The sequence below is a fragment of the Bubalus bubalis genome, chromosome 3, assembly GCF_019923935.1.
Source record: "Bubalus bubalis isolate 160015118507 breed Murrah chromosome 3, NDDB_SH_1, whole genome shotgun sequence".
Taxonomy (NCBI): domain Eukaryota; kingdom Metazoa; phylum Chordata; class Mammalia; order Artiodactyla; family Bovidae; genus Bubalus; species Bubalus bubalis.
In genome coordinates this window covers 77,493,425-77,637,603 of record NC_059159.1, presented here as the reverse complement: position 1 = coordinate 77,637,603, position 144,179 = coordinate 77,493,425, and the positions used below count along the sequence as shown (strand labels likewise).

The window sequence follows — 144,179 nt, the reverse complement described above, 5'->3', positions numbered from 1 at the left end:
CTGTGAAAATCCCAGGATTTCTTTAAGTCCCTGACTGAAATTTTAAAACTGTATGAAGATGACTGCAGCTCTCAACATAATTTGAAACAGTAAAAAAAGAACAACTTATGACATAAATGTTATTATAATTTTAAGAATAGATTTACACATATACATGAAAAAATATATATATATATAGTCTTAAGGTTCTTAATTAGAAAAGATAGGTGACCTACATGTTATAAACCTTAAACAATTCTATAAAAGAAAAATTCATGAGAGATAGGAAATACAATTTTATTATACAAGGTCATGTAAAAATTAAAACAAGGAGCATTTAAATGAAAACATTGAAGGGCTAATGAACATTTTGTTAAAGAAAGATGGAAGGGACGCATACTCAGGGAGATACAAAGTGACACAAATATTCAGTGATAGCCCCAAGAAACATAAGCCCCTAATGAACTGAGCTTTCTGAAAATTGCTACAGAGAGCAAACAGGAGGCTTTAAAAGCTATTTCCAGCCTGAGAATATTGGTTAGGGCAAGATGGCATAATATTAACATAGGACAGGGAAAAATATGAATTTTAAAAATTCTGTTTTCCTTTTGTATTTCTCCATGAAAGTGAAAGGCATAAAATAGCAAAGTCTTTAAGTATTCTCCCAGATAATATTAATGGAAAAACTATAACAAATTATGTAACTAACCATTGCAAATAACCTGAAGTCTCCAATAGTCTGGTCACATCTTACAAATAAGAAAGAAAGCAAGGAAGGAAAGGATGGACGAAAGGAGGAAGGAAGTGGAGGGAGGAAAGAAGGGAAGGAAGGAAGATTAATAATATTCAACAATATATACTCAGGAGTGGAACTGCTGGATCATATTCTAGTTCTAATTTTAGTACTTTGAGAAACCTCCATATACTTTCTCATGTATGCATTCCCACTAAGAGTATACAAGGATTCCTTTTTCTCCACATCACCACAATTTTTTTTAATTTTATTTTATTTAACTTTACAATATTGTATTAGTTTTGCCATATATCAAAATGAATCTGCCACAGGTATACATGTGTTCCCCATCCTGAACCCTCCTCCCTCCCCCCTCCCCATACCATCCCTCTGGGTCGTCCCAGTGCACTAGCCCCAAGCATCCAGTATCATGCATCGAACCTGGACTGGTGACTTGTTCCATATATGATATTATATGTATTTCAATGCCATTCTCCCAAAATCCCACCCTCTCCCTCTCCCACAGAGTCCATAAGGCTGTTCTATACATCAGTGTCTCTTTTGCTGTCTAGTATACAGGGTTATTGTTACCATCTTTCTAAATTCCATATATATATGCGTTAGTATACTGTATTGGTGTTTTTCTTTCCGGCTTACTTCACTCTGTATAATAGGCTCCAGTTTCATCCGATTTATTTATAGACTTTATGCTGATAGGTTTTTGGAAAGGTATGAGGTGTTGTTACCTCATTGCTGTTCTGATTAGCATTTCTCTAATAATTAAAGGATATTGAGCATCTTGTCATATGCCTATTAGACATCTGTATGTCTTATTTGGAAAAATGTCTGCTCAGGTCTTCTGTCCATTTTATGGATTGGGTAGCTTGTTTTTGTTTTTGTTTTTTTTTTTTGATACTGAGTTGGATGACCTATTGATGTATTTTAGATATCAAGCCCTTGTCAGTCATAGCATTTGCAAATATTTTGTCCCATTCTGTAGGTTGTTTTTCAGTTGTGCAAAAGTCTATACTTTTAATCAGGTCTTACTGATGTTTCATTTATTTTTGCTTTTATTTCATTTGCCTTAGTAGATAGATCCAAAAAGCTGCTATGATTTATGTCAAGAGTGTTCTGCCTATGTTCTCTTCTAGAAGTTTAATGGTTTCAGGTTATACATCTAGGTCTTTAATCCATTCTGAGTTTATTTTTGTAAATGATGTGAGAGAATTTTCTCATCTTGTTCTTTTACATGTAGATGTCCAGTTTTCCCAGCACCACATGTTGAAGAGACTGTCTTTTCTACTCTTGCCTCTTTCGTTGTAAATTAATTGACTATAAGTGTGGGTTTACTTGTGGGCTCCCTATTCTGTTCCACTGATAATGTGTCTGTTTCTGAACCAGTACTGTTTTGTTTTTGGTTTTTTTTATTATTACTGTAGCTTTGTAGTACAGTGTGAAATCTGGAAGATTGATACCTCCAGCTTTGTTCCTTTCTCTTAAGTTTGCTTTGGGAATTTGACATCATTTCTGGTTACATATAAACTTCAAGATTATTTATTCTACTTCTATGAAAAAAGGCAATGGATATTGCACTAAGTGGATAGGAACTGTATTAAATCTGTAGATTACTTGAGTAGTGTGACTATTTTAACAATTTTGATATTTCTATCCAAAAGCATCTTTCCATTCTTTGTATTATCTTCAATTTTCTTCATCAACTTTATAGTTTTCAGACTATAGGCCTCTCACTTCCTTAGTTAAATTATCCTTAAGTATTTTATTCTTTTTGATATAATTTTAACAAAATTGTTTTAATGTTAACTTTTTGATATTTCATTATTAGTGTATAGAAAAGCAACAGATATTTGTATGTTACTCTTATAGCATGCAACTTTGCTGAATTCATTACAAAAATTTTGGGGTGGGGACTTTTAGGGTTTTCTACATAAAGTATCATGCTATCAACAATAGTGACTTCTACCTGTTCCCTTCTAATTTGGATGTTTATTTCTTGTCTGATTGCTGTGGCTAGGATTTCCAATACTAGGCTTAAAAAAAAAGTGGCGAGAATGGGTGTTCTTGCCTTGTTCCTGAATTTAGAGAAAAAGTTTTCAGATTTACTCACTGAGTATGATGTTAGCGGAGGGTTTTTCACAAATGGCCTTTCTTATTTTGAGATATGGTCCCTCTGTACCCACTTTGATGAGAGTTTTATCATAACTGAATGCTGAATTTGGTCAAATGATTTTCTGTATCTAGTGAGATGATCATGTAAATTTCATCCTTCCTTTTGTTAATTTAATATATCACATGAATTTATTTCCAAATACTGAACAATCTTTGAGTCCCTAGAATACATTCAACTTGATCATGGTGTGTGATCCTTTTAACATATTGTCAGATTTGGTTTGCTAATATTTTGTTGAAGATTGCTACATCTATATTCATTAGAGATTCTGATTTGCCACTTTCTATTTTTCTTTTTTTTCCTTTTTTGCAGTGTCTTTGTGGTTTTGTTTTGGGTTTTTTTTTTGTTTGTTTGTTTTTTGGTATCAGAATAATAGAGGCCTCATAAACTGAATTTGAGAGTATCCTGTTCTATTTAATTTTTTGGAACAATTTGAAAACGATACTTTTTCTTTATATATTTGGTAGAATTCACTTGTGAAGCCTTCCAGCCCTTGAATTTTGTTTGCTGGCAGGTTTCCTTTAATACAAATTCAATTCTACCACTATTGATCAGTCTCTTCAAATTGTTCCTTTTTGATTCAGTATTAGTAGACTGCATGTTTCTAGACATCTGTCCATTTCTTCTAGGTTGTCAGGTTTGTTGGCATATTTCTGTTCATATTATTATCTCATGACTTATTTGTATCTCTGTGGTAGCAGGTTTTATTTCTCCTATTTCTTATTTTGTTCATTTGGTTCTTTTTTTTTTTTTTTTTCTCACTGACCATGGCTAAAGGCTTAAAAATAGTTTATTTTTTCAAAAATCAACTTTTGTTTCATTGATATTTTCTGTAGATCTTTATTTTGTTCACTTATTCTCAGATTTTTATTATTTCTCCCTTATGATGACTTTGCACTTTGATTATTCTTCTTTTTCCAATAACTTTAGGTGGTTGGTTACAATGTTTATTTAAGTTTTCTTTTTTTTTTAATTTTCTTAAGAAGGACTATAAGCCTATAAATTTCCTTCCTAGAACTGCTTTTGCTGTATCCCATAGATTTTAGAGTGCTGTGTTTCCATTTCATTGGTTTCATGGTATTTTATGATTTCCTCTTTGATTGTTTACACTGACCACTGGTTTTCTAGTAGCACATGTCTGTCTTCACATGTTTGTTATTTTCTGATTTTTTTATTTCTGTAATTAATTTCTAGTTTCACATCATGGTTGTTGGAAAAAATGCTCGATATAGTTTCTATCCTCTAAATTTGCATAGACTTGCTTTGTTGCTTAGTATGGAGTATATCTTGAACAACATTCTATGTGTGCTTGAAAATAATGTATATTCTGCTGTTTTTTGAATATCAGACCAGATCAGTCGCTCAGTCGTGTCCAACTCTTTGCGACCCCATGAATCGCAGCACGCCAGGCCTCCCTCTCCATCACCAACTCCCGGAGTTCACTCAGACTCATCTCATCCTCTGTTGTCCCCCTTCTCCTCCTGCCTTTAATCTTTTCTGGCATCAGGTTCTTTTCCAGTGAGTCACTTCTTCACATCATGTGGCCAAAGTATTGGAGCTTCAGCTTCAGCAACAGTCCTTCCAATGAATACTCAGGATTGATTTCCTTTAGGGTTGACTTGCTTGATATCCTTGCAGTCGAAGGGACTCTTAATGTTATATTTTATGTTCAAATTAACTGCTTAGTTAGTGTACTTACAGTTGCTTTTACATTATTTTTTTCTTAATCTTTATACTTGCTTATTTAAGTGCCTGGTTCTCAGTCTTTACTATAATTTGCTTTCCTAGTGGGATTTTCCTCTTTCTATAGATTCTTACTTTTTCTCCACTTAGAAAATACTCTTCAACATTTCTTTGAGGGAAGATTGATTAACTATTTTAGTCTTTGCTTATGTGAGAAGCTCTTTACCTCTCCTCCTATTGTTTTTCCTTTCAGGACTTTGGATATATCATGACACTCCCTTCTGGCCTGCATCATTTCCATGGAGAAATATACTGATAGCTTTGTAACTGATCTTTTGTTTCTCTCTTGCTGCCTTTACAATCCTGTCTTTAACTTTTGCCATTAAATTATGACAGATCTTTGTGTGGGTCTGCTTGGGTTCATCTTGTTTGGGACCCTCTGTGCTTCCTGTACCTGCATATATCTTTTTCCTTTCCCAAGTTTTCAACCATGGCTTCCTCAAATACATTTTCAATCCCTTCTTCTCTCTCTTCTCTTTCTGGGACTCCCATTATAGGAATGTTGGTAGGCCGAATGGTATCTTAGAGATCTTTTAAACTGCCTTCATTTGTTTTTCTTCCTGCTATTCTGATTGGGATGTTTCAATTATCTATCTTCCAGGGCATTTATGTGTTCTGCATCACTTAGTCTGATAATCATTTCTTCCAATATGTTTTTTATTTCAGCCATTGAGTTCATTTCTGATTGAGTCTTTTCTATATTTTCTAATTCCTTAATAAACTTTTCACTGTGTACCACTCTTCTTTTCCCTAATTCAGATTAATTCAGATAACAGGCTTAGTATCAATGCTTTGAATAATTTATCTCTTAAATTGTTTATTTATGTTTATTTTTTCAGAGGCTTCCTCTTGCTCTTTCCATTGAGAGTAGTTCTGATGTTACCATTTTACTTAACTTTCTCTGCCTCTATGAATTTAAGTGAAACAGTTACCAACTGTGCTCCTGAAGGGGCAGTATTACATGGAAGTGTCCTATACAGGCTGCATGTATCCAGTCCCATTTGTGGCAGCGCTGGAACTGACAAGGATACAAGTCATTTCTTTCCTCAGGATGAGCTGGCATCTATCACCTTGGTGGGGGTAAGGCTGGTGATGGAAGAGCTAAGGCTAGAGCTGAGTGTGAGGTGCTGCTTCCCCTCTGCTCACTGGTCATCAGGACCCTATTAGGGGCAAGGTCTGATCTCAAGTTGCAGGAGCAGAAGCCCTGATCATCTGGCTTGAGCTGGCACTGTTCCCTTTAAGTGTATTTCTCCACCTTTCTCTGCACCAGGCCCTTTGCCCCAGAGTGGGGGAGTGCTGAAGCAAGTGAGGTTCATGAGGGCTCTTGGCTCATGTCAGCTGCACATAGAAGTCCTGGTTGTCTCTGATGCGTTACCTATGCAAGCACCTGCAATTGTTTTCCTTCTTCCACTCACATTTTGGGTTCAGTTCACCTTTGTCCCCCACAGCCAATTACTTCCACCAGTGTCTGCACCCATTACCTTGTTGTGGAGCCACAACAAAGGCAGGTGGGATCCAAACGGACTCTCAGCATGTATGGGGTGGTGGGAGTGCGGAGGAGGAGGCGATGAGCTGTGATGGAGCAGCCACCATGAGAAATCTGATGCTCGGCGTGAGTAAGCACCAGTGATGTCTACTGCCAACTCACCCAGGTTCCACCCCAGGACCATGTTGCCCCTACATCCCCTAGTCCAGTTTTCTCACTGGTCATGACCACCTCAGATCCAGGTTCTGCTGTGATATGGAATGAATGGGGCCAGAGTGTTTGTTCAGCTCAGGCCAAGGCACACAGAGAGGCAGTCATATAAAACGAGCAGCTGCAAGAATAGACTTTCTTTCACCTTGCCTTGGAGGCAAATCAATGTGTACCCATTTCTCATGACCAGGGTCCAGAGTTCACACAACCATCCTGTTAGTCCCAGGAGTTCTCCAGTGAGCTGGGTCCTCCCCTGCTTAGAATCCCAGGACAGGGGCACTCAATCTGTGGCTCTCACTGCTCACTCCCTAGGGAAGGGAGAGTCTCTGCCTTTGACTCCCCCACCCTCCACCGCCTTTTTACTGCCACACACACAGGTCTCAACTTGATCACGTTTCTTCCTTTACTATCATATCATGAGTGCATGTTTCTTACACCCTTGGTTGAACAGCAGTCCTTCTACTAATTTCCTGTTAGTTAGAATTATTCCATGTGCCGATTATTTTTGATGTGTTTCTTAGGGGAGACTTGCTCCGTACCCTCGTATTCTGCCACCTTTGATTTCTCCCAGTTTAGTTTTTAACAATTCTTTTAAATAATATATTTTGGAGAAATGGATAACAATCAATGCTTCTCCTAACACTAGAAATATTAAAACACATATATCCTAAGTACAGTTGGACCTTTGTATCTGCATATCTATGGATTCAACCACAGGATCAAAACTATTTGAAAAAAAATTCAATGAAATTCCAAAAAACAAAATTCTATTTTATCATTCATCTCTAACTATTTACATAGCACTTACATTATACCTGAGCTTCCCTGGTGGTTTAGACAGTAAAGAATCTGCCTGCAATGGGCAGAGACCAAGGTTCAATCCCTGGGTAGTAAAGATCCCCTGGGGAAGGAAATGGCCACCCACTCCAGTATTCTTGCCTGGAGAATTCCATGGAGAGGAGCCTGGAGATTTACAGTCCTTGGCGGCACAGAGTCAGACATGACTGAGCAACTAATATTACACTATTCTAAGTACCAAAATAATTGCCTCTTAGTTACTACTTGAAACTGTACACCCAAAATGTCTGTTGATTTATGCTCTCTAATGATTTTTATTTATGTATGATTAAAGAAATAGAAATGCAAAAAATCAAAATGGCTGTCTCAGGAGGCCTTACAAATAGCTGTGAAACGAAGAGAAGAGAAAAGCAAAGGAGAAAAGGAAAGATATACCCATTTGAATGCAGAGTTCCAAAAAATAACAAGGAAAGATAAGAAAGCCTTCCTCAGTAATCAGTGCAAAGAAACAGAGGAAAACAATAGAATGGGAAAGACTAGAAATCTCTTCAAGAAAATGAGATATACCAAGGGAACAATTCATGCAAAGATGGGCTCAATAAAGGACAGAAAGGGTATGGACCTAACAGAAGCAGAAGATATTAAGAAGAGATGGCAAGAATATACAGAAGAACTATACAAAAGATCTTTATGACCCACATAATCACAATGGTATGGTCATTCACCTAGAGCCAGCCATCCTGGAATGCAGTCGAGTGGGCCTTAGGAAGAATCACTACAAACAAAGCTAGTGAAGGTGATGGAATTCCAGTTGAGCTATTTCAAATCCTAAAAGATGATGCTGTGAAAGTGCTGCATTCAATACGCCAGCAAATCTGGAAAAAAAAATATTGAGTACTGCACTCAATATGCCAGCAAATCTGGCCACAGGACAGAAAAAGGTCAGTTTTCATTCCCATCCCAAAGAAAGGCAATGCCAAAGAATGCTCAAACTACCACACAATTGCACTTATCTCACACACTAGTAAAGTAATACTCAAAATACTTCAAGTCAGATTTCAACAGTATGTGAACCATGAACTTCCAGATGTTCAAGCTGTATTTAGAAAAGGGAGAGGGACCACAGTTAAAATTGTCAACATCCGTTGGATTATTGAAAAACCAAGAATTCCAGAAAAACATTTACTTCTGCTTTATTGACTATGCCAAAGCCCTTGACTATGTGGATCAACACAAACTGTGGAAAATTCTTAAAGATATGGGAATACCAGACCACCTGACCTGCCTCCTGAGAAATCTGTATGCAGGTCAGGAAGCAACAGTCAGAACTGGACCTGGAACAACAGACTGGTTCCAAATCGGGAAAGGAGTGTGTCAAGGCTGTATATTGTCACCCTGCTTATTTAACTTATATGCAGAGTACATCATGAGAAACACTGGGCTAGATGAAGCACAAATTGGAATCAAGATTGACAGGAGATATATCAATAACCTCAGGTATGCAGATGACACCACCGTTAAGGTGGAAAGCAAAGAACTAAAGAGCATCTTTTTTTTTTATTTTATTTTATTTTTAAACTTTACAATATTGTATTGGTTTTGCCAAATATCGAAATGAATCCACCACGGGTATACATGTGTTCCCCATCCTGAACCCTCCTCCCTCCTCCCTCCCCATACCATCCCTCTGGGTCATCCCAGTGCACCAGCCCCAAGCATCCAGTATCGTGCATCGAACCTGGACTGGCGACTCATTTCATACATGATAGTATACATGTTTCAATGCCATTCTTCCAAATCTTCCCACCCTCTCCCTCTCCCACAGAGTCCATAAGACTGTTCTATACATCAGTGTCTCTTTTGCTGTCTCGTATACAGGGTTATTGTTACCATCTTTCTAAATTCCATATATATGCGTTAGTATACTGTATTGGTGTTTTTCTTTCCGGCTTACTTCACTCTGTATAATAGGCTCCAGTTTCATCCATCTCATTAGAACTGATTCAAATGAATTCTTTTTAATGGCTGAGTAATACTCCATTATGTATATGTACCACAGCTTTCTTATCCATTCATCTGCTGATGGACATCTAGGTTGCTTCCATGTCCTGGCTATTATAAACAGTGCTGCGATGAACATTGGGGTACACGTGTCTCTTTCCCTTCTGGTTTCCTCAGTGTGTATGCCCAGCAGTGGGATTGCTGGATCATAAGGCAGTTCTATTTCCAGTTTTTTGAGGAATCTCCACACTGTTCTCCATAGTGGCTGTACTAGTTTGCATTCCCACCAACAGTGTAAGAGGGTTCTCTTTTCTCCACACCCTCTCCAGCATTTATTGCTTGTAGACTTTTGGATCGCAGCCATTCTGACTGGCGTGAAATGGTACCTCATAGTGGTTTTGATTTGCATTTCTCTGTTAATGAGTGATGTTGAGCATCTTTTCATGTGTCTTGACGCAAGTGAGAGAGGAGAGTTAAAATGTTGGCTTAAATCTCAACATTCAGAAAACTAAGAGCATGGCATCTACTCCCATGACTTCATGGAAAATAGATGGGGAAACAGTGGAAAGAGCGACAGACTTTATTTTTTGTCCTCCAAAATCACTACAATGGTGGCTGTATCCATGAAGTTAAAAGATGCTTGCTACTTGGAAGAAAAGTTACGACCAACCTAAACAGCATATTCAAAAACAGAGACATTACTTTGCCAACAAAGGTCCATCTAGTCAAGAGTATGGTTTTTCCAGTAGCCATGTATGGATGTGAGAGTTGGACTATAAAGAAAGCTGAGCGCAGAAGAATTGATGCTTTTGAACTGTGGTGTTGGAGAAGACTCTTCAGAGTCTCTTGGACTGCAAGGACATCCAACCAGTCCATCTTAAAGGAAATCAGTCCTAAATATTCATTGGAAGGACTGATGTTGTAGCTGAAACTCCAATACTTTGGCCACCTGATGCAAAGAACTGACTCATTTGAATAGACCCTGATGCTGGGAAAGATTGAAGGTGGGAGGAGAAGGGGATGACAGAGGATGAGATGGTTGGAAGGCATCACCGACTCAATGGACATGAGTTTGAGTAAACTCCAGAAGTTGATGATGGACAGGGAGGCCTGGCGTGCTGCAGTCCATGGGGTGGCAAAGAGTCAGACACGACTGAGCAACTGAACTGAATGGAACTGAATTGGCTTTACAAGGCGAGAAGTATAATCCAGCTGCTAATTTATTATTATTGTTAAAAAAAAATAAGTGGCCCTGAAAAAGGAATGAGAGGCCAAAGAATTGATGCTTTTGAACTGTGGTATTGGAGAAGACTCTTGAGAGTCCCTTGGACTGAAAGGAGATACAACCAGTCAATCCTAAAGGAAATCAGTCCTGAATATTCATTGGAAGGACTGATGTTGAAGCTGAACTTCCAATACTTTGGCCACTTAATGTGAAGAACTGCCTCTTTGGTAAAGACCCTGATGCTTGGAAAGATTGAAGGCAGGTGTAGAACGGGACGTCAGAGGATGAGATGGTTGGATGGCATGATCAACTCAATGGACATGAGTTAGAGTAAACTCCGGGAGTTGGCGACGGACAGGGAGGCCTGGTGTGCTGCAGTCCATGGGATCGCCAAGAGTTGGACACGACTGAGCAACTGAACTGAACTGACTGATGATTAAAGAGGGCTGCAAGTTATTGGTTTGATGAAAATTGTTGCTTTCCTAAAATGGTAAATCAAAAGTTAATTCCTAATTGCCTCTCAGGAAAGACCTTTCATTATTCATTGTGAGTATTATCAATGGTTTCTAAAATCTTATACTTCCTAAATTGATTAAGATCATGGAACCTGGAGCCATATTGGTTCAGTTTAAAGTTCTGTGCCTCCACTCAAAAGCTGAGCTGATGTCATTCTACAGTCAAGCAAACTTGGGAAAGTTACATCAGCTCCTCATCAATAAAATGTATATAATAATATAAACAACCACATTAGGTTGGATGAGGACTAGATGAGTTAATAATTATTAATTAAAAATGTCAAGAGCATAAGCTTTGACATATCTTCATAAAGACTTAATTTTTCTTCTGAGTTTTTGATACATAGAATATAATATTACATTAATCCATTGATTTTTATAATATATACAAATAGAAATTGACAGCAAATGAGTACTTGAGATCTTTTGGAGATGATGCAAATAATAGAAATGTTGAAAACTTGATTATCGTGATAGCTGCTCAACTCGGGAAATTTTCTGAAGGAACTGGATTATACATTTAAATAGGTCAGTTATTTCTATTGTATAAAAAGTATATTTCAGTGAAACTATTTAAGTATATATATGAAATTAAGTAAATAATATATATACACAGAAAAAAGTAAAAAGTAAACACAGAAAAAAGTTTAATTTGCTAATTAAAATCAACATTAGAAAACAATATTAAATTGGTTAATTAAATCAATATTAAATTTATACTAAAAGCATCATTTAGGGAAGTTATTTGCCATACATTTTCTGAGTACCTATTATGTGCTCAGTATTGGGGGATATCAAGATAAACAATATACCTTTCACTGCCTGAGCTGTTGGTCTAAGGCAGTGGAAGGTAAACTAAAATCATAGAACTAATTCAACCTGTTTTTCTACTAAAGAGCTAAAAATAATTTTATAACTAACTAGTAGAAAACAACTAAAGAATACTATTTTTAACACATGAAAGTTAGATGAAATATAAATGTTGATAATTCAAGTTCTATTAGACAGACTCATCACTTGTACTTTGTCCATTGCTGTTTTTAAGCTACAATGGTAGAGCTCAATAGTTACAATGATCATACGCCCAACATATCTTAAAACATTAATATCTTGTCTTGTAAGGAAAATATCTCTCAACTTCTGCACTAAAATGAAAATACAGTTAAAAATAACTTGCTGCCAATCTTAATGGTTCCAATCTTTGCTATAAAGAAACTTTCTAAAATATATTAGCCTGAGGTTTTGTTGTTCTTTTTTTTTCCCCAATGCACTAAATACAACTGTTTTACAAGCTGAATATCACAGGGCCTTAACCACTGTGAGGTTTCAGTATTGTAGATTTGAATCTATTTTTGTTACTGAAAAAGGCCTGTAGCTATGAAAACTATACAGAAAATTACCCAAATACTACAATGATTATAATTTCTATCTTAGACTGTCACAACAATTTATCTTTAAAATTCTTGATTTTTTAAAAAAACCGATCAGACAGACATTCAAGTTACTATTAAATAACTCTTCCAAGAAAGATAAAGGACAGCTTTTGATGCAAGTAGCCTTACTTTGTAGAACCAGGGATGCATGCAATAAATATGGGGAGGTGTGGGGAGAGAACTGACAATCTTAAAGAAGAAACCTATCTGATAAACCTACACAAAGTAATGAATATGTAAACTGAATTCAGTTAGTTAACAAAGGGGCAACAGATTAAATACTACTACTACTACTACTACTTCTACTACTAAGTTGCTTCAGTCGTGTCCGACTCTGTGCAACCCCACAGACGGCAGCCCACCAGGCTCTGCTGTCCCTGGGATTCTCCAGGCAAGAACACTGGAGTGGGTTGCCATTTCCTTCTCCAATGCATGAAAGTGAAAAGTCAACGTGAAGTCACTCAGTTGTGTCCGACCCTTCGAGACCCCATGGACTGCAGCCTACCAGGCTCCTCTGTCCATGGGATTTTCCAGGCAAGAGTACTGGAGTGGGTTGCCATTGCTTTCTCCGATTAAATACTAGCATAACCATTTACTGATATATTTACCCACAGATATAAAGTGGAAGCCCATACTTAAAATATATGCACTTTAAAATAAAATTTTATTTAAAATGCACGAAATTCATAGACTATAGCTCAGAAAGTAGCTCAGTGACATTAATTTACATGCATCCTTCTTCAGGTTCCTTTTTTTTTCAATTCATTTATTCATTTAGAGTCAAAAATTTATTTTGTTGCACTATAAAATGCATCTCATCATCAGTATGCCAGAAAACCTCATAGAAAACTGGCAAAGCCATAGCCAGAAAGGCATTTTTGTAGATTTACAATTAAAAGTGTAAGTGAGGGTCACATGTATCAGATTTCATCATTTTGTGTATTTGTTTTCCATTAAACACAAATGCAATTAAAGATTATTCTGATCTTTTTTATTCATTTCAGACTACCTTGTGATACTCATATAAATTTATGATTTGAAATGCTTTTTTGAATTAGCCCAAGGTACCTGGAACTGTATCTTCATTTTCAGAAAATGTGTTCTTAATTTAAAACAGTATTCATAATTGTGAGTTAAGACTGCTTAACTCTGACAAGGCAATCACAGAATTCTGACCGATCATTATATGCAACTTTAACAGTATTAGCAAAAATAAAATGAAATAAAAAACTGTAGAAAAATTTTGAATTATATTGCTAAAAATGATTTGTCAAATAACTATAACTGTCCTAATAATAAATGATACCTCAGATTTAACTGTGAGAATATTCCATTTTATAAACACTCTTTTCCATTCTTTCACAAAGAAAATTTTAATTTGCCATAATACATCCAAGACCAGTATGTAATGGATATACTGGTGTGAGAGGAGTGTTCCTGTGGAATAATGTAACTTTGTAAGAAATTTTTAAGATGCCTGCTCACATTTCCTGAATACCGCTCTTTTTATTTGGAATTCCTCCTCTTTAAAGGATTAAATCCACCAAAAGATTCACCTTACTCACACCTTTGTTTCTATTCATTTATTTTCACTGCAATTTAATATCAGCTACCTTGGCAAAATGACCTATTAATTAAGAAGAACTAGCAAATAAGTCAGTTTAAAGTCTTGATATTTAAAGTTGGAGAAGGAGCACTTGAGCTGTGATCGTGGAAGAGATAAGGGCCATAAAGAACCATGAGGAGGGTTCCCAGAAACAAGACCAGAACAAGAAAGGCACTGCAGTCAGTCAAGAAAACAGACCACCTCTCTTACGAAAGTTTGATTGAGGCAATGGTTTTAATAGTAGTAACTGTTCTCCATTGCATGTCAACTGTAAACAATATTCCTTAAAAGAGACTGTGCACCTTGGAGGCAATGGATTAGGTATGCTGTGGATACGAATGGTGATAGAAGCAAAGTCTGATGCTGTAGAGAGCAATATTGCATAGGAACCTGGAAGGTTAGGTCCATGAATCACAGCAATTGGAAGTGGTCAAACAGGAGATGGCAAGAGTGAACATCCACATTTTAGGAATCAGTGAACATAAAATGGACTGGAATGGGTGAATTTAATCCTGATGACCATTTTATCTACTACTGTGGGCAAGAATGGAGAAAGCCATCAGTGAAGAAATGGAGTAGCCATCATAGTCAACAAAAGAGTCTGAAACGGAGTACTTGGAAACACTCTCAAAAATGACAGGATGATCTCCAAGGCAAACTATTCAATATCACAGTAATCCAAGCCTATGCCCCAACCACTAATGCTGAAGAAGCTGAAGCTGAATGGTTCTATGAAGACCTACAAGACCTCCTAGAACTAACACCAAAAAAAGATATCCTTTTCATAATAGAGGACTGGAATGCAAAAGCAGGGAGTCAACAAATACCTGGAGTTATTTTTGGGGGCTCCAAAAATCACTGCAGATGGTGACTGCAGCCATGAAATTAACAGACGCTTACTCCTTGGAAGGAAAGTTATGACCAACCTAGACAGCATATTCAAAACCAGAGACATTACTTTGCCAACAAAGGTTCACCTAGTCAAGGCTATGGTTTTTCTGGTGGTCATGTATGGATGTGAGAGTTGGACGGTGAAGAAAGCTGAGTGCCAAAGAATTGATGCTTTTGAACTGTGGTATTGGAGAAGACTCTTGAGGGTCCCTTGGACCGCAAGGAGATCCAACCAGTCCATTCTAAAGGAGATCAGCCCTGGGTGTTCTTTAGAAGGAATGATGCTAAAGCTGAAACTCCAGTACTTTGGCCACCTCATGCGAAGGGATGACTCATTGGAAAAGACTCTGATGCTGGGAGGGATTGGGGCAGGAGGAGAAGGGGACCACAGAGGATGGGATGGCTGGATGGCATCACCAACTCAATGGATGTGAGTTTGAGTGAACTCCGGGAGTTGGTGATGGACAGGGAGGCTGGCGTGCTGCAATTCATGGGGTCACAAAGAGTCGGACACGACTGAGAGACTGAACTGAACTGAACTGAACAGGCATATTTGGCCTTGGAGTACAGAATGAAGTGGGGCAAAGGCTAACCGAGTTTTGCCAAGAGAACACACGGTCATAGCAAACACACTTCCAACCACACAAGAGAAGACTCTACACATGGACATCACCAGATGACCAATACCAAAATCAGATTGATTATATTCTTTGCAGCCAAGGATGAAGAAGCTCTATACAGTCAGAAAAAATAAGATGGGGGCTGACTGTGGCTCAGATCATGAACTACTTATTGCCAAATTCAGACTGAAATTGGAGAAAGTAAGGAAAGCCACTAGGCCATTCAGGTATGACCTAAATCAAATCCTTTATGATTATACATTGGAAATGACAAATAGATTCAAAGGATAAGATCTGATAGAGTACTTGAGGAACTACGGACGGAGGTTCATGACATTTTACAGGAGACAGGGATCAAGACCATCCCCAAGAAAAAGAAATGCAAAAAAGCAAAATGGCTGTCTGAGGAGGCCTTACAAATAGCTGTGAAAAGAAGAAAAGTGAAAAGCAAAGGAGAAAAGGAAAGATATACCCATTTGAATGCAGAGTTCCAAAGAACAGCAAGGAGAGATAAGAAAGACTTCCTCAGTGATCAATGCAAAGAAAGAGAGGAAAACAATAGAATGGGAAAGACTAGAGATTTCTTCAAGAAAATGAGAGATATCAAGGGAACATTTCATGCAAAAATGGACACTATAAAGGACAGAAAGGGTATGGACCCAACAGAAGCAGAAGATATTAAGAGGAGGTGGCAAGAAAACAGAGAAGAACTATATAAAAAAGATCTTCATGACCCACATAATCACGATGGTATGATCACTCACCTAGAGCCAGTGATCCTGGAATGCAAAGTCGAGTGGGCCTTAGGAACCATCACTACGAACAAAACTAGTGGACGTGATGGAAATTCAGTTGAACCATTTCAAATCCTAAAAGATGACGCTGTGGAAGTGCTGCAGTCAATATGCCAGCAAACCTGGAAAACTCAGCAGTGGCCACAGGACTGGAAAAGTTCATTTTTCATTCTAATCCCAAAGAAAGGCAACGCCAAAGAATGCTCAATTACCACACAATTGCAATCATCTCACACTAGTAAAGTAATACTCAAAATTCTCTAAGCCAGGCTTCAGCAGTATATGAACCATGAACTTCCAGATGTTCAAGTTGGATTTAGAAAAGGCAGAAGAACCACAGATTAAATTGTCAACATCCACTGGATTATTGAAAAAGCAAGAGAGTTCCAGAAAATCATCTACATCTGCTTTATTGACTATGCCAAAGCCTTTTACTGTGTGAATCACAAAAGACTGTGGAAAATTCTTAAAGATATGGGAATACCAGACCACCTGACCTGCCTCCTGAGAAATCTGTATGCAGGTCAGGAAGCAACAGTTAGAACCGGATATGGAACAATAGACTGGTTCCAAATAGGGAAAGGAGGACATCAAGGCTGTATATTGTCACCCTGCTTATTTAACTTATATGCAGAGTATATCATGAGAAACGCTGGGCTGGATGAAGCACAAGCTGGAATCAAGATTGCCGGGAGAAATATCAATAGCCTCAGATATGCAGATGACACCACCATTATGGCAGAAAGTGAAGAGGAACTAAAAACCCTCTTGAGGCAAGTGAAAGAGGAGAGTGAAAATGTTGGGTTAAATCTCAACATTCAGAAAACTAAGATCATGGTACTTGGTCCCATCACTTTATGGCAAATAGATGGGGAAATAGTGGAAACAGTGACAGACTTTATTTTTGGGGAGTCCAAAATCATTGCAGATGGTGACTGCAGCCATTAAATTAAAAGATGCTTGCTCCTTGGAAGAAAAGTTATGACCAACCTAGACAGCATATTAGAAAGCAGAGACATTACTTTGCCAGGAAAGATCCGTCTAGTCAAAGCTGTGGTTTTCCAGTAGCCATGTATGGATGTGAGATTTGGACTATAAAGAAAGCTGAGTACAGAAGAATTGATGCTTTTGAACTGTGATGCTGTAGAAGACTCAAGAGAGTCCCTTACACTGAAAGGAGATCCAACCATTCCATCCTAAAAGAAATCAGTCTGAATATTCATTGGAAGGAATGATGCTGAAGCTGAAACTCCAATATTTTGGCCACCTGATGTGATGAACTGACTCACTGGAAAAGATCCTGATGCTGGGAAAGATTGAAGGTGGGAGGAGAAGGGGATGACAGAGGATGAGATGATTGGATGGCAGCACCGACTCAATGGACATGAGTTTAAGTAAACTCCGGGAGTTGGTGATGGACAGGGAGGCCTGGTGTCCTGCAGTCCATGGAGTTTCAAAGAGTCAGACACAACTGAGCTACTGAACTGAAATGAATTTCTAAACATTATAATGAGGTAGTTATTATTACTGTTCCCATTATAAAGCACTAAAATGAAGGCCCAGAAATATCAGAAATTTCCCCAGATGGTCACATCATGTAATGAATAGATCTAGGATTCTAACCTTGGTAGCCTCGCATGGTTTAATTGCTAAGTCGTGTCCAATTCTCTGCGACTGCATGGACTGTAGCCCACCAGGCTCCTCTGTCCATGGGATTTCCCAGGCAAGAATACTAGAGTGGGTTGCCATTTCCATCTCCAGGGATCTTCCCAGCCAAGGGATCCAATCAATGTCTCAGGCATTGGCAGGCGGGTTTTTTACCACTGAGTCACCAGGGAAGCTCAATATTGTTTTTGTTAATAAATATCAAATGTGTGGTATATATATGCTAATACTATTGGGGTTAAATACTTATCATAAAAGTCAAAAAAGGAGATGGTATTGAAGTTTCACTGACTCTGAATGATTCCAGTAATCATTCACGATGGTGCAAAAGTAACTGTGGTTTTTGCATTGTTGATATTTGCTGTTTGATATTGGAATACATTCTAAATAAATGTGGTTAGGTTATATATCATTTTAACGTGCATTTCTTGCTTTATCTTTTTTGCTAATGACTTATTGCTGTTTGTTTTATATTTATTTTAGAGTAAGGAAGTCATGTTAGACAGAAAGCAAATTTGACTAGTTTTCTTATTCAAGTTCAAAATATATAGTAAAGCAGCACAGAAAACTCACAACATCAACAACACATTTTGCCCAGGAACTGCTAAGCAACATACAGTGCAGAGGTGACTCAAGAAGCTTTGCCACGGAGATGAGAACCTTAAAGTTGAGGAGTGCGGTGGCCGGCCATTGGAAGGTGACAGCGACGAATTGAGAGCAATCATCTAAGCTCATCCTCTTACAACAGCACGAGAAGCTGCCAAAGAACTCAACATTGCCCACTGTACAGAAAGGTGAAAAAGCTCAGTAGGTGGGTGCCTCATGAGCTGACTGAAAATTATCATTTCAAAGTGTCATCGTCTCTTATTCTATGCAACAACAATGAACCACTTCTCCATTGGATTATGACGTGACAAAAAGTGGATTTTATACAACCAGCAGTGATGGGTGCAGTGGGTGGACCGAGAAGAAGCTCCAAAGCTGTTCCCAGAGCCAAACTTGCACCCAGAAAAGGGTCACGGTCACTGTTTGGTGGCCTGTTGCCCATCAGATCCATTATAGCTTTCGGAATCCTCATGAGACCATTATGTCTGAGAAGAATGCTCAGCAAATCAATCGATGAGATGCATCAAAAAACCTGCAACGCCTGCAGCTAGCACTAAGGAAGAGAAAGGGCCCAATTCTTCTCCATGACAACACCCAACCGCACGCCACACAACCAACGCTTCAAAAGTCGAACAAACTGGGCTACGAAGTTTTGCCTTATCCGTCATACTCACCTGACTTCTCAGCAACTGACTACCACTTCTTCGAGCATTTGAAGAACTTTTTGCAGGGAAAATAATTCCACAGCCAACAGGAGGCAGAAAACACTTTCCAAGAGTTGGTCAAATCCCGAGGCATGGATTTTTACGGTACAGGAATAAACACATTTCTCATTGGCAAAATTGTGTTGATTATAATGATTTCCATTTTGATTAATAAAGATGCGTTTGAGCCTATTTATAATGATTTAAAATTCACAATCTGAAACTGCAATTACTTTTGCACCAAAATATAGAAACCCCCAAACTCCAAGCTAATGAAAATAAACAAAAACACCCTCCTTTAAATCTATGCTCAAGAAATTAAAAAAAAAAAATTCTATGCCTTGCAAGGCACTACTTGATCAGAATATACCCTGAATTTATAGTAATTAATGTCAATACAACAGAGAAGAATGAAATCTAATACAATGTAAAGTATACTACAATAGATCAAGGAAATTATTTGTGGAAATACTATCATCTATATAGCTAATTCATTGAACATTTAACAAATATGTAATGATTGTTCAATTAAAATAAAAACCAGTAAATATCCTTTAAATTTAACAAAATAAAAAAGAAAGATAATACAACTTTATGTACATCTTAGAAAAAACAATTAAAAAATAAAAATGAATATAAATTAAGAGGAAGAAAGATTACAAACTTTTTCATGGTCCTTCATGAACGGTGGCTATTAAAGGAAATAAAAATGCGTGTGTTGATATCTCACCAAAAATAAAAAAACTGTGGAAGCATATTAACCATCATAGACCAATCTATGGCTTTCTCAAAACCAGTGTTAACCTAGATGTAAATACAAAGCCTGAAGGGAAAATTTAGGCAACTGAAGACAAGCAGCAGCTATCGACTCTCTAAGAATTGAAACTTTAAGAGTTAAAGCAAACAACATTTTGAAAGGCATCTAAAATTTGAAAATCCAAAACATCACTTTTCCTGGAATCAGAGCAGGAGAGGACTGAGTTTTCACAGGACAAAGGGATCCCATTTTTGGAATCCTGTGGTCTAGCCCTAAGAATATTTAGTAGGAAGTGGGGAAAGAAAGATAAAGATTGGGAAAAGAATAGCAGCGAGAAATAAAATGGAGAGAAAAACCACAAGGGAGGAGGGATAGAATAAGTATTCTGTAAGCAGAGTGGTGTTCATTTAGTTAGAGGGAAGGCAGAAATTAAAGCCACCAGATGAAAATCTGAAGGACTGATTTCTCACTTTCATAACTTGTTTAGGAAATGAAGATTAGCATTTAGAGTAGCATGGCTAATTACACTGGTAATAAAAATCTTATATTTCATGTTTGTAAATTAGAAAATGAAATCTCTTAATTAGATCAGAAAAAGTCTGTAAAGTACAAAATCATTTGTAAAAAAATGCTCTTCTCATTGATTTAGGGAAACTTTGACTAGGTAACGTCATTGACACTGTGATTTATCAGCTTCAGTTTTGTTCACAGCATTTCCCACAACATGCGTATCAGTTCTCAATTTTATTCATTCCTGTACGTGTGGATAAATGTATACATATGGGCCAATTAGGTTGCCTGTCAAGTCAAAATTGCAATTAACCTTTCATTAAATTTATAGCAATCTTTTACTTAGAGAGTGATCAAGTCAGATAGATCAAAGTAGACATACGGCTTCTGTGATCCAGATTGACAAAGAGCAATCTGTCAGTTGAAGAATGTTTCATTGATTGGCCAAGTCAGAATTCCCTATGATAGCTGTGCAAGGTGCATACCAGTCATGTCTGACTGTTGCAACCTTGTGGACTGTAGCCCGCCAGGCTCCTCTGTCCACGGAGGTTTCCAGACAAGAATACCAGAGTGGTTGCCATTTGCTTCTCCAGGGGACCTTCCTGACCCAGGGATCGAACCCACGTCTACTTCATTGTCAGGCAAGGGTTCTTAACCTCTGAGCCACCAGGGAAGCCCCCATGATAGCTGAAAAGATGTTCAAACTCCTAGGTCCCAGGCTGGAATTTTTGAATAATAATTCAAACAAATAATTCAAATTCAATAATAATAATAAAATTAGAGGGTTGAGGAAGTTGTTTAGTACAGCTTTATAGTTGTGATTTCATTGAATCATTAAACACTTAAGAAATACGAAGCACTATTCTAAAACCCTCATTTTACAGATGACCTTGTTAAACAGCTACACAGTTACAGAGCCTGGGTTCAACTCAAATCTAACTACAACCATCAGAGTCCAACCATTAAACCATCTCATTATTCTGCCCCTTCCCTAATTTGGGTATAGACACAGGACCATTTGTTTTGACAAGATAAACATGCTATGATAGATGCGTACTGTGTATGAGTTGGAAGACAATCACAAAAGTTATTCTTTGCCTTTTATCTCTCTCTCCTGATGTTGATATGTTGAAAATGCAGCCAAGGACAGATGGAGAAAGGTAAAAAGAGTATCATTATTGTGTTCTGCCATGAATCAATCATGTAATATGCATAAAAAGAAGCAATGGGAACTCATACTTCAAACAGGAAATTACCTGTTAAAAAGGAATATAGTTTTCCTATAAAATAGTGATGTGATCCCTATTAAACACAGATAATTACAGAGACTGTAATATTTGTATCTAAAATGTCCACAATTTGAGATACCATGGTATCATGATGCTAATACACTTTCTATCTTTACATACTGCTGCTGCTGCTAAGTCACTTCAGTCATATCTGACTCTGTGCGACCCCATAGACAGCAGCCCACCAGGCTCCCCCGTCCCTGGGATTCTCCAGGCAAGAACACTGGAGAGGGTTGCCATTTCCTTCTCCAATGCATGAAAGTGAAAAGTCAAAGTGAAGTCGCTCAGTAGTGTCCGACTCTTAGTGACCCCATGGACTGAAGCCTACCAGGCTCCTCCGTCCATGGGATTTTCCAGGCAAGAGCACTGGAGTGAGTGCCATTGCCTTCTCCGATCTTTACATACTAGTTTACCTAAACTTGGCAAAAAGGTGCGTGTTCTATTCTAAGGTAGAGAAGCCTATGGAAAATGTTACCAAATAATGACCACACGTAAACTTGCTTAAATGGTAATACTCAGCTAAAGAGCTCCAGTGCCTACAGATTTTGTCCAAAACATATAAGCAATGGCAGATAAGCAAATTCTGCCTCTCTGAATATAAGGACATATGGGTCCATTATCAAAGATTCCTTGCAACCTAGGACGCATGAAAAAGATAATTCAGAATAACAGAAGATGAAGAAAAAAGAACAAGCATGTGCTGAGCAAATAAATCAACATTTATGAGTAATCACTGTATTGTATGCTAACATATTAAATAATAAGAAATAAAAACAGCCAGAGTTTATTAAGTTCTTTCTATGTACCAGACATTGTAGTAAACATCTTACAAACACCAGGGCATTTTCTTCTCACAACACTTTTGTGAGATATGCATAAGGACTCGCAATTTACAGTAGAATAAATAAGAAATTTTGCTAGGTTAAGTAATTTGCCCAAAGCCATGCAGCATTAAACTGCCATAGTTAAGATGCAAACCCAGCTTTATGGACTCAAAAGCTTCAAGGTAGAAATGCCTTACTTGAACCTGGGTTGTGTTTTAGATTATGGGATTGCACCAGATTCTAGATAAACCTCCAGGTACAAATGATACACTGGTGAAATTCACCTGTAAATGCCATTTCCATCAACTTCCAGGACTTTCAATCAATGGATTAGCAAGCTCCTGCCTTCTCACCCAACACTGTCATCTGCCTTCAGACACCTATAGGCTACTGGCTTTAAGGATATTTCTTAGCTATCTATATTAACTCATCTTAAGAAGCCCACTGCAAGTATTATGATAAGCCCTTTACCTGGGACCTTCATGCTTCTTTTTAATCTCTAGGAAATGCACCAGCTACCTGGGCACAATCTTTTCTCTGGGAATGTCTTCCTTAGTCTTTGGAAGAATTCAAGTAGGAAAGAAAACTCAGAAATTTGATTCAAACCCTCTCCTGTAATAACTGTATAATTAAATAATTACTTATAGTTAAAAATGAACTCCTTTTTTTCCAAATATATTTCTGGGAGAAAATAAAAAATTAGATGACTCAACTCAGGTTAAAGTTATCTTTCAAAAATAAAATTCAAATTATTCAGCTATAGAGTGGTTGGACTTTTCAAAGAAAATACAAAGCATTCTAACTCTTATTTATTTTCATTGGGGAAAAAAAATTAGACAAGGAAGGGCTGTGACCAAAGTTAATCAAAGAAGAGCTGAATACTTTAGCTTTGTGTCCCCCAAAAGATGCTGGACTGTCCTAAATTATTGTTTTGAGCAGAGTAAAGGAAAAACCTATTTTAATGGTTTGATTGTGTTTTATACTATTAACCTATGTTTGCAGTTTTCCATTTTAGAGGTTGAAGTGAACGTGTTAATTGCTCAGTTGTGTTCAACTCTTTGAGACCTTATGGACTGTAGTCCACCAGGCTCCTCTGTCCATGGAATTCTCCAGGCAAGAATACTGGAGTGGGTAGCCTTTCCCTTCTCCACAGGATCTTCCCGACCCAGGGATTGAACCCATGTCTCCTGAACTGCAGGCAGATTCTAGCCACCAGGCAATCAGCTTGTTAGGATAAGTTTTCCCTTCATTGTCTGCTCAAAGCAATCACTTGTGAAAATGAGAGTGCACTAAATAAAGATCTGTGACATCTAATGAATTCAAACAGAATCTCATCCTAGACCCCATATAAAGTCCTTTAGATCTCAGGTCAAGCACACTTTCTTAAAGAGTCCTTTTCTGACCTTCTTGACTATGTCAAATTCCACTTTTAAGAGCTCACCTCTTTTGTAACATCAGGCAAAATTAAAAGTTGGTATTTATTTATGTAATTATTTGATCAGTGTTTGTTTCTCCCACTAAGTTGTAGACTCCTTGAAAACCAGCAGATGCCCAGAACTCCAGAGTACCTGCCACAGCAAGTCAAAGTCAAAGTCAAAGTCACTCAGTCATGTCCGACTCTTGCGAACCCATGGACTACACAGTCCATGGAATTCTCCAGGCCAGAATACTGGAGTGGTAGCCTTTCCCTTCTCCATGGGATCTTCCCAACCGAGGGATCAAACCCAGACCTCCCGCATTGCAGGCAGATTCTTTACCAACTGAGTCACAAGGGAAGCTCTTGAATACTGCAGTGGGTAGCCTATCCCTTCTCCAGCAGATCCTCCTGACCCAGGAATCGAACTGGGTCTCCTGCATTGCAGGCAGATTCTTTACCAACTGAGCTGGCAAGAAAGCCAACAGAGGCAGCACTTAATGCATGCAGTTAAATGAATGAGAGAATGCAGTAACTCGATAGAAAGATCTTGATGGAAAGTTCAACATAGGTGTTATTGTTATAATTTTTTTTTAATTTTTACTGTTCAATTAGCAACTCAGTCACCAAATTATTTAAACCTAGGTCACAGACACATTCTTTCCTACACAAAACGTACTGTGATAACATTTCAATTGAATGTGGGAATTGGTTCTTAAATTAATCTATTTCATCATTATCATACCTGCAGGATTCAAAATTAATATTTGGCAGCTTGGTTCACTGATTTTCAAAAAATTCATCTTATACTGTGGTCTCTCAGTTGTAGAAAGTCACTACCTTATTAAATAGCTCAACAGGAAGCAACTAAGTATCCTATGACAAGTACGAAAGCATAAATTAAACCACTGAAGATATTCAGATGTCTTCTTTCTTGAGAAACTTAAAACTAACAATGAAAAATAAGAGCCACTACCATCAACTGATTGCTTATTATACATATAAAGGGCCAAAGTTAAGACACAAGCTCATCTTTCCCCCACAATAACTTTTAAAACAGATATCACCCTCCTTTAACAGTTTTTGAAGAAGAAATCAAAGACCAAAGAGCTGTAATATCTAAATTTTGGGGTCCACATGAAGGAAAGAATGAATGAATGGGATCAGAACGCCAACAGTTTTTGCCTGAATGAGGGGCAACATCAAGGAACAGCTAAAAGATACAATTTCATTCTTGGAAGCTTTCTGAAGCCAAATATTACTGTGACACGAATAATTATAGCTAACATCAATCTAGCACTTATTATATTCCAAGCACTTTATATGCTTGATCTCTCACTTAAGCTTATGAGAAAAATATGATCTAGGCACTATTACATAAATGTTTATCCTCGATTTATCAACAAAGAAATTGAGACTCAGAGGTTGAGTAACCTGCCCAACTAATAAACATGCATTAAATGACTCAGCCGAGATTCAGATTCAGTTCTAAAGTCATGACTTGAGCTCTTAGCTCCCACACTAAGTATTCCTGTAAGTAATTCCAACTTCCGCAGTTACAAATTTGGGCTCACCACAGCCAAGTACAGTGGATAATACGTACGTCGATGGATAGTGGCACAGGTTTGTTTTTCTGGAGGATATAAGGGGGCACAGTTAAAGAGGTGAGAACGAATGGTAGGTCCACTTTACTCACGTCCTTGCTATCTAATGAGACCAATAGAGTAACAACAAAAGAATGTGTAAGGCAAAATACTAAAGTGGTCAAAAACAGGACAACTAGGGCACATCAGGCTGAACTTTTACAGGTCGGAGGATGCACCTGTTAATATGCCTCTTACATTAATAGTACAGCTGTGAGGAGCTTCAGCAAGGAACACAGGAGTTAAGTGCTTGAGGATGATGACGTAATTGAGTAGAATATATATTTCTCTTCAATTACTTATCTTAGAAAAGATAAGTTCTATGGGTACTCGGGGAGTTCTATGGGACAGTCTTACATTTTTTAATGAGATTGAATGAGCTGTTTATTTTAGGAAACACTTGGTTCTTTACAAAGAACCCTGTCCCAATTATCTACCCAAGGTTTTAACTAATGCAGGTTGTGCAGTATTGAGAAAAAAAGCACTGAAAACTTGAGTATTCATCCTAGTTCTGGCATTATGAGCTAGACCTGGCTAAGACTTCACCTCTCTGGTCCTCAATTCCTTTCTCAATAATATGAGGGAACGGGGCAAGTTAAAATTATAAGAATGTTTCTGGAGAAAATCCATAATTATTCAATGTTCTTCTGGAAAATTAACAGCAGAGGTTAAATAAATAACTGAAAGCATAAAAAGAGTAAACAGACTTAATATATACACTATTTTTTTCTTCCTTGTAGTGCATTAATTAATGCACTTACAGACAAAAGTATCTAGTCAAAGATGCAGATAAGGTATTAATATATGGATCCATTGTAGAAGCCACAAGTAAGACCAAGACCCGGCCTCAGAAATTTTACACACCACTCTTAATTTACCAGGTACATTCGACATTAGTTGGGAGAAGTCGTTAGTCTAATGAACAAGAGCACTCATCTTTATCATATGACATGGATTTAAATCCTAGTTTCACAGCTTCCCCAGTGATGTGGTGAACTTCTGAGCCACAGAAGTTCAGAAGAGACTAAATAATTTCCCTTGAGTGCATAATTAGGAAGCAATGAAACTAGAATGGAAATTTTCTCTATTAGATTTTAAAGCACAAGTGTATGTTCCCCAAGACTGCTTCCCCAAGCTGTAACTCTCTTACTTATACACTTTAGAAGATATTTTATCTCCTTAGCTTTAATATTTTTGTCCTGCTGATAACTAGACAATAAGTTGCTCAAGTATCTTGTTTTAAATTCATATTTCCGTTGGGTTTAGAAAAGTAAGGTGTATGGAAATAGGAAAATGAGCCCTTATTTCACTAAAGAAAAAAGGTATTTTTGACTGGGTTTATATCTTAGCTCTGGCATTTATTAGCTATGGGATCTTGGGCATATTATTTGACTTTTCAAAAACAAATTTTTTCTTCATTTGTAAATGGGAATAACAATAATTGTTGTTTTTTACTTGTTAAATCACTTCCAATCTTTGCAGTCCTATGGACTGTGCCTCCCATGCTCTACTCTCCATGGGATTTCCCAGGGAAGAATACTGGAGTGGGTTGTCATTTCCTTCTCCAGGACATCTTCCCAATTCAGGTACTGAATCTGCCTCTCCTGCTTGGCAGGAAGATTGTTTACCAACGAGCCACCTGGGAAGCCTTATAATAATAAAACCTACCTCCTGAAGATTAAATACATAGGTTAAATAAGTTATGTTCTTGTACATATTAAGTGCTCAATGAATGAATGCCCATTTAAATATATCATTAGTACTTCCATTTAGTCTCCTTTGTACCTTTGATTTTCCTCATCCATCAAGTGAGCTTCTGCTGCTAAGTCATATCAGTCGTGTCCAACTCTGTGAGACCCCACAGATGGCAGCCCACCAGGCTCCCCCATCCCTGGGATTCTCCAGGCAAGAACACTGGAGTGGGTTGCCATTTCCTTCTCCAATGCATGAAAGTGAAAAGTGAAAGTGAAGTCGCTCAGTTGTGCCATCAAGTGAGCAGTCTATCTCAAAGGACTGCTGTGAGGATTCAATGACAAAATGCTTGTATACTCCTTAGAAGTTATAGTAAGGTCAAATAATGTATTACTTTTATTAGTGTGATATTAGTACTCGCTTTCAAGATCACAAAGCACTGACCACATTTAACAGCTTTTAGTGCTTCATCTATGTCCCATATCATCTGGGTCTGGTTCTCTAAGGTTCTGGTCTACAAGCCAATACTATCCTTTGTGCCAAACCCAATACTGCTCACTTCCTCCAACAGGGAACCTATGCAAACTGTGACCACAGCCTTCCTCCAAAGAGGCAACTGAGTGCATTGTGAAGTCAAGACTGTCGAAGGCATTCATGAGCCAGGGGACCTTTCTGTACACCACAGATACCACTTCGCTGTGACCTCTTATGCAAGTGACACACAGGTTTTGACTTACTACAGCAGGTGTCCAACAATCATTTTGATCTCACCACTATTTTATAATTTCTTCTAACTGAAAAAAAAGACAGGAAACATCAGTATAATCTGTCATCTTGCTAGGTAAAACAAGAACAATCCCTATGAGGATTATTGTTTATCTCTGAAAAATATACTATAGGCATAAATCCAAATCTGATTCAAAGATACTGTTTATGGATTCACAGTCTTTCAGTTTACAATGGATGTATTAATAGATGTGTTTCTTTGAAGAGTCATTTATATTAGAATCTGCAGTGCTGGCAATATGGAAAAAAAATTTATGGAATGCAGAAATTTTCATAGAGCTAAAATGCAACTAAAATACTACTATCGACTCTATTAACATATGTCTTTCAGTTAATCTCAGCTGATAATTATGAACCATGTGCTCCTCACAGGACAGCAAATAGTTTTGCTAAGATGACTTTTGTTCTGTGTGTGATGATTACCACATTCCAAGGAAACAGGTCCAGGGTTTAGACATCTTTATTGGAAGTGAAATGGCATGTCCCCCAAACTTTCTCCCCTTCATTTTTGGAGTAAACCAAAATTGCAAAGTTTTCATAAAGCAATTAAAATCCGTAGGATGTGAACTATAGGCTTAAAACAGCATTGAACACACAATGATTACACTGTAGTCTTCTTTATTTATATTTATGATACTAATCTCTCTCTTAGGACAGAGCATAGTAGTTTTGGTTGAACAATAATATACTCTTTTGTCAAGTAAATGAGCCTAGCCTTTCAAATGTTTCACAGTAATTCCAACAGCTGTGGAGCAGTAATACTATTATTATTTTTAACAATCTTCCAAACTGCTTACATGTCTGCCCATAAATAATGATACAAACTATCAGGCAGATAAAGGAAACAATACTTACAAAGATCAATTTTAATATGATAGAATATTTTCTAAAATTACTTCAAGCAAATAAACTTCAAAGTCTCTTTTCTCTCATTCTCCCAACCCTTTATTTCTTGTTCTAATTTTCTAGGCCTTAGTCATAATGTCTGTACCAAATTAGAACTTGGTAAATACTTTTTTTGATGAGTTTGTGAATGACAGTTTTTCTTATAAATCTGCTGGGTCTTATATGGTGTTTGCTATGCAATCTCGATTTGTGAATGCCAGTCACTATCCAATGACTCCTACAGTGCATAGTATGATACGTAAGCTCTGTGAGAGAACAGGATTTTCTGTTTTTTTGATTGTTGTATCCCCATGCCTAGACCAATTTCTGGTATATATTAGGTGCTAAATAAATATATGTTGAATAAATGTTGAATGATCCATATAATTAAAAATTTTTTCATACTAAAAGTAATAAAATTCATTATTGTTAAGTCGTATTATTCAAGAATAAACTGTTACAACTTAATTACATATTAACTTAGATGTAAAGAAGGTATAAATACGGGGCAGTGCTCTGCGTGTTTTATATACATATACATGCCATGTGTCAGATGCTGTAATGCACGCAGAGGGACTCTCCTCACACATCTGTCTAGTGTACCCTCAACCTAGCCTCTGTCACAATGTACTGTAGTGAGTTTTATCATTCCGTGTTCCTATCATGCTCTTTCATCTTCTATGCCTTATCACATGACACGCCATCTGTCCTTCAGATCCATCATGCCATCACCCAGCCATATGGGACAAAGTCCTGCCCAAATATTCCTCCTCTCTGAAACAGCCTTTCCTCAATACTTATTCATCCCCGGCCCCACGGGCTTCCTCTGCAAACCTCCTGAGCCACTGTCACGCATGCTACCATGCCTATGTCTGTTTCTTAAGAAGCTTTTTTTTAATCATTTTTTAATCTCAAGTGCCTAACACAGTTCTTAGTATACATCAAGTTCTAAAGTGCTGAAGACTAAAAGAATGACAACATAGCAACCTATTTTCCCATAATCTGAGAAAGTACAGAAAGCACCATATTGTACATATGTATTAATTTTGTTCACAATGAAGAAAATGAACTATGATTTATCCATCAACCCAAAACAACAATCCAGAAATTTCAAGATCAGAAAGTCATAAGCAATGGTTGGATGTGCAATCTAAACAATGCCAATTCAAGTCAGGATTTTAGTAAACTTGTTATGTATGTGTCCCTGACGTGATTAAATGATGTGTTTAGATAATAAATTCACTAAGTAGGAACAATGGTAACATTTTCCATTATAGCATTTATATATATGTATAATATACAATAATAATATATAACATATGTGCATATATATATATATATATTCAGGAGTCATTTACTACCCATCTGATGCTTATCTTTCAGTAATATGACCTTGAAATTATCTTCTCTAAGAAATATTAGTTGACCGTAACTTCTAAATACACAAGTTTTTTTTGTTTTGTTTTTTTTATTCCTCTAAGATAAAAAGAAAAATACTTAAACCACAAATTCTGTCAGTCCCACTTAAGGTGACTGGGAAAATGAAATAAGATTTTCATCTTTCCTATCTGTCCAGCCTTTCCACCGACAGCCATGACATTGAATGAAAGTTAGATTCATCTAGAATACTGAAGACTGCAATTCCAAATATGACATCTCTTGGGAAATTATTAAAGGATTATTGAAAGGGAAAAGCTGAAGCTACAAATGCACACCTTATTTGGACAGTTGACAGAGTTATTCTTTTTCTTTATGTTTCTCAGTTATACCAGTGAACTCCCATGGAAACATGGACTCTTCCATTGTTTCAATTTAGAGACATTATTTTCAAAATTAAATGTTTTAAGTAGTAGGAATAGGAACAATTCTATGCAAATAGAAATATTTTCAAAATGGCTGCTTTTGCTAAACATATATAATGAAGAAAAACAGAATTCACTTTATTTAAAGTCAAGGGCTAGATGAGAGTGAAACAGCTGTCAGGCAGCACCAGCTACTAACATGCTTCAGGGAGCTCTGTAAGGTATTATGTTAGATCTACAAAGCTGGGCCACTGGAGAAATGACCCCTCCTCCACAGTGCAGAAAGTGAGAGTCCCTGCTTTCAGTCACCTAGTAAGCTACAGATAATGTCTACCATGGCTCAGGACAATTCCAGCAAATACTGATTTCTCTAAATTGCAAAGGAGTATCTGTCATAACTAAATAATTTTGACTCTAAATTCCACATTCGATACATTCACCTTGCCTGGGTATAAGTAAAACCACTTAGGTCAATACCTAAATTTCTATATGTTCCTAAGTTTGAAGAGACCCCACAGAGAAGGCAAGTGGATAGAATGCACATAGTAATGTTTGGGGATCTATTTTCCATTATTAAAAGGCATGGCCAATGTTTCCTTGACTATTATAAGTACTCTGGCTCTCAATCTCCCATGCTTCATATAGAAAACTTCAAAAAGTACTTGAGCATAAGTAATTATATGCCGCTGCTGCTGCTGCTCCTTAGTTACTGAATTGTGTCTGACCCTTTGCAATCCTAGGCTCCTCTGTCCTTGGGATTTCCCAGGCAAGGACATACAGGAGTGGTTTACCATTTCCTCCTCCAGGGGATTTTCCCCACCCAGAAATTGAACCTGCATCTCCTGTGTTTCCTGCATTAGCAGGAAGATTCTTTACACTTGGCAAGCCCAAATAATTATATAGCCCCTCAAATATCCTAGTTATTTATATAATGATACAATCTTTGATGACTACAAAAATAGTAATCATAGCCAAAAAAAGAAAATGATCACCATAAACTGGTACTGAGTGGTCACTACAGGCCAGGAACTTTGCAAGAATCTATGCTCAAATTATATTAGATAATAAAATATCCCTATAAGTTAGCTACTGATTAATATTTCCATTATCAAGATGAGGAAACAAAGGCTCAGAGAGAAAAAAACAACATATTCAAATCCTCATACCTATAAGTGGTGGAGCCATGTTACAATCCAAAATCTGTTGAGCTCCAAATTCTCTGTTCCCTACCACTGCTGTGTCTTAAGCTAGGCATAACACGATAATCAGGTAATAATTAGATCTAAGGTCTTCCCTTGTGGCTCAGCTGGTAAAAAATCCACCTGCAATGGAGGAGAGCTGGGTTCAATCCCTGGGTTGGGAACATCCCCTGGAGAAGAGAAAGGCTACCCACTCCAGCATTCTGGCCTAGAGAATTCCATGGACTGTATAGTCCATTGGGTCACAAAGAGTCAGACATGACTGAGTAACTTTATTTTCATTTTCATAAGATCTAAAACCAAGGCCACCTTACCCACCTTACTTGCCTATTCTAGGCGAGTGCCTAGGACCAAAAGATTGCTAGGAATTTATAAAAATGTTGTAGTCTTAAGCTAATTAAAGACTCTAAAATAGGAAAAGACAAATACAAAGTCAAGACTAGTTTATACTTATCTGTAAAACCCAGTAATATTTTCACTAATCAGAATCACATAACTTCATACAGTGATATAAATACCATAATCAGTATTAGAGTGATGAATTTTACTATGTTTTATATGACAGGGAGAGAGAATTTCAATTTGTAATGGAGAATATAATTCATGTATTTAAAAAACTTGAAAAAATGTTTATTTTTATATTATGAATATATAATCTGTTCTATAAGGAAGGACTGTTTCGACAAAATCTGTCTAAAAAGACTGTGTAGACATAATTTGCAATATTTTATAAACAAAACCAAAATCTCTTAGGAATTACCTATATTTTAACATCTACATGTGTTCCTTATAGAAATAACTCATGTATTTTACATTAACAATAATTTATGTCATCATGACAATCATTTTATCCAGAACTAAGTTAATTCAAAAGACTTGGTTTCCACATAAATCAGAAACCAATATCAAGATAAACATATCTGACACTCTATACTAATTTATCATTATTATTCCTGGCACTAATAATAATACATAATATTTGTATAGCATTTAACCATTTATAAAACACTTTCCATATGAACTCCTTTCAACTGCCCTATAATTTATTTCATCAATTTTCCTATGAAATTTCACTAAAAAATAGCTAGTTAAAATAATCTGCTATTTTTTTCACATATTATATAAACAATTTAAAATGTAACATTTAAAAAATATTGCTTATATTCAAAACTAGAAAATATCATTTCTACTTTACCTTTGAGAGCCTTTAGAATAGAGTGTAGTTAGAGAACCCAGCAGCAGACACAGATTTAAAAGGTCACCTGTGCACTTTGTATCATTAGGTAGTTATAAAGGTCTCTTGAGTTTTAAAAAGAACATTAATATATAAATGAGAAGTGCCAGAAAGCAGTGGAAATTACACTTGGTTTCAAAGAATAGTCAATGCCCACAGGTTTTTTCCCTTTCCTAAGGAAACATTGGAGTATGCTCAACTATTTATTTAATACACAACATTTTTGCAAGTTTCATCCAACTTGGACCAACCTGATTTTTGGACAAGATTGACTTTTCAAATTACTTTGCTCAACAGAATTCATGAAGAACAAATTCTATATTTTAATTTACAAAATATTTTTGGAGTCAGAAAAAATCTTCTGCCTTGGAAACTCATCCATAGGCTCTCTGGTTTCTACTGATTCCTGGGTATTTAATTATTTGAGCAAACTGATAACAAAATCAGATAAAGAACTTCATCATTGAACAGTGTACTTAAAAAACAAAAAGCCTAGATTAGCAAATACATGTAATAATAAAATTCTTTAAAATCTGTAGAGCCAAAATTATACTTCATTATAACATAGTTGTGTGTGTGTGTGTGTGTGTGTGTGTGTGAGTCGTTCAGTCTTGTCCGACTCTTGTGAGTCCATGGACTGTAGCCCTCCAGGCTCCTCTGTCCTTGGGATTCTTTAGGTAAGAATAGTGCAGAGGTTAGCCATTCCCTTCTCTAGGGGATCTTCTCAATCCAGGATCAAACCCTGATCTCCCACATTGCAGGCAGATTCTTTACTTTCTGAGCCACCAGAGAATCCCAATTTAAAGGTATGCAGGTAGTTTAATTCTCCTCATACATTAAAGGTGTTTTTTAATGATGCACAGAGTATTGTGATATTTTATTCTAACTTGATACAATGTACTTTACTGACAAAAGCACATCCTATTAAGCTGTGGTTAGTCACTCAGTCATGTCCAACTCTTTGTGACCCCACAGACTGTGGCCTGCCAGGCTCTCTTGTCCACGGAATTCTCCAGGCAAGAATACTGGGATGGGTTGCCATGCCCTCCAGGGGACCTTTCCAAGCCAGGGATCGAACCCAGGTCACCTGCATTACAGGTAGATTCTTTACCATCTGAGCCACCAGGGAAGTCCTCCTATTATACTAATTTTCCTTATACAAAAATTTTCATGGCTTTCTCTTAAGTTGTATAACTTTCTGCTGCTGTTGCTGCTGCTAAGTCACTTCAGTTGTGTCTGACTCCGTGCGACCCCATAGATGGTAGCCCACCAGGCTCCCCCGTCCCTGGGATTCTCCAGGCAAGAACACTGGAGTGGGTTGCCATTTCCCTCTCCAGTGCATGAAAGTGAAAAGTGAAAGTGAAGTCCCTCAGTCATATCCGACTCTTCACGACCCATGGACTGTAGCCTACCATGCTCCTCCGTCCATGGGATTTTCCAGGCAAGAGTACTGGAGTGGGTTGCCATTGCCTTCTCTGTGTATAATTTTCTAGAGTAACATAATTTAATATTGGAAATAAGAGCATTTTAATATTAATATCAGAAAAATGAAGAAACTGAGGCAAGGAACAGTTAAGTGGTTATGTAAATCTCAAAGGGAGCATATTCAGTGATCTCTCTATACCTGGCCAGCCCAACAGAACAACCACAGGGCCATACACTCTTACCCACTTGAAATATGCTGACTGGCATTGAGATGTGCTGTAAATGTAAAACTGTAGTACAATAAAAAAATATTTGTGTTTTGTTCCCAGTTCCTGGAACAGATCTCCTAAAACACTTAGAATTTCCATAAGGGATATGAGCACCTTATGTTATTCACAAGGAGCTCCTTCTGGGCACAGGTAAATTTATGCTAATGAGGTGACTGGTTACTGGGGACAGGCTCCAGACAGCCCCAGGATGGCATGCAATATGTTAGCAAATTGGGAAAACTCAATGGCAGCCACAGGCCTGGAAGAAGATCAGTTTTCACTCCAATCCCAAAGAACAGCAATGCCAAAGAATGTTCAAACTACCATACAACTGTGCTCATTTCACATGCTTGCAAGATAATGCTCAAAATCCTTCAAACCACGCTTCAACAAGATGCGAAATGAGAACTTCCAGATGTACAAGCTGGATTTAGAAAAGAAAGAGGAACCAGAGATCAAATTGCCATCTGTTAGATCACAGAAAAAGCAAGAGAATTCCAGGGAAATATCTACTTCTGTTTCTTTGACCACATTAAAGCCTTTGACTGTGTGGATTATAACAAACTGTAGAAAATCCTTAAAGAGATGGGAGTACCATACCCTTACCTGCCTCCTGAGAAATCTGTATACAGGTCAAGCAGCAACAGTTAGAACCAGATGTGGAACAATGGACTGGTTCAAAAATGGTAAAGGAGTGCATCAAGGCTGTATATTGTCACCCTATTCATTTAACTTCTATCCAGAGTACATCATGTGAAATGCCAGGTTGGATGAAGCACATACTGGAATCAAGATTGCCAGGAGAAATATTAATAACCTCAGATATACCTATGACACCACTCTAATGGCAGAAAGTGAAGAGGAACTAAAGAGTCTCTTGATGAGGGTAAAAGAAGAGAGTAAAAAAGTTTGCTTAAAATTCAGCATTCAAAAAACTAATATCATGGCATCTGGTCCCATCACTTCATGGCAGATAGATGGGGAAACAATGGAAACCGTGACAGACTTTATTTTCTTGGGCTCCAAAATCACTGTAGATGGTTGCAGCCATGACATTAAAAGACACCTACTCTTTGGAAAAAAAGCTATGACAAAACTAGAGAGTATAGTAAAAAGCAGAGACATCATTTTGCCAACAAAAGTCTACATAGTTAAAGTTATGGTTTTTCCAGTAGTCATGTATTGATTTGAGAGTTGAACCATAAAGAAGGCTGAGCACCAAAGAATTGATGCTTTTGAACTGTGGTGTTGGAGAAGATTCTTGAGAGTCCCTTAGACAGCAAGGAGATCAAACCCGTCAATACTAAAGGAAATCAGTCCTGAATATTCATTGGAAGGACTGATGCTGAAGCTGAAGTTCCAACTGAGTGACTGAACAATACCACCACCAGAAATACTGAGTGATCAGATAAGTAGAAATTTCTGCACCACCTACTGAGCTCTGGGAAGGGGAAGCGATGGAGAGATTGGAGATTAAGCTCTATAACAGTCTGGAACAATGAGACATGGTGAGCTTTCAGTTTTGGTACCTATGAAGGTGCTGGGAGGGTAGTGGGCCCAGAGAAGGCATGGAAGTCTCACACCTCTTCCTCCATACACTGCCCTATGCATCTCTCCCATCTGGCTCTTCCTGAGTTCTATCTTTGATTGATTAATCAATAAATGTAAGAAATTTCCCAAGTTCTGTGAGCCTTTTTAGCAAATTGTCAAACCTGAGGAGGGGATCATGAGAAGCCCCAACTTACAGCTGGTTGGTCAGAAGTAGAGGCAATCTGGACTTGTAATTGGCATCTGAAGTGAGGGCTGTCTTGTGAGACTGAGCCCTTAAGCGATGAGATCTGCACCATTTCCAGGTGGTTTCAGAATTCCGTGATTTAGGACCTTCAGCTGATGTCTAACGAAAACTGACGTACTGATGGATTTGGGAAACCACAGCTACACTTGGTGTCAAAAGTATTGAGAGCTGACGAGGAGCAGAGTTTTTGCTTTCAAATATACACACCAGATTTTGGCAACTTAGTATGAAAAAGTAAGATAAAAGACCTGAATTACATTTTCACTTGATTTTTTATCAATTGTTTTTGGAGTATTGTTGATTTACAATTTGTGGTTTTTTTCAGGCATACAACAAAGTGAATGTTATACATATACTTACACCCACTCTTTTTTAAGGTTCTCTTTCCATATAGGCCATTACAGAATACTGAGTGGCATTCCCTAATAGGTTCTTATTAGTTATCTCTTTTATATCTAATAGTGTGCATATATCAATCCCTATCTCAATTTATACCTCCCCACTCCTCTTTACCCCTTGGAAAACATAAGTTGGTTTTCTATATCTTTGACTCTATTTCTGTTTTGCAAATACATTTATTTAATAATATTTTATATGAATTCTATGTTTAAAGGTATTTTAGATATACCATATAAAATGTTAAAATCATTTTCATTTCTTTTGCTGTACCCTTTTAAAATGTGTCTACTAGAAATTTAAAATTACATGTGTAGCTCACATTGTATTTCTATTTGACAGTGCTGTTCTGGACCATTACCTTTTACATTATTTTAGAGATACCTCTTTTTGAGATTTCAAGTACATACAGTAATTTAATATACAAAATTCATATTTTTCATTAGTCAACCAAAGGAAAAATTCTCCTTTGTCATTCAAGAGCCTGAATTTACATAGCGTAATACCAGACTAACCAATATAGGCTTATCTACTTTCAGAAATGTTTACAGCTTTATTAACACTCTGTCCTTCATAAAGAATGCTTCACTTTGTTTCATACACATTAATCCCATTATTTTAGGATAGTCTTACCTAAACTCCATAGTCATCCAAAATCTGTTCTCCTCTTTGATAAATGCATGTCAGGCAAAGAGTTAAAAGGAAAAATAAAGTATTGAGTTTTCATTGTCACAAGAGAATAATAGAAGATAATTCCAGTTAAGAATAGATTTTTGATTAAACTATGGCAACCGCTAACAACATTTCTGAAAAGGAAAAAACAATTATGCTTATATTACGAGTCAAAGTTAAAACATATTCTTCCTGAAAGGGGAAAATGGATTAATCTGAAGACCTCATGAATACAAAAACAAACCAAAAAAACACCCAAAGCACAAAGCCTTAACTTACCCTGGACAACAGAGTATCTAAACATGTCCTCAATGAGCGAATGATTTGAAAGCAACAATCATGTCATAGAAGCAGGCAACAAACATTCTTTTTAAATACTGGTGAAAATTTCCAGTACAGTTGAGGTATCTTCAACAAATGAACTTTTGAGGGCCGTGTACTAAGGACTGGCAAATAATTCTTGTTATAAAGAACTGGGTTTGGGATGACTTTATAGAAATCAGGAGGATTCCCTTTACTCCTTCCCATTCAGAACTCATCTCCAGATACAGATAGTCCTAAGTAATATTGATGCCTTAGAACAGGAGTACCCAACCATTCATGGAATAGTGTTTCCTTTTCAATTTTCTAGTACCTTATAGACTACTGACACGTTAACACAACAGAGCAGATGTTGAGAAATGCTTGCAATGATTAGTTCTCAGAAACAGAATCATTCTGGATTTCCTGTTTCATCAGTCACAACTAGTCATCACAATTCCTATTCCAGGAGCTCTTTTCAAAAGTCAAATGATCTTACTGTTGACGTCATGGTGAAGTTGCATTTTTATTTGTGTGATGCATATCTGAAGACGAGGAAGACAGCATAATCATGTTTTGTTTTGCTTTTAAGAAATAAGTCAGAAACCAGGAGTCTGTTCTATAAAATGACTTTGGGCCAACCTCTTCCCTGAATCTGAATATAAACACCCCAAAGGTAGAACCAGATGCAGTGTACATTCTACCACGTTTTCTAAATGGAGATCGATGAACTTTCAGGAGATGATGAGTCTATTTCATCGGGTTCCTTCCACATAAAGACCTAATAAAGTATATTTATATTTTTTAATATAATAATGTATACTACTATAATAAAATTTATTTCTGTTACTATTGTTACTAATAAAATAGTAACATTTATTGGCCCCTTTAGGAAGAACACTTAGTGCATCTTGAGTGATCTATGAGTGGGGAAATAGCGGAGACTGGATCAATATGTCATGGCTTCTTTTTTCATTCAGCTGAACAGTGTTCTTGATGCCATGAGGGTTTTGATGGTTACACTGATTTTAATTATTTATATTAGTTATATATTAATTTAGTTTGTAAAATTTGCCCCACAAATGACTCTTACTTAGAGGCAGGAAACATAACAAAAACCATTATGGAATTTTTATAAGTTAATAAGGGGCTTCTCTGGGGCTCAGTAGTAAAGAATCTGTATGTCAATGCAGGAGACATGGGCTGGATCCCTGTATCAGGAAGACAGATCCCCTAGAGAAGGAAATTTTGCAACCCATTCCAGTAATCTGGGAAATCCCATGGACAATGGAGTCTAGAAAGTTATAGTCCATGGAGTAACAAAAGAGTCAGACATGACTGAGTAACTAAACAAGTTAATAAGAAGCATAATACAGTAACTCTCCAAATTCCCAAGACAACAGCATCATCAAACACCAACATTTCTCTCACATATCACATATCAACATTTAAAAGTATATATTTAATAGGAATTATATCTGTTCTTCTTTCTGTATATCATGACAAAGTCTATCCACATTTTAAATCTATTCATCTTCAGAGAGGTTTTGTAGATAGCATCATGAAGCCTTCTCCCTTATCTCATCATTAATAAGCAAAAGAGGGCACATAAAATGTAAACAGGATGTTATTTCAGTGAAAAAATGGAGGACTAATTGAAAGTACTTTTGATCTATTTTTGATGTTACAAAACTTATTAAAATTCTATAATTAAATATATATCTAGCTCCTAAACCAAACTCTATATCCCATTTTTGATATTTTCCTTTCCATGCCCTCTCTTACGTGTCATTTAAGGCAAATTAAACAATGCTGGGAATAGAGAAATTTAACATTTTTGTATGCCATGAGTATTGTTATGTATTAAAATATATATTGAAATAAATTTAAATTCATTATGTATAAAATGTACTATGTTTAATGCATTGTGTTTTAATGTACTATGTATTTAATGTATTATGCATTAATGTACTATGTATTAAAATAAATTTTATAGTATAATATTTAAAATTCTGCCAATCCAAAATTTTTTTAATTTTTTAAGTGTTTTTAAATCACTGATAAGGTACCCACTGGTACCACCCAGTGGTTACCTAATAAAGAACTACATCAATACACAACTCTTCCCTGGAGATTATGATTTAGTGGCGTGGAACTTAGGAATTTACGTTTTTAACAAGAACACTATGAGAGCTAGTTTGATTCGGGAGGAATATAATCTCTGAATATAGCTCAAGGTGATGCTAATAATCCTCAATGCTTTCACTATAGCAAAAGAACTGTAATCACTAAAACACCAGAATGATTAGATAAGTTGAGTCCATGAAAACTGTTCAAAACTCCCAATAGGAAAGTAGCATCTGAATAAAATACAGGGATTTATTTTGTTTATCTTTGAATTCTAGACCTAATACAATGCTTGAACATAATAGATGAATTATCACTGTTAGAAGAATGAATGAAAAAAATCCCTAGGTTTTATCTAAATTATCCACAATAAAGGCAAGGTATGAAGGTCCATGGTAAAAAAGGCTAGCTAGATATTGAGATGCATCATTCTTCAACCGTTTATTCATGTATTCATTCACTAATTCATCAAATCGTGGTAACACTACCTGGGCACTATTGGTGTACAAGGATCGAGACAACCACTGTCTCTGTACTCTCATCAAGTGACAGACATCAAATTATTCCTTAGTCTATTAACTACTTAACATAATTTGAGAAGCTGTAGGAAGTAAAAATATAGGATACTAAAAGGACATAGGACCTACCTAGTAAAAAGGATTTTAATAAATAGGAAAGGACCTACGAAAACACAAAGACCTAAAAAAAAGCAGAAGAGACTAAGAAGAGGTGGCAAGAAGACACAGAAGAACTGCACAAAAAAGTTCTTAATGACCCAGATAAGCACGATGGTGTGGTCGCTCACCTAGAGCCAAAGAATGTTCAAACTACCACACGACTGTTGTGCTCATTTCACATGCTAGCAAGGTTACACTCAAAAATCTTCAAGTTAGGCTTATACAATACAAAACTGAGAACTTCCCGATGTACAAATTGGATTTAGAAAAGGCAGAAGAACCAGAGATCAAATTGTTAAAATCCACTGCATCACAGAGAAAGTAAGGGAATACCATTAAAACAAACAAACAAACAGGTATTTCAGTTTCATTGACTACATGAAAATCTTTGATTGTGTGGATCACAACAAACTGGAAAATTGCTAAGAGATGGGAATACTAGAACACCTTACCTGCCTCCTAAGAAACCAGTCTGTATGCAAGTCAAGAAGCAATAGTTAGAACCAGACATGGAACACAATAGCTCAAAATTGGGAAAGGAGTACATCAGTTCAGTTGAGTCACTCAGTCGTGTCTGACTCTTTGCCACCCCATGGACTGCAGCAGGCCAGGCTTCCCTGTCAATCACCAACTTCCAGAGTTTACTCAAACCCATGTCCACTAAGTCAGTGATAACGATCCAACCATCTCATCCACTGTCATCCCTTTCTCCTCCTGCCTTCAATCTTTCCCAGCATTAGGGTCTTTTCAAATGAGTCAGTTCTTCACATCAGGTAGAAAAATAATTGGAGTTTCAACTTCAGCATCAGTCCTTCCATTGAATATTCAGGCCAGATTTCCCTTAGGATGGACTGGTTGAATCTCCTTGCTGTCCAAGGGACTCTCAAGAGTCTTCTCCAACACCACAGTTTAAAGCATCAATTCTTCTGAGCTCAGCTTTCTTTATAGTCCAACTCTCACATCTATACATGACTACTGGTAAAAAAAAAAAAAAAATAGCTCTGACTACATGCATCATTGTTGGCAAATTAATGTCTCTGATTTTTAATAAATAAGCTGTCTAGGTTGGTGATAACTTTTCTTCCAAGGAGTAAGCATCTTTTAATTTCATGGCTGCAGTCACCATTTGCAGTGATTTTGGAGCCCCAAAAATTAAAGCCTGCCACTGTTTCCACTGTTTCCCAATCTATTTGCCATGAAATGATGAGACCAGGTGCCATGATCTTAATTTTCTGAATGTTGAGTTTTAAGCCAACTTTTCCACTCTCCTCTTTCACTTTCATCAAGAGGATCTTTAGTCCTTCTTTGCTTTCTGCCATAAGGGTGGTGTCATCTGCATACCTGAGGTTATTGATATTTCTCCCGGCAATCTTGATTCCAGCTTGTGCTTCCTCCAGCCCAGCGTTTCTCATGATGTACTCTGAATAGAAGTTAAATAAGCAGGATGACGATATACAACCTTGACATAATTCTTTCCCTATTTGGAACCAGTCTGTTGTTCCATGTCCAGTTCTAAATGTTGCTTCTTGACCTGTATACAGATTTCTCAGGAGGCAGGTGGTCTGGTATTCCCATCTCTTTCAGAATTTTCCACAGTTTGTTGTTATTCACACAGTAAAAGGCTTTGGCATAGTCAAAAAAGCAGAAGTAGATGATTTTCTTGAACTCTCTTGCTTTTTCAATGATCCAACAGATGTGGGAAATTCAATCTCTGGTTCCTCAGCCTTTTCTAAATCCAGCTTGAACATATGGAAGTTCACGGTTCATGTATTGCTGAAGCTTGGCTTGGAGAATTTTAAGCATTACTTTGCTAACCTGTGAGATGAGTGCAATTGTGCAGTAGTTTGAGCATTCTTTGTCATTGCCTTTCTTTGGGATTGGAATGAAAACTGACCTTTTCCAGTCCTGTGGCCAACTGCTGAGTTTTCCACAGTTGCTGGCATATTGAGTGCAGCAGTTTCACAGCATCATCTTTTAGGATTTGAAATAGCTCAACTGGTATTCATTTGTAGTGATGCTTCCTAAGGCCCACTTGACTTCACATTCCAGGATGTCTGGTTCTAGGTAACTGATCACACCATCATGGTTATCTGGGTCATGAGATCTTCTTTGTATAGTTCTTCCGTGTATTCTTGCCACCTCTTCTCAATATCTTCTGCTTCTGTTAGGTCCATACCATTTCTGTCCCTTATTGTGCCCATCTTTGCTTGAAATGTTCCCTTGGTATCTCTAATTTTCTTGAAGAGATCTCTAGTCTTTCCCATTCTATTGATTCCTCTATTACTTTGTATTGATCACTGAGGAAGGCTTTCTTATTTCTCCTTGCTATTCTCTAGAACTCTGCATTCAAATGGGTATATCTTTCCTTTTGTCCTTTGTCTTTCGCTACTCTTCTTTTCACAGCTCTTTGTAAGGCCTCCGCAGACAACCATTTTGCCTTTTTGAATTTCTTTTTCTTGGGGATGGTCTTAATCACTGCCTCCTGAACAACGTCACCAACCTCCATTCATAGTTCATCAGGCACTCTGTCTATCAGATCTAATCCCTTGAATCTGTTTCTCACTTCCACTGAATAGTAATAAAGGATTTGATTTAGGTCATACCTGAATGGCCTAGTGGCTTTCCCTACTTTCTCCCATTTCAGTCTGAATTTGCAATAAGGAGTTCATGTTCTGAGCCACAGTCAGCTCCCAGTCTTGTTTTTGCTGACTGTATAGAGCTTTTCCATTTTTGGCTGCAAAGAGTATAATCAATCTGATTTTGGCACTGACCATCTGGTGATGTCCATGGGTAGAGTCTTCTCTTGTGTTGTTGGAAGATGGTGTTTGCTATGACCAGTGCATTCGCTTGACAAAACTCTATTAGCCTTTGCCCTGCTTCATTCTGTACTCCAAAGCCAAATTTTCCTGTTACTCCAGGTTTTTCTTGACTCCCTACTTTTGCATTCCAGTCCCCTATAATGAAAAGGATATCTTTTTAGGGTGTTAGCTCTAGAAGGTCTTGTAGGTCTTCATAGAACCATCCAACTTCAGCTTCTTCAGCATTATTGGTTGGGGCATAGACTTGGTTTACAGTAATATTGAATGGTTTGCCTTGGAAACGAACAGAGATCATTTTGTCGTTTTTGAGATCGCTGTATTTCAACTGTTTGTAGACTATGATGGCTATTCCATTTCTTTTAAGGGATTCTTGCCCAGAGTAGTAGATATAATGTCATCTGAATTAAATTCACCCATTCCAGTCCATTTTAGTTCACTGATTCCTAAAACATTGATGTTCACTCTTGCCATCTCTTGTTTGACCAATGGACCAAACATTCCACGTTCCTACACAACATTGCTCTTTACAGCATCAGACTTTTCTTCCATCACCAGTCACGTCCACAACTGGGTGCTGCTTTTGCTTTGGCTCCATCTCTTCATTCTTTCTGGAGTTAGTTCTCCACTGATCTCCAGTAGCATATTGGGCACCTACTGACCTGGAGAGTTCATCTTTCCATGTCCTATTTTTTGGCATTTTCATTCTGTTTATGGGGTTCTCAAGGCAAGAATACTAAAGTGGTCTGCCATTCCCTTCTCCAGTGAACCACGTTTTGTCAGAAATGTTCACCATATAGTGTCACCTTGCCTATTTAACTTTGATGCAAAGTACATCATGCAAAATGCCAGGCTGGATGAATCACAGGCTGGGATCAAGATTGCTGGGAAAAATATCAACAACCTCAGATATGCAGATGATACCACCCTAATGGCAGAAAGTGAAGAGGCTAAAGAGCCTCTTCATGAGGGTGAAAGAAGAGAGTGAAAAAGCCAGCTTAAAATTCAACATTCAAAAAACTAATATCATGGCATCTGGTCCTATCACTTCATGGCAATTAGTTGGGGGAAATAGTGCAAACAGTGACAGTTTTTATTTTTTTCGGCTCCAAAATCACTGCAGCTGGAAACAGTAGCCATGAAATTAAAAGACACTTGCTTGTTGGAAGAAAATCTATGACAAACTTAGACACAGTATTAAAAAGCAGAGATATCACTTTACCAACAAACATCCATATAGTCAAAGCTATGATTTTTCCAGTAGTTATATACAGATGTGAGTTGAACCATAAAGAAGCCTGAGTGCCAAATAATTGATGCTTTTGAATTGCAGTGCTGGAAAAGACTCTTGGGAGAGTCCTTTGGACATCAAGGAGATCAATCCTAAAGGAATCAGGCCCGAATATTCACTGAAAGGACTGATGTTGAAGTTGAAGCTCCAAAACTTCAGCCACCTGATGCAAAGAGCCAACTCACTGGAAAAGACCCTGATGCTGGGGAAGACTGGAGGCAGAAGAAAAGAGTGGCTGAGGATGAGAGGGTTAGATAGCATCACTGACTCAATGGACATGAATTTGTGCTAACTCAAGGACATAGTGAAGGACAGGGAAACTTGGCATGCTCTGTCCGTGGGGCCACAAAGAGTCATGACTTAGCAGCTGAACAACAACAACAAAATGGCAGGTAAGAGGGCAATGGTCTAGTCTCAAGAAGGTGGAAGCACTTAGTGAAATCCAAGCTGACCTCTGATGGATGAAGAATATATACAAATATAAGTGATGCTGTGGAGGGAGGTTGAGGATTGGACAATATCTTGGCAGAAGCAATACCATGTGAAGTTCCTCATGTCCCAAAAATTAGAGAATAGATCTTAAAGGCTACTGTGGACAAAGTATGGAGAGACAAAGTGCCACTAATTAAGCCAGCAAGATGCCCAAGGCTAAATCATGCAGGGATTTAAAATCCATGATATTCCTGAAAATAAACTTTGATAATATTTGGCAGGATAATATTATTATTGTGCTCATAGATGCATTAAAAACAACATATGAGTGTGCCATGTTGAAGTGAAGAGCAGTTAGAGACTAGTTAAGAAATAATTGCTGTACCCCAGGCAAAAGACAATGATGAATGGTACTAAAATGGTGGGGGTGGGAAGGGAGCAGAAAAGTGAAAATGGCAAGGCTCAGGTTCATAAATAGGGTTATTTCCCCTGAGCTTTCAGCATTCTTATTGGAAGATGGTGGTCATATTATTTATTCACTGTAATACTCGCTTTATGGCTAAAGGATGTCATAACTTTGGCAAGGTCATTTAATTTCTTGAGGATAAGAAAAACATATTTCATGTGAAGAGAGTGTTGACACTTGGAAAGGAGTAATAGAGGCTTTCTGTCACCTTTCATGCAATTAATCAAAAGCACCAGTAGGTCTGACAGCAACAAAGTTGCAAAGAAACTGCAACCTGTATTTCTAAAAATATATGAGGACTGGTTGAGACTTAAGAGAAGAGTCAGTGTAGGATAAATCTATGAAAAAGGATTCATAACTGAAACATAGGCATGCAGATTCAATTTCTACACTCAGAGAACCACCTAACAAAACTATCAGGAGGTTAGCTGGAACACACTGTGTGAGAATGTGATAAAAGTATACTTTGAGACACATGGTATGGATGGACACACAGGTAAATAAATTGAGCCAATTCTTGCTTTAAAAGTGTTCTTCGATTAAACCAGTTTCATAAGCACTTTATAAAAGTATTTAAATTATAAGTGATTTCTCAGATATTAATCTATCAAACAGTGAAGTGTGCTTATATTTGTTAATAACATCTGCAGCTTTAAAAGAAACAAAATCTGTTTGCATAATTCTAGTTCTCTACAATGAATGATGGGAACTGGCATATATAGGAGATGATAGTACTAAATTTATTTTTTTATTTGTCAAAGAGCTTTAATTCCTTCACAAAAGAACATACTCATAATGAATGACGTCTGAGTTTCATTAGATTAGAAGTTCCTCACATCCAAGTATTCAATTTTCTCCCTGTTTATATCAACCTAACCTAGTTGTACACACATAGATAATCTTTTTTTTAATTTTTTTTATTAGGATCTATCACAGGATATTGAATATAGTTCTCTGAGATATATAGTAGGACCTTAATTATTCATCTTATATATAATAGTTTACATTTGCTAATCCCAAACTCCCCATCACTTTTTAAATAGAAAACTACCTTGCTATAATATCAGTTTATCATAACAGCTACTGTCGTTTATCCAGAGCACTCACTGCCCCCCAAAAAATTATTCTAAAGATGAACTTAAATAAAAATTGAAATTACTCTTTTTAAAGAATCACAGAAGAGTAAAATATTCAAAGTTAGCTTCTATCTTCTCACCAGTCTCTGGACTTAAAAGTTATACAGAACTTTCACAGCAGTTGGGAAATGACACAAAAATGCACCTGCAATTCTACAATCACATTTTCAGTTCAGTTCAGTCACTCAGTCGTGTCCGACTCTTTGTGACCCCATGAATTGCAGCACGCCAGGCCTCCCTGTCCATCACCAACTCCCAGGGTTCACCCAAACTCATGTCTATTGAGTCAGTGATGCCATCCAGCCATCTCATCCTCTGTTGTCCCCTTCTCCTCCTGCCCCCAATCCCTCCCAGCATCAGAGTCTTTTCCAATGAGTCAACTCTTCGCATGAGGTGGCCAAAGTATTGGAGTTTCAGCTTCAGCATCAGTCCTTCCAAAGAACACCAGGACTGATCTCCTTTATTTATTTTTTTTTATTTTATTTTTAAACCTGAAACACTGTATTAGTTTTGCCAAACATCAAAACAAATCCGCCACAGGTATGGACTGGTTGGATCTCCTTGAAGTCCAAGGGACTCTCAAGAGTCTTCTCCAACACCACAGTTCAAAAGCATTAATTTTTCAGCGCTCAGCTTTCTTCACAGTCCAACTTTCATACCCATATCTGGGTGAGCCTTAAAGATGGAATCTGTTAAGGAATGATGAAATACTTATTTTAGGTTTTCCATGGTCAAATTTTCTTTACTTTCATAGTTTTCATCTTATTAATGAATGATCATTTATGTTACCTACTACTAATATATAATAAGGGCTTCCTTGGTGGCTCAGAGAGTAAAGCATCTGCCTGCAATGCTGGAGACCTGGGTTTAATATAATAAAATAATAATGTATGTTCCACGTTTATCTTTCATAATGTCACATTTTAGTTGTTATAGGTTTGTAAATGGGCTTCCCTCGTGGATAAGACAGTAAAGAATCTGTGTGTGATGCAGGAGATCACGGTTCAATCGCAGTATCAGGAAGATTCCCATGGAGAAGGGAATGGCTCACCACTCCAGTATTCTTGCCTGGGAATTCCACGGACAGAGCAGTCCAGTGAGCTACAGTCCACTGGGTCTCATGGGGTCACAAAGAGCCAGACATAATTGAGCAACTTTTCATTGGTTTTCAACTGTAACATCAAACAAGAGACAGAAAGGAAGGGCTGGAAGAACTACTTAAAATATGGCATCTGAAACAACAGACAATTGGGTGAATAAAAGCAAAGACCTAAAATATAAACAGTGAATAATGGTTTCTTTCATTACAGAAGAAATACCAAAAAGTCAAAGCCTCCTGAAGGTCAACATTTTTTATCACATTTTAAAACTTATCCAGTAATGTTCTTTTTGAAAATATATTCAGCCTATTTTTTTCTGCTATAATATTGCACATTAGTATTCTACATCTTTAAAATTTTTGTCATGTAAATCCATAATTACTTGAAACCTTGTTTTCAAATGCTAATCATCTTATGAAGGTCAAATTTCTATACAAAAATACAGAAAGCACTTTTCCTTAAAAGAAAATCTCAAATTTATATAAGTAATGCCAAAAAGGATATTAAATGTTGGCATCAGAGTTGATGCCTCATTTTATATATGGTAAATTGGGGCTTCAGAAACACAGTGGTTTCCCTTTAGGTACAGAGTAAGGTAGCCATAGAGCTGGAACATAAATCCACCTTTCCTTTTGAAGCCTAAATCCCCAAAACCTACTAATTTGTATTTTTTAGAAATCAAGAAATTCAAACTGAATAGGAACTTAATTCATCAAAGTATTTTCTGTATTCCACAAATATTTGAGCAGCAAGAGAAAAGAGTAAGAAGCATCTGAGCAGCTTGCCCATTACAGAATCAAAACAAGACAAATGGTAAAACATTAGAAAAATCTTCATCTATATTAGCAGCCAATGAGACATAATTAAATTAACATCATGTCATTTTAGACTAATAAAGAGTTAACAAAGCAGGGTAAGCTCTATGGCATCATAGAACGGCTTAGAGGTTTCCATGTGTATTTTCATGTCACCAAAAAAGGTGAGTTTTCCTATATAAACTCCACATGAGAGAATTAAACAGTCAAAAATTATCGCTTTCTCAGCACACTCTTTAAAAAAGTTCAGTCATCAAAAAACAAAGTGCCAATTCATAAGGAATTTGATAAGGAAAATTTAAGATGCTTCCCAAGGTTCCTATCCTCCATGTAAGGTTCTGCCTAATCTCTACTTTTTGAGTGTGCCTCAAAAATCACCAATGTGATAAAAGATCACTCCCATGAGTAAATTACTAATCATTTCATTTTTGAGTCAAATTAAGGGGGGAGAGGTTATCCTTTCTGGGGTAGGCCTGACCTAAGGACTTGATTCCTTAGCAGAAGGTACACTGTTAGAGGGGCTTCCCTGGTGGCTCAGCTGGTAAAGAATCCACCTGCAATGCGGGAGACCTGAGTTCAATCCCTGGGTTGGGAAGATCCCCTAGAGAAGGGCATGACAACCCACTCCAGTGCTTGGAGAATCATCATGGACATAGGAGTTTGGTGGACTATAGCCCATGGGGTCACAAAGAGTCGGACACAACTGAGCAATTAAGCCTAAGAATACATACAGTGTTAGAGAGAAATTTTCTTGCTGTCCTGGAAGATAGTAAATAGGGATATTGCAAACTGCCCATGCAGATACCATAGAGCTGGGACCTCAAGGTAGCCTCTAGGAATGAAGAGCAATCCCCACCTACTTCCTCTGCAGAGAACCAACACAAAATGCAGACCTTGGTCCTACAGCTGTAAGGCAATGAATTCTGCTAACAAGTTGATAAGTTCAGGAGTGGGTCCTTCTATAATCAAAGGATGACATAAGAACACATAAAAAGACCTTAATTTCAGCTTTAGAAGACCCTAAAGAGAGGACCCAGTTAAAACATGCCAAATACATGGAAACTGTGACATATTAAATGTGCATTCCTTTAAAAGCTCAGTTCAATTCAGGCACGCAGTCATGTCCAACTCTTCACGACCCCATGGACTGCAGCACACCAGGCTTCCCTTGTTCATCACCAACTCCCAGAGTTTGCTCAAACTCATGTCCATTGAGTTGATGATGCCATCCAACCATCTCATCCCCTGTCGATCCCTTCTCCTCCTGCCTTCAGTCTTTCCCAGCATCAGGGTCTTTTCCAAGGAGTCAGTTCTTTGCCTGAAGTGGCCTAAGAATTGAAGCTTCAGTTTCAGAATCAGTCCTTCCTATGAATATTCAAAATTCAGGATTGACTGGTTTGATCTCCTTTCAGTCCAAGGGATTCTCAAGAGTCTTCTCCAACACCACAGTTCAAAAGCATCAACTCTCTGGCACTCAGCTTTCTTTACAACCTAACTCTCACTGAAAAAAACATAGCATGGACTAGACAGACCTTTGTCAGCAAAGTAATGAATCTGCTTTTTAATACATTGTCTAGGTTGGTCATAGCTTTTCTTCCAAGGAGCAAGTGTCTTTTAATTTCATGGCTGCAGTCACCATCTGCAGTGATTTTGGAGCCCAAGAAAATAAAGTCTCTCACTGTTTCCACTGTTTCCCCATCTATTTGTCATGAAGTGATGGGACCAGATGCCATGATCTTAGTTTTTTGAATGTTGAGCTTTAAGCCAAATTTTTCACTCTCCTCTTTCACTTTCAGAGGCTCTTTAGTTCCTCTTCATCTTCTGCTTTTAGGGTGGTGTCATCTGCATATCTGAGGTTATTGATATTTCTCCCGGCAATCTTGATTCCAGCTTGAGCTTCATTCAGTCTTGCATTTCCTAATGTACTCTGCATAAAAGTTAAATAAGCAGGTGACAATATACAGTTTTGACATACTCCTGTCCCAATAAGGAACCAGTCTACTGTTTCAATTCCAATTCTAACTATTGTTTTTTGGCCTGCATATAGATTTCTCAGGAGGCTAGTAAGATAGTCTAGTATTTCCATCTCTTGAAGAATTTTCCAGTTTGTTGTGATCCACACAGTCAAAGGCTTGGCATAGTCAATAAAGCAGTAGTAGATGTTTTTCTGGAATTCTCTTGATTTTTCAATGGATGTTAATGGATGTTGGGAACCTGATCTCTAGTTCCTCTGCCTTTTCTAAATCCATGTACGTTTGAAGCCTCGCTTGGAGAATTTTGAGCATTACTTTGCTAGCTAGAGATGAGAGCAATTGTGTGGTAGTTTGAACATTCTTTGGCATTGCCTTTGGCATTTGAATGATAACTGACCTTTTCCTGTCCTCTGGCTACTGCTGAGTTTTCCAAATTTTCTGGCATATGAGTGAAGCACTTTCACAGCATGATCTTTAGTATTTGAAATAGCTCAGCTGGAATTCCATGACCTCCACTAGCTTTGTTCCTAGTGATGCTTCCTAAGGCCCACTTGACTTTGCATTACAGAATGTCTGGCTCTAGGTGAGTGATCACACAATTGTGGTTATCTTGGTCATGAAGACCTTTTTTGTATAGTTTTTTCGTGTATTCCTGCCACCTCTTCTTAATATCTTCTGCTTCTGTTAGGTCCATACCATTTCTGTCCTTTATTGAGCGCATCTTTGCATGAAATATTCCCTTGGTATCTTTAATTTTCTTGAAGAGATCTCTAGTCTTTCCCATTCTATTGTATTCCTCTCTTTCTTTGCATTGATCACTAAGGAAGGCTTTCTAATCTCTCCTTGCTCTTCTTTGGAACTCTGCATTCAAATGGGTATATCTTTCTTTTTCTCCTTTGCCTTTTGCTTCTTTTCTTTTCACAACTTTTTGTAAGGCCTCCTCAGAGAAAACTTTTGCCTTTTTGTATTTCTTTTTCTTGGGGGTGGTCTTGATCACTGCCTCCTATACAATGTCATGAACCTCCATCCATAGTTCTTCAGGCACTCTGTTTATCAAATCTAATCCCTTGGATTTATTTGTCACTTCAGATCATACTAATGGTGGTTATTTGTTTATATAGCAATAGAGAACTAGTACAGGCAGAGACCTTTACTTTGTATAAACCCCAAGATACCATGATAGATATTTAGGTACTTAATATTCTTGGATTATTTTAAATGGAAATGGTATGCTTGTTTCAGCACACTGTCAGTAAATCTATATAAAATAGCCTGCTGTCATTTATACTTAGGTAGCCCTGAAGTATTTAACCCTATGAGATATACATATACATGAGATATACATGGCAAGGGGTACTTATTCCCACCTCATTGAGAAGTAAGGAGAATCCCCAAGAGGTAAAGTTCCAGGAGTTACATTTTCTTTCTGGTACGCTGCTGTCTACTTTCAACAATTTCCTTTAGGAATTCCCTAGACACTTAAGGCAGATGGGCACACTCTATTAAATTCTCTGAGGAAACTAAGGTGCCTTATAAAGCAAGCAAGAGGGTGTCATTCTATTCATTTTTTGCACTATTGATTTGCATGGGAGCACAGTCAAGCACCTCTCACACGCTACACATACACTGCTCACTGACTGAAGGTAGGCAGCTCTGGACACAGACCTTACTGTACTTCTTATGTTCTAAGCAAAATAATACTCATAACAATTATAACTACTAATGGCAGAGGATGAGATGGCTGGATGGCATCACTGACTCGATGGACGTGAGTCTGAGTGAACTCTGGGAGTTGGTGATGGACAGGGAGGCCTGGCGTGCTGCGATTCACGGGGTCACAAAGAGTCGGACACGACTGAGCGACTGAACTGAACTGAATGGCGTTCCTGTGACACCATATATTCTTTATATGTTTTTTCAATAAACCAACTGTATTTCTAAGTAAAAATAAGGATTTTATTTAATCTTTACAATAAGCAGGGAAAGAAATTATAGCGAAGGGACACATATATACCTATGGTTAATTCATGTTGATGTATGATAGAAATCAAACCAATAATGTAAAGCAATCATCAATCAATTAAAAATATAAATATAAAAAAACTAAGAAACTGAGTTTTGGACAGGTTTTGAAAATCTGATGAAGGTCACACAGCTATCAAATGATGAGTACAGACACAAAGTCAGGTCTGTCTGCTCTAAAGCTTGTATTATTTCCATGATTTTATGTTCCTGTCATAAGAGGAATTTCAGTGCAGAAAAGTGGCAGAGAATACCAATAAATAACGGAGAGCTTTCAGACCAGATAATCTTTTGTTCTTATGGGCGATACTACAAAATATAACCCTTTGCATCTATCCATACTGCACTCTATTTGAGAGTATAAAATGCTCTTATGTGTAATACTATATTGATCATTAATTACTTGATGCATTTATATAATACCACTGAAATAAATCTGTGGTCTGTTCTGGCCAGAGAAATTAATATTTATTATTAAAATTAATGAATTTCTCAAATTCTATTTACAGATTTACATAGATTATACTACACATAACAGCACTTTTGTAATCAATTATTTCTTCTATAGTACATAAATAAATGAAAATATTTTTGTACTTTGCATTCAACATGCATTCTCAATTCTGTATTGGGAATTTTATAAATGTAAGAAATCTCTTATTAAGAAATTTGCTTCTGAGTTTGAGTTAAGGATTTTAAAAAGTCATCCTGGAAGGCATTTCTTCACAAAGGTTTTCTTTTACCCATTTCCTCCAGAATATAAAAGGCTATGAAAGTCTCTTAGGCACTTAGAGGCCCAAAAGGATCCTCTTTTTTTTAAAAAGTAAAACAATTCAAGCTTTCAAAATCTTACACAGCTTGGCTATACAGCTATTTCTTTATATTTAGAAAAACATTAATTCTCAAACTAAATCAAATCTTGACAAGAAGGACCATTATCTGAGGATGACTGCAACTTTCTTTTATTTCTTTGGCAATCATCATTTGCCAATAGTCACTCTCAAGCATAGGGACTTTCTCGATGTCTTAAACAGTAAAGAATCCACCTGCAATGCAGGAGAAACAGGAGACTCAGGTTCAATCCCTGAGCCAGGAAGATTTCCTAGAGGAGGAAATGGCAACCCACTCCACTATTCTTGCCCGGAAAATCCCATGGACTGAGAAGCCTGGAAGGCTACAGTCCACGGAGTCACAAAGAGTCAGACCCAACTGAATACACATACTCACATCCACTCTCAAGCATCCAACTTTACAATACATTATAACATAAATCTAAATCATTTGAATGTTTCTCTTGATGCTGCATCAATCCACTGTGACATTGTGAATAAGGCAAACAACTTTTAGCTTTCTATTTCATCATCTTCCCTATGTCTTGTTCCTCTGGCCACTTGAAAATTAAAAAGTATAAAATACTGAGGAAGTATTCTGTGATTGCAAAAATAAATCCTTTTAAAAGAGAAAACACGCTTAAACAGCTGCAAGGAAAATCACTGAAATTTCTGTGGATAACACATCCCACCTGAGAACTCTAAAGGCTCATGGAGGCACTACAAAACTAAATATGTTTGTCTGTTTCCACATCATTAGACAAGGAATTCTTACTTCTCTTCCAATACTCATTGCTGCAACAGCCACACAGCAGTCAGCCATTCATCTATCAACTGTATTATTCCATTGCTTAATTGGGAGAAAACACACCTGCAAAGATGATCGTGCTGTAACATAAACAAGAAGTGCTTCTCAGATTGGAAGAAAATGTTGAATCAAGCAATTAGTAAATGGAAGATTAGGCAACTAGAATGGAGAAACTTTCCACTTGCTTGGTTATACAAATAAGCATGTTCCAAGAGATTAAAATAAATCTGGGTGGGCTTAAAAAAACAGGCTATGGATTCAGAAAGCATCAATCACTGGGCCTGAAGGAAATACAGAAACTTGCCCCCAATGGCTATAGAATTTACAAGGGTTCAATAAATTCTCAATAATGTAAGCTAACAGCAAGGAGCCAGAGATGCTATAAATTAAAAGCATCTTTCCATTTGGCCACAAATATACTGCATTGTAGATTAGTAGCTATGGTAATTATACATTACTCAGGCAAATATTAAAATCAGACCACATTCCCTAAGCAGACATCAGCTGACAGGAGGAGCAGGCTTTTAGAGGTATGCACAGAGGCAAAGGGAAATCATCTTAGAATTAATGAACACATGGATAATATAGAGTTAATTACATGAGTTTGGCTACAGGATGATGCTTGAATTCCTGCTAATTTATTGAAGTGGGCACCAACACTGTGTTTTGGGGGTTAGCCAGGAAATGAGGCACGTGACATGAATAAATGCAAACCTCCAAAATGTGTTATTGCAAACTCTGTTTATGAGCTAGAATTTGTGTGAGCCTAATTATTTGCAAATCTGTACTCTGCACTTAAGTCTAACTCCTTTTCTATCCTTGACTTAGATGGAATTTGCTCACATAATAGGTAGAACCATTTTACTGAAAAATAAAGCATTTTTCTATTTCAGTTTCATTTTGGGTATAAAATTGAATGGAAATCTACATATTTACATATCAACCATTAGTGCAGACTGGGTTTACAGATAAGGTTTTTCCACTTCTTTTGCTAGTGAGTGATTTTTTTCAAGTCTGGTGAATAAAAAGCTATTGCATAAAGTGCTTAACTAAATCAATTTCTTTTCACCTGCATAATTTTAGAAGCTCAATTACATATTTCATCTAGTGAGGTGCCCATAGTAGTCTTTGCTTCTTTAGAAGGTAGATTGTGTTGATAACTGGCCATTATAGTGAAAATTCTTTATGTTATGCCTGAAGCTTTCTATGTACTCCAACTCTCCCAAGTTCTTATGAGAAAATAATTTGCAAGATAAATGCAATGCATATTTATAAAATCTCCTCTACTTTTGAAAACCTCACCCAAACTGAATGACATTTAAGTCTTGCAACTTTGGGAGACATAATTTATGTATATATGAGGAGGGTTGCATAGTATAGAAGATTACAGGCACCTCAAGTTAATATTTGTGATGCCTAAAAGCCCCTGGCCACTTGAAAGTCTATTAGCACAGGGAAAATTAGCCTGAATTTCATACTATTCAAAGTATTAAAGGTGGGAGGGAAACAAGACACTGAGTTTGGCAAGTGCACCTAGACAGGAATGCCTTCATCTCACAACACATTTGCTTTTCTCTACCATTTGTAATACCAAGAGTTAGTGCAGAAGTTTATACATTAGAGTGGGTCGCTACAAGTCGGACACGACTGAGCGACTTCACTTTCACTTTTCACTTTCACACAATGGAGAAGGCAATGGCAACCCACTCCAGTGTTCTTGCCTGGAGAATCCCAGGGATGGCAGAGCCTGGTGGGCTGCCATCTATGGGGTCACACAGAGTCAGACACGACTGAAGCAACTTAGCAGCAGCAGCAGCTATTAGTAAAGCTGCTCTTTTGGGAAAGGAGCTTGGACATCCAAGGCATCAATGGCAGTAATCTTCTGATATTAGAAAAAAATGTTGCTAACAGCCCCCAGTGTCTGAGCACTACACTGCAGCCTCTTTTATATACAGGACTACAAGGAAGCCCCTTCCCCATTCTAGATGTGAAGATACTTCCTGGCATTGGATAAGAAGAATGGGAAGGGATTTAGGAGAATTAGACACCATACCCAGGGAAATCAATGCAACTTAAGAACCAAACAAAAGCTTAGCTCTCGTGGAAGAATTGGACATGGTTTAAAATGTGTATAGCTGCAAAATGTGTGCATTTGAAATTGCTTGAGGGAACTGACTACTTTGGAAATAATTAACCTCTCATTGTTTCTTCTATGAAATTCTTATTTATAAGACTAAAAATGTTCCAAATAATGTCTTCTTGATAATTCTGGAGATGTCAGGTATTATCCAGGCCATAATTAACTCCCTCTTAGACATCTATACAACTACAGTTGTAATAGTAGAAACATGAGCAGAATTAGTAGCCTCTAAAAGAAAGTTCTGAAATAAGTTACTAGCAATCAGTCATACAAATGTCAGGCAAATGTTTGCTCACTGATTCCTTTCCGCAATATCAAACATACATAGGAAATACTATTTAAATGAGCTTTACAGATATTTGGATGTTATTTAAGGATAATCTGTCTAGACACAGTATTGTAAGCAATTATCTTCCAACTAAAAATAAAAAAGAATAACCTGTTTAACTTTTATGTCATATGGGAGTATCGTTGATTAACAACTTGTGTCAGTTTCAGATGTAGAGCAAAGTGATTCAATTAGACATACATATACATGTATCTGTTCTTTTTCAAGTCCTTTTCCCATTTAAGTTATCACAAAATACTGAGCAGAGTTCCCTGTGCCATATAGTAGGTCCTTGTAGGTTATTTTAAATATGATAGTGTGTATATGTCAATTTCAAACCCCCAATTTATCCCTTCCCCTCAATCTTTACCCTTTGGTAAACATAAATCTGTTTTCTAAGTCTGTGAGGCTGTTAAAAAAAAGAATCCATTAAAAATCACTATTTATGAATTTTTAACTTAGGAATATATCTACCTAAAGAAACTAAAGACCTATATATAGAAAACTATAAAACACTGGTGAAAGAAATCAAAGAGGACACTAATAGATGGAGAAATATACCATGTTCATGGATTGGAAGAATCAATATAGTGAAAATGAGTATACTACCCAAAGCAATTTATAGATTCAATGCAATCCCTATCAAGCTACCAATGGTATTCTTCACAGAGCTAGAACAAATAATTTCCCAATTTGTATGAAAATACAAAAAACCTCGAATAGCCAAAGCTATCTTGAGAAAGAAGAATGGAACTGGAGCAATCAACCTACCTGACTTCAGGCTCTACTACAAAGCCACAGTTATCAAGACAGTATGGTACTGGCACAAAGACAGAAATATAGATCAATGGAAAAAATAGAAAGCCCAGAGATAAATCCATGCACATATGGACACCTTATCTTTGACAAAGGAGGCAAGAATATACAATGGATTAAAGACAATCTCTTTAACAAGTGGTGCTGGGAAATCTGGACAACCACTTGTAAAAGAATGAAACTAGAACACTTTCTAACACCATACACAAAAATAAACTCAAAATGGATTAAAGATCTAAACGTAAGACCAGAAACTATAAAACTCCTAGAGGAGAACATAGGCAAAACACTCTCCGACATACATCACAGCAGGATCCTCTATGACCCACCTCCCAGAATATTGGAAATAAAAGCAAAAATAAACAAATGGGACCTAATTAACCTTAAAAGCTTCTGCACATCAAAGGAAACTATTAGCAAGGTGAAAAGGCAGCCTTCAGAATGGGAGAAAATAGTAGCAAATGAAGCAACTGATAAACAACTAATCTCGAGAATATACAAGCAACTCCTACAGCTCAACTCCAGAAAAATAAATGACCCAATCAAAAAATGGGCCAAAGAACTAAATAGACATTTCTCCAAAGAAGACACACAGATGGCTAACAAACACATGAAAAGATGCTCGACATCACTCATTATCAGAGAAATGCAAATCAAAACCACTGTGAGGTACCATTTCACGCCAGTCAGAATGGCTGTGATCCAAAAGTCTACAAGTTATAAACGCTGGAGAGGGTGTGGAGAAAAGGGAACCCTCTTACACTGTTGGTGGGAATGCAAACTAGTACAGCCACTATGGAGAAGAGTGTGGAGATTCCTTAAAAAACTGGAAATAGAACTGCCTTATGATCCAGCAATCCCACTGCTGGGCATACACACTAAGGAAACCAGAAGAGAAAGAGACACGTGCACCCCAATGTTCATCTCAGCACTGTTTATAATAGCCAGGACATGGAAGCAACCTAGATGTCCATCAGCAGATGAATGGATAAGAAAGCAATGGTACATATACACAATGGAGTATTACTCAGCCATTAAAAAGAATACATTTGAATTAGTTCTAATGAGGTGGATGAAACTGGAGCCTATTATACAGAGTGAAGTAAGCCAGAAAGAGAAACACCAATACAGTATACTAACGCATATATATGGAATTTAGAAAGATGGTAACAATAACCCTGTGTACGAGACAGCAAAAGAGACACTGATGTATAGAACAGTCTTATGGACTCTGTGGGAGAGGCAGAGGGTGGGAAGATTTGGGAAAATGACATTGAAACATGTATAATATCATGTATGAAATGAGTTGCCAGTCCAGGTTCAATGCACGATACTGGATGCTTGGGGCTGGTGCACTGGGACGACCCAGAGGGAGGGTATAGGGAGGGAGGAGGGAGGCGGGTTCAGGATGGGGAACACATGTATACCTGTGGTGGATCCATTTCGATATTTAGCAAAACTAATACAATATTGTAAAGTTTAAAAATAAAATAAAACTAAAAAATTAATTAAAAATAATAAAAATTAATAAAAATCACTATTTATGAATTTTTAAAATAAAATTCCCTTCCAAAATACAATGGGCTTAAACCAACCTGACCTGTAACGTTTGGTGTTCTGTCCACTCAGTCATCATCAGCATGGATTTCAATCACTGCACCACATTTTGATTTTCTGTCTCTTGGACCTATTCTAACCTCAATAGGAGCTCAGAGGGTAAAGAATCTGTCTGTAATGCAGGAGACCAGGGTTCAGTCCCTGAGTTGGGACGACTCCCTAGAGAAGGGACAGGCAGGAGAAGAGAGTGGCAGAGAATGAGATGGTTAGGTGGCATTACTGACTCAACGCACATGAATCTGAGTAAACTCCAGAAGATAGTGAAGGACAGGGAAGCCTGGTATGGGGCAGTCCATGGGTCCCAAAGAGTTGGACATGACTTAGCAACTGAACAACAAATCTATCTGCTCTAAGTTGAGTTGCTCCTTTGCTAAATGGCAGGGTGCTGTTCTAATGCAGCAGCTAATGCTTACTGCCCCTCCTTACCTCTTGGATATAACTTCTTGGCAAATCTGTTGTCTCTCAACAACCACCTTCTACACTTGCCTCTTCTAACTTCCCATCCCTTAAAACTCAGACAGGGGCTAAATTTATATGGGAAAAAAAGCATATGTATTTGGAAAGAATAATTTTTGACTCATTGCTAAATTGAAAGGTTTAAAATTAGAACCTGTATATATAGAGACAGCTAGTTTTTTCTTCTGCAGAGTAACATGCATAGCTTCTATAACAACTATTTTCTTGACAGTTTAGCAGATTTACCACTGTTTTTTGCATATTTTATATTCTTGTATGGTCTACAAGTGGCAGAATGAATACATGTTCAAGTATCTGATTAATGGAGAGGAGAAAATTTTGTGGCTTAGAGGGTGGATGGGGCTTTAATCCTAACACCCAATGACTATTCATTAATATTAGATATGCATACAGGCACACCTGATTTTATTGTTCTTTGCTTTATTGTGTTTCACAGAAATCGCTTTTATTATAAATTAAAGGATTATGGCAACCCTGTGTCAAATAAGTATATCAACACCACTATAGTAAGAATAGAGCTTTTCCCTTCTCTAGGGGATCTTCCCAACCCAGGGATTGAACCCAGATCCCCCACATTGCAGGTTGATTCTTTACCAGCTGAGCCACAAGGGAAGCCCATAGGGAGAATATATTAATAATTGAATATATTTATTATTTGCTCTATTCTTCTCATGATAAATATGTTGTAAATAGAGCTTATGTTAAAGGGTACCTAACTTTAAAAACTGAGGAAGAAAACACACTCACATAATATTTACTCTGTACCAGAAATTGTTCTCTGACCTTTCTAGCTTAAGTACCTATCCACTTAATAGTCACAGAAACCATTTAAGGTAGATTCTAATACCCTCCTAATTCTATTCTCTTTAAGTGACTTGCCCAACATCTCACATCTAGTAAGTAAAGGAGCTAGAACTTGATGCCAGGCAATCAGAGCTTTCAAAGATAGACTGTCAATGGCAAAGTACAATAATTATCAAAGGAGAAAATATAACTTGCAAATATATCACTTCACTAACATTAAGACCCTTTTTCTTGGACATGTAATTAATAAAGTTTAAGCCAATGCTCAACCTGAGAGTGACCATGCCAAGGAACTGACATAGAAGTTTACATTGCAAATTCGTTCACAAGGTGATTTACTAGTGAATAACAAATAGAAAGAGATAGGAAAACGAGGCACCACAGGCACTAGATAGAAAACAACGTGCATTCAACTGATTTCTAAAATTTTTAGACTAGTAATAAAATCCACTAAGAACAAATAAATAATAGAACTGTTTTCTTATAACAATCCTTCTATATTGTTTGGGGCAAGTAAAGTGTTCAAAACACTAGTCTTTATTACAATCTGTGTTACCTTCAGTAAACCAACAAACTTCTGAATTTTATTTTGGGTTTAGAAACAAAATATGATGACACCCATTTTAAAAATAAGTTATAAAATCAACAGAAATAAACTATAAACCAGAACTCTGATTTTATGGGTTATTTTTCAAAAACAAATGTAATCTTTTATATTAAAAATTAACATCACTAACATTTTTAATAATCGTTGTTGCTGTTCGCTTGCTAAGTTGTGTCAAACTCTTTGCGACAGCATGGACTGTAGCACACCAGGCATCCCTGTCCTTCACTGGATCCTGAAGTTTGCTCAAACTCATGCCCAGTGAGTCAGTGATGCTATCCTCTGCCACCCCCCCTTGCTCTTGCCCTCAATCTTTCCCAGCATCAGGGAAATTCCAATCAGGGGAATCCAATGAATCGGCTCTTCACATCAGGTGGCCAAAGTATTGGAGATTCAGTTTCAGTATCAATCCTTCCAACGAATATTCAGAGTTGATTTCCTTTAGGATAGACTAGCTTGATCTCCTTGCTGTCAAATGGACTCTCAAGAGTCTTCTCCAACACCACAATTCAAAGGCATCAATTATCATTATACTATATAATTTATTATAATACACATTATTAAGAAATATAAGTAAGATAACTTCTTAAAATACTGGTTTTTATCATGACATGCTGCTGAAGAGTATAAATTTCTGGAACGTAAAGGCAATTAATACAAGCAATAAAATCTATTTTCTTAGAAATCATTCTGTGTTTTACACTTTAACAAATACAGCCACTTTTCCCCTGTCAACCAGAGGACAAATAAAACCTAGAAAAGCCCACCCATTACAATATTCTATGAAAAAATAATTCTGGCCAATTGAGTTTTAACTATGTAGTATTTGTTGTAGCATACTAAAATTGGAAACTCAATGTGCTAAATTCATTTGTGTTTAAAGTTGACCCTATCTAATCACTTAGTTGTTTGTTTGTTTTTGTTTTTTTTGCCTAGGGAGTACTAGAGAAAATTAGTAATATTTTAATAAAAATTAAAGGATAAGTTGGGCTATGATTAGGGGTTTAATACAATATCTGATTCAATCATTATTAGAAAAGTTAATTTGTGTATTTCCTAATGAGATATAAAATAAACAAAAAATGTGTATCTATAGTTTTGTTTCTATAACTAACAAAAAATGTTTTCAAGAAAGATATTTGGCAAATTCATAGCCTCTAAAAAACCAAGAAACATTCCAGGGCTGACTGGAAAAACAGAAAGAATATTGACAAAATGCCTAGATTTATCATCAGTACTATTAAATCATATCATCAATACTGTCAAAAAGCAAGCACTTTTTGTTGGACAAATTTGTAACCCAATGCATATATCTGTCATTTTTAAATATAAATTCCTCCATAAAGATGGCATAAAATCTATATCATCTTTGTCTCAATGATATTCTTTTTTTAAGTGTAAATAATAATTGAAAAGAATGCTTTATTTCTTTTTACTAACTTAAAAGGCTAGGAAAAGACCTGTTTTTTATTCTAAAATGCTGATCAGATTAAATATTCTGGGTGGTGTCAGGTTTTACTACAATCATGCTCCAGAAGATGTACAATCACTTTTTCTTCTTAACCATGAGTAAATCACAGTATTTGAACTTGACGGTAATATTTAAAAGTAAAACAGCAGAAATGTCAATGACAGTCTTGACAAAAGACTAGATACTGCAGAAAACCAAAAATCATCTTTTTCAGAACAAAGTACAATATTTCTCTCATAGCACATCTTTAAATAGCTGTCACCTTTGCTTAAACTGATTTACTTTTATCATTAAAAAGCTCCACCCATTTAAAGTAGGAAGGATAATCCATTTTCCCGAATATTTTACATAAAGCCATACCAAAAGACAAAGGACCGGACTAAGTGATATTTCAATGTTCTTTTCATCTTTTGGACATAGTATGACAGATTAGAAAGGATATGTACTTTGGAGACATTTTACAAGCTATATAAAGCTTACTTTGCTCATCTAGAAAATCAGAGTAGTAACTTTTTCAAAGCTGTACCCTAAAAACTGGGCTTCCCTGGTAGCTCAGTGGTAAAGAACCAGATGCCAATTCAGGAGATGTGGGCTTGATCCCCGATTCAGGAAGATCCCCTGGAGAAGGAAACAGCAACCAACTCCAATATTCTTGCCTGGTAAATCCCATAGACAAAGAAGCCAGGAGAGCTACAGTCCATGGGATGGCAGAGTCAAACATGACTTAGTGACTCAACAACAACAATCCTAAGAATTATGTCACACACGTAGTATGGCATCTGGCACATAGCAGGTACTTCTCTTAGGTCAGTTTCCCTAGAAACAGTCTACAATTGTAATTTTTATTGTAAATGAGTGTTGAGGGTATCTTCTCAGGTGAAACCTTTTGAAGTGAAGGAAGGAGGGCAGAGCTTAAAAATAATCTAGTCAAAGATGAGGGTTTGGTTCAGTTATTTGCTAATAAGTGGTTCTAGGAGACAATATAAAAAGAAAAAAGAAGAAAAGAAACTGTTGTTTTTAAAATGTATCTCTTTCTGTGGCATAAATACTCTTACCTTAGTCAGTTTTAAGTTACACACATGATGTCACTGAACAGAATTTAAAGGAAATCTTAATCAGTTTCAGTGCAAGGTGGCTCTCACACACCACAGTATTAGATTGATCCCTCAGAGATTTCTGGAATGTTAAAAATACACTGCAGAGTTATCCCACTTAGAGGCAAGAGGGGCTGCCCTATAGCATACCAGAATCAGTCAGTCCTAAAGTGTGGGATATCCTGGGGAAAATGATACAGTCTCCACAGGCTTCCATCACCAAGTGCAATTCTCAGAAATCAGTTATGAACTGTTATCAGCCCAGAGACTACAGTAGCTGGGAAATAAGTGCTTCTACCCGGTAGAGGTGATTCTGGTGGGGCAGCAATATCAGCCAGTATGATGCTAAATTAGTATAATACCCAAGTGATCCTTGCAGTCCAGATGCACTTTATTAAGTTTGTTCTAACTTGCTTCACTCTGTCTGACACATCTAGGTCCAGCCACGGCGCAACAAATGACCCAATTTCATTTCTTTTTATGGCTGAGTAATGGGAACCTGCTGAGCTTGGTGCACTTTGGTGACCCAGATGGGTGGGATGGGTTGGGGGAGGGAGAGAGACCCGAGAGGGAGGGACATATGTATACATATGGCTGATAGCTCTGGAGTACAGCAGAAACTAACACAACACTGTAACGCAGCTATATCCCAATAAATTAAAAAATGGTTGTTCTATCACCTTAGATAAACCAAATGATATTTGAACTTGCTTCAAAATAAAACACACTACCAATATTTAGTAAGGGGATGCTGTGCTTGAATGAACTTTTTTCCTCTTCTCTGTTTTATTTCTAAAAATCAGGACCTCAGGCTCCTGAATAGAATAAGCAGCAACAGCTTCTGTTTTACCCCAGAACCGTAAAATGAAAACAGCTGACCAAGATCTCTGTGGAGATGATCAGAAGGCAAATATTAGTAAAACTGCCTCTTAAATCGTAGTATAGATACAGAGGGAAGATGTGGGAATTTCTTGATTTCTGATGGTATTTGGGTTTAAGGAAAGTTAACTTACCCTGTGGGCTGTTCTGCCCCCGTTCATCAGTGACTCTACGCTGTAACTCTCTGGTCCTTTCATTTGATGGTGCAAGATCCCAAGTAAATGATGGCAACAAACCATGAGATTTGGAATGAACAGTTTTGTATTTAGCTGTCCATACATCTGTCAATCGATCAATCAATCAATCAATGTCTAAAATCTTTAAAAGGCCAAGGATGGTTAAGACAGGAGGGAAATTTATATTGTTTCATAGGCTATAGGAACTAGTTTAAGCTAATAAAAAGGTATATTATTTTAAATATTGCACTACCTTATCCTCAACTGAGAGTCTTCAAATCCATTGAAGCTGTTAGAAAAACTCTTCAATGAAAAGCATCAGAATTCTGCTGAAGATCTGACTGTTTCAGTAGGAAGTATGAAATTAAAGTATTATAAAGCAATGTTTTGTCAATGTCCCTTATTCACATACCAAATTATCTGAATCTCACTGTTTTGATTGGTTAAGATTTTACATGTTTTATTTGCATGCTACTATTTGGTTTCCAAAAATATTTTGCTGAGAAATCTTTGAAAAAAATCTGCAGTAAGTGGAAGCTAAAGTTAAGATAGTATATACTGATAACAGCAATAACTTAATGCAAAAAAAAAATAGACCTGTTAGTATAAGAAATATTATAGAGTTTTCTAACTGAAGAATATTGCAAACAGTCATCAGTTTTGAGTTAAGCAGTAACTCAAAAATTTCTCTTCAACCACAAGATAACCTTACCTTAAATTCTAGTTTTCTTGCACAAAATTCTTATTACTTTGTTTTCAGTCATAAGAATTACATGTTCATAAGTATATTTTTGGATAGAGAAGGAAATGGCAACCTGCTCCAACACTCTTGCCGCGGAAATCCCATGGGTAAAGGTTCTTGGTGGGCTACAGTCCACGGGGTCACAGAAGAGCTGGCCACAACTTAGCAACTAAACAACAACAAAGTATATTTTTAAGAACTATTACTTGAAAATAGGTAAACTTGGGTGTTAGACATGCATGAGGTGGAACACAGGGCAAAAGGGAGAATGAATACAAACTGTGTGAGTGAGACTGCCTGAACCAAGCTGAAGTTTTCTGCTTTGCTCTGTTTGATGCTGCTAGGAATATATCATAGATGGAAAACACTGTTATACCCTTGAGTATTTTTAAGGAAACTTGAAAAATATCAATACCCAAGGTTTCCCCACAGAGCCATCTAAGTTCTAGCCTTTGTTGCCACAATCATTTTGGAACCTTGAAAAGGGCAATCATCAACTTTCAAACACAAACCTAAAACACAAAATAAAAGTGGCAATAGATATAGTTGTTCAGAAAACAACACACACTAACACACACCAAGATCTTCACAGTCATATTAATTTGAGCAACGACAAAAAAGAACATGTCATTGAAACTGTGGGGATACACAAACTAAAAAACTTAGCAAAGAAAGATTAGTTTTATGCTACTAACTGATACACATTTAAATTATGTGATCACTGTTCACTTTTTTACTTTGTATTATTTTTAATTCTAGTAAATGGGTAAAAAAACTAATATAGGATAGAATTAACTACCATCTCTGGTTCAACTCTATTTTCTTTCCATAAGATTTTATTTCAAACTTTTTATTTTATATTAGAGTAGAGCCAATTAACAATGTTCTGATAGTTTCAGGTGAACAGTGAAGGCATTCAGTCATACATATACATGTATCCAAGCTATTAAGTTCCTAAAACAACCAGTGCTCCATGTAAAAGGATTTCAGGTAATAATCCTTTTATGTACTGTACTCTTTAACAAGACTCTGTACCCTGACACTGAAAATACATTGCAAGATATTAGTCTTAACTTCATCTCTAGAAACAGAGCAAAACAGCTTGACCATGAGAGTCAAACTGAACATGAACCAGACTTTGACACACACTATGTCACAACCCTAGATGAGGTAACTTCTCTAAGCTTCAGTTTCCTCCTCCACAGAATGAAGACTGCAGGAAGAACTAGAAGATCTATGGTTCCTAAAGTTGTTAAAACCACAGCTGGAACAAGGGAAATGCTCAGGAAATGTTGTCCATTCAGAGGCTCAGATGTTGGAGATACACAGTCCGATGTCCAATAAGTCAAATATGTACTTTGCTCTACAGAAGGACACACAAAGATTTATGATCAAATGTTTTAGGAATATTGATAAAATAATACAAGAAGTCTTATAAAAACAATTTCCAACAATTTCCAAAACCAATGCCCCAAAGTGCTTATTTTTTCAGCCATAGTGAAAGTCGCTCAGTTGTGTCCGACACTGCGAACCCATGGACTATACAGTCCATGGAATTCTCCAGGCCAGAATACTGGAGTGGGTGGCCTTTCCCTTCTCCAGGGGATCTTCCCAACCCAGGGATTGAACCCAGGTCTCCTGCAGGTGGATTCCTTACCAGCTGAGCCACAAGGGAAGTGCTTGTTTTTTCAGCCATTAAAAAAAAAAAAAAAAAAACTTAAAAAAAAAAAGATGGATTAGGCAAAAACACTAAAAATCTTCTTACTTGTCTTATCATCCAAACAGGAAAACTGATTCCAATGCAAACTTCTCAAGTGGGAGTAAATTTGAAAATGTTAAAATAGGGGATTGTTTTTTTTTCCATTTTCAATTGCACCCCCAATTTAAATAAATTAGAAGATAAAAATAGAAAATCCAAACCTCAACTAATAAGAGTTTAAGAAAACAAGATTAGAGTAAAAGGAAGTAGTAACCATAAAGAAATAGTATAATGAAATTTCTCAGAAATGAAGATGCATTTCCAGATGGAAGGGACCACACGCCCATGAAAGAGATGAAGACGACCTACATGAAGGCACACTGCCACCACATTTCAGAAAAGCATCAGAGTCGCCACTTCATCCCATTCTCCTTTCTAGTAAATATTAAGAAGTCAGATGACACTGGATCCCCAATTTTACTCTTTCCTTTTTGGAGACATCTGGAGTCTTCTCTTCAACTTTAATTTTCTGAAATCTTAGAGTCATAATATTGATTTATATATCAACTATACTTCAATTTAAAAAAAGAATGCATGAAAAAAATAAACAAAAATGATACCAGCTTAATAAAAAATAATTTGATTATTGGGAAGATAACACTAGCAAAGTTTATACACACTGGATATATGGAGTAAATACCTGAAGTAAGGTTTAAAGTGATATCTTAAGACATTCTGAGCATCAAGGTTTACTATTCTGTATACAACTGCAAACCAATGTCCTCTGTGTGCTTTATCTGTAGGGGTGAATAAAGACATTTACTTTAGCTACCAAAGGAAAAAAGTGAGGACTTTAGGTTAGAGATTGACAGTACAGAGGACCAATATTTCCATATTCCTATTTTTTTAAATGATAAAATATTTCCCTTAGAAGGTAAAACTAATAAAATACAAACTTTATGAAAGAATATACAGAAAGGAAATGTTAATTAATTGCAATAAAATTATTTTATTGCCAAGAGTGAATGTCAACATTTTCAGAATCAGCGAACTAAAATGGACTGGAATGGGTGAATTTAACTCAGATGACCATTATATCTACTACTGCAGACAATAATTCCTTAGAAGAAATGGAGCAGCCATCACAGTTCAACAAAGAATACAAAATGGAGTACTTGGACGCAATCTCAAAAATGACAGAATGATCTCTGTTCCTTTCCAAGGCAAACCATTCAATATCACAGTAATCCAAGTCTATGCCCCAACCAATAATGCTGAAGAAGCTGAAGCTGAATGGTTCTATGAAGACCTACAAGACCTTCCAGAACTAACACCCTAAAAAGATGTCCTTTTCATGATAGGGGACTGGAATGCAAAAGCAGGAAGTCAAGAGATACCTGGAATAACAGGCAAATTTGGCCTTGGAGTACAAAATGAAGCAGGTCAAAGGCTAATAGAGTTTTGCCAAGAGAATGCACTGGTCATAGCAAACACCCTCTTCCAACAACACAAGAGAAGACTCTACACATGGACATCACCAGATGGCTAATACTGAAATCAGACTGATTATATTCTTTGCACCCAAAGATGGAGAAGCTCTATACAGTCAGCAGAAACAAGACCAGGTACTGTGGCTCACATAATGAACTCCTTATTGCCAAGTTCAGACTGAAATTAAAGAAAGTAGGGAAAACCACTAGACCATTCAGGTATGACCCAAGTCAAATCCCTTACGATTACACAGTGGGAGTAAGAGATTCAAGGGATTAGATATGATAGACAGAGTGCCTGAAGAACTATCAACGGAGGTTTATGACATTGTACAGGAGGCAGAGATCAAGACCATCTCCAAGAAAAAGAAATGCAAAAAGGCAAAATGGTTGCCTGAGGAGTCCTTACAAATAGCTGTGAAAAGAAGAGAAGCCAAAAGCAAAGGAGAAAAGGAGAGATACACCCATTTGAATGCACAGTTCCAGAGAAAAACAAGGAGAGATAAGAAAGCCTTTCTCAGTGATCAATGCAAAGAAATAGAGGGGGGGACAAAGAATAGGAAAGACTAGAGATCTCTTCAAGAAAATGAGAGACACCAGGGAAATTTTCATGCAAAGATGGGCTCAATAAAGGACACAAATGGTATGGACCTAACAGAAGCAGAAGATATTAAGAAGAGGTGGCAAGAATACAGAGAAGATCTGTATACTATATATACTATCTGTACAGTATAGATCTATACAGATAGATAGATCTCTACAGATCTATAGATCTGTATACTATATATACTGTATACTATCTGTATACTATACAAAAAAGATCTTCACAATCCAGATAATCAAGATAGTGTGATCACTCACCTAGAGCCAGATATCCTGGAATGCAAAGTCAAGTGGGCTTTAAGAAGCATCACTACAAACAAAACTAGTGGAGGTGATGGAATTCCAGTTGAGCTATTACAAATCCTAAAAGATGATGCTGTGAAAGTGCTGCACTCAATATGCCAGCAAATGTGGAAAACTCAGCAATAGCCAGAGGACAGGAAAAGGTCAGTTTTCATTCAAATCCCAAAGAAAGGAAATGCCAAAGAATGCTCAAACTACCACACAATTGTACTCATCTCACACAGTAGCAAAGTAATGCTCAAAATTCTCCAAGCCAGGCAACAGTAGGTAAACCGTGAACTTCCAAATGTTCAAGCTGGATTTAGAAAAGGCAGAGGAACCAGAGACCAAATTGCCCACATCTATTAGATCATCGAAAAAGCAAGAGAGCTCCAGAAAAACATCTACTTCTGTTTTACTGACTATGCCAAAGCCTTTGGCCATGTGGATCATAACAGACTGTGAAAAATTCTTAAGGAGATGGGAATATCAGACCACCTGACTTGCCTCTTGATCCGTATGCAGGTCAGGAAGTAATAGTTAGAACTAGACATGGAACAACATACTGGTTCCAAATAGGGAAAGGAGTATATCAACGCTGTATATTGTCACCCTGCTTATTTAACTTACATGCAGACTACATCATGAGAAATGGTGGGCTGGATGAAACACAAGCTGGAATCAAGATTGCTGGGAGAAATATCAATAATCTCAGATATGTAGATGACACCACCTTTATGGCAGAAAGCAAAGAAGAACTAAAGAACCTCTTGATTAAAGTGAAAGAGGAGAATGGAAAAGTTGGCTTAAAACTCAACATTCAGAAAACTAAGATCATGGCATCCAGTCCCATAACTTCATGGCAAATAGATGGGGAAACAGTGGAAACAGTGACAGGCTTTATTTTTGGGGGGTCCAAAATCACTGCAGATGGTGACTGCAGCCATGAAATTAAAAGACTCTTGCTCCTTGGAAGAAAAGTTACAACCAACCTAGACAGCATATTAAAAAGCAGACACATCATTTTGCTAACAAAGGTCCATCTACTCAAAACTATGCTTCTTCCACTAGTCATGTATGGATGTGTGACTTAGACTATATGAAAGCTGACTGCTGAAGAATTGATGCTTTTGAACTGTGGTATTGGAGAAGATTCTTGAGAGTCTGTTGGATAGCATTGAGATCTAACCAGTCCATCCTAAAGGAAATCAGCCCTGAATATTCATTGGAAGGACTGATATTGTAGCTGAAACTCCAATACTTTGGCCACCTGATGCAAAGAACTGACTCATTTGAAAAGACCCTGATGCTGGGAAAGATTGAAGGTGGGAGGAGAAGGGGACAACAGACGATGAGATGGTTGGATTTTAGCACCAACTCAATGGATATGAGTTTGATTAAACTGTGGGAGTTGGGGATGGACAAGGAGGCCTGGTGTGCTGCAGTCCATGGGGTCACAAAGAGTCAGACACAACTGAGCAACTGAACTGATGGTGACGGCGGGAAAAGTTAAACACATACATATAAAATGTAAAGAATTCAAGGGAAAAAATAACATTATTTCAACACGTTCTGAGGCACTTTATAAAATTAATATTGATAATCATTTGGGGAATACAGTATTTTTCACTATGGAAACTAAAATGAAAATCACTGTACTTGCTTGTACAATCTTTAGTCAAGAAAAACATACTGACTTGCATTGAGGTTTAGGCTCTGATAAAACTACCTAATTCGACCCAGTGGCCTTTCATTAACAAATCTATTGCCTCTTAAGACAGAAAGTGAAATGAGTAAGATGGTATCACATTCTACCATGAAAAGTGTAACATTTCATCAAATATGCTTTTGTAAGCATTCACTAAGATGTAATCAGGTGAAAATAAAAAGATGATAATATTTTTATTTAGTGTGCTTGATCATCTGAAAATATATATGTTTTTTATTCACCTCAGATCATCTGAAAATATGTATGTTTTTTTATTCACCTGGAGAAAATTTCAAAGGTGACTTTGCTTAGAACAAAGAAGATTGCAATGACAGGGAACACAAAAGAGATAGAAACTGCTATCCTCCTCTGTCTCATATTCCACAACCAAATATGGAGAATGGCCTAGGGTTAGCAGGCGTGTCCTGATGGTGGTCAGTCTATTAAAAAAATACATACTGCAAATCTGTGCCATGTTCTGGGAAAGAGTTATGATCAGGTCAGGGGCTTTGTTACTGTTCAAATCTTAGCTCAGCATGTCTCAAAGTTTAAGGTGCATGCAAATCACCTTGTCAGCTTGTTAAAATGTACTTTCATTTAGCAGGACTGGGGTAGTGCCTAAGAATCTGTATTTATATCATATTTCCAGGTGAGGCCCATGCTGTCTCTCTTTGGTATGCTCAGCCACTCTGTCATGTCCAGATCTTTTTGTGACCTCATGGACTGCAGCCCGCCAGGCTCCTCTGTCCATGGAATGCTCCAGGAAAGAATACTGGAATGTATTGCCATTTCCTCCTCTAGGGATTCTTCCTGACCCAGGGATCGAGCCTGCATCTTCTTCACTGAAAGCAGATTCTTTAGGACTGAGCCACCTGGGAAGTCCTCCTCTCCGTAGATCACACTATGATCAGAAAGGGTTTACAATGCACAAAACAGTTATTCAGTTTCAGAGAGTCAAGGTTCATGTGACAGGAGAGGGCTAAGAGAGTTAAATTTATCATTTCTCAATAGAGTATATAGTTTTAAGCTAATAATTATTGTCAATGAAATAGGCAATTCAAAACATTCTAGAGACCCTGTGCACTAATGGTGAACATTTTCCCAAGGTCATTCCTGCAAGAAAGCATAACCTGCTACTTTCTTACAATGTGAATCCCATGCACTTGAATAAGAACTGCATGAACATCCAACTGTAGACATGGCAACATTTCTAGATAAAAGTACACTCCAAACATTAACACTAGTTCAGGATTAGTCAGCCTGATGTAGAGAAAACTCCAAATTAGGGATTCCCCAGTGGCTCAACAGTAAAGAATCTGCCTGCAATGTGGGAGATGGTGGGTTCGATCCCTGGTTCAGGAAGATCCCCTGGAGAAGGAAATGGCAACCCACTCCAGTATTCTTGCCTGAGAAATCCCATGGACAGAGGAGGGACATGACTTAGCAACTAAACAACAGTTTTACAACATGGATACCATTCCAATTGTAAATTCCAGCTCAAAATAGGCTACTGTGTTATGGGCTCTCCTAAGGCCTTAACTAACTTTTAAATAAACTTTCCCTAAAGGTCCGTCTAGTCAAGGCTATGGTATTTCTAGAAGTCATATATGCATGTAAGAGTTGGACTATAAAGAAAGCTGAGCGCCGAAGAATTGATGCTTTTGAACTGTGGTGTTGAAGAAGACTCTTTTTTTTTTTATTTTTAAACTTTACATAATTGTATTAGTTTTGCCAAATATCAAAATGAATCCGCCACAGGTATACATGTGTTCCCCATCCTGCAAGGAGATCCAACCAGTCCATCCTAAAGGAGATTGGTTCTGGGTGTTCATTGGAAGGACTGATGCTGAAGCTGAAACTCCAGTACTTTGGCCACCTGATGCAAAGAGCTGACTCATTTGAAAAGACCCTAATGCTGGGAAAGATTGAATGGGGGAGGAGAAGGGGATGACAGAGGATGAGATGGTTGGATGGCATCACTGACTTGATGGACATGGGTTTGAGTGAACTCCAGGAGTTGGTGATGGACAGGGTGGCCTGGTGTGTTGCGGTTTATGGACTCACAAAGAGTCAGACACGACTCAACAACTCAACTGAACTGATGCTCAATACTATTTGTTTAGCAATAAAAATTTTCCTAGAAAGTGAAGGGGTAAACAAGACTCTCAAAATAATAAATTAATTGTTGTTCAGACACTATGTCGTGTCCATACTTTGCAAGCCCATGGATTATAGCTCGACAGGCTTCCCTGTCCTCCACTATCTCCCAGAGTTTGCTCAAGTTCATGTCCAGTGAGTTGGTGATGCTATGTAACCATCTCATCGTCTGCCACCCTCAAATTCATTAGAAAGGGTCTTAAATAATAGACTTTAAAAATGCACATCTCTTCTGTAAAACAAGTGTCCTTCAACTAAAAAAAAAAAAAAAAAAAAGACAACAGCTTCAGGGTCTGCCGACCTGAGTTCTTAGCATTGCTAACATTTTACTTCTCAAATTTCATTTCTTATCCAGGACCAGCCTACAGCAAGACTTGTAACTTTGACCAATCCCCAAATAGTCCAAACTGCAAGCATTAAAAAGAAACACATTTATACATACCATAGGAAAACTCATTCAAACCAATGATGTATTTCACTACTGATTTTGTGGTCAAACCCAAAGAAGGCTTGCCTTACAGTTGACACAATAAAAATGTTGTAAGTGGTCTTGAAAAAAAAAATGCACATCTCTGAGTTAAAATACCTGAAGAATGTACAAAAATTTACATTTTTGTACATGTACCTTATTATGGTAGATGTTATTTTGACTTTTATTAAGATTATATAAAGCATTCATACCTGTTCTCTCCAAAATAATAATAGAAAACCTCTAATTAATATATTAAAACTTCTCTATAATATTTTAATTCATAACAATCGTTAATCATGTTTGGACTCCAAAAATCACTGCAGACATGAAATTAAAAGACACTTACTCTTTGGAAGGAAAGTTATGACGTACCTAGACAGCATATTAAAAAGCAGAGACATTATTTTGTCAACAAAGGTCAGTCTAGTCAAGGCTATGGTTTTTCCAGTAGTCATGTATGGATGTGAGAATTGGACTATAAAGAAAGCTGAGCACTGAAGAATTGATGCTTTTGAGCTGTGGTGTTGGAGAAGACTCTTGAGAGTCCCTTGGACTGCAAGGAGATCCAACCAGTCCATCCTAAAGGAGATCAGTCCTGGGTGTTTATTGGAAGGATTGATGTTGAAGCTGAAACTCCAATACTTTGGCCATCTGATGGAAAGAGCTGACTCATTTGAAAAGACCCTGATGCTGGGAAAGATAGAAAGCGGGAGGAGAAGGGGATAACAGAGCATGAGATGGTTGGATGGCATCACCAACTCAATGAACATGAGTTTGGATAAACTCTGGGAGTTGTGATGGACAGGGAGGCCTGGTGTGCTGTGGTCCATGGGGTTGCAAAGAGTAGAACACAACTGAGCGACTGAACTGAACTGAATCTTGTTGTATAGAATCATAATGGGTTCTGTTATCTTGAATTTTGTCTCAAATAGGAAACATGATTTAGATGCATGCTATATAGTTGTCCATGCTGAAACAAAAATATCCATGTCTTAAATAAAGTATTTTAAAGATGCAGTTTCTATTTAACAAAAAATGTAATAGCTAATTAAAACCATGGTCTAATAACCAACTAAAGATTATTGCAGTTTACAATAAGTTATTCTCTGATAAATTTTGACAAATCAATGAACTAACATGTTAAAACAAATATTTTAAAATTTTATTTAAATATGTTATTTTTGAACCTTATTGGTTTTGATAATCATGGGTGAAATAATGTTTAGCTATATTGGGAACAACCAATAAATACAACACTTACTGACATTTTAACATTCTGTGAAACTGCGTACACTTACTAGAAAAAACTCACTAAAGCATTTAAAGTGTAGATGACTACAAATGAACACAAGTTAATGTAAAATTAATTATTTTTTAGCACATTTAATGCTTACATCCTCATGAACATATGGTTGGTTTTAGAACTAGTAAATAGACTGCCAAAGTTTACTTTGAGATTCTCAGCCTTACTGTGGTAATGGTATGATTTTTATTCATACTTTTTCATAACTAACCAAGTAAAAATAGAAAAATCAATTTCACCAGATTCTGGACAAAATAAGAAGCAATGATTTATCTGACTCATTTATTCCTGATCCAAATGATAAAACCAAATGTAACATTACTATTATAAACCTATTTAAATGAAATTATTTTATGTGCACCATTATTTTTGTAGTTATTTTAAATCTATTGGAAATAAGCTTTCTCACTCTTGAGTTCTTTTGATCTATCAGTAAATTATCTCCCAATTAAGGTGCTCAGGTTTACTGAAGAGTAAATGGTTTAAAAAGATGAGGAAGAAAAAGTAGTTTCATATGTGTTTGTACAAAGGACATAAAATCAAGAGTGGCACAAAATAGTTAAGAGCACACCCTCAAATGTAAATTACAGCTCTGCCACTAAACAAGTATGTAACCTTGAAAATGTCAGTGACCCTTACTCGATCTAAGTTTTTTCAACAATAAAATAAGGATAAGAGTATCTACAACAGTGGTTCACATGACTTTCTGTAAATAAGACCTGCTGCTGCTGCTGCTGCTAAGTCACTTCAGTTGTGTCTGACTCTGTGCGACCCCATAGATGGCAGCCCACCAGGCTCCCCCATCCCTGGGATTCTCCAGGCAAGAACACTGGAGTGGGTTGCCATTTCCTTCTCCAATGCATGAAAGGGAAAAGTGAAAGTGAAGTCGCTCAGTTGTGTCTGACTCCTAGAGACCTCATAGACTACAGCCTACCAGGCTCCTCCAACCATGGGATTTTCCAGGCAAAAGTACTGGAGTGGGGTGCCATTGCCTTCTCGGAAATAAGGCCTACATTACAGTAATGCATGACATATAGAGATGATGTGTAACCTATTGTTACACAAAGTAAGTTTTTAGGCTACTTGTAAATGTTACTCAATAAAGTGAAAGTGAAAGTGAAGTTGCTCAGTAGTGTCTGACTCTTTGTGACCCCATGGACTGCAGCCTACCAGGTTCTACCATCCATGGGATTTTCCAGGCAAGAATACTGGAGTGGGTTGCCATTTCTTTCTCCAGGAGATCTTCCCAACCCAGGGATTAAACCTGGTTCTCCTGCATTGTAGGCAGACGCTTTATGGTCTGAGCAACCAGGGACATCTTTCTTCATTTAAAAATGCCTAAATGAAAACAGACTGATCCTAACCATCACATTAAATAAGTTCAAACAATCCTATATATGACTTCTTTTGCAAGTGTTTCTATTTTTTAAAACTCCCCTATTATGCTTTTGAATGATTTATGCAAGACAATGGTCATCTCATTGCAACTTGAACAACATAAAGGAGAAAAACACAGGATTTGGCTTGAATTCCATACATAAGTTAGCAGAAGTGACATCCATGCAGAGATTGCCCATGGAGGAGCAAAATGGTCCAAGGTGTCTCAAAAGGCCAGGCACTGCAGGCAGAATGGGTGCTGCCCAGTGGGGGCATGAAGAAGAAGACTGGCATGAACAAAGCCAGCAGACACTGAACCAGGCCAACAGCTGAGTGTCCACCTCATTGGTAGCCTGTTACAGTGAGTTTTTTGTTTGGTCATAACTAAGGAAAAGAGACTAAAAAGAGAATCTGTGTCTAATTAAAAAAAAAAAATGTAAAGAGAGGATGGGACATGTCTATGAGAACAGAGAGTAGAATCAAAGTAGCAGCAAATATAGTTAAGGAGAAGTATAAAATCCATGCATCTGTGATGAGTCTAGGTTCTTGGTGACTTAACTCTAAACCGCAACCACATAGTGGAACTAGGCAATCTAAGATATTTTTATTTTATTTAAAAATTAGGCACTGAAAATTCTGATTCCTTCACCACTAAAAGTGAAAGTCACTCAGGTGTGTCTGACTCTTTGTGACTCCATGGACTATACAGTCCATGGAATTCTCCAGGCCACAATACTGGGGTGGGTAGCCTTTCCCTTCTCCAGGGGATCTTCCCGACGCAGGAATCGAACTGGGGTCTCCTGCATTGCAAGCAGATCCTTTACCAACTAATCACCTTCACCACTGCCACTCCTCAAATTCATGCCTCCATCATTTCACATCTGGATTACTGTAATCATCTCTTTACTGGTCCACCTGCTTCTATTCTTGCCTCTTTCAAAAACCTTTCTTTTAAGATACAAATTGGGTCATGTAATGCTCCATCTGAAGTCTTTAACTGCCTTGTCAGTTGATTCACAACAAAAAGAGTACCTTTTAATGATCTACAAGACATGCATGGTATGACTCGTGGCTACCTCTCCATCAAACTACAGGCAACATGATCTGCTTACAGTTCCTTCAATATATCAAATTCTTTCATACTCTAGGACAATTGTATTTGCTGTCATATTTTCTTTGAATACTAACCTTTGGGGATCTTCACATAGCTGGTTCTTAGCTATTCTTCATTCCTCAGCTTATCTGTATCCTTTACAGAGAGGTCATCCCTGTCCTGACAATATAAAATAGCATCTTTCCTTAAATAACTTGTTTTTTCAGTTACTCTGTATCACTTTTCCTAGTTTGTTCATAGCATTATCAATAACTGGAATTATCTTGATTATTTATTCACTGATTATGTCTTCTCCATTAAAATGAAATATTGAGGGCATGTATCTTGCCTTTGTTTCCAAAGTTTAACAAATAGTAGATAAACAAGTATCATGTAAGTATATATACATACACCATAGTAGATGTATCATGCATATGTCTGTTGAAGAAATGAAAAAAATGACAAAGAATCTTAAGGGAGAGAAACAGATTGACTACAAGTGGGAAATGAGCTATTTATATGAACTTCCTGCTGCTTCAGACTATATTGTGTTCCCCTAAAACTCATATGTTGAAGCCCAAACTCCCAAAGTGACTATATTTGCAGTAAGTAAATAATTAAGGTTAAACGAGCTCACATGGGTAAGGCCTTGATCAGCTGGTATTAACATCCTTACAAGAAGAGACAGCAAGAGAGTGATAGTGTTCCACTCTCTCTCCCCACCCCCAGCCTCTACCACTAAACTGGAAAGGCTACCTGAGAACTTAGTGAGAAGGCACCTCTGTGGGCCAGGAAGGCCCATCAGACACCAAATCAGCCAGAACCTTGACCGTGGACTTAGAGCCTTCAGAACTATAAGAAAATAAATTTCTGGTTTTTTTAACCCACACAGTCTATTGCAGCTTATTATGATATCCCAGGCCTCCCAGGTGGTGCTAGTGGTAAAGAATCTGCCTGCCAATACAGGAGATGTTAAGAGACACAGGTTCGATCCCTGGGTCGGGAGGATCCCCTGTAGGAGGGCACAGCAACCCACTCCAGTATTCTTGCCTGGAGAATCCCATGGACAGAGGAGCCTGGTGGGCTACAGTCCATTGGGTCACAAAGAGTAGGACACGCTTGAAGTGACTTAGCACGCACGTATGATATCCCAAGCATACTAAGGGGGTCTGTGGCAAAAAGAAGACAGCCAAAATGAGACAGGAATAGATGACAGGATAACAAAAGAATTTATCTTTTTATGGAGGATTATTGTTATAAGTACACATGTATGTTTATAATATGGCTATCATTATTGTTACTATATAGGCAGTTTGTAATAAGCCAGGGCCAAGAGAAAAAGCAGAGATAGTATTAAGGATTAAAGGATATCTGCAAATAAAGTGCAGAAAAAAAGCTTCTAAGACTTACCAGGATAATTGCTTCCAGGGGAACAAAAAGTCATATAAAAGAGGAAATGGACAGCATACAGGACAGGAAATTGTTTGTATTTTTTCACAGAGAATTATGAGTGACATATTTTGAAGTTACACATGGAGTTAAAACACTCACCTCTGGATTCCAGAGATGTTAGATTCAACTGTAAGTTCTAGGAAGCCCAAAGTGAAAGTGAAAGTTGCTCAGTCGTGTCCAACTCTTTGTGACCCCATGGACTATACAGTCCACGAAATTCTTCAGGCCACATTACTGGAGTGGGTAGCCTTTCTCTTCTCCAGGGGATCTTCGCAACCCACGGATTGAACCCAGGTCTCCCTCATTGCAGGAGGATTCTTTACCAGCTGAACCACTGGGAAGTCCAAGAATACTGGAGTGGGTAGCCTATACCTTCTCCAGGGGATCTTCCTGACCCAGGAATCGAACCAGGGTCTCCTGGACTGCAGGAGGATTCTTTACCAACTGAGCTATGAGGGAGCCCAAAGCCTAAGGGTAAATCCAGGTGTCACAAATGAAAGCCAGTGAAGAAGGAAAAACAAAAACAAAATCCACCTCCCCATCTCTGTCCACCTTGAGTGAGATGAAAGATATTCCTATCTGGCATTCTGCTAGCATAGGCAATCTACTACCTTCATCTGTCATAGAAGTCAGTGTTGTGGAACACACATTATTCATTCATTAAAATAACCTTGCGGTGAGAACACTATCAAAGATGCCCAGGAAGTCAATCTGATTCCCTAATATCAGGTTCACTCAGGCAAAAAGTGGGAATGAGGCATCAAAAGCTTATCAAGTTCATTATCTAGTGAAAGTGGGGGAGAAAAGAGAGAGCACAAAGAATGTTAGTCAACCCAGGTGAGTGGCTCCTTTAAATCATTAGAGCCCTGCATGATACAGCAGACAGGAGAAAAACAAGCCCCTGACACCTGGCTCCATCACAACTTTAGTGCTAAATTCCTTCCTTCACCTATTTACACACCACATTCTCAGTTATAGCTAGGTGGTCCTGCCATCTAACTCAGCCCCTGTTTAAATCTTAGGCTGATGCACAGCACAGCTTCTTGCTAAAACTCATTTCATTCAGTATCCAAGATTCTGATTCTCCCCCTGCCTCTGCTGCCTTCATCCATTTCCGACCTACAAATCTCTCTTCCTAGAGACAGGCTTTCCCTACCAATATCACAATAAGAGACTTTCCCAAAGTTTTCACTGAGACCACATACTACAGCTATATATAAATGCTTTTTCTAGCCAAAAGCTTCTGGGAATCCAATATTTTACTGTTATTCCCTACTTAAGATCTTCTCCAGAAGGGTAAGAAATAGCAACAGCTCAAACCCCCCATGGAGATACTGGAATGAAAACAAACACATATTGATTGATTGATTTTCTCATGGCAAATTATCTAGGGACATTCAGGACTTCATTATTTCACAGAGAGAGAGAGTCAATAGCCTCCTACCTGAGCTTCCATACTTCCAACTTTTTATAACTCTCACTCTATCAATCTTGACACAGTCAGATCACCTTCCCAAAAGATTAATACTCATTAAACATCATATACTGACAAAGACATAATCCTAGCCAATGTTTCTATAAAAGCATTCTTCTGTGCATAAAAAGAGTAAACATAATTTTTTAAAATTAGGAGGATGCTGAGACACTATATTCTTACACTAGTTTATTTTTTTCTGATTTGTCAATAAACTTATCAATGAATTCATCTTCTGAAACATAACATGGGGCTTCCTACATGGCTCAACAGTAAAGAATCTGTTTGCAAATCAGGAGACACAGGTTTGATCCCCTGAAGAAGGAAATGGCAATGCATGCCAGTATTCTTGCCTGGAAAATTCCGTGGACAGAGGAGCTGGCAGGCTACAGTCCATGGGGTTGCAAACGAGTCATACAAAACAGAGACTACCCCATGGACTGCAGCCTACCAGGCTCCTCCATCCATGGGATTTTCCAGGCAAGACTACTGGAGTGGGGTGCCACTGCCTTCTCCTAAACAACAAACAAAATATAGATTAAATATTATCACTAATAATAACCAGGTCTTATATATTTTCCTCAATATATTAAAGCACCTTGAAAGCAATTACTATTTTATAGTCCTTAACAGAAATGTGCACATTCAAGGCAAGAGAACTTTAGTGACTTGCTCAATATCACACGGGGACTTCGTATCATGGTTAGTGCTGGAGAATCTGTTCTTAACTCCCAGTCCAATATTTTTTAAAAGTGCAAAATTTCAAAGAAATAATATCCCCTTTACTAGCTCATGTAACTGACACATTTATTTCTTGGCAACAATAGTGAAACATTTGTCAAAATAGCTCTGTATTAACTTCTAGTTGCTAAAGAACACTCCAAAAATCTTTCTAATCCATCACTGTCAATCTTATTGCACTGCAGCCTGAGTAGGCTGTTTTGCCCAAACAAAAGACAAAATTTCCCAGGGGTCATGTTTTATGAGCACCGTACAAAATCTTACTTGGTTAATTATTAATTCTAGATGGAAACGTGGGTAGAAGACAAGCATAGCTTGGGAGGAGAGGGTGAGATCTATGGAAAGAGTAACATAGCTTGGATTTTATCACCACATGAATCTTCAACATCTCAATGGGATTTTTCCTTTTAGAATGCAAATTTGTTCAAATGCCCTTAGTATCACAAACTTACCAAAAAAAAAATTTCTAGGACTGTCAAACTCTAATTACTATCCTTTCGCTCTTAATCCCCTAAGAAGTATTATTTTCAAATTTTAGTTCACAAATATTATCTCTACTTCTTGATCTCCTATGCATTCCTCCTGTTTCCAACATTCCTCAGAAATTACTCTCTCCAAGATAACCATTATTTTTTTTTAATTAAATTGATATTTCGACTTTCTATTACTTGACTTCTCAGGAGCACTTCACAAGGCTGCTTATGTCTTTCATCTTACAGTATCTCTTCATCACTGACTCACATAGCATTTCTCTCTGCCGGCTTTTCTTTCTTCCTTTTGGGTGCTTCTTCTCAGTCATTTGCATGAGCACCTCATCCTCCACTTTTTAGACATCAGTTTTCTCCTGGTGTCAGTTCACAGTCCACAGCCTGATGGCCCTCTCCCCCACCTACGCATTCTCACACATTCACAAGTTACATCGTCCACAACCAGAACTTCAAGGGTTGCTCAATTCCAGTTCCTAATACACGTCTCTGTTCCACCTTCACACCCAGAAATCCAACTGCTTAGCTGATATCCACATCTTCTCAGCTGTCCTAAAACATCTCAAACTCACAATGCAATATATATGATTTATTTTATGAATAATAAATGAGATAAATGAATGCTACATTATGTATATAAATATATGTCCTGACAACTTGAATGATTTCATCTCACTAAAATGATTTCTATTACTTAACTTCTCAGGAGCACTTCACAAGGCTGCTTATGTCTTTTATCTTAAAGTATCTCTTCATCACTGACTCAACCAAATAGGCTGACCAGTTCTTGCCCAGACCAAGAAAATTCACACCAACCCCAGAAAATCAGCACTGTGAAAAGCATTCCTTAGTTTCAACTGTCTGAATCTCATCCAGAGCCTTGTTCTATAACTTTAACCATTTGATGTTTTTAGAAGGGAACTGAAGAAACTGCAATTACAGATATCCCCAGAAGATACTACCACATAACTATGACTTTTGCATGTTAATTTGCTTCAGTCATGTCCAACTCTTTGCGACCCTATGGACCCGTGTAGCCTGCCAGGTTTATCTGTCCATGGGATTCTCCAGGCAAGAATACTGGAGTAGGTTGCCATGCCCTTCTTCAACCATAACTTTTAGCTAATGACTTTTCTCCTTTGTAACTGCAGTTTCCTCAGTCATTTGAGGGAAGGCATAAATGAGCCCTAATAACTCCTTTCAGTCTTCATAATTTATGAACGGAGGTTGACTATTTGACAGTTCACAAGGCACTTTAACACTAACATCTTGCTGGGTCACAATGTATCAGTTATCACACATATCAACCTTTAAGTTAAATAGATTATATTAAAGGTTAAAAATTCTGTGAGTGTATAGGGGAGGGGATGGATTTGTAAGAAAAATCACACAACTACTGATTTAGGGAGCTTCAGTTGCAAAGTCCAAAGGGAGAGTATACCTGTTAGGGTAACTTCATGACAAGACCTGGTGATTCTTTACACAATAAGTTGCTGTAAGTGACTTTGTCTCTTTTTCATTCATTCTACAATAGAGTAAAACATTTATGGGCATGGGCTCAAAAGCTATTCAAACCTGTGGACTGTTTGCCTGAGGATCTCTGACAGCACTGAACTAGGTAAAGGCCTGAAATTCTGCATTTTCACCAATTTCCCACATGATACTGGGATGAGATGCTCCTGGTCTACAGATGGCGTTTTTAGTAGTTAGGCTGTAGACCAAACTGTGAGGTTCAAATTCTAATTTCTCAATTTATTATTTCTGTTTTATGTTAGGTATTGAATCTATTGGTACCTCAAGTTTTGGATCTATAAAACGGAGAAGATAAAGATAATATAGACCTAATAGGACTACTGCAAAATAAGAGAATCATGAAAAGTTCTTCAAACAGTACCTGGTGAATTATATACTCTTGGAAGATGTAATGTTTTTAGCACTGGATGAGGTTTCTTGTTTTTCTCTCAATCTACCTGCAAGCTCAATTTCCACAGTTTGCCTATCAAAAATAAGAGCAGAATATTTGATAATGCCTCCCAGTCTTAGTCTACTGTAGTCTCTATCAAAGAATACCACATGCAAATAAAACTCTTCCAAAAATGGAAACCGTAACAACACCTAAAATACTTATCAACAGGCTTAATTTATAATTAACACAGTGAAGGTGTGGTAAGTCTGCCTGAATGACACAGGTACTCCTTTGCTCAGAAATCTTTAAATTTTCCCCCATGTTTACTGGAAGAATCTAGGCCATCTAGCCAGATATTCAGGGCCCAAACTATCATTTTGACCATGCCTCCCATTACTGACCTTTACTCAATAAACTAGATTGTATGCAATCTAGTTAAACAAAACTATTTGCACATTTACACACTTCTCATATTTTCCTATACAGCTACTGACTAAACAGTCTATTTTCTCCAATTGTAAAAATGTTCTAGTTAAATATTTTTACTTCTCTTCTACATTTCACACACATTTAAATCTCAAATGCCATGAATGAAATAGTCATTCAGATGCTCTATTCAATCATGAAATCCACATGAGCCCATAGCACATTAATGATACCCATTGGTCATTTACATAGAGTTTTTTATACTTTAAAAGCTTACTGACATACATTAGACACCCTTATGAGGTAGGAATCATTATCTCCATTTTGCCTTAGGGTATACAAGCAATTTACCTAGGTTCACACAAATTTTGTGATAGCACAACTGATGTCTCATACAATTCTCTTTTAGATTGATTATGTAATCCAAAATAACTAGACAAGTTCTATACTTAGAAGCTTGAACAGGGCCACCATGACCTCCATCTCCTGTTACTCACACTCTTGTATGATCCCCTCCCCACAATGGACTTGGTTTGGTAACTTGCTTCGAACAAACAGAATATGGTAAAAATGATGGCACATCATTTCTGGGATTCAGCCGCTAAATATTACTATGGTTTGTTTTGTGTACACATTTTCTTGCTCTATCTTTTGCTCACATTGATAAAGTCATTTACTACTGTGTGAGCTACCTAATGGGGAAGGTCATGAGAAAGAGAACTGAAGAAAGCCTGCAGCCAACAGCCTGAGAAGAACTTAGATCCTGAGTCTAACAGCCCACAAAGAACTGAATTCATCCTACAATCACATGGGTGTATTTAAAAACAGATCCTACTCCAGATGAGCCTTGAGAATACTGTAGCCCCAGCCAAAACCTTGATGATTGTTTTGTGAGAAAATCAGAGCTAAAGGACCGAATGAAGCCATGCTTATATTTCTAACCTACAGAATCTATGAAATAATAAAAACTTTTATAAGCCACCAGGTTTGGAAGTGATTTAGTGTGCAGCAATAAATAACTACTAAAATTTCCAAATATTATAACTTTCATGTTTACATTCAGTGCTGTATGAGATATTTTCCCTAACACTGTTGCATTTGGAAATGAGATCTACTCAGCAAGAGAGCAGAACAGGAAACCCCACCTTTGGATTCATTATTGGAAACATATTACCTACCAAGACTGAATTATGAATAAAGAGAAAATTGAACAGACATATAACCAGTAAGGGAGAAGGCAATGGCACCCCACTCCAGTACTCTTGCCTGGAAAATCCCATGGACGGAGAAGCCTGGTGGGCTGCAGTCCATGGGGTCGCTACGAGTCGGACACGACTGAGCGACTTCACTTTCACTTTTCACTTTCATGCATTGGAGGAGGAAACGGCAACCCACTCCAGTGTTCTTGCCTGGAGAATCCCAAGGACGGCAGGGCCTGGTGGGCAGCAGTCTATGGGGTCGCACAGAGTCGGACACGACTGAAGTGACTTAGCAGCAGCATAACCAGTAAAGAGATTGAGTTGGTAATCAAAACTTTCCAACAAAGAAAAGCTCAGGATAAGATGGCTTCACTGGTGAATTTTACCACACATTTAAAGGAGAACTGGAAAAGGAAATGGCAACCCACTCCAGTATTCTTGCCTGGAGAATTCTATGGACAGAGGAGTCTGGCAGGCTACAGTCCATGGAGTGGCAAAAAGTCGGACATGACTGAGTGACTAGGTCTTCAATTCAGTTCAGTCTCTCAGTTGTGTCTGACTCTTTGCAACCCCATGAACCCCAGCACACCAGGCCTCCCTGTTCATCACCAACTCCCAGAGTTTACCCAAACTCATGTACATTGAGTCAGTGATGCCATCCAACCCTCTCATATTCTGTCATCCCCTTCTCCTCCTGCCCTCAATCTTTCCCAGTATCAGCGTCTTTTCAAATGAATCAGCTCTTCGCATCAGGTGGCCAAAGTAGTGGAGTTGGGTTTAAAGAATAATAAATGTTAATCCTTTTCAAACTATTTCAAAAATTAAAAAGAAGAAATGTTCCCAAACTCATTTTATGAGGTCAGTGTTACTCTGACATTAAAGCTAGACAAACACTAGAACAGAATAAAACTACAGGCCAATATCCCTCATATGTATACACACAAAAATCTTCAACAAAATACTAGCAAATGGAATTCAACAGCCCATCAAGACCAAGTGAGATCACACATCATGATAAAGTGGAATTTATTAGAGGTATGCAAGGATTGTTTAACAAAGAATACCAATAAAGTGATATACAACTTTAACAGTATAAAGGATTAAAGGACTAAAAATCACATGATCATTTCAATAAATGCAGAAAAAGCCACCGAACAGAATTCAATATTCCCTTTATGATAAAAACACTCAACAAACTAGGACCAGAAAGCCATTACCTCAATGTAATAATAGGCAACATATGTAAAGCCCACAGATAATATTATACTTAATAGTAAACAACTGAAACCTTTACCTCTGAGATCAAAGATAAGGCTAAGATACCCATTTCCACCAATTCTATCCAACAGAGTACCAGAAATCTTAGCCAGAGCACTTAGGCACAAAAAAGAAATACACACAAATAAAAACACAAATAATGAAAAGACACTTGATGTTCATGGTTTGAACCCAAAAAAAAGCAACAAATTCAATGAAACCCTTATCAAAATCTTGATGGCAAATTTTGCAGAAATAGCAAAAACAATTCTAACATTCATATGGAACCGCAAGGGCTCTGAATAGCAAAAAATGATCTGGAAAAAGAAGAACAAAGGTGAGGGCCTCATATTTTCTAAATTCAAAACATATTATAAAGCTACAGTAATGAAACTGGTGTGATACTGGCATAAAGACAAACACAGACCAAGAGAAAAGAATAGAGAGAAATACACCCACATATGTAGTGAAATAGACTGGCTGGGTTCAACCAGTCCGTCCTAAAGAAAATCAGTCTGGAATATTCATTGGAAGGACTGATGCTGAAGCTGAAACTCCAATACTTTGACCACCTGATGTGAAGAACTGACTCATTGGAAAAGACCCTGCTGCTGGGAAATATTGAAGGCGGGAGAAGAAGGGGACAACAGAGGACAAGATGGTTGGATGGCATCACCGACTCAATGGACATGAGTTTGAGCAAGCTCTGGGGAATTGGTGATGGACAGGGAGGCCTGGCATGTTGCAGTCCATGGGGTCACAGAGTCAGACATGACCGAGAGACTGAACTGAACTGATACAGTGAAATGATCTTAGACAATAGGCTAAGACTATTTAATGAAAAAAGGACAGTCTCTTTCACAATTGCTTTGGGAAAATGGATATCACATGCTGAAGAATGAAATAGGAACCTCATCTTATACTAAAAACAAAGATCAACTCAAAGACTTAAACATAAAGCTTGAAATTATAAAACTCCATGAAGAAAATACGGGAAAAATGGTTTATAACACTGGTCTTGATAATAATTTCCTAAACCAAAAGACAGGCAACAAAAGTAAAAATGTGTGTGTGTTCATTCATGTCCAACTCTGTGTGACCCCATGAACTGTAGCTAGCCAGGCTTCTCTGTCCATGGAATCTTTCAGGCAAGAATACTGGAGTGGATTGCCATTTCCTATTTCAGAGGATCTTCCCAACTCAAGGATCAAACCCACATCTCTTGCACCTGCTGCACTGGGAAGTGGCTTCTTTACCACTGTACCACCTGGGAAGCCCTAGAGCAAAAATAGACAAGTGAAATTACATCAAACTAAAAAGTTTCTGAGTAGTAAAAAGACCAACAAAGTAATAAAGCAACCAACAGAATGGGAGAATATATTTGCAAACCCTAACTGTAAGGGGTTAATATTCAAAATACATAAGTAATTCAAACAGCCCAATAACAAAAATAAACTTATTAAAAATGAATGAAATTACTTAAATAGACATTTCCCCAAAGACATATAGATGGTCAACAGGTATTAGAAAAGACAATCAACATCATAATATATAGGGACATGTAAACTGAAAGCACCTCACAGTTGCTAGAATAGCCATTATATAAAGCCAAAAACCAAAACAACAAATGTTAGGGTGCAGAGAAATTAGACCCCTGGTGCACTATTGATTGAAATGTAAATGGTGTAGCTGCTATTGAAAACAGCATGGAGGTTCCTCAAATCATAAAATATAGAACCACCTATGACCCAGCAATCCCACTTCTGTGTATGTATCCAACAGAATTTAAAACTATCTTGAAGAGATATGTTACTCCCAAATTGATTATAGCATTATTCACAATAGCTTAGAGGGAGAAAGAACCCAAAGGTCCATCAACAGATGAACTGTAAAGAAAATGTGGCACATGCATATAATGGACTACTATTCAGCCTTAGGTAAAGAGGAAAAGACTGCCATATGCTACAACATAGATGAGCCCTGAGGATTATCCTATACGGAATAAATTAGTCGCTTTTATAATTATTTTATAAGTAATAAGTAAATTTTATAAGTAATAAGTACCAATGATTCCCCTTCCAGAAGTATCTATAGTACTCACACTCATAGAAGCAGAAACTAGATATCAGAACCAGGGGCTGGGGGTAAGGTTGGAATGAGGAATGGGGATTTGCTGTGCAATGGGTTTAGACTTTTAGTCATGCAAAATAAAAACACTCTAGAGATCTACTGTATGCTGCTGCTGCTGCTGCTGCTAAGTCACTTCATTCATGTCCGACCCTGTGCGACCCAATAGACGGCAGCCCACCAGGCTCCCCCGTCCATGGGATTCTCCAGGCAAGAACACTGGAGTGGGTTGCCATTTCTTTTTCCAATGCATGAAGGTGAAAAGTGAAAGTGAAGTCACTCAGTTGTGTCCAACTCTTAGCAACCCCATGGACTGCAGCATACCAGGCTCCTCTGTCCATGGAATTTTCCAGGCAAGAGTAGTGGAGTGGGTTGCCATTACCTTCTCCAAGAGATCTACTGTATAACAATGCATATATATATATTTAACAATAATGTAGCATATTATATGCTTGGAAACTTGAGAACAGGGTAAATTTCACATTATGTGTTTTTACCACAATTTATAAAAAGAAATTATACTCATAAGTGATATATACATGTAGATGAGCAGATGGAAAATAAAACACATAATTTCTCAATTATTTTAGAAATTCTTTACATAATCAGGTGTTAACATATATTGTCCCATGGAAGTAATAAAAGAAAACTAAACTTCATGTCAATTAAGTAACATGGCTAAAACTTCATTACTTGGTGTAACTGGCTGCAAAAACCAGGAATGAAATCTAGCTAATTTTATAAAAAAATAATTTTAGAAGTATATTAGAGACACGTAGCTCAGGACACAGAATTGCCAGGAAGCTGAAGAACAGCTGAGTAACAGGCCGGTGTCCAGGCAGGAAGGAGAAATCCAAGTGGCAGTCTCAGAGCAAGTGGCATCCACTCAGAATTCACTGCATCCACCACCATGACAGAGGACAAGTCCCCACTTCCTCATGTCACCAGCTGAAGAGTCAAAGTCCTACAACAGTGCAGCTGACCAGTTGACTTTATCTCACAGGCCCCTTCTGCACACAGTGCAGAGTGATCATAGAGTTGACTGCTTTCCAGGAGGTAGTCACTAGGAATTACCCGGTTACCAGTTCAGTCAGTTCACTCAGGCAGTCGTGTCTGACTCTTTGCAACCCCATGGAATGCAGCATGTCAGGCCTTCCTGTCCATCACCAACTCCCAGAGCTTACTCAAACTCATGGCCAGTGAGTCGGTGATTAAATCCAACCACCTCATCCTTTGTTGTTCCCTTCTCCTCCCACCGTCAATCTTTCACAGAATCGAAGTCTTTTCAAATGAGTCCCTTTTTCACATCAGGTGGCAAAAGTATTGGAGTTTCAGCTTCAACATCAGTCCTTCCAATGAATATTCAGGACTGATTTCCTTTAGGATGGACTGGATAGATCTCTGTGCAGTCCAAAGGACTCTCAAGAGTCTTCTCCAATACCACAGTTCAAAAGCATGAATTCTTTGGTACTCAGCTTTCTTTACAGTACAGCTCTCACACCCATACATGACTACTGGAAAAAGAATAGCTTCCACTAGATGGACCTTTGATGGCAAAGTAATGTCTCAGCTTTTGAATATGCTGTCTGGGTTGGTTGTAACTTTTCTTCAAGGAGCAAGCATCTTTTAATTTCATGGCTGCAGTCAACATCTGCAGTGATTTTGGAGCCCCTCAAAATAAATTCTACCACTGTTGCAATCATTTCCCCATCTATATGCCATGAAGTGATGGGACCAGAATCCATGATACCAAAAGTTGAGTTTTAAGCCAAGTTTTCCACTCTCCTCTTTCACTTTCATCAAGAAGCTCTTTAGTTCTTCTTGGCTTACTGCCATAAGGGTGGTGTCATCTGCATATCTGAGGTTACTGGTATTTCTCCCAGCAATCTTGATTCAAGCTTGTACTTCATCCAGTCCAACATTTCTCATGATGTACTCTGCATATAAGTTAAAAAAAGCAGGGTGACAATATACAGCCTTAACGTACTCCTTTACCAATCTGGATCCAGTCTGTTGTTCCATGTTCAGTTCTAACTGTTGCTTCCTGACCTGCATAAAGATCTTTCAAGAGGCAGGTCAGGTGGTCTGGTACTCTCATCTCTTGAAGAATTTTCCACAGTTTTTTGTGATCCACACAGTCAAAGGCTTTGGCATACACAGGAAACCAGAAGTAGATGTTTTTCTAGAACTCTCTTGAATTTCGATGATCCAGTGGATGTTGGCAATTTGATCTCTGGCTCCTCTACCTTTTCTAAATCTAGCTGGAACATCTGGAAGCTCATAACTCACATACGGTTGAAGCCTGGCTTGGAGAATTTTGAGCATTACTTTGCTACTGTGTGAGATGAGTGCGACTATGCGGTAGTTTGAGCATTCTTTGGCATTGCCTGTCTTTAGATTGGAATGAAAACTGACCTTTTCCAGTCCTGTGGCCACTGCTGAGTTTTCCAAATTTGCTGGCATATTGAGTGCACCACTTTCACAGCATCATCTTTTAAGGTTTGAAATAGCTGAACTGGAATTCCATCATATCCACTAGCCTTGTTCATAGTGATGCTTCCTAAGGCCTACTTGACTTCCCATTCCAGGATGTCTGGGTCTAGGTCAGTGATCATACCATTACCTACACCATAGTTTGGCCCCAGGTAAATAACACGGAAGGAACATAGCCCATCTATCAATAAAAAATTGGATTAAAAATTTACTGAGCATGGCCCTGCCCATCAGAACAAGACCCAGTTTCCCCCTCAGTCAGTCTCTCCCATCAGGAAGCTTCCATAAGCCTCTTACCCTTCTTCATCAGAGGGCAGACAGTCTGAAAACCACAACCACAGAAAACTAACCAATCTGATCACATGGACCACAGCCTTGTCTAACCCAGTGAAACTATGAGCCATGCCCTGTAGAGCCACCCAAAACGGGTCATAATGTAGAGTTCTGACAAAACATGGTCCAATGGAGAGGGGAATGGCAAATTACTTCAGTATTCTTTCCTTGAAAACCCCATGAACAGTATGAAAAGGCAAAAAGACAGGACACTGAAAGATGAACTCCCCAGATCAGTAGGTGCCCAACATGCTACTGGAGATCAGTGGAGAAATAACTCCAGAAAGACTGAAGAGACACAGCCAAAGCAAAACCAACATCCAGTTTTGGATATGACTGGTGATGGAAGTAAAGTCCAATGCTGTAAAGAGCAATATTGCATAGGAACCTGGAATGTTTGGTCCATGAATCAAGACAAATTGGAACTGGTCAAACAGGTGATGGCAAGAGTGAATGTCGACATTTTAAGAATCAGTGAACTAAAATGGACTGGAATGGGTGAATTTAACTCAGACGACCATTATATCTACTACTGTGGGCAAGAATCCTTTAGAAGAAATGGAGTAGCCATCATAGTCAACAAGAGAGTCCAAAATGCAATACTTGGATGCAATCTCAAAAACAACAGAATGATCTGTTTGTTTCCAAGGCAAACCATTCAATATCACAGTAATCCAAGTCTATGCCCCGACCAATAATGCTGAAGAAGCTGAAGCTGAATGGTTCTACGAAGACCTACAAGACCTTCTAGAAATAACACCCTAAAAAGATGTCCTTTTCATGATAGGGGACTGGAATGCAAAAGCAGGAAGTCAAGAGATACCTGGAGTAACAGGCAAATTTGGCCTTGGATTACAAAACAAAGCAGGTCAAAGGCTAATAGAGTTCTGCCAAGAGAACACACTGGTCATAGCAAACACCCTCTTCCAACAACACAAGAGAAGACTCTACACATGGACATCATGGTCAATGCTGAAATCAAATTGATTATATTCTTTGCAGCCAAAGATGGAGGAGCTCTATACAGTAAAAGCAAAAACAAGACTGGCAGCTGACTGCGGTTCAGATCATGAACTCCTTATTGCCAAATTAAGACTGAAATTGAAGAAAGTAGGGAAAACCACTAGACCATTCAGATATGATGTAAATCAAATCTTTTACAATTATACAATGTAAGTGAGAAACAAATTTAAGGGATTAGATCTGATAGACAGAGTGCCTGATGAACTATGGATGGAGGTTCGTGACATTGTACAGGAGGCAGGGATCAAGACCATCCCCAAGAAAAAGAAAAGCAAAATGCAAAACGGTTGTCTGAGGAGGCCTTACAAATAGCTGTGAAAAGAAGAGAAGCTAAAGGCAAAGGAGAAAAGGAAAGATATACCCATTTCAATGCAGAGTTCCAAAGAATAACAAGGAGAGATTAGAAAGCCTTCCTCAATGACCCTGTTACCAACATACTAACAAAAAGAGAAAAGTAAAAACTGGGCAAGCAAAACCAAATTGATAAATATCTACTAATGTTGAAGAGTATTGTTTTGTTTTTGTTTTTTTCTGCAAGCCAGAAGTCTTTTTTGTTTTTTGTTGTTCTTGTTTTTAAACAGGAGATACCATGATTTGGATTCTGGTATTTCACTATGGAGAAGGCAATGGCACCCCACTCCAGTACTCTTGCCTGGGAAATCCCATGGACAGAGGAGCCTGATGGGTTGCAGTCCAAGGGGTCGCTAAGAGTCAGATACGACTGAGCCACTTCACTTTCACTTTTCACTTTCATGCATTGGAGAAGGAAATGGCAACCCACTCCAGTGTTCTTGCCTGGAGAATCCCAGGGATGGGGGAGCCTGGTGGGCTGCCATCTATGGGGTCGCACAGAGTCGGACACAAGTGAAGCGACTTGGCAGCAGCAGCAGCAGCATTTCATTATCTGTGGGCTTCCCAGGTGGCTCAGGGGTAAAGAATCTACCAGCCAAACAGGAGACATGGGTTTGAGCTTTAGGTCAAGAAGATTCCCTGGTGAAGGAAATGGCCACCCACCCCAGTATTCTTGCCTGGGAAATCCCATAGACAGAGGAGCCTGGTGGGCTACAATACTTAGGATTGAAAAAGAGTCAGATATGACTTAGCAATTAAATAAGAACTCCATTATCTGCATTGCTTTTAGTATGTTTAGAACAAAAAGACAAGGATAATGGATGCCTGATATTTCCTTTCAGATTTTTCCCCCTTTGTCAAAATGGTTCATTTACTTTTATTTTCAAAGGTATTTCTAGATAATAGACATGATGTTGAATTAAAGTTCTAGCAGCTGTTACTCAGAGTAAAATAAATCACCCCAAGAATCCCTCACCTGTAATTATTACTTCATATTGTACAAATGGCATCAGTCCTGCATTCTGATTGTTCTAGGCATACTTTGTGGTGACTCAGGTGTGGATATGAAAGTCCATCTGGCCAATTATCCTTGCTGTTACCAGAGATGTTTTCTTTTCTCTTCCATCTATATGAGTATTTGAGCAAGAAATACCGTGAACCAGATCCAAGAGACTAAGATAGTTCTATAATTTTTCCAAATGAAAGCAAAAGAAATCATCTTGTTATTTTTTTGGTGGTCATATTTGAATGTACTGTTTTCATCAATAACATAATTGCATAGGACAATAAGATTACAAAATTCAGACTATCCTGATTTATTGTGTTATTAAGACTCCTGTCAATGTCATATTCATGACAGTTATCTATCTCTGTATAGCAGAATTAGCTTGAACCAACCAATCACTGAATTAAAATATTGTTTTCATAATAGAAACCAATTTATCAAATTTAAATAATTTAAGTATTCAAAACTTGCCTTTGTTCACAAAGGGATTACTTATGAGTTTTTAATATTATATAAGGGTACATATCTGACAGCACGGTAATAATGCCTAATAACACTGAGATTTGTTTCTGTTTTCCATTTCATACAAAACAAAAATCTTGGTGTTTAAACATAAAGAATAATATTTTTAAGGGATTGTATATTAAAGAAAAAACTTTCTATATATGTAGACACACATATAGAGAGAGGAGTATATATATGCTATAGATATATCTGTGCAAGTGTAGTGGTATTGAAAAAATACTATACTACTATGTCTAAAATTCCTAGTACTAATTCTTTATTCTACTCCATAGAGTGTAAGAAATAATCATAAAAGCCACACCAGAATACCACTTGAATGGGAGTCTAGACCACAGTCAAGACTTCTGATGGTTATATTAACTACAACAATACAAACTTTAGCATTTAGTATTTTAGCAAAAACATATAAAGCCAATCATTCAAATTTTTTTCAATAGCAAGCACCTAATTAGTATCTAAAAATACGGTACAAGATATTACTGGTTTTAAAAATCTGTTTTAAAAGAAAGGCTTTATAGGAGAAATTAGGACAAGGAAAATATATATAATCATTGTTATAAATTACACACGTAACACATGTCATTAATATATTTTTTCAATTGACCTTTGTCATTATTTCAAAAGTACCTCAATTTTGTTATCATCAGGTCTTCCTAATGGATTACAAAATTGAGGAAATTTTGAACCAAAGACAAAGGTTGTAGAAAAGCTGGACTGTCCAGGAACAGATAATTCTTCAAATATTGACATTTTAAAATGGAGAACTACATATCAAAAAGAAGAAAATGCTAAAACACTGTATTTATTTTCAGGAGTATAATAGGATTACAAATATGAAGTCTATTAAAATGATATCAACCATTTCAAATTTTAATCTTCATGAAAGCAATGTTTAGAATTTTTTAAAAATCAGAATAATTTTCAGAATCTCCAACACCTATCTGAACATTTGCTATTGCTATGACTGCAACCTTGAAAGTATAAAAGAATAAATCAATGAGTATTATAAAGTGTGTATGAGTATATATTTCACTATATTTTCTAAACTGAATGTTTTTTCATATTGCATATTTGCTACAGAGATTTTTTTAGAAAGACAGAAATTTTGAGACTCCCCTGGTGGTCCTATGGTTGAGACTTCACCTTCCAATGCAGCGGCTGGGGGTTCAGTCCCTGGTCAGCGAGCTGGGATTCCTCATGTCCCAGGGCCAAAAAATCATTAAATACATTAAAAAAACTAATAACTAGAAGCAGTATTGTAACAAATTCAACAAGGATTTTTATGGTTCTCATTAAGAAAAAACTTTTTAAAAAGACAAAAAACATAAATGCTTAAAAATAATAGAAATAAGAGTAACAGTGAAAACTATCAGATATGAGAAATATCTGAGATTCAAAATATGTGTCATATAGTGTAGTCCTTACTTGTCTTGTTTTTCTTTAAATTAATTCATAAGGCATTAATAACTAGAACTGCCCTGCTTTTACTTTAATGTATTCCTTTATCTCTAAGCTTAATTAGGACAATTTAGTGAAAGTGGAAATATAGTTCTTCATTTTGATTCGCTTCCACCATTTCCAAATAATATATATGCAAGATGCATCACCAAAAGCAATGAGCTTTGATAATTTCAGACCTATTTATGTTAGCTGACTCCAAAATCAATGTCTATATTCCTTTTTATAAAAACACAACCTTTTGATAGTCAAAGTACTGACTGACAGGAATCAGTGATTATCTCCCAAATATAGCCCAAGTATCATCAACACATATTAGATATTCTATAACCATGATGATATATTTAATGTTTAGAATCTTAAAATTTCTATAAACGTATTGAAAGTAAATAGAAATAGGTAGAAATATTTAGAAATAAATTTAATTCTATGAACAATCCATATGTTTCCTATAAATATATTGCTTCTTACTTGGTATAATTGAACATCTAGTTCTTTGTATTTAAACCACTACAAAATAAAACCATCTGCAAAATAAATGAACACACAACAGATTCCAGAAATCAAAATAAAGTATTTAATAAAGCATATTACTTCTACAATTTCTTAGTGATTCATTGGCAAATCTCCAATGCACATTTCCAAATACTCTATATAGTGACTTCAAAATTGTATTAAAAGTATACTTAAGCCTGATGATATTTCTGGGTAGTAGCCAATTTTATAGCAACGACTTTAATTGCATGTATTTTACAAATTAATAGAAACAGCATCTGTGGTGGTCTAAAACAATGCCAATTAATAACAATGCTGCTGCTGAAAAAGTTCATGTTAAAAATTCTTTACCTCTTCCAAAGTCTTGTTTTAAACTATATGTTCCTTTACTTCTAAATATATTTTGGCATCTTTTTAATTACTGACATTCATCTCACTAAAATTCTATAGTCAGTTGATCATTCCTACAAAATATGAGCCATTTCATTTAAAAAATGGTGAGAGACAGGTAAGGTAGTCTAGTACTCCAATAAGGTAGTCTAAAACTCTTCAATAATTTACCATAGTTTGTTGTGATCCACATAGCCAAAGCCTTTAGTGTTGTCAGTGAAGAAGGAAATGTTTTTCTGGAATTCCCTTGCTTTCTCCATGATCCAACAAATATTAGCAATTTGATTTCTGGTTCCTCTGCCTTTTCTAAACCCAGCATGTACACCTGGAAGTTCTCAGTTCACGTACTGCTGAAGCCTAGTTTGAAGGATTTTGAGCATAACCTGGCTATCATGTAAAATTAACACAATCATTTGGTAGTTGGAACATTCTTTGGCATTGCCTTTCTTTGGGATCAGAATGAAACTGACCTTTTGCTGTCCTGTGGCCACTGCCCCGTTTTCCAAATTAGCTGACATATTGAGTGCACCACTATAAGAGCATCATCTTTTAGGTTTTTAAATACCACAGCTGGAATTCAGTCACTTCCACTAGCTTTGACTGTAGTAATGCTTCCTAAGGCCCACCTGACTTCACACTGAACGATGGGAAGAGACCATGGTCTAGGGAAGAGACCACACCATCATAGGTATCCAGGTCATTAAGACCCTTGCATAGTTCTTCTGTGTATTCTTGCCACCTCTTGTTTATCTTTTCTGCTTCAATTAGGTCCCTGCCATTTCTATCTTTGCATGAAATGTTCCCTTGATATCTCCAATTTCCTTGAAGAGATCGGTAGTCTTTCCCATTCTATTTTTCCCTCTGTTTCTTTGCATTGTTCACTTAAGGCTTTCTTCTCTCTCGTTTTTATTCTCTGGAATTCTTTGGGTATATCTTTCCTTTCCCCTTTGCCTTTCACTTTTCTTTTCTCAGCTATTTCTAAGCCCTCCTCAAATAACCGCTCTTGCTTTCCTGCATTTCTTTTACTTGGGGATGATTTTGGTCACTGCCTCCTATACAATGCTATGAACCTCCATCCATAGCTCTTCAGGCACTCTGTCTATCAGATCTAATCCCTTGAATCTATTTGTCACCTCTACTATATAATCATAAGGTGTTTGATTTATTTTAGGTCATCCCTGAATGGTCTAGTATTCTTCCCTACTTTCTTCAATTTAAGCCTGAGTTTTGCAATAAAGAGCTGATGATCTGAGCCATAATCAGCTCTAAGTTTTATTTTTGCTGACTGTATAGAGTTTCTCCATCTTTGGCTGCAAAAATATAATTAATCTGATTTCAGTGTTGACTATATGGTGATGTCCCTTTATATCTCCAATTTTCTTGAAGAGATCTGTCTTTCCCATTCTATTGTTTTCCTCTATTTCTTTACATTGTTGATTTAAGAAAGCCTTCTTATGTCTCCTTGCTATCTTAGTGCATATTTTAGTACAATGTACTAATCTTAATTATGTTGAATATTTTATAATTTCAAATTTTCTTTAAAGTAGGTTAGATACCTTACCAAATGCATATTTTTCATACAGTTAATTAATCCCCCCAGTTTGTGATATTTAAATGCTAATTAATGGGCAGAACTAGTATTCAATCCCCATATACATTGTTGAGTGATAGCCTTTTCCATGGACCTAAGTTGTACAGTAACTCAAGTAGAGAAATATGTAAAGGTCAGGGAAAAACCAGTGCACACATATCATCAATTACCAGCTAAATAGGACAGAGTCCAAGCTCAATTCCTATGACTTGGCAGTAATATCCTGACAACAAGTGAAGAAAAACCCTTTAAAATATAATCACTTAGAACTTGAAATCCAAGGAATACCAATTGATTTTTCCCACATTTTAAGGTTTTAATGGCAGAGTTGGTTTATAGGTATAAATGAAATATAAAGTATATCTTAAAGCTCTGTGTTTGTCCAAGAAAATGAACAGCTTAGTGTGATATCTAGGCTTATAACAATGCAAAAAAGTCAAAGTAGTTGTCAAGAATTAAAGGGACAGGTCAATAAGCTTAGACTCTGTATTTTTGCTAAATTTTACTTTTTAAAACAAAATATCTTAAAACTAGAGCACACAGTCTAAAAGATAAAGAGATTCATGATAAAGCATCATCAATATTCTCATCATCAGGATGGGGAACACATGTACACCTGTGGCAGATTCATTTTGATATTTGGCAAAACTAATACAATTTTGTAAAGTTTAAAAATAAAAAAAAAATTCTCATCAATCACATGTGAAATAAATTAATCATCTCTTATTGGCTAAAGTCGGAGAAGGCAATGGCACCCCACTCCAGTACTTTTGCCTGGAAAATCCCATGGGCAGAGGAGCCTGGTAGGCTGTAGGCCATGGGGTCATGAAGAGTCACACACGACTGAGCGACTTCACTTTCACTTTTCACTTTCATGCATTGGAGAAGGAAATGGCAACCCACTCTAGTGTTCTTGCCTGGAGAATCCCAGGAACGGGGGAGCCTGGCGGGCTGCCATCTATGGGGTCACACAGATTCAGATACGACTGAAGCAACTTAGCAGCATTGGCTGGAGTTAGTTATTACAGTATCAGTTTTGGGATATCCTTTGTGAGTCTCTATTTGATAATATATATATAAATGGGAACTAAAAATATCAACTACTTGTAATATCAAGTGGAACAATGCATGTGAAAATTTATACAGCAAAAGGGACTCAAGATATTTGATACAAGTAGCTAATAAACATACACTGTTTAAAATATTAAAAAATAGAGAACCTATGTCCCATAGTACTAAGAAAATCACAAAGACATTGTGTTAACCATGCCTGTACATGTTCTTACTAATCTTATTTCACCATTATATGTTCTTTCTTTTCATTTTGCTTGAATTCAATCTTGTTCCATATTTTTTGTTCCTTATGTATTTCCAATTGTTTTAAGAACAAAAAGTAGCTTGCTCATTTAGCTAGGGCATTTATATTAGTGAGTAGAATCAATTTTTGCCAAGCTTTCATTAAATCTAACATAATTCATTCCAATCAATTTCTTCATTTTTGTTTCCAATGTTAATGATCCAATTTGCATTCTTTGCTAGGACCATAATTTTGGCAGCATCTAATGGGCAGAGCAGAAGACTGCTATAGAATTTAATACATATGATAAAGAGTTTGTTAGTGTTTATTTTAGCAATACATGGCCTTGGTAAATGACAGTAACTTCTGAAGTAAAAATAGAATACTGTCTGTCTACATATTATTTCAAATAAAAGGTTATCAACATTATCTAAAAAATGAACAAATTCTTTTTATCATTTGCCAAATAAATCCAGGGAATTTTTTTCTTAAGTGTCAAATATATTTTTTTAGTCTTAAAGGTGATGAAATACAAGCCTTGCAGTCAAATAGGTAACATTGAAACCAGCCTTTATTCCACATATTCAAATGTTTCTATTCATGTGAAGAATCATGAAATATCTATCAATAGGATATGTTATAAAGGATTGTCATGTACTTCCTGGATCTTTATAAACCTGAACAAATGAAGGAGCAAGGGATCAAGGCACAAAATATCTGTCTGATTCTTGACCTTTTCCCATGGGCCCCAGATAGACATCTTTTCCACTAAATGGTCACAGACATATGTCTATTCAACTAATGCAGATGGGGTTATCCGATGAATTAGGCATCCTAAGAATTTTATAGTACTTTTGGATAAAAATTGTTTTGGTTACTGGTATTTATTGAACAACTAAAAATCAATCATTTTCAGGAGACTGCTCTTAAGCTCTCACATGGGTTCCAAACATTGAATAGCAATCTGTAAAAGCAACAACATGTTTATAATAAAGAGAGAAGCTCTACACTAAAAATAGGCTGCAGTGAAATAAATTCAGATTACTGTTGGCTGATGAAGAATGCCTTTAAAACTTTATTAAAGTGCCTAATTTTCTCAATAATATAACCAGCTTTATTACTAAACATTTTATAAGGAAAATAAACATACACATATTTTATGTTGTGGCATCTGTGTACCTCAGATTTATCAGCTTCCAACATTTACATGAGGGCAAAAGTTGCAGTTATCATACTACTCATAGAAAAGATTATTTGTAGGGAAAAGGAGTAAGGGGAAAGTATATATGCTAATATAGAAAGAGAAAAAGAAGTATCAACATTATTATCTCTTCCAATATAAAGCTCTATCTCTTCAGAGTTAGCATCTTAGACTCTGGAATCTCATTGACTTGGCTATATGTTCTGTTCTGTTTCTGATTTTCCAGTGACATCAATCTCTTCAAATCTAGTTGATAGCAACAGTAATGATGTAATGTACTTTGAGAAGGATTAGAGAGAAAATATACATGAAGCACTTATCACAGGGTCTTGTATATAGTGTTTTTCTCTTACTGTCATCATTATTATTTCTTCGTGAGGAAAGATAATGAACAATTTGCCAACTTTCTGTTCCCAGAGAAAGGAGAAATATTACCCTTAGGCTTCTCATAATACCCTGTTTTACAATTCTGGAATAAATTACTATGCTTGTATTCCTTGGTGCAAAGATTCTGAAGATTTTTTCCTTTCATAAAGTTAAAATTCCCAGATTTAACAGTTGAAAGTATTTTTTAAAATGTGGCTGTGTTCATCATTTGCACAGATAAAAGACTGATCTCTACTTCTCTGGACTTTTTAAATTTTAGTGTCTTTCTCCTATCTACTACTGATGCCAACAATCATGAATATTGTAGTTCACTGACTACAATCCTCTTTTCCCACACGTCTCCAAGAATCAGAGTTCAGTAGAAATAAATAGTTGACCTATCTATTTCTTATTATCATCTCTTGGAAGATTGTTTTTTAACAGTAACCTAAAAATAAATGAGAAAAAAAATCACAAAGTAAAAATTAATACTCCCCAAAATGTACATAAATGACTATTATTTTATTAGAATAATCCACTGTAAAAACAGAGAAAAACATCAATCATAATATTTAGTATATAATTAGCTTTTATAAAATTATGAATTTTTTAAAACAGTGAAAACAATGCAGTGTATGTTAGTTTCAAATAAATCTGTAGCTGATTACTATCTAAAAATAGGCAGCTTATTCCAGAGTAAATAGCTTACACTGCCATCTCAAGGAAGCTAAGAGCACAGGAAAAAAAAAAAAAAAAAAAAAAAACTGAGTTCAAAACTAATAGAACACCACACATACACACAGAACAAAACAAAACAAAACAAAAACTTTTCTTCATTGAGGAGCAATGGCAGAATGAAAGAACCACAAGCAGCTATGGTTATAGACTAAGGACCTAAAAGTTTTCCTGCCAGAACATTCCAGAAGTGGCAGCAACAAAAATTGTACCACACAGAGAATTTAAAGCTTTCCTCTCTTTTTATCAAATGTTACTAAAGATTGCTTTGGTAAATATAAACTGAAGGAAAAGGGGATAAGGCAACACTGACAACAAAGCATCAGTGTGCGCGCGTCACTATGGCAGGTCAGTTGCAAAACCACAACATGTCCCTTGAGATGTAACTCAACGCCCATGGAAAATTTGCAAGAAGAAAAAAAAACAAAAGGCCTCATAAGACTTTTCACAATACACTAAGCAACTGAAAATACATTTAGCTTTTATACACATCACTAAGAACTGATAGGTGATACAGTAATGTAGTTTCTACAATATTGGGATTTTAGTTACCCCTAAATTCATATTATAGCAGTCAATCAATTGTTGGCTTTAGGCAAGAAAAGAAGATAAAACCAATGGTTTTCATTTAAAGCCCGGGTTTTTTCCCTATTCCTAGACATGAAACAATAGATAAATGTACTTTGGTCCATGATTACATCTCATTTATGCATATAGATGGAGTATCAATAAATAAAACTAAAACTCCAACAGAGTTTGCATGTCATTAAATTTCTCGTGGTAACTTCCAAGTCTGAAGTACATGAAAAAGTTATTGATGTCTTTCAAAAGTAACATTTCATTACTAATGGAACACTTCATAAAATGCTAACCCTCTAAGATAAGTCTTTGAATATCAATTTCACATGATACTTCCACTACAATGTAACAGGAAATTCACTCAACCATATTTTTATTACACCTCATAAATTTTTACCTGGGAATAAACTGAGCATATACACTCTTTCAGGAGGCTAAGGTACCACTTAGTGTACCCAAGGTCTAAATTTTAAGCCCAATATCCAAATTATTACTGTTTCCTAGAATATATGATTTATTGGGGGGAATAAAGGACAAAATAAAAGTAGCAATAACAATAAGTTTTATAGGTAAAGCATATAGGTAGGCTTTTCTACTAACTAGTTAAGATTTCATAAAATCACAGAAAAATTAAGAACTAAATTATATGTAATTCCCAGCATTCCCCACTTAACTTTCTAAAGTTTAAAATATTCACTCAAGAGATATTCAAACTCAACAAAATGTCAGTGAGCATGTGAGATTTACTATTACATGAAGCTAAAAGAGAAACAATTTCTTTTCAAGAAATTCCCACAATTATAGGGTGGCAATTGGAGAGACAGACTCATAAATAGTCACTATAAGATGTGATTGGTATAATCACAAAAGTAATGTGTTTTATACATACCAGAATGCTGCCCTTTGATATCGCTTGTCAATGCAAACCTGAAAAAGAATGCCAAGACCAACTAAAGATGAGCATGAATCATTCTGAAAACACAAGTAATAACATTTGCTGCTGCTGCTGCTAAGTCGCTTCAGTCGTGTCCGACTCTGTGCAACCCCAGAGACAGCAGCCCACCAGGCTCCCCCATCCCTGGGACTCTCCAGGCAAGAACACTGGAGTGGGTTGCCATTTCCTCCTCCAATGCATGAAAGTGAAAAGTGAAAGTGAAGTCGCTCAGTTGCGTCCAAGTCCCAGCGACCCCTTGGACTGCGGCCCGCCAGGCTCCTCCTTCCATGGGATTTTCCAGGCAAGAGTACTGGAGTGGGGTGCCACTCCCACTTAAAAACTGTTTGAATATTTAGAGAGTCAAAAGTAAACTCAAGATAGAAATAGATTATGGTATATGAAACCTTATACCACAGCCATTACAGCTGAAAGGAATAAGATATTGTCTGTGTGCGTTGGGGTGGGGCTCTTACTATAAAATGATGTCACACTAAAGAAGCCCAATCTTACACTTCACAGGTCTATTTAGACAAGTGAAAGTGAAAGTTGCTCTGGTGTGTCCAACTCTTTGCGAGTCCAGCTCTATACAGTCCATGGATTTCTCCAGGCCAGAATACTGGAGTGGGTAGCCTTTCCCTTCTCCAGGGGATCTTCCCAACCCAGGGATCAAACCCAGGTCTTCCCTGGTAGCTCAGCTGGTAAAAAATCTACCTGCAATGCAGGAGACCCTGATTTGATTCCTGGGTCGGGAAGATGCCCTGAAGAAGGGCTAGGCGACCCACCCTAGTATTCTTGGGCTTCCCTAATGGCTCAGCTGATAAAGAATCTGCCTCCAATGTGGGAGTCCTGGGTTTGATGCCTGGGTTAGGAAGATCCCCTGGAGAGGGAAAGACTACCAACTACAGTATTCTGGCCTGGAGAATTCCATGGAGTATTCCATGGGGTCACAAAGAGACATGACTGAGAGACTTTCAATGCAGACAAGAAATTACTCATTTAAGTCTAACAGTAACTTGACACTCCTTCCTTTTCTGTTTTTTCTTAAATCAAGAAGGATATAGTACAGTTCCATAAAAGTAATATCTGATTTGTGCAACATAATAATTTTACCCACTTTTCAAATTTTGGGTATGAGATAATGTGTGATTTTGCTTTGTTTTCTTACTTTATATTACTGTGAAAAATGAAGGCTTTTTAAAAGAGAATTTTGACCTCTTCTTGCACATTACTACACCCTTGCTCCTCCACAACAGTATATTTTCTAAGCTCTAAAAGATATAGACTGTGTAGAAAAAAATGTATTAACACTATGTCCATATATCTTTTTCCTTATATTATTCAGATGCAACTTTCTAGATTCATTTGGATTAACAATTTTCAGGTGAAAAAGAAAACTTCTTTGATAAAGAAAATTTGCTAATAGGATTAGGAGATCCTTTATTCATTTTCTTAATCAGTGATGTAAATTCTACTAATAACTAAATGAGAATCTTCAAATGAAAGAGGATTTGGAGGACAAGCTCTTTAGCAGACTGAATGCAATATAAAACAATCTGCACTCAAGTCTGTTGTCCAAAGGATTCCAGAATCATCCTCTTGAGACTCATTTCTATTGTGGAAGAAATGAACCGCCTGCCAGTGGCTTATACTACAACTGTGAGATCTTACTGAATCACCACCCCATTTCTTCCCACTCAGTCTTTATTTTAGTTACCCAAAGGAGTGTGTGTGTGTGTGTGTGTGTGTAGGAAAGAAAGAAAAATGGGAGAAACAGAGACACAGAGAGAAAGAGATAGACTACCCTAAAACTTCATCCATCTGAGATCTGAGAGCTTCCATTTCATTATTTTCCTTTGTGTGTCCAGCATTGAGACTGAAATTTCAGTATGAGTTAGAAGGAAAAGCCTTCACAGATCCACCAATCCTTGATTTTCCCCTCATGAGTCATTTCTCAGAGTTCCAATCACATGGGCTTGTCCTCCTCTAAGCTCTAGTATTCTCTTAGAACTTCCCTTAAATGACCCAAATGCCCCTGCACTCTGCCCCATGTCTTAGATGTACTGTTTCACAATGAACATAGAGTCACTTGAGCTAGTCATGCACAAAAGATGGAATGGAACCCAAGGCATCAGGAATAGGCAGAAGGAAAATGTAAGTTGGTAGCAATGTTTTTCAGCAAATTCTCTTTCTAATCTCTTTCTGTAACTCTTTACTATTCCTCATGGCTACACACTTACTGAGCTTACTTTCCAAAGTAATCTGGACAGATCTTTCCCACTCATCCTCACCCCTCTCCTCATGACCTTATATCCCCTCTCTGTATTAGACAGCAAGCTAGGACTACAAGCTAATCAATTTTGAACCTCTAAAGATACTGATTTAGAAGTTAACATACAAGCTTACTAAGAAAATATCATAATCCTAAAGACACTTATGGTGAAAATTCCAGTCACCATCACAGGCCAATGTGATAAATTAAGACCAAGTAAGCTAGTGGTAAAGACCCCACCTGCCAATGCAGGAGACATAAAAGGTGCGAGTTCGATCCCTTGGTGAAGAAGATCCCCTGGAGGAGGGCATGGTAACCCACTCCAGTATTCTTGCCTGGAGGACTCTGTAGACAGAGGAGCCTGGTAGGCTACAGTCCAAAGGGTCACAAAGAGTTGGACACAACTGAAGCAACTTAGCACACATGCACACAACATCTTCAGAATACTCTGTAAATTACAAAACTCTTTCTCATGGATTATTTCCAAATTTTCACAATGACCTAACTCAGAAACTCCTGTTAGGCTCCTTTTGAGGATGAAGAATTTCACTCAAAATTTTCAATGATTTCCCAGAACTTCCGGAGAAACTAAATAATAGGACCTTGTCTTAAAACTTAAATGGATGGTTTTCAAGCTTTACAGTATATAAGAAGCATCTAAGAGTTTATAATAATGCAGTTTGCTGGGACTCCACAACCAGGGTCTGTGAGTTTTTAGACATACTACAAACGTATAAAATTCTAAGTCAAAGATATAAATGTGCTGGAATTCTGTCATCCTCAAACTTCCATATGAAACAAAATCACTTGGAGGGCTTAATAGATTGCTGGGCTATATATAACCTCAAGAGTTTCTGAGTCAGTAACACTTAAAAGGAGCCTGAGAACATGCATTTCTAACAATTTCCCAGAAGTCTCTGCTGATCTAGGAATAATACTATGAAACTTCTTTATAATGAAGGATCCCAATCATAGAAACAGAGAATGTCCAAAGATATGGGTCTTAATGATAAGCTGCTGCTGCTAAGTCACGGCAGTCGTGTCTGACTCTGTGCGACCCCATAGATGGCAGCCCAACAGGCTCCTCTGTCCCTGGGATTCTCCAGGCAAGAATAAGCTACCAGATGTTAAAAATAAAAGCTAGAAGGATTTTATTCTCATGAATCTATGGCCTATAAGTGGTCTTGAACCATAATACAAACCTCATCACAGTCCATTTGTTAATGCTGAAAATACTATAAGCCCAAGGAGAAATATGCCTAGACAAATAGTAGTGAAGTCAACAAATATTAACAAAAAAGGAAAATATTAAAAACAACAAGTGAAAAGCAACAAATAACATATAAGGGAATCCCCATAAGGTGATCAGCTAACTTCTCAGTGGAAACTTCGTAGGCCAGAAGGGAGTGAGTGGCATGATATATTTAAAGTGATAAAAGGGAAGAACCTACAACCAAGAATACTCGACCCAGCAAGACTCTCATTCAGATTCCACAGACATATCAAAAACCATACAAACAAGCAAAAGCTAAGAGAATTCAGCAGCACAAGACCAGCTTTGTAACAATGCTAAAAAAAACTGCTCTAGCCTGAGAATCTACAACTTGAAACAAGAAAATTAAGGAGGAAAAAGCTCACTGGTAAAGACAAACATATAACAAAGGTAGGAAATCACCTGCACACAACTATGATATCATAACCAGCAACTGTGGGAAAAAGTGAAAGCTCAGTCATGTCCGACTCTTTGTGACCCCATGGACTGTAACCTACCAGGCTCCTCCATCCATGGGATTTTCTGGGCAAGAATACTGGAGTGGGTTGCCATTTCCTTCTCCAGGAGATCTTCCCCACCCAGGAGAGCACAAATACAGGATATTGAAAATGCATTTGAAATTAAAAGAAAGCAAATGTGAAAGTCACTCAGTCGTGTCTGACTCTTTGCGACCCCATGGACTATACAGTCCTTGGAATTCTCCAGGCCAGAACACTGGAGTGGGTACTCATTCCCTTTCTCCAGGGGATATTCCCAACCCAGGGATCGAACCCAGGTCTCCCATACTGCAGGCAGATTCTTTACCAGCTAAGCCACAAGGGCAGCAACTCAAAGTGATATTGTTTATATATAGACTGCTATACTAAAACCTCATGGTTTTGATCTACGATAGCTGCACACAAAAAAAGAAAAAGGAATCCAAACACAACACTAAATTTAGTCATCAAATCACAAGAGAGCAAAAGAGAAAGGGAAGAAAAAAGACCTATGAAAACAAATCCAGAACAATTAGCAAAATGGCAGTAATAATATACATATCAATAATTACCTTAAATGTAAACAGATTAAATCATCCAAACAAAAGAGAAAGACTGGCTGAATAAATACAAAAACAAGACCTGTAAATACGCTGTCTACAAGAAGATATGCACTTCAGATGTAGAGACATTCAGACTGAAAGTTAGGGAGTAGAAAAAGTTATTCCATGCAATAGAAATCAAAAGAAATCTGGAGTCCGAATGGTCATATCAGACAAAAATGACTTTAAAATAAAGACTGTTACAAGAGGTAAAGAACACTATGATGATCAAGGGATGAATCCAAGAAGAAGACATAACCATTGTAAATATATATGTACCCAACATAGGAGCACTTCAGTATGTAAGGCAAATACTAACAACCATAAAAGAAGCTGACAGTAGAATTGAAAGAGACACATGTACCTCAGTGTTCATCACAGCACTGTTTACAATAGCTCTGACATGGAAGCAACCTAGATATCCATCGGCAGATGAATGGAAAGCTGTGGTACATATACACAATGGAATATTACTCAGCTATTAAAAAGAATACATTTGATTCAGTTCTAATGAAGTGGTTGAAACTGGAGCCTATTATGCAGAGTGAAGTAAGTCAGAAAGAAAAACACCAGTAAAGCACATTAACACATGTATATTGAACTTAGAAAGATGGTAATGACGAGCCTATACACGAGACAGCAAAAGAAACACAGATATAAAGAACAGGCTTTTGGACTCTGCAGGAGAAGGCAAGGGTGGGATGATTTGATAGAATAGCATTGAAACATGTACATTACCATATGTGAAATTGATGACAGTCCAACTTCTATGCACGAAACAGGGCACTCAAAGTCGGTGCACTGGGACAATCCAGAGGGATTAGATGGGGAGGGAGGTGGGGGCGGGGTTCAGGACTGGAGGACACGTGTACACCCGTGGCTGATTCATGTCAGTGTATGGCAAAAACCACCACAACATTGTAAAGTAATTAGCCTTCAATCAAAATAAGTAAATTAATTTAAAAAAAAAAAGAATAAGACGCTAACAGTAATACAATAATAGTGGGGACTTCAACATCCCACTTTCATCAATGGACAGATCATCCAGACAGCAAATCAGTAAGGAAACACAGGTCATAAATGATATATTAGACCAAATGAATTTAACTGATATTCACAGGCATCCCATCCAAAAGCAACAGAATATATATTCTTCTCAAGCGCACATGGAACATTCTCCATGATTGATCACATGCTGGGCCACAAAACAAGCCTCAGTAAACTGAAGAAAGTGCAAATCATGTCAAGCATCTTTTCCAACCACAACTCTATGAGATTAAATACAAAAAAAAAAAAAAGTAAAAAAACCAAAAACATAGAAACTAAACATTATCCTACTAAAATAACCAATGGATCACTGAAGAAATCAAAGAGGAAGTCAAAAGTATGTACAAACAAATGAAAATAAAAGCACAATGATCCAAAATCTACAGAACACAGCAAAAGCAGTTCTAACAGGGAAGTTTATAGCAATACAATCTTATCTCAGCAAGCAAGAAAAATCTCAAAACAACCCAACCTTACACTGAAAGCAACTAGAGAAAGAAGAATAAAGAAAACCCAAAGTTAGTAGAAGGAAAGACATCATAAAGATTAGAGCAGAAATGAATAAACAGAGGTGAAGACATCAATAAAAAAGATCAATGAAACTAAACACTAGTTCTTTGAAAAGATTAAAAAAAAAAAAAGATAAACCTTTAACCAGATGTATCAAAAAAGGGGAGGGAGAAGGTTCAAATCAATCACATTAGAAATGAAAAAGGCGAAGATATAACTAACACCACAGAAATACAAAGGATCATGCAAGACTGTATGCAACTATATGCCAATACAAAGAACCTAGAAGAAATGGACAAATTCTATTATTACTGAGAAGTAATTTTAATAGTGTACAAAGAAGACTACATAATGCAAAGGATAAAAAGGACCTTATATAGAAACATTTTTTGATTATTATAAAAATGAAACTATTACAAAAGAGAGCTATCAAGGAAGGCATATTACAAATACATCTCTGAAAGGACTGTTTGCTCTTAGCATTTGAAAATAAAAGAGTTGATAACTTTCTCTAACAGACTGTAAGCATCAGAGTATGAAGAGTAAGAGTATCTTATTTAATCTCATATACAATACTGAGTCAAACATATGAAGAGCTTATATATGCTTGCTGAATGAGTATAAAAGGTATAATAAATGAATAAATATAATAATAAATTAATGAATGAGTAGGTATGAAAGGCATTACTCAATAGAATACCTGTGTCAGCAAATATTCTTTCCAAGTGATCTGATAAGAAATAAAACAGGTTATTTTATAAAATATGAATCAAACTGTATACCTTTGTGACTTGAATAAACAATCATTGGAAAACTTATATTATATAAATACAAAATTTTAAATTATGTTCAATTTTAATATAAAAGTGAATCATTAGGTGACTCAGCTGGTAAAGAATCCACCTGCAATGCAGGAGACCTGGATTCAATCCCTGGGTTGGAAAGATCTCCTGGAGAAGGGAAAGGCTACCCACTCCAGTATTCTGACCTGGAGAATTCCAAGAATCTTACAGACTGGTGAAGTCAGACATTTCTTTATGTAGAAGGCAATTTACTGAATCCAGAGTGTAATGAAATACACCACCAAAAAAAGGCTATTCCAAAGAATATACATTAAAAGATTATTTCATTACACTCTGGCTTCAGTAAATTGCCTTCTACATAAAGAAATATCTGACTTCACCAGTCTGACAAATTTAAGAATCTTACAGATTTTATCAGAGATAGAGGCAGAGGAAAAACATTAGAGAAAAGGAGATTGAATATTATCTAATTGTATTTCCCACTCAGTATAAAAAAGAAGAGCTTGTGAGTGCATTAATCACTTTTTCCAGCTTTACCTTAAAGTTTTAAGATGTTTTGAAGTCATGAGAATTAAAAATATATTTTAACACTAAGTAAAACACTCAATATATCAAAATATCATTTTTAGCAAAAAAGATCTGGAGGTGTGGTCATATTAAAATAAACTGACTCTTTTCCAAATCAATATTGATATCAGAAACTTATGATGTCTTATTTTTATTTGTACTAAAATACAGCTTACAGAAAATGTCTAAGTCCCCATCCACCGAGTTTTCACAGCAGATTTTCATTATGAATCCTTTATTGATGCAGAGCCTTCTTTTAGATTCTGATCTTAGATAATTTTACTTTTCCATGTGCACATGCAGTTGTGGATACAGAGGAACAATGAGCAGGAAATAGGACTTATGAATCTAACAGCATACAGAAAACATGCTCATGATTGAATCTCATGACTGTTCCTTTCTCTAAAGAAAAGTTTTTTTCTAGGTATCAGGAAAGCTTAGAGAAAACCTTGGCGTTAGAAGGACATATATTCATTCATTCATGCATCCAGTAGACAAGTACTGTGTCTTACAAAGTACAAGAGTCAGTGCTAAGCCCTAAGAGTAAGAAAGCCCCAGTTCAGAAGACAGCCATGCAAATATATAGAAAAGGACTGAGGATGACAAAGGTAACAGCATCTTCATTTCTAAACCTGTTTTGGAATCTGCAAAACTAATACAATTATGTAAAGTTTAAAAAATAAAATAAAATTAAAAAAAAAAAAGAATAGGTTTGCATGATAACAAATCAATAATCATATGGTGCTTTGTAGTTTCCAAAGATGAACACAACAGTATCTTGTGTCCCACATGCTATTTCATACCTTTGTTAAATCACCACATGATGGTGTTTATGGCTCCTCTCCTTGAAACTGGGTGGGCCCTTGTAACTGCCTTGACCACTGAAATCCAGATTAAGTGATGGAATGCAACTTGCAAGGCTAGGCATAAAAAAAACCATGCACTTATACTTCATTTTCTTAGAGTATATGGAAACTAACTACCATGCTGTAAGAAACTTAAACAGCCAATAAAGGGATTTACATAGAAAGAAAACAAGTTTCCTGACCGACAGCCCCAGTTGAGCTCCCAGCTGGCTATCTATCCCAATATGCCAGTCCTGGGAATGAGTCACCTTGAAAGTGAAACATCAACTTTCCACCTGAGGTGGCTCAGCTGAGACAAGCTATTCCTGTCAAGCCCTGCCCAGTTGAACATTCATGAGCAATGCATATATTTGTTCTTTTAAACCACAAACTGGGGATGATTTCTGATGCAATGGTACAGAACTGATACAAATAACCAACATTACATTGTGAAATAAAATATTGAGAACACAACTATGGACATATGAGCTGGCATTTGTTTTGAAATAGGTATTCCATAACTGAAAATGACACAATGTTATCAATTAATTAGGGAATATTATTTTCAGTATATTAGCTATAAAGTAGAAGTAATCAAGATTTAAATGATCTACAGTTGGGTGGACAGTTAGGGATAATAATTAGGAAAATATAATTAAGCAGAGTGCACTTAAGTTTCCGAGGTGCCTCAGTGGTAAAGAATCTGCCTACCAATGCAGGAGACGGGAGTTCGATCCCTGTGTCAGGAAGATCCCCAGGAGGAGGGCATGGCAACCCACTCCAGTATTTTTGCCTGGCAAATCCCATGAATAGAGGAGCCCGGTAGGCTATAGACCACAGGGTCGCAAAGAATCATACACAACTTAGCAACTTAGCATGCATGCACATGCAAGAAGCAGAATTTCTACAAATAACAAAGGTAGATAACTTGATTCAGCCAGTCAGTTTATATACACAGACACACACACATGTATGTGTGCATATGTGTGTGTTTATAATCTGCAAAGCAAATATTAGAAGTATGTAGATAACTCCATAACTACCTTATTGTAGACACAAACAAGTGGGTACAGAGCTAATAACTCATTCATTTAATGGTTTAGCTGCTATAACATAGCTTTAGTAAGGATACTTTTATCAACATTTACAACCTTGACTCAATAGTACCACTGACGTAAGTGTTTCATTTCTCCTCTTAGCTTTTCCTTGGAAATCTTGGGAAAATGAAAATCTCTTTAAACCTTCAAAAATCTCCCCTGATGATTGCTATTACAGCAATGGAAACCAAAATGTTCATCCCACAGTTTAAAAATCTATTAAAAATATTTTTCAATTTCCCAACTGTATTTTCCCTGGAATACTACTTACTTTCAATATTCATATTTGGCCTCCTAAAATATTTCCCACAAATTAATCCAATAGTTACTTAAATATATATTTATTGAACACCTGATACTTCCCAGACACTGTTCTAAACATTAAGAATAATGACTCTAAGCACTAGCGATATAGCAGTTAAAACCGTAATAGCAAAGTTCCTATTCTCACAGACATTATGCCTTGAAGATCCGAAGCTTTACAAAGACTCCCGTAGTTGATTGAACAACCCAGATCATTTTCTCACAGACATGATACTAAACATTACTTGCTCCTGGCACAACCTTAAATTTGAACATCACCAGAACTTCATAATGTCTACTGAGCCTACAAGAAGCTGTAAGTGATTTTCTCTAAGTCTGGAATAGATAATAGAAAGAGGACTATGGGTTGCAGGGTAAAAATCATTTGTAAAATAGACAAACTTTTTTCCCATAGAAGTTTATTTATTTACAAAAATAAAATTAAGTGGCTGTGACCTATTGATACTTAAAACTTAAGAATATGATCAAGCACAACAAAAGAAGAATCACACAAAAGGGAAGGGAAGTCACTCAGTCGTGTCTGACTCTTTGCGACCCCATGGACTGTAGCCTACCAGGCTCCTCCATCCATGGGATTCTCCAGGCAAGAGTACTGGAGTGGAGTGTCATTTCCTTCTCCCAAATGAATCACACAAAAGAATAAGCTAATTCCTCATGTAATAAAAGATTCATCTTTTACAGAGTAAAGTCTGATTTTCTTTAGAACAATAGATGTTTATTTTTTTTTTTTTTAAAAGTTCTACATTATCTAACATCTAAATCAGTGCTAGCACTATTCTCCAGGAAGAAAATATTAGTAAATATGTGTATAGACACCATCAAGATTTATCTTTATATCTGTGTCTGTGTGTGTGCTGTGCTGCCACTTCAGTCGCGTCCAATTCTATGTGACACTATGAACTGCAGCTCCAGGTAAGAAAACTGCAGTGGGTTGCCGTGCCCTCCTCCAGGGGATCTTCCCAACCCAGGGATTGAACTCACATCTCTTCCAACTCCTGCATTAGCAGGTGGGTTCTTTACTACTAGAGCCATCTGGGAAGCCCATATCTATCTATATAGATACATATAGTGTGTGTGTATGGGCTTCCCTGGTAGCTCAGTGGTAAAGAATCTTTTTGCAATGTAGGAGACCAGGGTTCAGTCTCTGGGTTGGGGAGATCCTCTGGAAAAGGAACTGGCTCCCCACTCCCATATTCTTGCCTGGAGAATTCCACGGAGAGAGGAGCTGGCAGGCTACAGTCCATAGCACAGATCAGATACGACGGAAGGGACTAGGCAGCAGCAGCAGTGTGTGTGTTTATATATACACAAATTATATATATACATATTGTATTTCATTATCAAAATAATAGTTCTACGATGACTTTCAAATAGAACTAAGAAGGTGGGGTCAACTACACTGTTAAATGTTAAGGACGAAAAACATTAAACAAGTGGCAGATTAGACTGAAGAAATGCTTCTCTGATTTGTGTGTAAATATATCCATTTTTTTAAAAAAGCTAGATGTGATCTTAGTCATGCTTTAGTTCAGAAGGTGCATGTATTTTTTGTTTCACCCTTTCATGTATGTTTTCTTTCACCCAGAATGTCTAGGTTAAAAAGAAACAGACCAGCCCAGATATAAAATGTATTCTCTGGTTATAGAAAGTCCCTGCTACCCACTCACCATACAGTCTGGACTCACATGGGCACTGGACTTTGTGACTTTGATCTAAAAAGCCCACCATATAACAGGTAAAAAAAAATCAAGGCCTGAAAAATAGTTAATTACCCAAAGCAAAGCATACACATAATATTATTGTTATTATTATAAGTGGTATTTTATAAAATGTTAACAATATATAAATGGATGTTTTAATCAATATTTGACATTTATATTGTAATATGTAAGTTCCAGTCCAAAGTACTTCAACTGAAATATTTGACATTATTTTTGCATATTCAGCTTATCTTTCCAGTTTGTTAGATTTTTTAAACCCATTCACATGAATGTTTTCTAAATTTTATAGGCACCTCAGAATTCATTTACCTCATCATATAATGGGATTCTCTTTCTTATCATTATAAAAGGGATAAAATACTAAAAAATATAAGCAAGCAGACAGAATTTCAAAAAGATATATATTAATTGATAGATAGAAGAAAGGAGGGCTTCTTTTTTGTTGTCATTTTTAATAAAGAGGTTTTAAAAGAATCCTCACTAAATTTGGGAAACCTCATCTAAAAAGCCAGTTTCCCCATTTCTATTTGAAAAGAATCAAGCAACCAAAAATCTACATTGCAGGCAAAAACCGCCTATTTGTATCACATAAACAAGTAGCAGGAAAAGGATATTTCTCCTCACTTTTGAGGTATTCAATAACAGACCATAAAACATCAAAGGATTTATAAGTTGTCATCTCTGCAAATCATGTATGTCTCCTGAACAAATATGCTTTAAATAAAGACAAACAACTGTAACATAATAAGGATCTGTGCAGATCATCTTTTACTACCGCAGGTGCTCAGAATATTCATAAGGCAGCAAATGGAGCACTTCTGTTTTCACACTTAAATTTAGTTTATCTGAACCAGCATGTCAGACTGGCTGTCAGCAGAAGAGATCCTCAGACATTAATGTTCTTAGTACTGCATTAACACTTGAAACAAGAAACGTAAGAGCTTATATGTGACATGTCAAGACTGCTTTGGAATGATTTCCTTTAGTAGACAATAAAAAGCCCAAATGACAGTACTAAAAAAAACAGGTGTATTTGGGGGAGAGATTCTGAATGAAACAGAATCCATCCTGCTACTTTCTACTATTTAGAAAACAAACAAACAAAAATCTAGTAACATCTTACAGCCTTCAAAGGACTTTATAGGAACAAACCCTTTCACACATATTTTTAAAATATGTGATATTATACAAAAGGTATTTTTGCCTGTATCTCATGAAAAGCATCCATGAAACCACCCAATTCATGCTTTCTACTTGCCCTGAATATATTCCCGAAAAATTGTTTCTTCTACCTATTTTAATAATTTTAAGTTTCCTTTGTGTGAGAAATGACTTATGCACCTTGCAATGCAGCTGTTATCTTTTTTCTACTAAGAGGATACTCATGGTTAGCTACTCCCAAGACAATTTTTGTACCTGAAAAAAAAAAAAAAGGAAATTACTATTTTGAAGATGATATTTCACTCAAATAAAATTCTTCTATTTTTTCTTATTTTAAAAACACATGTTTAAGAAGACATCAGTTCAGTTCAGTTGCTCAGTCATGTCCGAGTCTTTGCAATCCCATGAACTGCAGCACGCCAGGCCTCCCTGTCCATCACCAACTCCCGGAGTTCACTCAAACTCATGTCCATCGAGTCGGTGATGCCATCCAGCCATCTCATCCTCTGTTGTCCCCTTCTCCTCCTGCCCCCAATCCCTCCCACCATCAGAGTCTTTTCAATGAGTCAACTCTTCACATGAGGTGGACAAAGTACTGGAGTTTCATATTTAGCATCAGTCCTTCCAAGGAACACCCAGGACTGATCTCCTTTAGAATGGACTGGTTGGATCTCCTAGCAGTCCAAGGGACTCTCAAGTGTCTTCTTCAACACCACAGTTCAAAGGCATCAATTCTTCGGTGCTCAGCTTTCTTCACAGTCCAACTCTCACATCCATACATGACCACTGAAACCATAGCCTTGACTAGACAGACCTTTGTTGGCAAAGTAATGTCTCCGCTTTTTAATATGCTATCTAAGTTGGACATAACTTTCCTTCCAAGGAGTAAACGTCTTTTAATTGCATGGTTGCAATCACCATCAGTGATTTTGGAGCCCCCAAAAATAAAGTCTGACACTGTTTCCACTGTATAGTCAATAAGCACATGAAAAGATGCCCCAAATTGCTAACTGTCAAGAGAAATGCAAATGAAAACTAAAATAAGGTATCACTTCACATTGGTCAGAATTGCTATCATTAAGAAGTTTATAAATAATACATGCTGGAGAGGGTGTGGAGAAAAGGGAATTCCCACTGTTGATGGGAATTTAAATTGGTGCAGCTGCTATGGAAAACAGTATGGAGGTTCCTTAGAAACTAAAAACAGAGTTACAATATGATCCAGCAATCCCACTCCTGGCCATATACCCAGAGGAAACTCTAACAACCCTGTGGACTGTGTCCATGGGATTTTCCAGGCAAGAGTACTGGGGTGGTTTGCCATTTCCTTCTCCAAATATAAAAAAAGATCCATGCACCTTACTGTTCATAGTGGCACTATTTACAGCAGTCAGGACATAGAAGCAACATATATATACATATATATATATATATATATATATATAGAGAGAGAGAGAGTGTACTACTTGGCCAAGAAAAGAATTAAATAATGCCATTTGCAGCAACCTGGAGAAACCTAGAGATTAGAGATTATCATATTAAGGAAAATAAATCAGACAGAGAAAGATAAATATCACGTGATATCACTTACATGTGGAATCTAAAATATGACACAAATAAATTTATTTACAAAACAAAAACAGACTCAAAGACATCGAAAACAAACTTATGGTTATCAAAGGGGAAGGGGGGAGGAATAAAATAGAAGTTTATGATAAGCAGATATTAACTACTCTATTAAATGGATAAACGAGGTCCTACTGCACAGCAGAGGAACTATATTCAATATCTTGTAATAAACTGTAATGGAAAAAAAATACTAAAAAGAATATAGATAAGTAGATAGATATCTGAAACACTTTCCTATACACCAGAAACTAACACAACATTGTAAATCACTTATACTTCAATTTTTAAACACACTGATTTGTTTAAATGATAAACCATGTAGAAATTAAAAGACGCTTATTCCTTGGAAGGAAAGTTATGACCAACCTAGATAGCATATTCAAAAGCAGAGACATTACTTTGCCAACAAAGGTCCGTCTAGTCAAGGCTATGGTTTTTCCTGTGGTCATGTATGGATGTGAGAGTTGGACTGTGAAGAAGGCTGAGCACCAAAGAATTGATGCTTTTGAACTGTGGTGTTGGAGAAGACTCTTGAGAGTCCCTTGGACTGCAAGGAGATCCAACCAGTCCATTCTGAAGGAGATCAGCCCTGGGATTTCTTTGGAGGGAATGATGCTAAAGCTGAAACTCCAATACTTTGGCCACCTCATGGGAAGAGTTGACTCATTGGAAAAGATTCTGATGCTGGGAGGGATTGGGGGCAGGAGGAGAAGGGGACGACAGAGGATGAGATGGCTGGATGGCATCATTGACTCAATGGACTTGAGTCTGAGTGAACTCCGGGAGTTGGTGATGGACAGGGAGGCCTGGCATGCTGCGATTCATGGGGTCACAAAGAGTTGGACATGACTGAGCGACTGAACTGAACTGATAGCAAATACAGTTCTGAGCTAGAAGTTGAAAAACGTGAATTAATTCTCTCATGTCTCATCAGCTCTGTGACTGTAGCCCACCAGGCTCCTCTGTCCATGGAATTCTCCTGCAAGAATACTGGAGTGGGTTGCCATTCCCTCCTCTAGGGGATCTTCCCGGTCCAGGGATTGAACCCAGGTTTCCTACCTTGCAGGCCAATTCTTTACCATCTGAGTCACCAGGGAAGCCCCAACACTTATTTGTGTAAATGTTAAACTATGTGGCATAATAAATACAGTCCTGAGAGAGAAGTTAGACAATGTGAATTAATTCTCTCACATCTCATTAGTGTTATAATAGGCAGAACATGTAAGGTTTAAGATCTCAGTTTCCTCAACTATAAAATTGGAAGAAAATCTCCTTAACAAAAATGAGAGCTAAAATGAATAAATTAATACATGAAACTCTTCTGTAAATTTAAAGTACTATATTTGTATATTTGATGTGATAGACTCTGCTCTTCACCCACTCATCAACCATTCTCCCACATTTTTCTTGTTAACAAATTTGTTCAATGTCCCTGGCTCTAGGGAATGGATGGTAAAAGCTGATAATCGGGATCTCACCCACCTTTGCCAAGGACTGGCCTGGAGAGGTGGCTATGAAACTCGTCTGGCCAAAGAAATATATAGTATATGATGTAACCTACTCTGAGAAATATTTTCCTCCATATGTGAAGAAGCCCCCTCCACCATCTGCATTTCTTTCCTTTCAGCTTTGGACAACAACAAGTGAAGATCTGATGTCTGGCACCTAGTGACAAACTGAAATAAGTCAAGAACAGGAGCGAACATATTAAGGACGATGGAGCAGAAAAACTGGTAAGGAGGGGTTCCAAATGGCAGTGATGAAACAGGTACTTTATTGCTGATGTATATGATTAGGATGTAATAGTCTTGAGGCCTTCCTACAGGAAACGTTGATTTCCTCTCCAGCACCAATCAAACCATGCTTGTTTGCCTACTTACGGAGTGAGTGAAGAATGTACTACAGCACATCATTGCTTATTTGCTTTTGAATATTAAAGATATAATTATAAAATAGAAACACTCTACTTTTTAAAACTTCAAAGCTATTAAAAGTGGATGAAACTGGAGCCTATTATACAGAGTGAAGTAAGCCAGAAAGAAAAACACCAATACAGTATACTAACACATAAATATGGAATTTAGAAAGACGGTAACAATAACCCTGTGTACGAGACAGCAAAAGAGACGCTGATGTATAGATCAGTCTTATGGACTCTGTGGGAGAGGGAGAGGGTGGGGAGATCTGGGAGAATGGCATTGAAACATGTATATAATCATGTATGAAACAAGTCACCAGTCCAGGTTCGATGCACGATACGGGATGCTTGGGGCTGGTGCACTGGGACGACCCAGAGGGATGGTATGGGGAGGGAGGAGGGTTCAGGATGGGGAACACAGGTATACCTCTGGTGGATTCATTTCAATATTTGGCAAAACTAATACAATTTTGTAAAGTTTAAAAAATAAAATAAAATTAAAAAAATAAAAAATAAATAAAATTAAATTAAATTAAAAAAAAATATACTAAAACTACCTTGTGAGGAAGCAAGCCTGCCTGAGGAAAAGGCAATAATTAGAAGTCATAAAGGATCTGTGTAATGAGGTGCATCTGTGTATTGAGGGACGTCAGAAAGACTGAAAGATGCAATGCAGACTAAAGAATTTATGTGTCATCTATGAAACAGAAGATTACTATTCATAATATATAATGTTTCCTTAACATTAATGTCAGAAAGACAAATTACTTAATGCAAAATAATTCACAGAGGAGATATCAGATCAGATCAGTCGCTCAGTCGTGTCCGACTCTTTGTGACCCCATGAATCACAGCACACCAGGCATCCCTGTCCATCACCAACTCCCGGAGTTCACTCAGACTCACGTCCATCGAGTCAGTGATGCCATCCAGCCATCTCATCCTCTGTCGTCCCCTTCTCCTCTTGCCCCCAATCCCTCCCAGCTTCAGAATCTTTTCCAATGAGTCAACTCTTCACATGAGGTGGCCAAAGTCCTGGAGTTTCAGCTTTAGCATCATTCCTTCCAAAGAAATCCCAGGGCTGATCTCCTTCAGAATGGACTGGTTGGATCTCCTTGCAGTCCAAGGCCCTCCCAAGAGTCTTCTCCAACACCACAGTTCAAAAGCATCAATTCTTTGGTGCTCAGCCTTCTTCACAGTCCAACTCTCACATCCATACATGACCACAGGAAAAACCATAGCCTTGACTAGAGGAACCTTTGTTGGCAAAGTAATGTCTCTGCTTTTGAATATGCTATCTAGGTTGGTCATAACTTTCCTTCCAAGGAGTAAGTGTCTTTTAATTTCATGGCTCCAGTCACCATCTGAAGTGATTTTGGAGCCCCTCAAAAATGAAGTCTGACACTGTTTCCACTGTTTCCCCATCTATTTCCCATGAAGTGATGGGACCAGATGCCACGATCTTCGTTTTCTGAATGCTGAGCTTTAAGCCAACTTTTTCAGTCTCCACTTTCACTTTCATCAAGAGGCTCTTTAGTTCCTCTTCACTTTCTGCCATAAGGGTGGTGTCATCTGCATATCTGAGGTTATTGATATTTCTCCCAGCAATCTTGATTCCAGCTTGTGTTTCTTCCAGTCCAGTGCTTCTCATGATGTACTCTGCATATAAGTTAAATAAGCAGGGTGACAATATACAGCCTTGATGTACTCCTTTTCCTATTTGGAACATGTCTGTTGTTCCATGTCCAGTTCTAACTGTTGCCTCCTGACCTGCATACAAATTTCTCAAGAGGCAGATCAGGTGGTCTGGTATTCCCATCGCTTTCAGAATTTTCCACAGTTTATTGTGATCCACACAGTCAAAGCCTTTGGCATAGTCAACAAAGCAGAAATAGATGTTTTTCTGGAACTCTCTTGCTTTTTCCATGATCCAGTGGATGTTGGCAATTTGATCTCTGGTTCCTCTGCCTTTTCTAAAACCAGCTTGAACATCAGGAAGTTCACGGTTCACATATTGCTGAAGCCTGGCTTGGAGAATTTTGAGCATTACTTTACTAGCGTGTGAGATGAGTGCAATTGTGCGATAGTTTGAGCATTCTTTGGCATTGCCTTTCTTCAGGATTGGAATGAAAACTGACCTTTTCCAGTCCTGTGGCCACCGCTGAGTTTTCCCAATTTGCTGGCATATTGAGTGCAGCACTTTCACAGCATCATCCTTCAGGATTTGGAATAGCTCAACTGGAATTCTATCATCTCCACTAGCTTTGTTCGTAGTGATGCTTTCTAAGGCCCACTTGACTTCACATTCCAGGATGTCTGGCTCTAGGTCAGTGATCACACCATCGTGATTATCTGGGTCGTGAAGATCTTTTTTGTGAGATATAAGTGCCCGATAAACATATGAAAACAATACCATGACTCATTAGTACTAAAAAGAAATAGAAAATAAAATGAGATTTTCGAAAACTCATCAAAGTAAAACACATAATGTGATACAGCATTGATACGATGCAGGACAAGTATTTCACATAGTTTGTCTGCAGTACCAATTGTTTCAGAAGTACAACTTGGCTACATCTACCAAAATTTGAAATGTAAACAACTCTTTATCTATTGTTTCTGTGGTTTTTCTTTGAAGAAATTCTTCCATCCTAGGTGGTTATGGTGAAGATGATCAATCATGGTATTGGGTACACAGTACTACACATGCCAGGCTTCCCAGGTGGCTCAGTGGTAAAGAATCTGCCTGTGTGAGTTCAATCCCTGTGTCAAGAAGATCCCCTGGAGAAGGAGGTAGCAATCCGCTCCACTATTCTTGCCTGAATAATCCCACGGACTGAGGAGCCTGGTGGCTACAGTCCATGGGGTCGCCAAGTGTCGGGCACGACTGAGCACACACACTAGAGATGCCTCATTCCCTTTCTTGTTCTGCCAGAATTTAGGCACATAACAGTGAATATAAAGTCTCATTAAATTTTTTTTCATGTGATTCCCAGAAGAGAGAGCATTTCAACTTTAAGTTGATGTATGCAAGGACTACATAAACTTAAGTCATCTGGTGATCATCTTTTTCTGACATATGGAGAGATCGTCTCTGAGAATAAATGTCACACAGAACAAAGAAAATGAGAGATTCAGAGACATTTAAAAACTTGGAACTTGAATCTTTCCATATCTTAAACAGGTATACCTCCAAAACTTTCCTTCTATCAGACAATATTTTTCTTTGGGCTACTCAGTTCATTTTATTTGAATTATGGTCAGTTGCCTCTGAAAAAGGTATATTCAAATATTTTCTCAGTTTCAAAACAAATTTTATACATTTTATGTTATAGTAAATTATATATTCATATTATATATTAAATCACATAAACATAATTATAATAGAAAATATCTGGAAACAATCTAAATGTCCATCTAAAGGAGGAGACTGGTTTAAGACATGATGGTTCATTCACATAATATTAAACACATACTAAAAATAATGAGATAGACCAGTATATCTTACAAGGACCATCTCCCACATATACTGATACATAGAAAACACAGAGCTGCAGTACAATATAAATGTACCATATGACAGACTGAACTTTTTAAAATAATATATCCCTATATTGTATATCTGATAGAGAAGTTCTAGAAAGACATAAAATGAACAGTTTACAGTTCTTACCACTGAATTAAGAAGTAGGAATTCAGACAAATTTCTATTTTATTCTAAGTACTTTGAAAATTCTATTTCATATATGTGTTATGTAATAAAAATACTAAAGCATAAAAAGTTAATTTTCTCTTCAAAGATAATAGGTGGTTAACATCAGCTGAACTACTGGTTTCTTTAAAATTAATATAGTAATGCATATTTTATCAAAAGACACATAAGAAGTTTCTACTTAATGGATTACTGCTAAACTCAACATAAAGTACTTTCAAAGAGTAAATCATACTTTTAAATCCTGATCGCTTCTGATAATTATAAAGTGGTGACTACAGTATTTCTGATATCATTATTTATTTTTATTATAAAAGTTCTGATGAAGAATGATAGATGATTTTATTGTAATCTAGTTATCAAAATCTCAATCTATTTATCTTAATATGAATCTACCCAAGTTGTCATGTCTCAATTTTTAATTATTCACAGAGATGGCTCTCCTCCATTTACTTATAAATCAGACTCAAAGTTGGTCCCACTGAATTTAAATTTCATTTTGATATCTGGCAAAACTAATACAATTTTGTAAAGTTTAAAAATAAAATAAAATAAAATAAAAAAAAAATAAATTAAACTTAAGTAGGATTATTTTATCAGAGCAATTTGTTAAACAAACAAACAAACAAAAAAAAAACCTCTGGATTAAGAAAGCACTGTTTTAAAATGAGAGAAGTACAACATTATGATTTTGATTTTACAGAACATGTTTTGGTCACTTACAAAATATTTAAAAGTCAATGAAATTAAATATAAATAAAATCAAAGCAGTAAGATAATGCAAAGATGCAGAAGAAAAACAGTTATCTTTCAGCTACTGATTCTAAATAAATTTCATAGCAAAATCTACACTTGACACCAGTGTTCTAAGTATTAATTCCATAATTAAGTTCTTCCTTCACAAGTCTTTATGGAAAGCAAGGAAAATCAAGAAGAAGAATACACACAAAACACAGTAGAACCCTCCCTGGACACATGGATCACCCATGACACATTTACATGACACATCTTACCTTCTTTTTCTGCTGGCATGTACAGTCTCCGTCAGCAGAAACAAAGCATGCACACACACAAACACACATTAAACCAACTCAGAGTTCCTAGGCTGATGTAGTGAGCACTGTCAGGATAATGGCACTATGCATACATATCTGAAACCTGAATTAGGGAAATAATAATTTGGAGTCTGAAGATGTTCTCACATATTTACATTTCTAAATTTTACTATATCACCATCCTATTATATAGACAAAGAAATAAGGTTACAAAGATTCATGCAATTTTTTTTCACCCTGTACTGTGGTAGGGGGACAAAACTTAGCCATTACTGGAATTGGATCTCTTGATTGCTACTCCACAGTAATAGTTGATTATTCTGGAAATTAATGAATAAGAAAGTATTACCTCTAATGCAGTACTAATTAAGTAGGGTTTCTCTACCTCTATATGCTTCATTTCCTCTTTTAAAAATATAAACACACAGGCATCCTTTTATAAACATGGCATTTCATAAACTGGAGCTGCTGTGAAGCAGGGGTTCCCATCCTGGGCCAGGGACCACTACTGGCCCATGGCATACCATTCCAGGCCACACACCAGGTAAGCAATGGGTGAGCAAGCAAAGTTTCATCTGTATTTACAATCACTCACCATCACTCACATTACCATCTGCTTCTGTCAGATCAGCAGGGACATTAGGTTCTAATAAGAGTGCAAACCCTACTGTGAACTGCACAAGTGAGGGATCTAGGTTATACGCTCCTTATGAGAATCACCCCAAAACCACCCCCCTGACCCATTCGCGGAAAAATTGTCTTCCACAAAACTGCCCCCTGGTGCCGACAAGGTTGGAGATCACTGCTGCAAAGTATAAGCTATGATCAAGGATTTCCTGATTTACACCATAGTCCTAACAGCAAGTCACTGCTGTTGAGTGGGCTCTTCTTCTTCAGTCTCTTCTGTCCCTGTGAGATTATTGTTTCTCCATGTGATAAGAGAAGGCAAACCAAAGACAATAAAGGATAAAAATGTCCAATTTGCATTTTACAAAGTCTCTTCCAATCAGTCTTAGATATCTTTCATCTGCAAACCATATGTGAGATCAATCCTACTAAGCTATAATGGCCATTTGAAGTTTGTTTTGAAGAGATACTCAGTGTCATGAAGAATGAAGTCTAGTTTAAAATCTCAAAAAAAAAACCAAAATACTGTCATATATGCCAGAAAGTATATAACATGTATATGAAACAATTATTAAAATTCACCATAAATATGTAATTCATGACAATATCCATCTAGATCAAGAAAGAAATTAGCATATTAGAAAATAACAATAAATGTGTATCCTATTTTACCATGTTGACATAATACTCAAGACTATGTATAGTGTTCTGTCTTCTTTCAAAAGTCTTTTTTTCCCGTCAATACATATATAGTATACTCTGCCAAGGAGTCAGAATTGATAACATATAAATATGTAAAAGATCTGTCATGTAGTTTATAAAAAAAGAAATTCAGGTAGCCATAGGACAGAGCATCAATTTTACATGTTTGAGATAATGAACAATTTAGAAGAACATATAAAATGAAATTATGCTTCATCTAAAAATGTAAAGTATTAATGTGCTGAAGTACTCACTTTCCTCTGTTTCGAGCAGGCATTCTGAATTAAATAAAATGATCTACTTCACTCTATATTTTTGAAGTTTCACAGTGTTTCAGATAAAACTGTATACCATGTGCTTGCATTTTCTCCCTGGGACACATCTTTATCCCTGCTAAGGCATGGATGATAAATAAGAAGTAAGTTTTACCAGCTGACATCTATCACATGTACCATATTGTGAAAAAGTAAAATCAAATTTTCTTGAACTGAAGAACAGAGCAAAACATACTTTGATCCCAAACCTTCATGTTGTGTTTTCATAAAAATACATAACTCCAAGAATAGCATTTCAAGCTACTTCCTAGGTTTTACTAACATCTGGAAAACCATTTAATAGAAGTTACAATGGAAGTCTTTTGGCTACTTTTGAAAAATATATCATCTTAAGTGCAATCATATGGAGAATCCCTTTTATGTCTCATGGCAACCAAACTTATTAATTATTTATCAAGAATAACATTTAAAAGTCTATTGAAGTTTCCAATTTGCTGACCTTGACTGGAGGGAATCAAGTATTTATGTGGAAAGGAAGCTCATAAATGGCTGATTCAGGACCTAGAGAGACTAGGTTATAAATATATACCAGAGTTTAGTTCAGATACTGGTAATGTCTATGTGCATATGAGGAAAATCCCACACTTACAGGGGGCAGATGAAATTGGCCAAAACTCAAAGAAAATTTTATTGGATGACTTTATTTTTATTCCAAATGTTGCATTGAACTCTCTAAAAATAGTTGTTCAAAGTCTCCTTATCACTACTTATAACTGCCCTCATCCCAATACTGTCTGAATGTTATTTGTTGGATGACTTTAAAAAAGTTATTAAAAAATTTTGGAACAGTTGGGTATGGTACTTATGGAATGGATTGGGCCAGAGTTGAGATCCTGGTCTGTCACTTACTAGCTTTGTGACAAGATCCTTTGGCTCTCTTAAAAAGTGTGAAAGTGGTAGTCACTCAGTTGGGTCTGACTCTTTGTAATCCATGGACTATAGCCACCAGGCTCTTCTGTCCATGGGATCTTCCAGGCAAGAACACTAGAGTGGGTAGCCATTCCCTTCTCAAGGGGATCTTCTGGACCCAGAGATCAAACCCAGGTCTCCTACATTGCAGGCGGATTCTTTACCGACTGAGCCACCTCTTAAGCTTTCATTAAAACAATGGCAACACCCATCTCAGTATTTGTTGTTCAGTGAAATCAACATGCTATTTTTATATTAGGTTTTACTGATATAAAAATAAGACTATATAGAGAGCTGATTCTGCTCCTTGAAAAGTAACAGCAATTTCACGACTTCTAGTAGATTAAGTATTGTATTGAATATTTTAAGCATCTGCTTTAAAATGCAGCATTGAGGAGGGGCATCTCCCAGGGTCTCAGAGCCCACTCATAACCAACTTCTGACATCTTGAGTCCCGAGAGAATTCTGTGTGTGTGTGTGTGTGTGTGTGTGTGTGTGTGTGTGTGTGTGTATCTGAGGCTTTCCAATAAGAGAACGTCAAAATTTTTTAATCTTCAAATTCTCCCATCATGACATTTTCCTTTCTCCTCTCTCCACACCCTTATTTTCCACCCTCTTCGTGGAGGTAGGGTACTAAGCCCCAGGCAGAAGTCCCAGCACCTCCCTGTCCAGTTTAGAATCTTTACTAAGCACTTCCTATGGGCCAGGCTTGGCACCAAGCCCTGAAGAGGCACATACTTGATCCAAAAACTCCTTGCATGAAGGACAAAATTTATTCAGCACCTAGGAAGTTTCAGGTACTTTACATATATTATCGCATTTAATCTTCACAGCCATCCTCTAGGGTTAATTATGGTTATTCTCATTTTACACATGAGAAAAAGAAGGCTCTCCGATGACAGGCAACTTGCTGAAGGCCACCTGGCCTCGACACTGCCTTTTCTGTTATCTTCTCTCACTCTGATTCTTGCTCAGATGGCTACTAGAACTATTCTTGTGGCTTCAGAGTAAGTCCCTTGTTGGAACTGGAACTGATCTTTCCACAACTCAAGGACAGCTAGTTGGAAAAATTGGTGCAATAATCTGATACATCCCAAGGACAGGCCTTCCCTTGTCTCTGCCTTGGTCATCCATTCTTACACTCCCACGTCCATAAACACAGCAGATTAGTGGTGCCATAATCAAAGCCAAGCTCCCCTTCCACATACACAATAGGTAAAGGGCATGTTATGTCAATTGTGCATAAGTGTGCAGGTCTGTTGTATTTATACTCACGCAAAAGAGCTTAACTAATTACATTCTGGGCAGTAAATCCAGCACCTAAGAAAAGTGAAAATAAAAAAATAAATAAAGAAAAAAGAAAAGTGAAAATATAATAATTTGTGTCTAAGAATTGCAGCCCAGAGAATGCTACTAGGAAGTGCAGAAGTCTGAGACAACTACCAAGTTAAAGGGATAGCTGTTCTACAACAATGTAACTGGAATTTCTACAAACTCCAGTATGACTTTTTGTTTTTACTACCTAAAAAAATGTTTTTTCTCTTGCTTTCTGACAGACTGACAAGAACTAGCAGCAGTAAGGAAAAGAATTAAGTGTTAGTCACTCATTAGTGCCCAACTCTTTGTGATCGTATGGACTGTAGCCTGCCAGACTCCTCTGTCCATGGAATTCTCCAGGCAAGAATACTGGAGTAGGTAGCCACTTCTATCACAAGGGTTCTTACCAACCCAGGGATTAAACCTGGGTCTCCTGCAATGCAAGCAGATTCTTTACCATCTGAGCCACCAGAAAAGCCCAAGAAAAAGGGAGTTATCAAATAATACCATTCCGGGAAGACAAAAAATTAGAACTTAACTGACAAGTAAGACTCAGATTCAAGAAAAAACTTTGAGCAACATAGAACATGGGGACTACTTTTAGCCAAAGCCTGTCAGTGGGGCTAGGCAGCCTCGTCTTAGCACATGCAAGGCAGCAAAGGAGACAGATGTAAAAGGCAGACTTCTGGAGTCAGTGGGAGAAGGCGAGGGTGGGATGATTTGAGAGAATAGCACTAACACATGTACATTACTATATGTAAAACACATAACCAGTGCAAGTTCGATGCATGAAACAGGGTGCCAAAGCCAGTGCTCTGAGACAACCCAGAGGGATGGGGTGGGAAGGGAGTAGGAAGGGGGCTCAGGATGGGGGCACACATGTACACCCATGACCAATTCATGATGTATGGCTAAAACTATCACACTATTGTAAAGTAATTATCCTCCAATTAAAATAAATAAATAGACTAAAAAAAATAAATAGACTAAAAAAAGAAAGAAAGAAAACACTGGTGGATTGATCAGTGACAATCCCCTGGTTGTGGTATTACACAACAGTTTTACAAAGTGTATGTAGGTAAAATGTACATAAGATTACTATTAGCATTGCATGTGGATCTGTCATTTTCTCAATAAACTTTCCATTAAAAGTAAAGCTAAAAAAAAGTGTGAGCGAGCTATGCAATGTACAGTTGTCTCTACTCAGTGTCTACAGGGGATTCTGTGATCCCACAGTCCCACAGGCAGCGCTCAAATCTGTGGTTCCCCATATGCAGACTCAACCCACCATAGATCTTAAGTAATACACCTATTTATTGGGAAAAAAATCTAAGAGTTTCAGTACAGTTCAAACCCTTGTTGTTCAAGCATCAGTTGTATAATTGTCTGGGACCCAGAAAACCTGGATTTGCCCCCAGAGAAAAACTATTACCCACATCTCCTTATCCCAAATCCACAGCTTTTTAAAATCTTTGAAACCGGTTTTTTTGGTTTTTTTTCCCCCATCTCTTGGTTTCTTCTTTCACTAACTGTGGTGCAGATTCTATCTTCTTTCCCACTAATTTAATATTTTAAATGTTCTTATTCTTTTGGAATGTTTAGGTGGAGAAGAAGAGGAATTTGCATCCTAACAGGAAAGGTGACAAATATAGTATAAACGTCATCATGTTGAAAATGGTCCCCAAATACCAATGCCAAGGAAACACTCTAAGTTAAAAACTAAAGTCAAACATCCTTCCCCTTTCTCTTTCTTACAAACCTTCACACCTCAATACTCATATCCTTACTTAAATAGTCTCCAAGTATTAAACATCTTCTACTACTGTCCCCTCTATCACTCTCATATTTAGAATTTTCACGATGTTCCTTCTCTTCTTTCCTCTGATCCTATTTTCCCCTTTTATGTTCTTTCCTTCTCCATTGTTCTGGCCTTGAATTTTATTTATTCACTCGTGCATTTATTGATCCATTTGTTCAATCAATCAACAAGAATGCACCAGGCACGAACTACATGCTTTCACTATACTAAGCGTGCGGTTGAGCAGATACTGTGAGCAAAGACAAAGTGGTCGCTGTCCTGATTAACTTATATTCTAGCAAGAAATACAGTAAACAATTGACAACATAATGTATTTTAACTCCCACTGTGCTATGAGCTATAAAAGGTATGTGCCGGAAGCTACAAGTGTATGCCTATAGAGGGAATCCTCTTCTGGTGGAAGTGAAGAGGAAACATCCTAGAAGAGGTACTTTTTGATCCAAGTTCTGAAGGATGTGTTGGGATTAACTAAGCAGACAGGAAAAGCCCTTCAGGAAGAGGAAAGGAAGGCAGCAAAGCTCTGAAGATAAAAGGATGAGGGCATTCAAGAAACCAAAGTAAGGCTTGCATGGCTTGACTCACAGTGCTTTAGGCTGAGTTTGTTGAAGCTATTGACAGAGGCCACGGCCAAATCACTTAGGGCCAGGAGACCTTGCTAACGATGCTGGTATTTACCTTTAGGAAACTGACATGATAACATTCTCCTTTTTTAATCTAAACCCAAAATTATTCTAAAGATAAAGCTTTCTTTCATCATTTCTGTGATATCATGTATATCATATTCACTCCCTGCTCTATGATTCTATTGCTCACAGTCTTCTAACAAAACAAGATGAATTTCTTGAGAAGTACCATAGTTTAGATTTCAAGTATGCTTGTTTCTCAGGAAAACACAATTACAGTACCAATTAACCTAGGATTCTAAGATACTAATGGCTATATATAATGCTCAATTACTGGTCATTGTGAGCATTAACTTCTGAGTATTTATATGTGCTAGATATTACAACAGATAAAATCTAAAATACAGAATAAAATGAAACCTAGGCAAAAGTCCACATTGTATTTTCAAGTCATCATTGATTGTTGTTGTTTAGTCACTAAGTCATGTCCAACTGTTTGCAACCCTATGAGCTGAACCACGCCAGGCTTCCCTGTCCTTCATCATTTCCCAGAGTTTTATATTCAATTCACTTTTTACATTCTCCAATGATTTAGTTTTGAAATCAAAACTTAAAATTCAATCGGGTAACAGTTAAAAGGGAGAAACTCAGCTAAATAACCTTATTGAAAATATATTTATTCCATGAACTTGAATTAATAAAAAATGCACAAGGATCAATAGGTAGATTGATAGGAGGGAAGCAGCAGTAAAGTATAGGAGGATACCATATTGGGAGGGAAAAAGAGTTTTATTCACTAAGCACCAGGAAACACACACACACACACACACACACACACACACACACACACACCCCAAAATCTCCCCCTCAATACACACATACGAAGATGAACAGTAAATAAGAATGTCTCATACATTTTTGCTTCCATTTCCTACTCCTTTCAGAGAACACTGCTTGATCTTGTGACTCTATAATACGAGGTGATCATGAACAAGAACGCAAATATGCATCTACTAGATTACAGGACCCACAGTACATGAGAGATATATGCATATTCTCAGGTTTGAGGAAATGCATATCCTTCTGAGTTTTAAACCCTACAGACATTATTCTAGCTGCAGCAAGTTAACATTAACTAAGAAATCAGTAATTTTTAAAACCCAGATTATTGTAGCAAAAGACTAAATGCATTTCACTCTCCTGTAGTCTATCTCAGTCTTACCATGTCTTCAAAAACCACAGAAACTGAATGCTCTGCTTCTCCAGACTGCGCCCATTATATGCGGCCACACTTTTACACCATCCTTCCTCCACTTGTACCTTCTCCCATAAAGGAATCACTGCTTAAACAGAAAAGACTGTAAGATGCCCTAAGGGTATCTGGAAATACCTAGTCCATTTCTACCTTTACTATCTACCGTTTCTCTTTTAACAAAATAGGCAAAGAGAACAGAGTCATTGGTGTAAGCATTTAATGATGTTATAAATGTAATAGCCAAGGCAACAAAATAGTACCAAGGGAAGAAATAAAAGAAGGAAAAGACAAATAACAACAATAAAACAGTATGGCAATGTTTCTCAGAGAGTGTATTTTGCAAAATTGGCTGGCCCTTTATCCACTGTATTTTATTCTTCATATGCAGGCTTTGGTTAGATTTTACTCCCTATTAGATGATCAAGCTCTACTGCAGATGTTGCATTATAAATGCAGAGGGTACACTCTGCAAAGTATTAGTGGCTAGCCACTAAAACTTAAATAGGATTAATGTAACAGCATGGCATAATGGAAAGAATGAGTTCTGGAATTATAAGTTCTATATTCAAATATAATCTCTGCCACTAATTAGTTTTGATCTTGAACAACTTAACAAGATCTTCAAAAGGTTTAGTGTCCTCATCTATGAAATAGGAACAAAAATATTGATCTCATAGTGTTAGTGAATCAATAACACTCTCTGTAATACAGAGTGATGTTCAATATAAGGTGGGTTTTATTATTGAAAGTGTTATCTTCTTTTGTTATGCTGTTTAAATCGACTCCATCATGTATGCTTCAACAGGAGATCAAAATTCTTGCCTAGCTTTGAATAATAACTGTCTAGTATTTTCTCTCCTAATGACTTATTGTTTGGACAGAGTCACAAAAAACATAAATATCAGACAGTATAGCAATCTTAAGATACTACAATGTTACAAGGACAGGCTGTGAGGGTTCCGAGTTCAGTGAGAACCCCAAAAATAATCCTAAAGAAAGGGTAAACAGAAAGAATAAGATGAAATTGATCTAAACTTCTAACGTAGCAAATGACCAAAGACATCAGATAATGAACTCTCTCCGGAAAGAGTCATGAGCTTTTAAAGCTGGCCTATGTGACATGCCATACATTCAAGCAAAGCAAACCTGGCACTGGCCTACTGTTCACTGCTCTGAGTTAAGAAAACAGAGCTGAGTGATTAATTAACATAAATTTAAAAGAAAAGCAGACAAATTAACAAATAATGAGTTCATTAACATCAAGCTGAAGGAAAGATATAATCTCAGATATGCAGCTGACACCACCCTTATGGCAGAAAGTGAAGACGAAATAAGAGCCTCTTGATGCAAGTTAAAGAGGAGAGTGAAGAAGTTGGCTTAAAACTCAACATGCAAAAAACTAAGATCATGGCATCTGGTCCCATCACTTCATGGCAAATAGATGCAGAAGACTGGAAACAGTGGCTGACTTTATTTTTATGGGCTCCAAAATCACTGCAGATGGTGATTGCAGCCATGAAATTAAAAGACGCTTACTCCTTGGAAGGAAAGTTATGACCAACCTAGACAGCATTTTAAAAAGCAGGACATCACTTTGCCAAAAAAGGTCCATCTAGTCAAGGCTATGGTTTTTCCAGTAGTCATGTAAGGATGTGAGAGTTGGACTATAAAGAAAGCTCAGCGCCAAAGAATTGATGCTTTTGAACTGTGGTGTTGGAGAAAACTCGAGAGTCCCTTGGACTGCAAGGAGATCCAACCAGTCCATCCTAAAGGAGATCAGTCCTGGGTGTTCTTTGGAAGGTCTGATGTTGAAGCTGAAACTCCAATACTCTGGCCACCTGATGCAAAGAGATGACTCATTTGAAAATACCCTGATGCTGGGAAGGATTGAGGGCAGGAGGAGAAGGGGACGACAGAGGATGAGATGGTTGGATGGCATCATCAACTCTATGGCCATGGGTTTGGGTGGACTCCGGGAGTTGGTGTTGGACAGGGAGGCCTGGCGTGCTGCGGCTCATGGGGTCGCAAAGAGTCGGACACAACTAAGCGACTGAACTGAACTGAACTGAACTGAAGGAAAGATAAAAGAAATTTTGAAAAACCAGAGTCCATGCATTTCTGAGTAAGGCTGCTGATACCATGGACTCTGTGAATAACATCCTCTGGAACTATACAGTACCCAACCCATGTGGCCATGGTTCACAGCCCTGGATGTGCCTATTCTTAAGGATTTCCAGTACCAAAATACAGGAAGAAAAGGAGAGAGATGAACTTGGGAGTAAGGCTTATAATTTCCCTTGTAAATAAACTTTCTATTTAAAAAACACCTAATTTCTAATAGTTTTCAAATAACAATAGTACCCCAAGTATATTTTAAATGATTCTATATTTAAAACATCACAGGGGGCATAATTTTACAGGAGCACATATCTTCCTTTGTCACAGATTATCATTAATAACCAGTGAAAAGAAAAGGCTCCATGGATAGGAACATATCTGGCAGGGATTAGGATGCAGGATCCAAGTCCTAGGTATAACAGTTATGGTCAAGAAGCAGATTCCAAACAGGAGGAACATACAAAATTAATAAGTACAGACTCAGAACCCAGCTGGAGTTCTCAATGGTAGAAAAGGAAAATTTAAAGCTGAAAGAGTGCCAAGACAGAAAAGGAAAATTTACAGACATGAATACTGGTACTTCCTAGGTAGACTGAGGATATTTAGTTCTCTGAACAGGGAGAAATGCTGACCAATGACCTCTGTGTAAGGCAATGTTAGTATGTGTATCAAAAGTGGGTAAACAGATTAATCTCTTTTGGTTTAAGCATTCTACCTGTTACTCATGCAAAGAAATAAATATACACCTTTTTACTTTCTCCCTTCATTCCTTCTTTCCTAGTTTTCCTCTCCTTTCTTCCTTCTTTCCTTCTCCCCTTCTCTCTCCCTCTCCCCCTCTCTCTTTTTCCCTTTTGGTGATCTAGTCTGTGACTTTACTGCTAACACTCTGGGTAAGCGCTATCAGAAGCCTACCCAGAAAACAGATATAGCAGTGAATATTTGCCAGAAAATAAGATGATATATTTTACATTTTTAAATTATTCTTTCAAGAAATTAAACAGGAAAGAGGAATTCACCAAAATTAGCAGGCCCTCCAAGCATAGATATAAAGCTAGAGAAATTCACATCTCAGTTAATAAAAAGTGACACCTACTTAGGATATGTAAATTAAGAACAGCATGAGAGGAATTTGAGCAAAACCTCAATGTGGGCAAAGGAAAATGCAAAGTGTAACTAGGAAGTGACAAACAAGGAACCCAGAAAGTGAAATAGGCCCATATTAGCAAAATGAAAATGAATGGACTAGGAATAGGAATTTGCAAATGATAAAAAGGGAAACAGAATGCCAGGGGCAATCAATTTTCTATTTTCAATGGGAACAAAGAAAATATCACAGCCCAGGAATAACAGATCCTGTTTGAATAAGCCTAGAAATTATTTATCCAAAGAAATATTCCATTGAATGAAAAAGTTAATCAGAAAATCTTCAATATAGAGTGGAAGAACTATCTCTACACACCTCTCTAGTCAGTCTTCCCATGAAGAAGACCTAAGGCTGCAGATGAGACAACCTGGAGCCTCTAGAGAGCAGCCTGATGCTGCCAGTCACATTCAGCAACATCATTTGCAGTATCTGTCACGCCACCATCTTCATTTTGTAACTCCCTAAGAAAAACTAAAGAGCCTCTTGATGAAAGTGAGAGGAGAGTGAAAAAGCTGGCTTAAAGCTCAACATTCAGAAAACGAAGACCATGGCATCCCATCCCATCACTGGCAAATAGATGGGGAAACAGTGGAAACAGTGTCAGACTTTATTTTTCTGGGCTCCAAAATCACTGCAGATGGTGACTGCAGCCATGAAATTAAAAGACGCTTACTCCTTGGAAGGAAAGTTATGACCAACCTAGATAGCATTTTAAAAAGCAGGACATCACTTTGCCAAAAAAGGTCCATCTGGTCAAGGCTATGGTTTTTCCAGTAGTTGTGTATGGATGTGAGAGTTGGACTATAAAGAAAGCTGAGCACCGAAGAATTGATGCTTTTGAACTGTGGTGTTGGAGAAGACTCTTGAGAGTCCCTTGGACTGCAAGGAGATCTAACCAGTCCATCCTAAAGGAGATCAGTCCCGGGTGTTCGTTGGAAGGATTGATGTTGAAGCTGAAACTCCAATACTTTGGCCACCTCATGCGAAGAGCTGACTCATTAGAAAAGACCCTGATGCTGGGAAAGATTGGGGGCAGGAGAAGGGGACGACAGAGGATGAGATGGTTGGATGGCATCACCGACTCAATGGACATGGGTTTGGGTGGATTTGGGGAGTTGGATGGGCAGAGAGGCCTGGCGTGCTGCGGTTCACGTGGCGCAGAGTAGGACACGACTGAGCGACTGAACTGAACTGAAGTTAAGAGGAAAGTCCCAGTGTCAGAGTAGACCTGGAGGTGAGTTTCCAAATTGTTCACTGAGCAATATGGGAAATTTACCAGAATAACAGTGGGGATCTTTATTTTTGGTTTGTTTCTCCTCTATCCTGCGCATTTAGAAGAGGTTTCACACACTAAACCCTCAATAAATGTCTGTTTCATTTATGTTGAACAAATAAATTAAATATCCCTGGATTCTCTCTGTTGCTATTTCAGATATCTCTTCATGTTCTGGTCTTGCAAAGTCCCTGATGACAACAGAGATCAGTGGTTTGTGATCTTATACAAGGCATTAAAAACTTCCACAATGTTATAATTATCCTCCAATTAAAACAAAAAGTAAATTAAAAAAATTTAAGACTGTACCTTGGTTTTTCACTTTCATTGCATACCTATTTATCTTTGTTTCTACTAACCAAAATGTAACACTTTAGAAGCACTTCATATAATATTTAAATGACACTTAACATCTGAAGTGCTTTTCATCTTTAGAGCATCTTGAAAAGAAAGTTAATTTAATAAGATTACAGAGAAGGAATATGTTCTAAAGCTCATCTAAAGCACTGCAATGTGAATAATGGCAGACAAAGAAACTAGACAACTATATACCTTCATATGTAAATATCTTTGCTTACATGTGTGCTCTGCAGTGTAAAACTCTCTTACAGTGCCAAATTTTGAGAGGGCAGGCTTAGTGCTCCATTTCCCTTTTGTGTTGAACAAACTGAAGGATTTCCTCAACCTAAGAGAAGTTAGCTAACTGCATTTGCAATGGTCTCACTGTTCATAATAAATAAAGAAGACACAGATCTATGTTCTAAAAAATATTTTTATGAAGACTCTTGGGGCTGCTGCTGCTGCTGCTAAGTGGCTTCAGTCATGTCCAACTCTGTGTGACCCCATAGACGGCAGCCCACCAGGCTCCCCCATCCCTGGGATTCTCTAGGCAAGAACACTGGAGTGGGTTGCCATTTCCTTCTCCAATGCATGAAAGTGAAAAGTGAAAGTGAAGTCACTCAGTCGTGTTCTACTCTTAGCAACCCCATAGACTGAAGCCTGCCAGGTTCCTCTGTCCATGGGATTTTTCCAGGCAAAAGAGTACTGGAGTGGGGTGCCATCGGGGAGTTTCACTTAATATATTCTCAAGGTTATACTAAAAGTTGTAGTTAATGTCTTCACCAAAGCTGCCAATTAGATGTATCTTAAATTAAATTCAAGCTCTGCAGGTTCGATCCCTGGGTCGGGAAGATCCCGTGGAGAAGGCAATGGCAATCCACTCCAGTATTCTTGCCTAGAGAATTCCATGGACAGAGGAGCCTGGCAGGCTACAGTCCATGGGGTCGCAAAGACTGAGACATGACTAAGTGACTTTCACTTCACTTCATGCAGGGGGCAGGGAAGGAGAAAGTGCAGGGCAGGATGACTCTGTTTACAAGCATCACTATTCAGGTTGATGACTAAAGCTGAGACAATCTAAGAATACATATGTATCTCTGGGATGGGTCAAGCGGTTGAATTAATTACCCATTATCTTCAACCACATTCATTTATGTTTTAAATACTTATATATAACATGAATTCATCTAGTTAGCTCTTCCATTTTGGTTTTGTTTTCTTTCAGAGATTGATAAGCATGAATAAATTACCTTATATGCAAGCCAAAAGAAGTGCTCTCAAAAGTAAGTAATCATTGTCATAAAGTTTACTACACATTTAAAAATCCAAATAACAATATAACACCTACCATTTTTTTTTGCATATGTTACCAGTTCTTGCTGTGTCAGAAACCAACCCAAATCATAGTGGTTTAAAACAATAGGCACTTTTTTTTATAAAAAAGTTTAATAGCTTCTTAATAGAAATCACATTGATCTGAGCCCAGCTGAGCTGATTTCATTTGGTTTCATTCACATATGGTAAATGGGCAAGGGACTGACTGGTTTATGACAGGCTTTACTCTAGGCATATTCTGGTGGTGGTGAAAGAAATTTAAGAGAAAGAAATGAGCATAAGCCTTTGAGTCTTAGGTCGGAAATGGCACCCTTTAGAATAGCACTGTATGGAACAAAAGTTCAAGGTGTGTGTGTGGGGGTGGGGCAATGTGGAATAGAATCCACTTATTGATGGGAAGAACTGCAAAGAAACACTGGAAAAATAAAAAATCGGAGCAATTTTCACAATCTACCAAATGTGTTTATTACATTCCAGGCACTCTTGTTTGCACATTGCATAGTTAAAATGCATGATTTCAATTACACTCAAAATAACCCCATGATATGGGGAAGGGAAATTAATGCTTAAAGAAATGAAATAATAACCTGTCAAGATCACACAGCTAACTTCCATAAAAATTTAGAAGAAAAATCAATTTATTATTTGCAAAGGGTTTTTATATAATCTCTCATTTTAATTTGGCCATGGTGGTATATAAAGCCAAGAGTATTCTTATTTTACAAATAATGCCTTGAAAGACAGGAGGAAAAGGTAAAATTTCAGTCTTTTCACGTGAGACCAAAACTCATGCCTCATCATCTTGCTGCTTCATGACCTCAAAGTAAACAATGATTTGTAGCACTTCCAAATACCACAGAATCAAAGTAAATCCGCAAAAATGCATTCAGAAATAGGCTACACATAATGCCACATCTCAGAAGTAGCTATTTTTGCTGAGACTAATCCACAAAAATCCATTAAATGTGAAAAGTCTTAATGCCAAATGTCATCTGGCATCTGGGTACTTTTTAGAAAACAAACAAGGTGTCTGTTCATTTTCATTAGCGCAAACTAAACTTTCCTAGCATGCGAATCGCTTTTTTTTTTTTTTTTTTTTAACCTCCTCTGTATACAACCAAGTTTTACCAACAAGTTTCCATTTGACCTTGGAATTGTTATTTTATTTCTCATTTTCCTCATTCATAAAATGAGAAACTTGAACCATTGGCATTTCAGAACCCTTATTTTTGGACTATTCTCAGACTATGGGTAACTGAGGGGGCTTCCCAGGTGGCACAGTGTAAAGAATCTGCCTGAAAATATAGGAGACATGGGTTCTATCCATGGCTCAGGAAGATCTCCTGGAGTAGGAAATGACAACCCGTTACAGTATTCTCACCTGAAAAATCCCATGGACAGAGGAGCCTGGTGGGCTACAGTCAATGGGGTCACAAAGAGTCAATGTGACCGAGAGACTGAGCATGTACACACTTGGGTAACAGAAATGTATGAAAATTAAGATATTAATTCTTAATATTTATAACAATTCCATTTCAATTATTTTTGAGCTATGTAAATATGTGGCAGTGTTTTCTCCAAATCACTAAACAATGATGCTTTAATTTATATCATAAAAATAATAAAAGCAAAGGCTATGGAATTTCCTTATTATTTTAAAGTTTCCACAAAGGGACAGTGAGGTGGTTATGGTCACATGAAGTGAAGTGAAGTGAAGTCGCTCAGTTGTGTTCAACTCTTTGCAACACCACGGACTGTAGCCTACAAGGCTCCTTTGTCCATGGAATGCTCCAGGCAAGAGTACTGGAGTGGGTTGCCATTTCCTTCTCCAGGGGATCTTCCCGACGCAGGGATCGAACCAGGGTCTCCAGCATTGTAGGCAGATGCTTTATTGTCTGAGCCACCAGGGAAGTCCCAATATGGTCACATATTTAGAAACAAACCTATAAATACCCTGAAATTTAATCACACCTCTGTCTTTGCCAAACTAAAATCTACAACTAATACACAAAATGAAGTAAAAATAACCTGGCTAAATGGGAAATTCAGAGAACTCCTGCTCTTCTGATGGATAACTAACCGTCAGGATAATACTTCTAAAATGACTGAATACAACTGCGTCAACACTAAAATATTTCCTGATTGGTACGGTTAACATTTACTTTCAAGGAGTAAAAGTAAATTCGTATGCTAAAGTATACTAAGTTCAGTTCAGTTCAGTCACTCAGTCATGTCCGACTCTGAGACCCCATGGACTGCAGCACGCCAGGCTTCCCTGTCCACTATCAACTGCCAGAGCTTGCTCAAATTCATGTCCCTTGAGTCAGTGATGCCATCCAACCATCTCATCCTCTGTCATCTCCTTCTCCTTTCACCTTCAATCCTTCCCAGCATCAGGGTATTTTCCAGTGATTCAGCTCTTCACATCAGGTGGCCAAAGTATTGGAGTTTCAGCTACAATATCAGTCCTTCCAATGAATATTTAGGACTGATTTCCTTTAGGATGGACTGGTTGGATCTCCTTGCAGTCCAAGGGACTCTCAAGAGTTTTATCCAACAACACAGTTCAAAAGCATCAATTCTTCAGCGCTCAGCTTTCTTTATGGTCCAACTCTCACATCCATACACGGCTACTGGAAAAACTATAGCTTTGACTAGATGGACCTTTGTCAGTAAAGTAATATCTCTCGTTTTTTAACATGCTGTCCAGGCTGGTCATAGCTTTTCTTCCAAGGAGCAAGTTTCTTTTAATTTCATGGCTGTAGTCACCATCTGCAGTGATTTTGGAGCCCAAGAAAATACAGTCTGTCACTGTTTCTATTGCTTCCCCATCTATTTGCCATGAAGTGAGCTGTGGTGTTGGAGAGGACTCTTGAGAGTCCCTTGGACTGCAAGGAAATCTAACCAGTCCATTCTAAAGGAGATCAGCCCTGGGTGTTCTTTGGATGGAATGATGCTAAAGCTGAAACTCCAGTACTTTGGCCACCTCATGTGAAGAGCTGACTCATTGGAAAAGACTCTATTGCTGGGAGGGATTGGAGGCAGGAGGAGAAGGGGACGACAGAGGATGAGATGGCTGGATGGCGTCACCGACTCGATGGATGTGAGTTTGAGTGTACTCCAGGAGTTGGTGATGGACAGGGATGGCATGCTGCAATTCATGGGGCTGCAAAGAGTCGGACACGACTGACTGACTGAACTGAACTGAACTGATGGGACCAGATGCCATGATCTTAGTGTTTTGAATATTGAGTTTTAAGCCAGCTTTTATACTCTCCTCTTTCATACTAACTCTTCTTTCATACTAACCCATACTAACTAAAGGCATGGGTTTTAGAAATATTACTTTTGTATCTTGGCTCCACCACTTCTGGGCAATGCCAACTTTTTCATTTATCATATAGGGCTGCTAACAATGCCAACTGAATATAGCTATTTTGAGAATTAAATGAGATAAGTTGGCACATAGCACAACATTTAGCAGTAAGAAAACAATAAAACTGCATATTACTATGGATGACAATGATAATAGAACTGCACTTGGCAATTTAAAGGGTTTTTACATAGACTCCCTCCTTTTACTCTTAACGTACACACAGAAATTTCAATTATAAGCAGACAAATCATTATATCTCCCCAGGAGTTTCAATGAGGTTAAGTTCTCTGCAGGAACTCAAAAAGCTAGCAAAAGATGCAGAGCTAAAATACTGAACCAAGGTCTTCTGCATCCAGGTCCCGTACTCTTCCTGCTATACCACAGTCTCATCATCAAACGTTCTTCCACAATCAATCCACTTGCATAAAGTGTTATGAATAGGCCAACTGGATTTTCAATTACATCTTTAAAAATGAATACATAAGAATGCCTCACTCTACTAGAGAACTGAGCAAAGACAATTATGAATCAAATTCTTAATGAAGAGAATCTTTTTTCCCATTGCATCTCAGTAAAGAACACAATTTAGCTTAACATCTATTGATAAGTAAAGTCATAATCTAGCATCTTACATTTTCATAGTGCTTTAACCTCTAATAGTACTGCTGCTGCTGCTGCTGAGTCGCTTCAGTCGTGTCCGACACTGTGCAACCCCACAGACGGCAGCCCACCAGGCTCCTCCGTCCCTGGGATTCTCCAGGCAAGAATACTGGAGTGGGTTGCCATTTCCTTCTCCATCTAATGGTACTATGCAGAGTCAAATCTCTGGATTGTACACTGTTATTAATCCTTTCAATCCAATTTTCACCTAGTTCATAGAAATATCTAAAGTGAAAATCGCTCAGTCGTGTCTGACTCTTTGTGACCCCAGGGACTATAAAGCCCATGGAATTCTCCTAGCCAGAATACTGGAGCGGGTGGGATCTTTGCAACCCATAAAGCTCCAAATTAAAAATGATAAAACTTAGCTGCTCCTCCTTAGTGTCTATCAACACTAATGTAATAAAAGAAACAGGTTCAAATTATAGCTTTGCATCGTATCATTGAGTGCTGCAACTGGAAAATAAATCACATCTATTTCTATGGAAATAGAAAATCTGATAAATATATATATTTCAATCTTATCAACTGTGTAAATGCAGTATTCCGTATATAACATAGTCTGAAAACAGGAAGTATACATTCCAATTTTTTAGAAGAGCATTAAACTTCATTAGCTTTACTGTGACTGTGATAATTTTAGAATGCATTAAAATTAAATCTTTAAAAATCTTTTTCTTTGTTAAAGAGCAGTCAGTGTTGAATCATAATCTGCTGGTTGTTACCAAAAGCAACAGATTAAAAAGTCATCAGACAGATGGCCAATCTAACTAGAATAAAGTGCACAAAATATATGATTATAATAATTAAGCATATTTTAATTGCTAATGATTACTGTAAATTACTGAAAAAAGCTAATTATAACAAAATTTGAGTAAACTGACTTATTTTTACTCATTTCTAGTCAATGACCTTGCAATAAAATGGATCTCAAAATATTTGTGAGGGTCAAAAAAAGTTAACATAAATTTTAAAGTAGTGTAAAACAGCTAATGTAAAATTTTTTATTTATTTATCCCACATGCTTTTCTGTAATTGACTTTTTCTTAGCTGATAGGATTAAAATAAGTAGGAAGTACTGCTAGATAAATTAACATTAAAAAATACCAAGATATTAACTAAGTTTATACTAATTGCATACACTCCAAGCACAAAAGTAAATCCAAGACTGGAGTAGGGCCAGCAACAAGGACACTATACCCTGAAAAGCTGTGTTTAAAAAAATTGTATTTGCCTTTGTTAAAAATTTGCATATTAATATTTTCATATTAATTATGGAAAAGTACAATAATTTTGAAATTAAAACAGCTGTTCAAACATTAAAAATATGTGCTCCTTAGCTGACATGGCATTGCCTCTAATTTTAATAACTTTATACTATTCTAAGTGTGTATAGGAATAAAGTTATTTTCCAGTGCTTGTTACAGAGTTTTATTACTCTTGGAGAGCAGAGCAATTAAATTCAGGTTAACACCAAAAAGTAGAAGTTTATATGGTTTCTAAAATGGAAGCTAGGTAATATTTATTGAGTGCCAACTTGGAACAATTTGGTAATCAAAAAGAAAGATTCTAAATGATTA

General features: G+C 37.2%; 1 long non-coding RNA gene across 1 annotated transcript; it reads right to left on the bottom strand.

Moving 5' to 3' along the window:
- Window positions 1-66,270: 66,270 nt before the first annotated feature.
- On the bottom strand, window positions 66,271-116,710 carry LOC123332760. Its single transcript, XR_006549775.2, has 3 exons — window positions 116,634-116,710; window positions 103,714-103,751; window positions 66,271-67,093 (listed from the first exon to the last, which is right to left on the bottom strand). It is a non-coding gene; the product is annotated as an uncharacterized LOC123332760 (long non-coding RNA).
- Between the last annotated feature and the right edge of the window lie 27,469 nt (window positions 116,711-144,179).